We start from the raw sequence: 144,179 nt of genomic DNA on the forward strand, positions 1-144,179 counted from the left end.
CCCTTGCCAATTATTGCAATGCTGTCCAAATTCAAAGACAAAGGTAAAGTCCTGAAAATACTCACAAACTTTGTGGCACAGATATCAGTATCGGTGAAGATTTTTCAAAGAGAATTAGAAATGTACGTTCAAAACTAATCGCCTACCGCAAATCTCTAACAGACAGCAACGAATCTTGAAAACTTTCCTTCGCTACGATAGACTGATTTTTTATGAAAGTGGAAGAAGATCTGAACGAATCAACGGGCCAAGTGGTACAAGCTGATGATCAACAACTGTCTCCAAAGGGGTGTGGCCCTGAGCCTGAGGAAAAGAACTTTCATTGCTATTCTGGAACATTAGAGGCCTGATAGGCGAGCGGCAGGCTCACCTATTTTTCACACTTAATGTACCCACCTTACATACAGCCACATCATACATCATTTGAAAGCTTATTATCTCTACTTCAAGAAAATTTTGACGATGTGGAGCTGCCAAGTAGGGCCATAACCCCCTAATTTGCATAATTCACATGGGTACCCAATTTGCATAAATGTGATATAAAATTAGGAAATTCATTGTTAACTACTCTAAACATACTTTTAAACTATCGAGTGATATATCAAATGAAAGGTATTTGCATGTAGAATACAAAATTGATATCCAAAAAGATATTAAAATGGTTTTACTGAAATATTTTCATATTAATACTGAAAAAAATATTTTACCCTTTTGAATAACAATATTTAAAAATTTGAACACATACAGCCACATCATACAGCCACATTATACATCATTTGAAAGCCTACTGTCTCAACTTGAAGAAAATAGACAACATTTAGCTGTCAAGTTCGGCCGTAGCTCCTAATTTGCATAAGTCCCACGGGTACCAATTTGCATAAATGCGATTAATATTAGATATTTATTATTCACTACTCGAGACATACTTTTAAACTATCGAGTGATATATCAAATGAAAGGTATTTGCATGTAGAACACTGAAAAGATATCCCAAAAGATATTTAAATTCATTTTACTGAAATATTGTCATATTTATATTGAAAAAAATATTTTCCCCTTTTCAATAACAATATTTAAAAGAAATTAATACAAAAAGCCAAATCGTAAAGCATCATCATACGTTATTTGAAAGCTTACTATCTCTACTTTATGAAAATGGACAATGTGGAGCTGTCAAGTACGGACGTGGCCCTTAATTTGCATAATTTACATGGGTACCCTATTTGCATAAATGCGATATAAAATTAGAAATTTATTAACCTATAAACATACTTTAAACTATCGAGTGATATATCAAATGAAAGGTATTTGCATGGAGAATACAAAATGGATATCCAAAGAGATATTAAAATGATTTTACTAAATTTTTTTCGTACTAATGTAGAACAATATACTTTCCCCTTTTGAATAACGATATTTTAATAATTTTAACACATAGAACCGCATCACACAACCACATCAAACGTTATTTGAAAGCCTATTATCTCTGCCTCATGAAAAATGACGATATGCAGCTGACAAATAGGGCTGTAATGATTAAATTTGCATAATGCACACGGGTACCTAATTTGCATGAATACAATATAGAATTACAAAAATCCATTGTTAAGTACTCTAAACTTACTTTTCAACTATCAAGTGATATATCAAATGATAGGTATTTGCATGTAGAATAGAATCATGAACTCCAAACGTGTATTCAAAATATTCTTATTGAATATTTTCAATTAAATCGTAAACATCTTGACTAGTTTTTAATATTCAAAATATTGTGTACTTAATACGAATAATGCTAACGTTATGGGGATAAATATCTGAATTTGTTTTGCAATTGATTTTTTGTTTATTAAGGATACGCAAACTGGAACCTTTTCCTGTCTAATTCCCATATAGCTGAACAACAAGAATACATAAAACCAATTGGAACTAATTCGGGATAATTGGGTCTTCATATTTTGCAAATTTTCTAAAACGTGTTTTGTGCTCTATAGTTGAGTGTTGAAATATAATAAGTTACTCTTAAAAACAAGTAAAAAGAAAAGCAGATGAGCTTAAATTTGCAAATTAAACCGACATTACTTCACCGTCCAATTATCCCAAATTAGTTCCAATCTTGTTATAAATAGCTGTGTGTTGAATGACCCTTTTGTATTATTGAATTCATTTTTGTTTCAATTTCTCTAGAAATCTTGTTTTGATGGAGACATCATTGGTTACTACATCTGTGTTACATCTGTATTTTCAGTTCAGTTATTTGGAATATGTAGACGGAAGGCACCATATTTCATTTATCGTATTTATTGTTATATAATGAAGGAAAAGCAACTCAACACACCGTTCATATCTTCGTTGTTTGCATTTTGTGTATGATATTGTGTATATTGTCAGTGTATATTATGTTTGACTGTTTTATATAAAGTGTTATCCCTGAAATAATTAGCCATGGAGATTATTCCAGTTAACAGTAAAATACTAGCACCACTTACAAGTTGGTACCTCATGCTAAAAATACAATGAACAAAGTGACGCCCACGAGGAAAGTTCAATTATAAGTGGATGATGCAGTCCAACCTTTCACAGATCAAAATTCATTGAGTATTTTCTCAAATAAATCGTGAAGAAATAAACAACATACATCAAAGATACGACAGATTTTAGACGGGAAATTGAGACAAGAAAAAGTTCAGGCCAATGCGACATTGGTAACACTAGACATTGTTTCAATGTACACTAATACAACGCACAATGAAGCAATGGAATCAGTCGACAGAGCATTAAATCAGTAAAGATCATCAAATGATTGCATAATCAAACAACCAACAACAAAATTGATGGTAGCTATGCTGAAAATGATCTTGAAAAACAACACTTTCAAGTCAACAGTGAATTTTACCGTCATGTATTTGGGTGCGGTACGAGATCTCCAGTTTTACCAGAAATTCCCGACATTACATTTCACAAGACGAAATGAGAATAATTCAGCAACACACTGAACAAATATCGCTCTGACTGAGATTCAGAAACGATGTATGATTCTCATTGGAACTCAACACGAGCTTAATGAATTCATATCAAACATGAAACAATGCATCATACTTTCAAATTTTCGAAAGCTCTTCTCAAGAAATCATATCGTTAGACCTCTTATCTATAAAGGTCATCGGTGGAACAAAGAGAACATTCTCGACTGCAAAACACACAAAACCAACAGATACATTGCGGTTCATGAAACCAAACGGCAACATTCAAGGGCCTTGTTAAACGCGAAACATTACGATACATTAGAACAATCATGCAACAACAAGGCAATAGAGAATACAAGATATTTTTGAGATAAAAGTAATGAAATGCGACCAAACGATTCTAAATCTTGTTTAATTATTACTTACTTTGGACAATCGGATGACATTTAAATGTTATTAAATTTTCATTAAATTAATTTCAAAACCTTGGAATCGTAAAAAGTAAAAGGGAACCAAAACATTTTCAGGTTCCCTATATATGCAGATCAAAATTTCCAAGTACCCCTCTACAATCTCCCAAAATTTTCGAATCCAATTCCTCTGCCTCTCACCGTTATTTGTGAGCGTAGCCTAATCACATACATAAGAAACGGAAATATAAGCGTTACGATGATCTCCGATTCAAATGAGCGTACACAAATACAGCCTGAACGAACAGTAGACATTCTAGCTTCCGTACTTGAACAAACTAAACTTCAGTGGAACAACTCGATTGGTAACACCTACAATCATTCAATCAGTGCACATGTTTCACCAAAAGAAAATGAAGGACTGATGAAGACAACTCTATTCTCGAAAGGTAGCATCAAAGGATCGCAGTGTCACATTAGTCTTGCTACCCCATAGGGCAGGACACGTAGATTAGGGTTACGTCTCGCCATGGCAAATCAACACTATACATAAAACGGCCAAACATAACATAATATACACTTACAATATACACAATATCATACACAAAATTCAAACAACTAAGATATGAACGATTTGCGGAGCTGCTTTCTCTTATTATATGTCACCAATTGTGTCTGCTGTCGAATTAATCTTCCCTGCACAGACCTTTGTTCCTGCCAAGGCAGCGATAACTGTGGCAACCCTCTTACTCATGACAATGCTGGTGAAGAATGGGATGATGAATTCCTACAATTACTAGATTTACTGGAAATGACATGAATGATTTGGATCATGAATCATGCCATTACTTTGACTGCAGTGACACATTGTTTCAGCTACAGAGTACATTTCAACAACTACAATAGTGTCGTTCGTGTGGATCTTTTTGTTGCATTGACACTTTAGTTAATTTTTTTAAAATTCCATTATTCAAAGACGAAATATTTATTTCAACAGAAATATGAAAATATTTCCGTAAATTAATTTAAATATCACTTTTGATATCAATTTTGTGTTTTACATGCAAATACCATTACCACACACCATATATCACTCGATAGTGTAAAAGTGTGTTTAGAATAGTTAACAATGAATTTTCTAATTTCATATCTCATTTCTGCAAATTGCTTACCAGTGTAATTTATGGACATAAAGGGGTACGGCCTTCCTTGATAGCTCCACATTGTCAATTTTCTTCAAGTAGATATAATAAGCTTTCAAATGACGTATGATGTGGCTGTATGATAGGACTGTATGTGTTAAAATTTTTAAAATATTGTTATTCTAAAGGGGAAAATATTTTTTCCATATAAATATGAAAATATTTCAGTGAAATCAATTTCAATATCTCTTTGAATATTCATTTTGTATTCTACATGCAACTACCTTTCATTTGATATTTCACTCGATAGTTTAAACGTATGTTTAAAAAGATAACTATAAATTATAAATACTATATCGCATTTATGCAAATTGGGTATGCGTGTTTATTATGCAAATTAGAAGGTTATGGCCCGATTTGGTCGCTCCAAATTGTCATTTTTTTTTAGTATAGATAATAAGCTTTCAAATGATGTATGATGTGGCTGTGTGTTGTGGCTGAATGTGTTAAAATTTTTAAAATATTGTTATTCAAAAGGGGAAAATATTGTTTTCCATATAAACATGAAAATATTTCAGTATAATCAATTTCAATATCTCTTTGAATATCCATTTTGTATTCTACATGAAAAGACCTTTCATTTGATATATCACTCGATAGTTTAAACGTATCGTTAGAGAAGTTAACAATAAATTTCAAATATTATATCGCATTTATGCAAATTGGGTACCCTTGTTAATTATGCAAATTAGGAGGTATGGCCCTACTTGGCAGCTCCACATCGTCAATTTTCTTAAAGTAGAGATAATAAGCTTTCAAATGACGTATGGTGTGGCCGTATGTAAGGTGGGTACATTAAACTCCTAAAATAGGCCCTTTTTGTGGATTCGCCGCTCGCCTATAAAAGCTAAGAGAAATGACATATTATTTCTCTCTGTAAAAACTACTACATTATTGATTAGAGAGAAACTTTTTACACAGACTTATTTCTCTCTGTAAAAATTACGAGATTTTAGTTTGTTAGAAACTTTTTTGCCCAGAACATAACAATATTGTTTAGAAATTACAAAGAAATTTGTTACCATGCTTCCAGACAGGACGCCCAAGTGGTTGTGTTCTCTTTATATTAGTAATGACATTGTTACGAAGGTTAAGAAATTGCCTGGTAACCTTAAAATTGTATTTTTGTTCAACTTGACAAATCCCTTTTCAAACACATAGTGATGTGATCCTTGGATGCTGTTATTTCAGACCTGATGATTTGTTCACACTCAAGGAGAAAAAAACTGTTTTTCCCCTTGTCTGTGGTTTGTGGATAAATAACATGTATCAGAGTCGTTATTGATCAATTTTCGCAATTTGTATCATGAGTCACTATTCATATATGTTGAGTGGAAATTTTCATGCGGGTACAGAAACACAAGATAACTACATTGCTGATGATTCTACGTGCTATCTGCCCTTTGATAACTTGCAATACATTTCAGATGATTTTAAAATGGATAGGAATTCGAAAGATGATGTGGTCAATGCAGCAGGGAACGCTCTTTTACAGTTGTGTAATTGCTAATGGTAGACTGTTTGATGACAACAGCTGGTAACATTACATGTGTAGCTGCTAACGGTTGCAGTATAATTGATTACGTTATTTTGTTCATCTGAGTTATTCAAGCACATGACGTATTTCAATATCATTCCCAGAGCTGAATCGGACCACTTTCCACTCGCCTGCAAACTGGTTTCGCCTACTACAATTTGCATAAGAATCCAACTTCGCATACCGCTAAAACAGAAAGCTCTGCGCGTTTCCACTGAACAGAATTTTCTGTCAAGAGCTCCTCAGGAATTGATCTCTGAGGCAAAAGATCCTGCTGATGTGCAGCTGGCTCGGAAGGTTATGTCGGATTGGTCGATTGTCACTGTTCACAACAACTTAGGGAATCTATTGTGTATAATTCAGATAATTCGATGATAACGGTAAGATTCGGCCAACCAATTGGATAACAGCTTTTAAGATGCTGCACACTAGCCCAAAAGATGCAGTGCCAAATGTCAATCTTGCCATCTCCAAATTAAATGATGCATTGAAACTAGCGAGATCTGACGGCCAATGTAAAAACCAGAGATACAAATCAAAGAGGTAGCCAACCTCCATGGTATGGACAACGGTGCGTGGAGTTAAACGATGTATATGTGAGCATAGACCCTCGATGATGTAAGCTTATGTACGAGAAACTTAAATGTTTCAGAATTTTTGGTACAGATGTGGCGTTACAGGATATAAAAGGATCAAGAAAGAATTTAGAAAACAAGTACTTGTAATGAGGCTGTCATTGCCATGGAGAATGTGGGCGTGTACCAATTTTGTTACCATTCTACGTAGATGTATTTCGTACTTGCTCAAACTTGTAAAAATGCCACCTACAGACTACCTCGACAAGCCTACAATATGCTGTATAATTTAGACAACTTTGGTAGACACAATTGGGCAACATCTGTCAAAAACATTCTTCTGTCATACAGGTTCGGACATGCTTGGTTCTTTAAAGAAGTCGGCAATAAGGAAGGGTTTCTGTCAAATTTTACCTCTGGAGTAACAGATGTCTGCAACGTAATACTTAAAGCCAGAAAATACCTCCTTTTATTAAAGCTGCCAGTGTATATTTGCTAGACTTAGAATTTCATGTCATTCTTTAGCAGTTGAGGAAGGGCGACATCTGGGATTTGACCCCATTCATAGACTATGCAGTATTTGTAAAACACAAAATATCGAAGATGATGTGAATACGATTTTTACTATATGTCCTCTTTACACAAGTTTGAGAATGAATATTTACCATCTGAGAGTTTTGTTGTCCCGAATCTTCATAAATTCAAAATACCTGTGGATTCATCAGATACAGAAATTCTAACAAATCTGTGCAAATTTGTCCACAAAGCAATGCACTGAGATACACAACTCTTGCAAATATTGGCAAGGGAATTGTAATTGTTGTTTCTTATATTTTTGTAAGTATTTACGACTCAAATTTAAGAATGCTTTGTATGTATATGTTAGTGTGATTCTCCACTTGCACATGATATTATTATAATCACTACTATTCAGACACATTTCAATAACAATTTCCAGGCCTTGACCCGGCTGGTCAAGCATTTGAAGGTAATATCCGGCTGTCAGATTAGACCCAACTGATGCCAAATTTGTCGGCGTCCTCCATACTGACGGAAACTCCGCGTTTCTGGGTCTGGGAATGTGGCAAGAGGTATGGAAACATAGATCAATAACATACAATTATCCAAATTTGGAAGGTGTCGAATATATTATAGCAGCTGCTGTAGTAATCAGATTGACAATTTGATGTAACTATCAGTACTTTGGAAAACGATTCCGTGCAGCACTCGTGATCGGGGATGTATCGCGAGACTTTTCAATATTTTTCCATGGCTATTTCGTCACTATATTATGTGATATCAAGTCATAGAGAATGTAAAAACTGTTCCTTCAACTTCTGCACAAGTGAATTATAACGATGAACACACCACTGGAAGCACGAGGCCTGCTATCCTACCTGGAACTGTATATGCATGCTTACGTGGGGGGGGGGAGGGGGGGGGCAAATAAACTTTTTTATTGTTATCCATCTCTTTTTCAGTGTGGAGACGTTGATTTCTATCCAAACGGTGGAGAGGATCAGCCAGGCTGCTTTCACAGTAATATCTTCATACACGCATTTTATTTGGTGACGTTCATGATGTTATACTGTCATTCACATACTAGTACAGCAAAGTTATTTTCAAAATCGTTCAAGTCAGTGGAATGCCGTGTCAAATCAGAGCCTAAATTCAAGCATGTAACTATCTTTATGCTCTCTATTTCAGTCGATATTGTTTGCATTTGGCGCGGTGTAATTAAGTACTTGGTTTATCCGACAGATATGCAAATGGACGTAGTTTTCACCGTATCTGTACAACCAAACTCTGCAAAGCATGTCGACGTATGATATGAGGTCCTTTCTCTGACAAACTTGAAATAAACATCCCACACAAGGTCAGGCTGAAGCAACCCTGACTTTGTATGTTCGGCAAAACACACTTAGCTGAAATAAAGCCTCACGTTGTGTTGGCTTAGTGTATTTGTACACATTATTGACCCACTTTTAACGGGTGGTTGCCTAGATCAATGCGACCACGGAAAAGATGCCACGAGTTCTACAGCGAGTTCATCAACAGTACCTGTACCTATAGATCTTATCCTTGCACGCTCGGTAGGCTAACTGGGCCGGCTGCAACAGCTGCAATGCTGCCACCAACTCTAATTACATGGGATACCACGCCCGGTCAGACCGCCCTGGTACCTATCAGCTGAATACAAACAGCAATTCACCATACTGTCAAGTTTGAGGTGGAGCTGCATGTTGATAACACAATTTCTTCAAATCAAAGGATATTTCTCATCTAAGACGACAAGGAAAGTGGTTACAGCTGTATGAAGAATGTGACAAGTATAATCAAATCGCATAGAGGGGAATCACCGGAGACCAGCATAAAGATAACACTTTTCAAGACGCACTTCGCCAATCAAATGCAATCATTCTGTAACTAGAAATATGGGAACTGCACAAAGTTTATTTGGTCTCCCCCTCCCCCCCCCCCCATTTTTTGTGGACGCAGTCCTAATGCAATATTGGTTTCAGGAAGACTGTTCTGTTTATTGTGTATGGGAAATACCAGCCTGTCTTTCGCGCGGGTTGTGCAAAATCTACACATCAATATAGATAAACAAATTATGTTTACTCTTTTTCAACGGTCCAAGTAGTCTATATTTTTCTGTCACAGTTCAAAGACTTTTTGTTTTTGTTATTTATGTTGTCGTAATATGTGCCCCTTTTTTCTCAATGGACGCGGAGATAGTAGTGTGTCGGAGCCTTATATCGCATAGTTGAGTCAACACCTTAAAACTGCACACGAATACCGTATGTGTCACGAGTTCGCATTGTCTTTCTCTCTCTTTTGTTGAGTTTCTCTCTTTCGTTCTGCTTTCTTGTGTTGCACTTAAAAATCGTCTTTTTGTGGTTTCACTTCTGAATCCTTAATGAAATTTTGACACACGCGCAAAATGAATCGGGATCTGGCCCCAATCCCACCCCATCCGAAGGAATTTGGTTTTCAGTGCGACAGCTTCTATGATCGACGACCCCCCCCCCCCCAGTGAATGCGACGAAGTTGAATCAACACGACTCGTTCACTCTGCGCATGCTTCACTGAAGATTTACCCAGCACGCTCACATCACACAAGCGCACGTGTAGGGTCGTATTGCGGTCCTCTTTAAGTCAAAGTTTTTCACTTAAAAGTAACATTAATGTATTGTAACTTGCTGAAATAAGGTTATTTCAGGCAATCACACACTTAGAAAAAATGTAGAGTTGAGTATACTACTGTGTGTTGTATATGGCAATATCCTTGGTGTACAGTATATATATATTGCAAAATTCACAAAAGTAGTGAAAAAAAAGCAAACATTTTCTGCATTTATCGTCGAAATTCGCTCTCCTGCCAATAAAGAATTTATTACAATTTAAATAATAATAATAATAATAATAATAATAATAATAATAATAATAATAATAATAATAATAATAATAATAATAATAATAATAATAAATTATTAACACTAAATAAAACAATTAGCGGGGGGGGGGGCAAATGAGGATTTTCGGACTGGGGAGATACTCCCTTGGATTAGCTCGAGGTACTCGGGAACCTGAGTTGAAATTACTGGGGCACGTACTCATTCAGACAGCAAGATGTAAGGTTCAACAGGAAACTTTATTTAATTCTAAGAGTGAGACACCAAAATGATTCAACTAAAGAAAGTTACATTACATCTATTCTACACTATTGTTCAGGAACTCACGCCAACACGCCTTCCTAGGATGGATGGAAAAAAGAGTGGTTTTACAACATTTATTTAAAAGGGAAACGACACCTTGTATATAGCGTGTCTCCAAAAATTGGATGTTTGACTATCGATCCCCCCTTTAGAATGGGCTCCCCATGGACGACAGTTTAATGCAAATTAACATAAAAATATGCGGGCTCTTCACATGGTCATGCGGGACATGCCAAAGTTGCGTGGGAAATTTGAACGTGGCGTGAATACCAACAGGTATGACAACACGATCACGGAGACAATAGCTTCCATGGAGACTTGTGAAATTTCAACCACACATGTATCTAAAATCTAGCTATGGTCACCAGAAACTTTCTTTTAATGATTTTTTGTGCAAATCATAATGAAAAATAGATTTTCAATCATCTTTAATCATGCAGAGTGGAAGATCCATCAAGGCTACCCTTTCCGAGGCGAGGGTAACTGCTAACTGGTAGTTTCGGCCCAAGTCGTTTCGGCCTCTCAATTTCCGGCCCCAAGTCATTTCGGCACCGCAACCCAAGACGTTTCGGCATCCCTGTTTCGATTTTTTTTTTCAAACTATTTAGTAATTGACTGACCCGTCATATTCGTAAGCGTGACCTTTGCGTTCTGACCAGTACTTTTATGTGCATTTTGTGTGACTTTTGCCGTGCTGTTTCGGCACCGCTTTCAAACTTTTGCCATGTCGGCGGCTATTGCTATCGATAAACTTGTGTCACAGATTTGAAAATGATATGAAGCTTTTTCTTACGGTCTCTTACCATGTTCTCACAAAAATTAAAGTATGTAATTTTTAGTACTTTGATTTGTAAAATTACGCTCCAGGACTAGTTCCCACAGGTGTCCTTGAGCGGTGTCGAAACGTCTTGGGTCGCGGTGCAAAAATATCTTTGGGCCTGAAATTTACGAGGCCGAAACACAGTCACCTGTGGTCTATTCCTTTTTAGGGTCTATGGCCCCATAGACGTGTGTACATATGCCTGCTTAGGCATGTACACACGTCTATGGGGCCATAGACCCTGAAAACGGAATAGACTACAGGTAACTGTGGCCGAAACGTCTTGGGCCGAAGCTACTTGGTACCGAAACGTCCACACTAGTGGAAACCGCCCTCGCGACGGCTGGGATATTCCAGTCTGGTTACTGAGCTACTTTTGTAAAACGCACCCGTTTCCCCCATTCCGGTAATGGCGTAGTATTACATCTTGACCTTACCATTGAAGTCAGTTTTGAACTAAATATTTTATTTGTAATTTTGCCGGACCATAGCATACCCATTGCAGAAGCTGCTCAGTTTGCATGTAGGTTAGATTTGTGTTAAGCCACTGGCAGCTAACATATCAACTTTAAATGTTTCAACAATTAAATGCTTTGTTACATAAAATATTATAGAAAATCATTATTTGATATCATAATGACAATATTTTATATGCAGGCAGTTTAAATTTGAATTCCTGTGCCATCGCTAGTGTTTCGTGCGACTGCACCTTGCGACCACATGGATTGGGACCAGATTGCGACGGGGGTGCGCCCTCTGTCGGTATAAAACTGTGAGCCAATCAAGTGGTCATTGCGCAGTACAGGTGCGCAGACAACCACAACAATCTTGAAGAAATGCCGTAGCAGAGAAGAACCAAAACTATCAGATAGCTGGATTTTGGAGAAGTATTTTGACACTTTTGAAAGTATTCCGTCCTAAATATGCTTGTCAAGTGGATTCAAGTCTTCCCATGAATGTTATTACTCTGTGATTTGGACGTAACCAGGAGAAACAAGCTTGCAACCTAAAGTTAACAACGGAGTCGAGGTAGGCCGATTCTTATGACACCTGTCATGGGGTCGTTTTGTAATATTTATAATTAATTAACACCACCGAAACGCGGATGGCAGTTTTTAGTATCTTAACCGTCCTATTTTAAGTGAATCCCCACGGCCAGTTTTTACAGTGCCTTACAACTAATATGGGCGTATATGCCGTCTCACTGGCTATCTTACAAGTATTTCGCAAGGTCGCTCTCCGACAGCGACGACACCACGGGACCCTTCGTGACCGCTTAAACTTTGTGATCAAAGACTATTGTCCGTCGCACGTCCTTTGGCGAAATTTCAAAATATTCCGGTAGACTCAACGCCGGTCTCCCTGTAAATCCCATACCTTTGCCAAATAATTGATCCCATCTATTTATGTCGCTCTAAGACTTCGAGCTTACATGTTAAGATCAAACTTACCCGTATCCCATACCAACCACGTAAACTACTCACTTCGAAGTACAGTTTTAGTCATGGCCCTCCCCTTCCCTAATTTATTCACGAAAATACCTCGTCATTGAGAGCAATTTTAGAGTCAATCACCGTAATCATCGATTATTACAAATGCAACGATTGACATAGTGTGTCAGTATACGTGTACATCAGTCTGTGTATGGAGGGACTGTGGTCTAGGTGTTCATGGATTACATCCATGTGTAGGTGTTCGTGTACATGTGCAAATATTTCTCTGGCCCGTGTAGCAAAAGTCAGTGTAAGAATCCCTTAATAATTCAGAAACAAACTACATTCGCGATTTTCCTTCCCAAATGTCAGAAATGAACCCATGGTAACTTTCAGAAACTAGTCATCGTGGCACTTGAATATCCGATCTTCAGTGAACTCCAGTCTTTTTAAATACAAATGTCTCGGTTGTTAGAAAGTCATAGCTGAATATGAAAGGAGACCCTAATGCGAGGGTTTAGTGTCTTTTATTGAAATCTAACAATGGCCTGTGTGGCGGTATTTATTCAGAAATCCCCGACCAAAGCCTATTCAAAGTGTGTTTGTTTTACTTGTCACAGTCCTCGGTAGAACAGTGTCGGGTTAGGTGGGGTGACTTCCCTATGTGTGGCCTAGTGGTCTGTCCCCAGTGTTCTAACTGGATTGTACTCTTTTGTTATGCCCCTGAATCTGACCTTTCTTTGAAAAGACAGTGGGTAGTCTAAACTCTGTGGTCACCCCTATAGTATGTTCCAGTGTTTTTTAACTCCCTACGACCTGCTGTGTACAAAACAGAAACCTTGACAGCTTATAGGATACCTGCAGTGGTTGTTTGACATCTGTAACTATGACAACATCCCCTGTCAGTATCTATGTAAAAGCCTATATTTCCCAGGGTGATCACAGTGGTGTTACTTTGAAATGTACATGTATATGGTATGATGTCAGAAGTTGTGTTTTACTACTTCTTTACATACAGGTAAAGTTTTGACTGTTTCAGTCAAAAGGATACAATTCACCATTACAACATTTCAGCACAAAATATGGGACGATGTGTTTTGCTTCCACATTCGGTAGTCCAAGATGTCACTCACACTTTTGAATGTTTCAGTCAAAAGGTTAAAGATTCAAGACTCGAAGCAACTGCATTTTGTCCCAAACTTTTTTGTATTTGTAATTTTGTTTTTTGCAAGACCTAACAATTTCTATTGTCAATCTACAGTGTACACAGTCAATAATAAAATATGAAAGGACTTTTGCCTCTAAGGTAGAATGGGCCTTGGGGACAGATATTCAGATTCTCAAACTTTTAAAAATTCTTTTCTGATATACCACTTGTGGGGGCTCATTTTAAAGCTCTTGGTGTAAGAAAACTTTTTAAAGACTTAGTTTTTCTGAATTCGAAAATTGTATTTTTCTCCATAGAGTTAAGATAGGGATGGCGGCCATTTTGATAAATCTTTGGCTATTTGTTTCTCTAGTACAAAAATTTGCACTGTGACCCCAATTTTGATTCTTGATTTTAAAAGAGAATGGTTGAAAGATTCCTCAAGGAAAGTTTGAGCAAAAGTGTAAATCTCTCACTTTTGAGGTGCATACCACCTTAAATGAAAAGGAATAATTAAATGTATGAAGTAACAGTTAGCCCTACATCAACAGGTTGGATTAACATTATCTTCATAAAATTCAGCACATTTCTTTCTGCAGAATGGAACATATCATGTGGCTTTCACCAAAATCTAAAAAAAATGTTATCGATGACAATCTGCAAAGAACAGCGTACAATAAGCTTTGCACTTTTACATTGTACATATGAACACTGAGCATATACCGGTAGTTCTTCACATTACACATTCTCTGTAAGTGTACTTCTGTATATGTATACACTCCTTGTTGATCAATATTTTAAATTTTACATCACTCTAATACTGTATGAATTTAGTTAACACTGTGTTATATAAATATGATTATTGTGGTTATAGCAAACAATATGAAGTATCATCTGTAAGTTAAATGTACTACAGGAAGCCAAAGCAAACAGAGTGATTGTTAGACGTATTTGAACTGGGGTTGTTTTATTGTTCAGTGCTGTGCTGATGTGGAGGCAAACAGGTGTCGAAATGAGAATTTTACTGCTTTGTGTTTGAGAGTGGAGTAGAATTATATAGACCCAGGTCCATTGTGGTAGACTGACCAACATGTACATGCACCTCAATCAAAGCAAATGCCTTTATTCAATAAGCTGTAGGACTAGACTGTAAGTTTAAACTCACCAGATGAAGCTAGAGCTTTAACACTGCTACATTCAGGGTAAAACTTCTCATTTTGTAACTTGCAAGAGATGTACAAAAATATGTGTATTCTTATTCCAAAACAATATGTACTCGTAGTTGTCAGAATCTACTTTACTGATATGGCTTCATCTAGCTGACATTCTGAATTCAAGAAATACACGTACATGTACTGTACGTAGCAGCCAACATTGTATCTGAAGAAATATGTAACATTTGGCATAAATTATTCAGTTTGTTGATATTGGTGTTTAAAACGATATCATACTAGAGTGACATTATTTATATGAAGAAGTCATTTCAATGATATTATGAGAACATTTTCATGAAATGCAAATAATTTTTGTAGACTCTTCCATAAACACTTTAAGAGCTAGTAGCTGTAGTTTTTGATAATTTTGCCATTAATTTTTGTTTTTGTGTAAAGTTTCCTATATAGCTTGTCAACATGTGCACCTATACCTGTATAATGCACTGTTAATTTGTACATTGAATTCTATCTAGTCCAGACCAGAATCATTGGCAATGCAGTTAACCCTTTGAGCGCCAAAGTCGCTTTTATAAAATACATCCCAGTCAATTTTTTTCTGAGTTTTGCCAATATTTTGACAAAAAACTGTCGCCAATGAAATGTGATACCCATTTGGTCTAAAATGATCAAAAATGTACAAAAAAAAATTATAAAGACTAGTAAAATGTTGCACTAAAATTTTGGTTGGGAAAATTACGGCACTCAGAGGGTAAATAATATATGTATAACTGTACGGGCTGAGTTGACAGGCTGTATGTCTTGAGGAGTAGAACAAGGAATTGTAGTTGGCATACATGTACAAACCAAATTAGAGAAAATGTCATCAAAAGTTAAAATGAAACACTCAAACTTTTGCTCAGATTTTCCTCCAGCAAATTTTAACCTTTTTCTTTCAAAACCAAGAATAAAAATCAGGGGTCACCATTCAAATTTTGGTACTTGAGCATTGAATGAGGCAAAATTCACAAGTAATGATATGGTGGCCATCCCTGTGATATCTCTGTAGGGAAAAATAAAATTCCAGATTTTCACAAAACTACACCGGTGAAAACTTTACCTACTCCTAGCTTCAAACTAAGCCCCCACAAGTTGTGGACCAAAACAGGAATTGTAAATGTTTCTGAGTCTGAATATCTGTCCCTGAGGCACATTCTACCTTAAATCAAAACTACCACTGTGTGTACACCACATATGTAGACAGTTCAGAAAGGCAAGTGCATGTTAACAGACAGGTACAGTGTAGTTTTATTATCTTATGCATAGATGATAGAACCACTACATGTAGTTCTATCTAAAACCATACACATTCTCTCTCGTGCACTCTTGTAATCTTTAATTTTGGATGTTGTGCATTGATAGTGAAATCATCTTTGCAAAAGTTGATACTAATAGTTTTAGTCCAGTGTGAGGCTTTGATACACACAGAGCCAGTATTCCTTTTCTGTTCTATATTTGAATCTGGCCATGTAAACAGTCGTTTGTCGGCAGATGTATGTCTTCGCCCCAGGCGCTCAGTAAAACACTTCCATCAAATTAGAAGCTGCCGGGGCCCCCCTTCTCTCTTTGCCAAGTTTATTTTTAACCTCAATTTATCATCCAAATATTTGCCCCCCTCTGAGTGTAAGTAAATTGAATGGGTTTGATAACATCTCCTGGAGTATTTTCCTCACCACACACCATGCAATTTACCCAAATTGATTAGTCCTTGGGTAAGTCTGTGTCTATTACCGTAGACTAGGCAAAGATTGTACAAATTGTGAGAGTTGAATTGAGTGTTCTCAAGTTACCAGAAAGTTCACATTTGTCGCAAAAGTTTTTACTTATAATTTAATTTGGGAAATGTTTAATGGATTGCGAGAGAGTTCCGGTAAATACATTCTGCAATCGGAAGTTTCCAATTGTTTTCTTAATCATGTTATAACTCTGTAATTAAACATGAAAATGTGTCACAGCTTGTCTGTGGAGGGAAGTCTGTGAATTTAATCAAGTACACAATGTATGTGTTAGCCTGGACCCCAGTCTCCGCTTTTGGCCTTCATCCACACTCCTGAGGCACAGAGGCCTAAGAAATAGGGTCTAGGGTACTACGTGTATGTATGGGTGAAATCAGTACATGTTACATGTAGTGTGCACCTTGAAAGTGAAAGACTTACTTCTGCTCAAACTTTCCTCAAAGTTTTAGTCGTTCACTTTCCAAAATCAAGAATACAAAACAGGATAGGATAGCATAAGATATTTTTGTTCTACTGAATAAAATAAGCTTGATAAATATACTAATATTTAAAAATTTAAAATGACCTCTATCCCATTTTAATTCTGTGGAGAAAAATTTTCATGAAAACATGACTCGCTTGACATTGACACAATAACAGTAGAAACTTTACTTGCTCGAAGAGCTTTAAAATTAGTTCATACAAGGGGTATACAGTAAATATTAGAAAAGCATGTTGAAAAATTTTAGATTTCGTATATCTGTCCCCGAGGTGCATGTTACTGTACATATAATTTGATCTGTGTGTTTGTTTGTACAAATTATGATCCTTGCTGCCTTGTTATTGTGGTAGCAGTGATCCAACCAAAAGTGTTGTAGAAAAAGTTTGGTTATACATGTACATGTACGTTGCATTTAGAAAGTGTACAATCTTGGGTAATTTCTCTCAGCAACAATAACCCCATCTCTAGAATCCCTCCAAAATAAATCTATGTGGTATCAGTGTATGGTTGATGTCTTGGACCATACCACTTGCAATGGAGGGGAGGTAGTTGTATACATGGGGTCAATGACTGCTAGCTGGTTTATCAGGACAGCTCTAAGCAAACTTAGGTCTGCAGGTCTGGGAGTTTCAGTGCACTTGGTCAAAGTTCATCACTGTTGGAATTTTTCTGTGATTGCTGCGGCGGCTTTATTACACTTTGTGAATTGCCGCAATAACACCACTTACAGATGTTACTAAGGGTATATTCCTGGTCTTAAACTCTGAAAAGTGTGGATAATATGGTTGCGTGAGTTAATAACTGTTGAGCAGCAACAGGTTTGACAACACTGGTGTTCATGTGCTTGCCATACATGTAGCTGATACAAATAGTAATATTTGATCATAATTTCATGTCGGGAAGGTGTTGTCAAAATTATTTTTGCAATCCAAACTTCAAGATTACTGCACCAGTATATTTTGCTTGAATTGACACAGAGCTTGCTTGCCTTGAATCTGTCCCATGTTTCTCAGTTTTATATCAGTTTATATTTTTGACCATCTCTTCACAAGCCTGGTCCTTCATGTACATGTATGGTCCCTCATATACATGTACCAATAGTCTCTGTAAAGTTAGTCTAGAACCTCTTCTTGGTTATGGTTTAAGATTGCATTGTTGAATATCAGTACTGGCTTGTAGTGATTTCAATCTTTAACAGCCTGCAACACAACATACAATATAATAATAATAACTTTATTGACGTTATTCCCTCAAAGGTGAACATAGTCAAGAACTAATACTACAAAAATAAGAAAAGGATACTTATCAAAAAATAATAAATATATATATATATATATATATATATATATATATATATATATATATATATATATATATATATATATATAAGTATAAGATATAACTTTATGCAGAATATGAAATGTTGGGTAATCTAAAAAAATATCTGTTTCTTGGATAAATGTTTGTGAGGTATATCATGCTATCTGTATTACTCATTATGTAGCAAAATTTGGCTTGCAAATCCCAGTTGTTGAAGTTTTCATTGTTGACTGCTATCGAGTCTATAACAATTTTTGTCGTGATTGTGTATGACATGGACAACACATGATATAATGAAATTCGTCCTACAACATACAATATCAGAATTCACACTGATTAAGGTAGTATACGCCTCGAAAGTGAAAGGCTTAAACTTTTGCTCAAACTTTCCTCAATGAAACTTTCAACCATTTACTTGCAAAAGCAAAAATCAAGATCAGGGGTCACCGTGCAAAGTTTGGTACTAGCGAAACAAATTACCAAACATTCTGCAGTATTTTAAATTCAAAACGGCTGCCATCCCTGTGTTAATTCTATGGGGGGAAAATTTAATTTTGGATTTTCGAAAAACTAAGATGATGAGTTTTTCTTTCTTCAAGAGCTTTAACCCTTTCACCCCCAGTTCCCTGTATACAGGTCCAACTTTACCATAGAAAACAATGGATTTGGGACAAACCATGGTGGTGAAAGAGTTAAAATGAGCCCCAACAAGTGGTAGATCAGAAAAGAATTGTTGAAAATTTGAGAGTCCGAATATCTGTTCCAGAGGTTAGTTCTTCTTGGAGGCGACACACATGATAATTTGTTATTGCTCTCTTCATCGTCCTGTGCCACTTGGTACTTTAACCCTTTGAGTGCTGTAATCTTTCCAACCAAAATTTTAGTGCAACATTTTTACCAAATTTTATGAATTTTTCTGTAATTCTTTTGAAAATTTGGACCAAATGGATAGCATTTTACACAGACTTCAGCTTTGGGTCAAAATTTTGGGTTAAATCTGAAAAAATGTTTAGACCTGAAAAAATATTGTCTAGGTTATATTTTATAAAGGTGACAAAAATTGACTTTGGCACTCAAAGGGTTAATAGCAACTGATAGACAAAAATCTAACACCAAGATATTGTGACTGTCCTAATGCACAAGAAACCACTGTGTGTTTGCGGAAAATAGATATTCTACATGTATTTCAAGTAATTTAATCAAGAATCAACAATTGTTTATGTTAATGACATGTGGAGCAGTGTACATATGTCAGGCAGTGTTTTTAAGTTACTTTTCACAGTGAAGATGAATTTGTAAAGTTCATTTATTCAGGGAAGTACATGTAAGCAAGTAACACACACAAAAGATGATGACTTGTGTGCTTGAAGGGACACCATAACTTGTGTTTTCACAATTTTTGTTCTGTAAAACTAATCCATTTACCTACATGTGATGTACTGAAACGTTCTCTATAAGGGGTTTTGAAGGATGGGCCACTACTCTGTTTTTCTTGCAATCTATTCATTAACAACATAGCAACACATTTTCACGACAAAATAGTATGCAAATTATGTATTCTTATGTAAATTGTCACCTCTCTGTTTTTCCAAGCTGATGAGAAGACTGTGGAAGGACCATGTTCTCATGTTGAAATACAAACACTAGTATTGTGTACATACCATAATATAATATTGTTGTTGACAAATGAGTTAAAGTCCAAACTAAAATTCAGTTTCAAAATCTGACACATTGCACACACACATAAATACTTCCATGTTGTTGGTGAAAGGTCATATTAAGTACATACAGTAGCTGCACTGAAAATTCTATTTGATGCAATTGTTCTCCCATTTAAGAGACAACACAGGAACAAAAGACAGCTTATGTCGTCAGCTGTCATCCACTGACTGGAACACAGAGAGATCACTTCTTGCACAAAACATTTTAAAACTTCAGTTCTGTGGTGGTTGAGTGAGCACACGTTGATATACATGTTTCCAGGCCATAATGAATATTGTGTAAATGGATTGTAAAGTTTTGTTTTTAAAAGTTGGTAATGAACAAATTATTGTGGTCACAAATTCATTGTCGCTGATGACCTAACTTCAGTGAATCCAGAGATACATAGACAAACACAATGGGAGGTTATTTGAACTTCTTTTGTTTTTGTTAGACAATTATAGGTGCGAAATATTGTTTATGGGTGTGCTCAATCTGTGGGATTGAGAGTTTCCCCTTTAATGACTAAATGTGTAACTAGCTCTTTTGAGTGGTGTTTATCATAGACCATCTAGTTTCTTGAGGGTCTATGGTGTCAATCTGTGGGATTGAAAGTTTCCCTTTTAATGACTAAATGTGTAACTAGCTCTTTTGAGTGGTGTTTTATCATACACCATCTAGTTTTCTTTAGGGTCTATGGTTTACATACTTCAACCGAAGACAAAATTTAAAAAGCAGCAAAGAAACTCCGGACAAAGTGAGATGAGAATAGATTACTTGTATTCTGTTTGACAATTTCAGAAATTCAGAGGCTAACATTGATACATGTACACATTTCTGTAAATTTATTTATCAAGACACCCAAGTTATTGTCACTGTTATATCAGCATCAAGGTAGAAAGTGTCACAAGGACAGATATTCACTCCCTTAAACTTTTAAAATACATGTACTTTTTGGTCTACTTTATTGGGCTTATTTTGAGGCTCACAGACTAAATGAAGTTTTCACCAGCTTGCATTACATGTATTTCTGTGACGATCAGAAATTTATCTTTCCTGTAGAGTTAACAGAGCCATTTTGAATTTCAAGTGTTGGTAGATATTGTGTAATTTTGCATTTTGTAATTTTGCAAGGGGCCGCTAAATTTGTTCTTGATATTGTGAAAGGGATCGATATCCTTGAAGTTGCCTTTCAGCAAGTTTGAGCAAAAGTTTAACCCTTTCACCACCATGGTTTGAGCCGATAGCATTGTTTTCTGTGGTAAAGTTAGACCTCTAGACAGGGAAATGGGGGGTGGCTAAGGGTCTTTCAATTTTAAGGTGCATACTACACATACCTTACTGTTTGAAGGATAGTGGCTGTAAGTTTTGATAATTTTTGATAGTATTTTTTCCATTTAAATATTTTTTGTTTTATAAAGCAAAGACAACCTTGGTTTTCTTCCCTTGATGTGTCGAATTGCAAAATAATTAATGCCACAATGTCAACACCAGTGAAATTTGTGATGTCATGCCCCCACATTATTAGTCATATACTGTATGCCATTAGCCAGCATTATGGCCCCAGTCCATGTTTTCCACATCTACAGATTCCCCAGCATTGCCAAAACTATAAAATAATAGCAGTAAGTAATGTACCCCCTCCCATCCTATAATAGACTAATCACAAGCAAACTTTGCATGAATGTACATGTACTCTACTCCCGACTCTACTTCATCTCATACCGGTATACGTTGTATGATTATGTCGCCCGAACCCAAAGTTTGCTTTCGTCCATTATGGGCCATGAAGGGGTACATCATGGCTTTTAAAATATTGTTGATAAACAATGACATTTGAAATCGCATGCATATAATGGCTGTGCTGATAAGTTGATAACGCAACATCACCACATGGTTTTGGAGTAAATATTGAACAAAAACTACATTGTACTTGTACATATTACAGACAGAACAAGAATTCTGAAGTACATCAGTGATGGCTGAAAAAAGACATTATCAAGAAAACAAATCATTGATGAGAACAATTATGAACTTCAGTCGATGAAAAGAAATGGTTTTCTTCTGAGAAATTTGAGCATTGGCGTTCAATCTGAACAATTATGGTTTTCTTCTCACCATAGGTATGCAGACTCCTTTCTACCAGGCATTGTTTTGATTGAATGACTTTTTACATTCACAATGCATTTTAACCACTAGAGTCCCCAGTGTCAGGGGAGAAAGTTCTCATAAAAACACAGATTACATTCAAAATGTTGTTTGAATGAAAGGGTGATATCGACCCAATATCAAAGCCTGGCCAAAAAGGGCAAAAAAGTTGTTTCTTGTCCTGAGTACTTCCATACTTTTGGGCAGAAGATACTCAATTTACAGTGATAGACTGCACTTTTCATGTCTCGTATTAGACTTTCTATTTCAATACACTTATTTGTGTGGAAACTATGTGTGGCACAGTGTTCCATTGGACTTTTAGCCTGTCAGCACTGATGGTTTGACCCAATCCCATTGCTTGCAATTGGTAGAGTGGACTTAGGTATAGGCAAATTAGGTGAAAACTGAAACTGACAAATCTATGTACAATTCTCAACTCTATTGGGGAAACGTAAGAATTTCTTGAAATCTCTATTACTCATCCTTGTGCCAATACTGACCGAATCTAGAATGCACAGAATTTCTTGTAAATTTGCTGTAGATATGTGTCAGATTTAGGAATTGATGCAGAAATCTGCTGATCAGATCATTCTCCATTGATCTAAGTTTCATACAGTAAGCAAAAAAAAAAAAATTCAAATAGGTTGTCTTAAACTCAAGTGAAGGCTGACGAGAAACAACTTATTTTATTTGTATGGCCTTAACCAACTCGGTAACAGTGTTCATGACCAATTAAAGTTAAAAAGAAAAACATGGGACAGCTCATTGTCAGTCAAGGTGTTTTATGAAGGTGTACCGGTAATCCCTGTCAAAAGAAAGCTGTGATAAAATATTGTGAAAGATTCATCCTGTGTTCCCCTCTAGGGGAATCAAACCTCTATCTGCTACTTAGTGTTCTTATTTTACACTGAAATAAGATGATCTATACATCTACAAAGAGATGATTAACCCTCAATGGGATGTTCATGGTCATTGTGACAAATAACGGGAAACTTGAAATATGTGTGGATGAGTAAATTGTCGGATAATAGTCTCTTTTGACTGAGTGCTTAAGCGCTGAGAATACAGTACACACATGTAGTTGTGAGATAGGTGAACATCATTACATGTACAGTACCTGCCTATGCTTATGGTGACACTCAATATTGGCTGAGGATCGAAGGTTTGTTTGTAATATTTTCTATCTTTTGAAAGATCTTTCGAATGAAATTCTCATAAAATATACATTGCAAATTGTTACAGCACCCTAAATGGCTATAGCTAACATGTTTCTGGCATTTGTTCAGGCCAAGTACAGAAATAAGCCATATTTCAACACCCAAGCTGTACATGATGTACCGTATTTAACAAATCCATGATAGATATCTGAAGAGGTAGGGTATGGTTAATTCCTCCCAGATAGAATACATGTACTTTATACCAAAGAAAACTTTAGTCTGATGTAATTGTTTGTGGTCCGTCCATAAACACGAATGACAGTGTAAAACTGTACATTCAGTACAATTTTGGAGGGGGGGGGTAAATAATTCGCAAATCATATCCTAGCTGTGCCAAGGGAATTTGATCATCACAACACACACTGCATTGTGTGTAGAATTTTGACAGATATAAAATCCTATTGAAATTATCTACATGTAGATATAGCCTGCCTCTATATTTCTGCAACATTGTGTATTTGACATACATTTGTAGCCTGTGAATTGTGAATTTGATAATTGCTTGGGAAAATATGTCAAAAAATGTCTCCTAATAGGTGAGCACCTGATGGAAAACATTGATACATGAACGTGCATTACCAACATAAAAACTCCCAATCCAGCTGGTAAAAATCACTGTATGGTACCTACAATGCTATGTCAAAGACAATTTTGCTCGTCCATTGACTCAAAACAGTTACGTACATGTACAGTGTAGAACTGCCTTCAGGTGCTAAATCATAAACGTTAATGTGAACATTGTCAAGAATCGTGTACAAATGCAGATGTAGTAATCAGTACTTTCATTTTAGATGTACATGTACATGTGCCGGTATTGTACATGTATGCATTTACTTTGAAACCCTCAGGGCTTACAACCTGTAATGTAATTCAGTCAGTAATTTGAATGGTGTGGAGTTACGTGAACATCAATGCAATGTGGCATATACCTTTGATTCAAGTTTTATTTTGCCATAAATTACATCACAGACCTGAATGTTAGCTCCCTTTGCACTCATACACAGTTACACAGTATCCACATGATGTGTTTTGCTGGCAGTCCTGTCACAGTGGTAAATGACAAATACTTTACTGCATCTTCATCAGCCAAAAGTAAAAAAATTATCTTTTTCAATACATTCATAGGCACCAACAGACATTAATAATAGTATGGGTACATTGATTACAAAATACGTGTACTACGGTATGTGTACGTTGCTATATTTTTAAACAATAAATGTTGGCAACTTTAATTATACATACACTGGAACAACCCAGATTATTCAACGCTATGTAGGCCCTGTAGCAGGGATCAGATCATTCAATGCACCATATTTGTGTGAAATCCGTGTATAAATTTCAATTGTTTACCATTTGTCTGGATTTTTTCTCTTCGCCTTTCCACCAGACAGGGGAATGGCCTTCCTGTGTTTGCTAACTTGAAGCCAAAACGTGGTGTCCCAGGCAGAGAGGGAGAGGATCTTCTGTCTTTGAATGAAATGTTTTTGCTGGGCAAATTTGCTTTCTTCCCTTTTCAAGTAGGTGTGGCAAATGAAGGCTAGGTAATTGTTAAAAGGAGTGAAGTCGATACCTGTGATTACAACACAGGCTGTAGGGCTTGCTTTTAATGTACAATGTGTACCTGTAGGGGAATGATTCCAAAGAAAAATATTTCTCTTTCTGTTCTCTTCTAACGTGAATTTATAATACATGCTGTTACGGCCTGTTATTGGTAGAATTTGAAGACAAAGTGAACTCATTCTGTTATTCAACACCTGAGGAGGAATTGCTACTTACTATACACACTGGTATGTCTATCAAGATATGCCAATAACTTCAAGTGTAGACTGCAGAAGGTATTTTTTTACCAAATTCCTCGTGCTCATTGCTTATCCCCAAAACTGTACATAGTTCCTGTCATAATTTTATGTTAGGATGACCACAGCTATACATGTATACCTACATGTATTTTATTTGAAACAATCTGAATATACTGGTATCTACACATTTATATACATCTGTACATGATGTACAGTGGTTAGCAAGTCCAGTGGTCTGAGATCTGGGTTGATTAAGTTCACTACATACAAGTACATGTATCAGTGAACTTGCCGTCATACTGTATGAGTCAAATAGACGTTTAGACCAAAGAAGGCTGTGATTTGCTCAATCTCGTCTCTGACACTGACATTGTACTTTTAGTAGAAATACATGTAGTATCAGGCTTTGCTTTCTCTGCGTGGTCACTCACAACCTGTTCTGAGAGTACAATGATACAATTAAAATGTAGTGTACTGTGTTTCTTATAAATTGTAGATTGAATTGCACTGGTGTATGAGAACAAGCTAAGGCTGAATATTTTGTCATAACACAACAGTCAGTACTGAGAGACAGTACTGGTACATTACCTATGTTTAACCCTTTTCCTGCCAGTATTACTTCCCTAGATGTGTCTGCAAAGTCAGTAAAAAGCAGTATGGTGCCAAAACTATGCATTTTCACCCACCTGGCTGAGTCTCTTACAGCAGCTTTGTTTCCCCCCCCCCCCCCCCCAAAAAAGGGGGTATACTGGTACAGATCTGTGTTTTCAGGGGCCTTCAAATGTTCAATATTTTGTTAAAATGCAGCATATGGGACATGTTATGCTTCATTAGTTTCAATCAACTTGACCTGATGGTGAAATATGAACTTGGCAAGTAATTTCCCCCAGTCGTTGAAGCATAGTGGAAGAAGGACACTATCGTGATTCAATAATTGTGTTCAAAATGAGTGATGAATTCTCCATTTTTCCAGTAATCACAGTTTCCCAATGTTATCATGTACCTGGTGGATATGTCTAAGATTTGCAAAAAGATGTGTGATCGCCTTACACAGGTGTGTTTTGTAAAGTATGACATCAACAAATGAGATGGGATTTAAACATATTGTATGTGCACTCAAAGCTCTGACCCACTCTCTGCTTGTGTATTGTGCTGCAATGCAGCCAGCCAGTGTTAGATGTCACCAAGCCAGTCTAATCCTTTAGTCTGAGACCCCAGTCTTACAAATAGCCTTGTTTCAGAACGTTCCATGTAGCAACAACAAACGCTGCCTTTTCTGAGGCAATTATGTTGTGCCAACAATGGGATTAACTCTCCTACATTGCTCCTTTCGCAAGACCTTTTTGTTCAACGCCACTTTCTGTGTCGGTCGGCATGCCTCTGTTTTGAACACCAACAAGAGACTAAACCATCCCACCATCCAGCAGCCACATGTTGCATGTCTGAATCATGCTGTATGGTGGGTATTAATCTGAAACCTGGTTTCAAATGCTTTCTGTGCTGTGAAGTAGAGAGAATAAAAACTCAATGATTTTCTAGACGAGAACTGCTGAAATGATACCGACCGAGTTTTCTCATATCAAATCTGACAGAGCAGAATTTTAACCTGTTCACCCCTACTTTCCAGTAAATAGGACCTCAATCACAGTAGAAAACAACGGGTTTGGGCAAAACCATGGTGGTGAAAGGGTCAATTAGATATTCCCAATTATGGTTTCACAAAAGAAGGAAAGGAATATTCTCTAAGTTTTCCACAAGGGTAAAACAATCGTGTCTACTTGTAGATGTATTACCAGTACCATACCGGTAGACAGTAGAAGGGAGACTGTCTATGTCAGTACTTGTAAATGAAACGTGTACGTTGTATTTCTGTTTTTGACATGTTTTTATCCAAAACAAAAAGTTGGAAAGTTTTTAATTCATTGTTATGGAAAAGGCAGCCAACATTCAGATGTTCAGATATTCATCAGCATAAAGGCTGATTAAAATTCACAGACACGTTTCTGTTACCTATGCTACAGTACTACCGGTAATTACAGTACTGTCCCAGCATGCAACAGTGCTTCTCCTTTCATTGGCTGTTCTGGGTCTTTGTATTGGCAATGCCATACGTGTACATAGCACATAGTACATACTCCAGGGAAGTTAGTACATTGGTCTTGTTTTGTATGTGTATGCACGTTTTAAAATCGATGGGGGAAAAGCAACAGTGAAACTACATGTACCAATAGATGTATTTTAACCCTTTCACCCCCAGTTCCCTGTATACAGGTCCAACTTTACCATAGAAAACAATGGATTTGGGACAAACCATGGTGGTGAAAGGGTTAAACCTAGCCGGTGTAAGTGCTCTGTCTGTCAGATGGAAGGGTGATTTCAGCGTTATTATGATTTTCAAATCTTCAAGTTCTACATGTATCTATCTATCCATCTACCTAGCTATCAACCGGTACATGCAGCTACATAGGTCGCTAGCAAATTATAATGTCCAAAGCTAATGCCCATTGGAGTTTTGTCTAATGAGAAGGATGAAAATAGTGCCCTTTGAAAGGTGTAATCTTTTAAGTGTATTTTGAAAGTGTTGACATTGGGAGGGGTTTTAATGGTCAAGGGTAGAGAGTTTCAAAGGACAGGAACTGATGAGGAGAGTGAATAGCGTCTGTTGGAAGATAGATAATAGTATATTGGTGTGTGCAGAAGGCATTTATCTGATGAATGAAGTATGTGATGAAGAACACGGTGTTATTCAGTCTCTGAGATACAGGTATTGTGCAAAGAGTCCATTGAGAGTCTTGATGAGGAGAAGTTTTACCCTGACACAATGATGTACAGGAAGCTAGTGATAATACTTAAGGTCAGGTGTATGATATGGTCTGATTTCTTAGCTTGAGTGACAGATGGTGATTTCCAAGACAAATTTATTAATAAACACCCATTAAATAATGTACAATCAGAATTTTAGAGATACAATGGAAAGACAGTGATTGTAGTACGTAAACCAATAAACTAATAATTTTACCAAATATACAGATATACATTCATGTATGTACATGCTATCTTCTCAAAGAAATTCCAAAGATGTACAGTAATCCTGTGTCACCTTGGCTAGGATTACTTTTGAGTTGTAAGATGGTTGACATTAGTGGCGATTACTGAATGTTCACATTTAGTAACCAGATGGCCAAAACATGAACTAATTGAGTAACCTCAATGTGAATGGAGTACAACTCATGACCTATGACCTGCAACCAGTGGCAATGTCAGGTTCAGTGCCTTCCATGAAAAGACAGTAAGGTACAATATGTATGATGAAACGTAATTTCACTGTGATTTCTGAGCAGATGACAGTAAATGTATTTCTCAATGATAACAGCTTTGTGACATTTGCATTGTTCTTACTGTTTTCAGCATGGGTATTGTACATATACTTATAGTGTTCAATAATTATAAATACAGTTGTATGGGATGTCAGTGGACACATTTGTATGATCTTTTCAGTTTTAGCCATGCCTGTTGAAACTGTGTACGTCATGTCCTGTGTCAAGGACAAAACAGCAATATGCCTGAATGCACACACAAAGTAATCATACATGTATTTATAGCGTATGGTATTTAAGGTCGTGAAACTAGAGACATTCTAGAAAGTTATGTGGAGTCTTTTTATGTGCATGAAAATGGAAGGGACCCGTGTTTCACATGAATACCAGTGTTTGAACTCCAGTACAGAGTGTGTTCCTTGTGTAGGAACTCAGCTGTAGTGATTGCATGTGTACTCCATATCAGATGTTTTGTCAGTCTAGAATTGAATATCCATGTAAATAATTATTATAATCAAAATAACAAAGTCTGAGTCATTATTGGCAGAGATTATTGTGATTTTCAAATGTTATTTGTCATATCCTACAGGTAAGCCATTCACTGGCACATTTGACCTCTGGTATCGAGTGACCTCCAAAGATATTTGCATAACAATTGGTCATTTGAAATTCTATACAGAACATCGCGTAGTACACGGCCATCAATATATAGATTTTTCAGTCAGCAATGTTGAGATGCCAGTGTCGTTAGCTTTTTCAAGTTTCCTGCATTCAAATTCTCAATCCGGTCTGAAAGAACGTTTTTGCCATGGCTTCATGGATTTGAGAGACGATGGATTCCAGCGATGGGTGTTTGAATCAACAGGTGGGAAGATTGTTGTGGTGTTCTCTGTTTGTTGTGGCCCTGGGAGTCTTTTCATTTTTGCTGTGTGCTTAGAAACACAGTGTTATTACCTCATTAGGGAGTCGCAGCACAGTGCAAACATGTTCCATTATGAATGTGGGGACGGTTTTAATTATGTACACTCACGTATCAAGTTACTTGTCGTGTTTGTGTTGGGGTTTGAACGCCATTCCATTGCCATATTTACACAATGTACTGTACTGCATACATTCACTTCAGAGTGAACCTCCCAGCATTGGCATTACCATCAACTGCCTTCATCAATTTAAAAAAATGTTATCAAAAAGCTGTGTACACAATGAAAACAAAGATATCATAACCAGTACAGCTTTATTTGTAATTATAAACTTTTTGCAAACATGTAATATGCCTTGTGCATATATCATGTGTTATGCTGTGTTTGTTTTGAAAAACCTCCACTGTGCAAATACAGTGACCTGAATTTCAATTCCAATTTCATATTCCACTCAACAGGGTACATGTTTATGTTATATATATATATATGAATTTGCTGTTGTATTAATTTTGAACTACTTACAGCAATATGCAACATATTAAAAACAAGGTTTAATCAATTAATACTTGAAATGAAGCATAAAATACACTGTTAGAAAGTTAAATCCAACACAAAGGTTTGCATGAAATTTGGAACAGTATGGCAGATCAACAAAAAATAGTGTTCAGATTTTAGCCCTCTTTATTATTAAGTCTTACAGTTCACAATTTTACTGACATATAATATGTAGTTTCCAAAACTAGTAAAGTACAATATACCATGCTTGATGTACATGTATCTTCTACACAACAAATCCATGTACATGTACATTGTGTGTGTGTGTGTGTGTGCAGCTTTAGGGTTTCTATGTACACTGTCATTAACATCCACAAAAACCAGGATTTGTGTCACAGTGCATCATACAACGGCGATATTGTGACAATACCACAGCGTACAGTGTATGCGGACATATTATCCCCAGTATTTATGTGAATTATAAACGTTATTATACATCTTTCCGGTGGAATTTTACAAGGGAGGTCAAAAGTATAGAGTTTTTCAGAATGCCCTGTACAGTAGTGTCAATGTTATTGTACTCCACATCCTCTGATACCAAAATTTACTGCACAACGAATGAAACTCCATAGGTTACAGACATGTATGATAATACTATTCTTAACCCTAGGGGTATTTCTGCTGATGACTTTGATATCATGGTAAAAACTTCAGTTATCTCAACTTTGCAATCAAGGAACATGCTGTACTTTCCATATATAAAACAATGTTACATGATCAAAAACACTTTACAAAGAACTTACTGTCAAATCTTGGAATATTACTAGTGATGTGACCATGAATTTACATTGGTACTTGTCTATTACACATGTACATTGTACCTTTAGCTTGATTATATCAGTATATGTACACGTGTACGTAATAAGCAGCTCTTTAACTTTTTCAGTTTATTCAATTTATTCCTATTTTTACTGGGAATGGAATAAAAAAGTGAGGTTTTAATAGCTTGAACCATATGACAACAGACATGCAAATTTTTATCTAATTAAAGAAGTCTATTCTTCATTAAGCAGCAGATGTTGATGTGTATATCCAGTGTCTGTGAGTCATGGAATGTGAGGGTTCCATGGAATCATTCATTATAGGCGGAATAATTTGTTGATATGTTCACATGGATGCATGGGAAATATTCCGTGTAGTTGCACTTCCAAATGAAGATATGCGGAATGGACCAGATGTTGATAAAAATTCCAAACCTTTCCTCGTTTTAATAGCCATTATCAAAATCCTTCACAATACATTTAATTTTGAAGGCCTCAGATGGACTAGCAGCTCATGAATTTTTAATAGTTGAATTGCATGCAGCATCACCCTAACACAGGGAACAATCAACCTAATTGTGTGTAATGATTGAACGCATTTGACTTGTTAATCAAGTCTGGGATTTGTTAAAAAAAAGTCTGTTCTTTGATCAGCCCCTGTGATGAAAATTTGAAATGACAAATGGAATGTATAAACAAGTTACTGTATTAGTATGGATATAATGGAGGTCAGTGTCCTTCCTACAGTAAAGTTTTGCAATGTATTGTAACTTTAATCAAAATACCGGTAGTAGAGCCAGATGACTGTCAGTGAAAAAGTTTATACATTACATGACATTGTTTTGATAGTTTGTGAAACTTTAGACACAGAAGCAAAGTTCATTTGAAACAAAATTGATGGTAAACACTGTTTGCTTAAGGTGCAGTTCAGCTGTACATGGAAATAACAATTATAAATATATGAAATCAATGAGTGAAAGTGAATGTGTTATGGTTGTAATTATGGTATGATGCTATGTCATCGGCACAGTCAACAGTCAACATCTTTGAGAGCTGTGAAATTTACATGGATGGAATTATATAATTAAATATGAAAAACAGGAGTTACTAAGACCTCTGATAATGTTTCTAAATATGTAAATATTAATTTTGATACAATTACCATAGAAATGTAAAATAAGAAAAAATTACTAGAAAGTTCGTAGTAAATTCATAACCTATATTTTCAAAAAAGAGAATTTTACTGAAACTGTTCCGAATAGAATGTACAGACATTAGAAACTGTTCACACACTGGATATCATACATGTTAAAGCATTTATCAACAATTTCTTAAACTGTCTTGTATATGTTCATTACTTGTAAAAATCTCCATCATGCAATCGAACAAATTCACACGTTGGACTATAGCACATAGATATACAGAAATGAACCAATTACAGACAACCTTACATGGGAGCAACAGGGAGCTGAATTCTTTTGAAAACTTCATATTTTGATGCCGTCCCCCATGAAATATTGTATCAGCACAAACCATGCCCTGTATCAGCAAAGAACAGGCATCGCAAACAATTTTAAGGAACCTAGTAATTTTTCAATAAACGGTTAGGAATTCCCAGTATGTGAAAATTTCCATATAAATGATGCAACAAGTTGTGTGCTGTACCAAAGAACTTCAATAAATGATGCAACAAGTTGTGTGCTGTACCAAAGAACTTCAATAAATGATATCATCCTTGGACATAGAAACATCCTTGTAATTAGTTACACTGTAATAGGTCATGTCTTCATTTATTTATGAGTTGTCTTGCATAACGTAACCAGTCATTAGTCTCTACAGTAGGGAACTAGAATTGTCTCCTCTTTCTTGTATGTCAGCCAAAATATGAAATCAGCAATCAACAAAACAAGATACCTGGCAGGCTGTTGTAAATTCTAAGATGAAAGACGGTGGCTTGATTTGTCCATTGTTTTTAGGTGTTGATGAAGTAAAGCCTGGAGAGACGAATCATGCAGTAGTAGTTTGCCATCAATAATTTGAAACTTTGAACATGTCAGGACCTCCTGTCAGGCTGGTCCATAGTGTTCCGGCAGTTGAGGTCCATGGTATTGTTTCTGTGCACTCACATGGTGTAGTGGACTGGCTTACCTAACAGTGGTTCTCTCAAGTCTTCTAGTATAGTGTACAATACATGTATGTGAAATTAGAGCTAGCCTTCTTAGACGCAGCCATTTTGATGTCTCTGTAGTATGACATCTCTTTTCAAATCAATCAAGAACTCATGATATAAATACATGTGTCAAATAAAAAATATGACTGTACCGGTAGTACGTTTGCAAATTGTAAATAGTAGACTTGCAGTGTGTGTATGGCAAGATTGCAATTGGTGTATAGTAAGATTGCAATTGGTGTATAGTAAGATTGCAATTGGTGTACAGTAAGATTGCAATTGGTGTATAGTAAGATTGCAATTGGTGTATAGTAAGATTGCAATTGGTGTACAGTAAGATTGCAATTGGTGTATAGTAAGATTGCAATTGGTGTATAGTAAGATTGCAATTTGCAAACAGCAACTTTGCAATATCTGAGTAGTAAGATTGCAATTTGTGAATAGTAAGTTTGCAATTTTTGAAAGTTGCCTTTAGTTTATATCATCAAAGCATGTATTTCTGGTAGAATGCTTGATTCCCAGAGTCTCTATCCATTGCATGTACCTGAGACTGTAAAGCAGAGCCACATGTACATGTAGGCATGATTCTGCAAGTTTTCAAGGTTGCAATGAAAATAAGTGACTTTAGCATATAATACAAAACTAACATTTACTGTATGTTCCAAGACATTAATTTTGCCCCAAGGAGAGGTTCAATATACTTGTAAATTTTCAAGAGCCGTATGGAGTACCAAGTAATGAGTTTACAGACTTAATCATTTTCCTGTTTACAATATACAATGTACATCAGGTGATTACTCCCATTGTACAGTGCAGGTGTACAGATACTGTACATGTATATACAATCATTTAAACTTTTTACAGCAATGTATTTTGGACAGATTGGTGTATAAAAAGTGTGAGATAAACAAGGTAGTCTTTTGTTCACTGTGTCGCAGACAAACATTGGTAGCTGTAAATGCTGTTGATAAGATACATGTACAGTATCTAATCTTTTATGAAGAGAGAATGAGATTGTGCTCTCTAATCTCTGAAACTGAGAATATGTACAAGTTTCTTTTGTAAATAAGAAAATGTCATATAATACCGGTATATCTACATATACCTATATATATATATATATATATATATATATATATATATATATATATAGAAGAGAGAGAGAGAGAGAGAGAGAGAGAGAGAGAGAGAGAGAGACAGACAGACAGACAGACAGACAGACAGACACACACACACACAAACACATATATATACACACACCAGGGGTATATATTACAATTATACCGGGTTTAAATTGTACGTACACACACATGTACATGTACCATACACATGTATCTATGCTTGTGATATTTTGCTTTGAGTAGAACATGTCAAATGTATTTATTTTACATTCAAAGCAAAGCATTATATTTGAACAATGCTGCATTCCAGAACGTCATTGCACACACCTGCTATTTGATTCCATAACATTGCAAACCTTATCTTTATTGTTTGAATACAACGTGGACATCCATGTACCTGCCAGGCTAGACAGTAAAATCATTCATGGGTTCTGAGAAACTCCACGGAGTGAAGGTCACAAATTGATGTTTATCCCGTGTTTTGATTTTGTAGTGGTGCATTGTTGCTAAGTACTGGGGTGAACCTTGAACCTGCATACCATGAACTGCTTCAGGTGTGTTGTACTGTATATCATAGCTCATACTGTACCTCAATATCTATAGTATATTGTATATGTTCAAGGGCACTGTGACCTTGTATAGAAAATGGCATACTAGTCAGTTAACCTTCAGAATGTCTCAATATTTCTTGACATTAAGATGTATAGGTACAGTATATCCCAGTATCTATATATGTAGAAAATTTTCGCTGGTAATCAGTTGTTGTGAACAGTACTTTGAACTCCTGTACAAGTTACAGGCCTCGGCTTTTTCTACAGGTGCTCTTTCACAAACAATGATGTTTTCTGAATAGAAATTGCGCTTCCTTCATAAAAACATACATCCTGTGCTGTATTCACAACCTTTATTGTGAGTTGGTATACTGAGCTGGTACACCAAATGGTAATGTAAACACACCTGTGTCTTGCTGTCAGATATTACAAATTTATAAAGAAATTATTAGGAAATTTATCAGAAACTGTTCAAATTAGAAGCAGTGTTTTTTTTAAGGGTGTTTATCAGGTAAATGTTGAAGTGGTTCCCATTGATGTATCAGTTCAATCAGATTTGAGGACAGCAGGAATGTTACAGGAGTTCCAAAATCATTTACCGATGTTCCCAAAACCTTTGTAAAAATACAGTAGCAGTTTGTATGATTGAATTTGATTATACTTCGTGAACAACTCATGCTTTGAATCCCAGTGTAGCAAAATGTGTTGACTAACAGTAACACTAATGTAAAAGTAAATAATAAATAGATAAATAAATGAATAAATTAGTGTGCTCAACCACTTGGAAAAAAGAAAAGGATGGCCAATTTACATAAAAATAATAATTTGCATATTCTTTTATTATGAAAATGTATTCTATTGTGAGGTTATAAATATTTTGCTTTAACCCTTTGAGCGCCAAAGTCAATTTTTGTCAGCCTTATAAATTGTGCCTCAGTCAATTTTTGTCAGATTTTTGCCAAAATTTTGATAAAAAACTGAGACCAATGAAATGTTGTATTCAATTGGTCCAAAATTATCAGAAAAATTACAGAAAAGTTCATAAAAGTTGGTAAAATGTTGGACTAAAATTTGGTGGGAAAATATACAGCACTCAGAGGGTTAAAATGATCAGAGGGGTGCCCCCCCCCCCCCAATTCCCTTGTGGAGAACTATGAAACTTAAAATAAATTAAAATAAAGACAGGTCACTGCAGTTGAATTAGAGTAATGTTTTTACTTTGACAACATTACAATGCCATAGTGCATGTGTGGTTTTGTAACCTGGATCATCTTGTGACTTAACTTGCAAAATAGTTGTGTCTTTATGATACCAGCATTCCAGTATTAATGTAATGCGAATACAATGTCCTTTCACGTTCCTTTAACAACACGTTCCAAGGTTCAATTTTCAAATTGAATGTGTCTTTTGCATGTGTGGACACACTTTGCTAGGATGTATGCTAGCCTTTTAAGGCGTTGCTGCTTAGTGTTACCATGGAACCCAAATAATTCCGCTGTGATATCATTGTCTGCAAGACCCACCTGTGATTTGATCATACCCTATTATTCTCAGTTGAGTGGTTCAGTCCATTTGCTGAGATGCAGGGGTGTACTGGGTGTAAAGTGGATATGTACATACAGCAGTGATACATGTATAGAGATAGTAAACAGCGGTACAGACCCCCTCAACAAAGGTGACACACCAGAATTCAACAAAGTTATTTATGAATGAAGAAAATTTTACACACGGCATGTTTCAACATAGGGTTAATGTGCAGAAAGTTCCAGAAACTGTTATGATTTCAGTAATATCAGAAGTTAGGGAGCAAATTTGCATATTGCGAGCTCAAATATGATGGATGACAAAAGGAAATTTAGTATCGTTTTGAACCAAACATAGTGTATTCATTTATGGTAATTGATTCAGGATGTCTCGGCTAGATTAATATCAACACCTGGTGCAATGCTTTGCGTAGGACAAGAATGATGTTGCATTCATAAACAGGCTTACATGCACAGCAAACTTACTTCAAACAGACTGACATTGACAGGCCACTACCGGCAACAGATGTTACGTGGTCTACATGTTATTGACAAGGAAAGAAAGAAACATTATTTGAAAATGCAAGACATTAGAATTAGCGGAATTTTAATTTCAGAATTTAATTTTGACAGTGTATATGTCAATTTCTATAACTAATATAAATGGTTTTGTGTATTTACATGTCACCATATTTGATTTCCCTGAAGGCGCATTAGATACAATTGGCAGCTGGCTGACAGTTTGCATGTCACAGAAGGTTTTATCAGTTGTCAACCGATGTATTTTGACTTTCAAAACACCACAACAAATCGTCACTTTCAATTGCTGCAAATTTTTTAATGCACATGATGAAATAAACCAATAAAAACAGCGATTCAATTAGAGTTCATAGGTACCACTCTTGTAGCTCTGGCTGTGTATATATAATGATATGCCGGTAGCATACACCTAGCCCCTTGTAAGTGGATATTTGCCATGTCTAAGTATACCAGTAGTGCTTTGCCAAGTATGGGAAGTAATACACATAGAGATACAGTAACAAAGAAATGTCCACATATAATTCAGCTGTTCAAAATTTTTCTCAGTCCTTGGGTCTCACAAGTTACATGATGTACACTGAACATGCATCATTTAAAATATAGCACAGGTTAGTGCATGGTGCAATGCCAATATACCGGTAGATGCATTTGTATCAGAAGCCATGAAACATACACATCAGTTTATAATACTGATTAAGTGAAGCTTTCTGAAGAAGTCAGAACAGTTGACATCAAAATACATCCTGTAAAGGATAGACAATTAGACTCAGGTACTATGTAGGCTGATCAATTCAAAATATGGACATTGAACTTGTTCCCATTTGAAGATTTGACAGTTTTGAACTTGACAGAGCAAGCATACATCCCATTTCTGGTTGCACGTCTATCGTCAATGTTTTGGCAGTTTTTAGCAAATGTAGTAAAGCTAAAATATTACGCTGATTTTGGCCGTGTAGTTAGTTTTTATCCCGTATTTTGCCATCCTCTCCCAAGAGTGAGTGTTCAATCCCTCATGGCACACATCAGGAATCTTTGAAAGGTAACGCCATGCTTTTGTTGTGTTGATATTACATAATACCTATTGTCATACCATTGCATTAGAACTAGGACAGGTCATTGACGGTTTTGATGTTTCAATGAAAAATTAAAAAAGGAAACCAAACATGCCTTTCAAAGTTAATCCATGCGTACAGTTACACAGACATGTACATTATCTTGCTAGCAAATCTATCTTCCCTTCATTCTTGACTGGAATAACAAGAACTGAACAAAACTGTTGAAATTGTTGTGAAGATATCTTTTGTGCTGCAGGTTTGAATTTGTTTTCCTTTCCATGAGGAGCCAGAGTGTTTTATGTAATGCTACAAGTTTGTTTGAATCACGGTAGTGGCGATAATTACAACCCAACCACCTGTTAATTGCCTGCTGTTTCCCCGATGTAAAGCAGTTTGTTTGTGGGGGTGACACCAGACAAATTGATCAAATGATCGGCTCAGATCAAACATTTTCTCATCAATGTAAAGGGGATACATGTACAACCGACTGAAATTCTTTGCTACCTATCAATGACAACGCACCAACTATTTGAAAATGTTGAGACACTCAGATATTGGCACAAGACATGTTAAGTCAGTAAAAGCCACGAAACTGAAAATCTAAAACTTTTCTTGAATCTTGTCTCAATGAAACTTGACCATGCCTATCATAATCAGGAATAAATATTAAGGGTCACCTTGCAAATTGTGGTATTTGTTAGACAAAGCACCTCAAATTTATTGATATTTGAAATTCAAAATGACCATCATCAATGTGTTAACTCTATGCAAAAAATTAAGTGTTTGACTTTCACAGTGGTACAGTGATAACATTCTATGCTTCACATGATTCAAATGAATCCACACAATCAGTAGACTAGTCAAGTATTGAAAACAGTGGATGGTCTGAATATCTGGCACAGAGGTCAGTTATAAAGGGGCAGGTTCTCTATCAGCTTTATCTCTGAACAAATTAACTAACTGTGCACAACTTTCATAGGAGAACAAAGAAGTAAAATCACATAGACAGTCAACGTCAACAACCACTAATCCGCCGAACCAGGGATTTAGGACTGCCCCTTTAAATAATAGGAAAAAAGTACATATATCAAGAATTATGTGAAGACCTGGCAGCAACAGTGCATGTACATGCGGTTATAGGTATGGCACAAACTGTGTTCAACTAAACTAAGAGATATTTTAATGGCTCAGCATAAAGCTGTCACTAACTGATCATCAAATATTTAGAAAGGTTTTAACTGTTCACTGTTAAAAACACAGAAGAGAGAAACACCTTTGTTGTTTTAAGTCATTACTTTCAAGCTGTGGCAATGTCACAAGCTGTGGCAATGTCACCATGACTTTGTGTAAACTTGATAATCCATTAAATGGATTGACACAGGTACCTGGCTGTATTTATTGAGAACAGCGTACTGGTTTGTTGTTATTAAACTCTCAGCCAAGTAAGCTTGTCAATGCTTTAGAACCTATCATTTTTTGGATTCCAAGATTTATGCTGCATGTATGTATCTTGTTTTGTTTCTCTCATGACATTCTAACTCACAAGTGTATCTGTACATGTCTTGTAGAAACTTCCCATGGTATTTTGGACAGATGCATTGGTAGATGTTTTTATGTAGATTGTATCTCTATATTCAGCTACATGTAGAATAGATGATAGTGATCTTCTACAATGCGTTTACTCATTGCTTAGTTTCAGTTTAGTTTGAAATGGTGTAAAATCAACCAGAAATACAATCTGATTGCCAGTTTTGTATGTTTTCCAGCAAGATCTGACAATTCCATGCTCCTATAGTAATTCAAGGTTTGACCAAATCAAACACAGTGTGTAGTTCAGCTTTTTATTTGTGACATCTAGGATAACTTGAATCTTTGCAGTGACACCATTGGAGCCTCAGTGACAATATTCTGGATATACATGTACTATCAGTAATATTTACACTTCTTGGAGACAATATTAAGATTTTCTTACGTTGTGTAATTAATGATGATGTCTCTGCTATTACGGAGTATTCATGGTAAGAAAATTATGGGGAAAATATACCCGTTGTGAAAAAATGAAATTTTGCCAGCTTCATGATTTTTCTGCTGAAGAAAACCATATCAACAATATGTCCTTTCTATCTGGCATTGATACTGGTACTGTAGGTTACATGTATGGTGATGAGTGAAGGTAGCTAAACTGTTCAAATATACCGGTAAATGTGAACGTTGTCATGAATTGTTTGACAGTCTCTGGTTTTGCGGTTTATTCACTTGGAATGCATGTTCAACAAAGCATGATGTTCTAAAAGCCAAATTCTCCATTAGGCTAGCACTGTTTCCTGTAGGGATTAGAAACAGTTCTCTGAAAGCCAGTTTGTGTAATGGAGTTAAAAGTGTCCTACATGCTAAAAGTAATGCAATTTATAATGAAAACACAGAGTGGATAGAGTAAATACACCACTGTATAATGTATACATGTGCTAAATACCAGGTACACTGCCATAGACTGTAGAGTCAAACCTGTATTAGTGGTCACCCTAACAGAGTTTTCACCTCTTTACATTGGTCAACTTATGGCACACCTGTGATATTTTACATGTTAAAGGTCCTCTACAGAACAGCCACCTCTCTTATGTAGTCATTGGCTACGTGGAATTGTTCCAATTTGGTACAAAATCTGTGTGCAATAGTCAGACTACATTGTAAATGACCTCTATCAAAAATATTTTGACTGAAATCAAGAAATGACTATTTTGAACAATTTTAATTTCATCAATTTTTTTTTGTTCAGTGCATGTATCATGATTTTCAGTAGATTTACAAATGTATGATGTTGAATTTTATTGATACTGTTAGTTTTTCCGATATTAACCACTCAGCTCACCACATACGGTACACCAAAAGTTAATGCAACACCCACCTACAGAAAGGACACCTCCATATAGCAGTCACTTGTTCTTAGTCCCTCCCATATGTATCAGTCCATCATGCTAATCAAGAGTCTGTGCATCTATACATCGTCTACACTACACATACAATGTACATGTACAGTTTGGCTTTATACCGAGTTTTAATACGTGTATTCAGTTTATTTCCAAGTAACTTTTGTTACATGTATAGTGTTGTAAAAGTTCAACAAGCACAATGTACAGTAGGAGCAACTAGGTAAGGGTTGATACAGGAGAAAAATAATTACCTAATATTTTTCTGACACTGAAAGTAAAAGAGCTTAAGCTTCCATTCCTGTGTTACAAACTCTATCCGGGAAAAAATATCTATTTTCACAAAAATTAAGCTGATGAAAACTGAATGTACATGTACTCCATAAGCTTCATCAAGAGCCCAATGAAGTGTCTGGCTAAAACAGTATTGTAAAAATTAAGAGTCCAAATATCTCTCTGAGGGGCATTTTACCTTGATATGATAATTGTTTCTGATGAGTGAATGAATGTACAGTACATGTAGATGTCAGTAGCACTTGTATACAGTGTATATAAAGTAGCTTGTTTGTTGTTTGTTTTTTGGTGGAGTAAAAACTATGAAAAATGTCAATTTGAACTCTGTCAATATGGATAGCTAATGGTACCAGGTACTTTTTATACCGCACAAGTAGAAGTTCCAAACTGACAGATGACAGTATAACTGATGTTTTCAATCCTATTGAGTGACATAAAACAGGATTTCATTCTATCAATGGTACTTATCGTACGTCCACATCGTGATATTGAAGCGCTACCAGCTTGTACCAGTGTATGAAGACAGGATTTTAAGGGATCTACATGTAGGAAAGTGGCCATCCCCAAAGTGGGTTTTGTCTACGATTTAATCGGCTTAATGAAAGTGGATGAATTCAGGTACATTAAGTGTAGCCTACTTGTACTGCATTTTATCAGTGAACTGCTGTGCTCTTGTGTACAAATGCAGCAAAGCCAGTGGAAATTGAATTGAATTTCAGGGTGCTCAGAAGCTGGTATTCAGGGCCCATTACATTGCAAAGCAAATTACATGCAATATACTGTATCTAGCCAGCCAGGTCTGGTGGCACTCACTGTGTTTAGTTGGAGTTGTCATGCGGATGCCTCAGGTCGGAGCCCAAGTACTTGTACATAGTGTAAGTTCAACATTCTTGTGCAGTATAAATGTATGAGACATGCAGGGTATTGCCCAATCAGTGAAAATATATTTTCAGTGGCTCAATATGGCTTTTTGCTGACTTTGCAAGTAGGGGTGACAGGCCCAGCAGAACAAGGGATGTATATCGTGGGATCTATCTTGATATAATTTACTTACAATAATCAACCTTTATAATATACCTGTCTTGGTATATTTTGAAATATGCACTTGGTTCATTTATGCACTGTAATGTCTCACTATTCTTTTGAGTTCCCAAAATCAAGATCATATCCATCAGGACTTCCAAGTTCCATTTGAAAAACCACAAGCAATGATGTTATAGAATACAGAAATATTACAAGTGCGGCCTAACAAGAAAATGAACAGAACATGCTTATGAACCAGGTACATCTCTGTCATTTGAGCTGTTTCTTTGGGGCTTTCCAGGCAAATTCTTAATTCTTAGCCAATTGTATCTTCTTACCCAAGGTTAAATTTGTTGAGTACAGTGGAACGTTTTTGCCTGCTACATCTGTGAAATATTACAAATTGAGGGTCAAAACAGTAACCAATAGTAATTTTGTGCAATTTTGATATTTCAAAACTTGACATCCATACTGAATATGGGTGGGCACTCAGACTTTTTATAGTTATTTAATGAATGAATAAATGAATGGATGAATGAATGAATGAATGGATGAATTCTCAAACCAAATCAAACTAAGGAGATAGTTTAATCTATAAGGCCATCATGAATTTGGCATACCCTAAAGTCAATTTATATACATGTACCAATATGTAACATGGCAGTATTTGAGCTGTACAGTTTAGGCACATGTACATGTAAACCCTGCAGAGAAATAGATTTTGGCTGTTAGAGCTTTCTGAATACATTTCCATATACTGTACAATGATCCTGAAATGAGGCCTGCATTTTTAAAGTTCAAATGTAGACACTAGCCGAACACTGCTCTTGTTGTGTTTTCTATGTTATACAATTATGAATGGAATATAACGTACACAAATGAAAAAGCTATATGGTTGGACAGGGATCTGAAAAAGCAGTTTACACGAGACAGAATGTACTACACATACCGGCACATCGTATTCAATTGATTTCTAGATTGGCTTGCTTCAGTTGAATGAGCAAATATCTTCTTTGATTCTTCAAGGCGCTACCATCACAGACTTGTTTACCTGGTTTTTAATTAGTCCCCACGGACACCGTCCGGGGGGACTTATAGGTTTGGTCATGTCCGTGCGTGCGTCCGTGCGTGCGTGCGTGCGTCCGTGCGTCCGTCCGTCCGTTCACGCAGATATCTCAGAGATGCAGGGAGTGATTTCATTCAAACTTGGTACAAGGATTACTTCATATGTCATACAGATGCACGTCGATTTGTTTTGTGAGGCGATCCAATATGGCCGCCAGGCGGCCATTTATTACGATTTTTTCATGTACAGAGCCATAACTCAGACATGTTTCAACTGATTTTATTCAAAGTTGGTACAAGGACATTGACCAATGTCATAGATATGCATGTCGATTTGTTTTGTAATATGATCCAATATGGCCGCCAGGCGGCCATTTTATTACAATTTTTTCATGTACAGAGCCATAACTCAGACATGTTTCAACCGATTTTATTCAAAGTTGGTACAAGGACATTGACCAATGTCATAGATATGCATGTCAATTTGTTTTGTGATAGGATCCAATATGGCCGCCAGTCGGCCATTTTATTACAATTTTTTCATGTACAGAGCCATAACTCAGACATGTTTCAACCAATTTTATTCAAAGTTGGTACAAGGACATTGACCAATGTCATAGATATGCACGTCGATTGTTTTGTGATACGATCCAATATGGCTGCCAGGCGGCCATTTTATTACAATTTTTTCATGTACAGAGCCATAACTCAGACATGTTTCAACCGATTTTATTCAAAGTTGGTACAAGGACATTGACCAATGTCATAGATATGTATGTCAATTTGTTTTGTGATACGATCCAATATGGCTGCCAGGCAGCCATTTTATTACGATGCTTTCATGTACAGAGCCATAATACTCACACATGTATTAAGCTAATTTATTCAAAGTTGGTACAAGGAGATTGACTAATGTCATACATATGCATGTCAATTTGTTATGTGATACGATCCAATATGGCTGCCATTCGGCCATTTTGTTACGATTTTTTCATGTACAGAACCATTATACTCAGGCATATCTCAAATGATTTTATTCAAAGTTGGTACAAGGACATTAACCTATGTCATACATATGTAGGTCAATTTGTTTTATGATATGATCCAATATGGCTGCATGGCAGCCATTTCATTACAATTATTTCATGTCCTTAGCCAAAACTTGAGCACGTCTCAACTGATTTTATTCACCAATTTTATGCAAACTTTGTACAAGGACATTGACTTATGTCATGCATATGCACATTGATTTGTTTTGTGATACAATCCAATATGGCCGCCTTGTGGCCATTTTTTCCCGATTTTTCATGTCTGGAACCATAACTCAGACATGTATCAAGTGAATTTATTCAAAGTTGGTACAAGGACATTGATTTATTTATCTGTATGTATGTGGATTGGTTTCACGAGATGGTCCAATATGGCCACATGGTAGCAATTTTGTTATGGTTGTTTCATGTCGAGAGCCATAACTCTGGCAAGTCTCAACTGATCTTATCCAAAGTTGGTACATGAACATTGATATACTTGTTGATTTTTTAAACAGTAAGATCAAATATCGCTGCATGGTGGTGATTTTGTTACAGTTTTCTAATGTACAGAGCCGTAACTCAGACATATTTCCACCAGTATCATTCAAAGTTGGTACAAGGACATCGACCTATTTCATACATATGCTCGTCAATTTGTTTCACGTCATGTAGCAGTAACATGTCAATTATTGAAGTTTCGTAAGTAGGCTAATATGTCAAGAAATACTACATCAAATTCATGAAACTTTGTGCAGATGTTAAGCTCACATTGCTTTAACATTGAAAAAGACATTTATCAGTGTCATTTAATTAATTTGTAATTGCATAAGTAATGGACTTACCTAATTAGAGTGATATAGCCACAAATTAATACAACGTCAAATTTGATGAAACTTGATACAGATGTTGATCTCATAGTTTTGTAAATACTGCATCAAACTTTATGAAATATGGTACCAGTGATAATCTGTTAAGTGTTAGGATTGTATGCAAAAATGTTTTGCAACATCCTGTTGATTAATTCCTAGTTGACTCATTTTATGAACTTTAAGATGGTGCCTACATATTGGTTTTATGTTTTCATCACCATGGATCTCATTCTTGGCCATTGAGCGCCATCTCTATCAAAGTATTTTTATCACAAACCTAATTAATGAAGAGGACTCTATCCTCTCTGAGGACATGTAATCAATGTACCCATTAACAAGTGGGGACTGTGTCATCAACGATGACTTGTTACTTAAAAAAGGCTGTAACAATACCGTGTGTTGTTGGGGGCTACCAAATCTTTTATGTTCTTCTTAGGTGTGGGTGTTCCCAGGGTGTTTTCACTCAATTAGAAGAATCATGGTTAATTGCATACATTGTGCCTAGAAGCTCCAGTTCATGAGAAGATAGTTTCTGTTTGTTATGTTCCATTTGTAAATATAGGTTCTTGCTGTACTTTCCAACTCATTGACCATGCAGTGTTCATCTTGCCAATATTGGCTGCCTTTAGTGTGTGATGTTATATTATGAAAATATCAAAAAGTTACAGCTATTCGTTGTCTCTGTAATAAGATCATATGCAACGTTGGAGGTTTTACTTATCATAATGATAAAAACAAAGCCAGGAACAAATTTGCAAGATAGTGTGTTGGATTTCTAAGAAGATAGATGTACTGTATCAGTAGATGATTGAACCAGTATAAATGCATTAGAGCCAGTAGCTGAAACTTTTAATGATTTTTTCACAGTTTTTGCTAATGTGTGTCAATTGCAAGTTTTTGTTCTACTCTTTGGAGCATGTCGTAAAACTAACTATCCAGTATTTAGCTTGTCAACACAGCATCTTTATATATTGAATGTACTGTTATTGTTTACAATGTAGATTTCAATTCTAGTCCGGACCAGAATTCACTTGTCAACAATAACACTGTATTCAACACATGTACAGGCTGAGTTGTCAAGCTGAATACTGTATCTCAACATGCTCTGGGATTAGAATGTGAAACTATAGTAGACATACAAAACAAAATTAGTGAAAAAATATCATTAAACGTGACAGCTACTGACCCTCTTACAATATCTTACCCCTCTCACCCTCCCCTGAGTCTTTCTCTCTTTTCCCATTCCAATTTCTTCCTCTCCTGTCCGAAAAAAGTTTTCATGACAATCATGAGACAATGAACAGATCCTTTCAATGAGAAAATGTGGTTTGTTTGTTTGGTTGTTCAACACTGATCTGAGAGTGGCACCAACAAACCTCTTCTCCACATTCCTCTGTATTCAGAAAAGCTGTTGTCCTCCGGAGATGAAATTAAACCCATGGTGCAAATATTTTTCCCTTGACCAGTATTGCGTTTCTTGCCTTCGGCAAGTTCATACATGCACCTGTGTTTGTACCTGTTATTTTAAGCTCCAAGTCATTTGGCCAGTCTAAGTTTACCAACGAGTGGAGATTGACATGTGACAAAACACTGGCTTGCTGGATGTGACCGTGTACAGATAATAAGGGACTACTTTTCACGACCAACATTGTGTGTCTATGAAAACCATGAACTGAATCAGTTGTTGAGGCAAATTCTGTTTATGAACTTTTTTCTCTGTTTTAATGTACATGTAAATTTAAGACTTGTAATTTATGAATGACTTTCCTGCTTGGGCATAGTGTACATGTACATGTACTTTATTTACAGACAGGTGTATGATAGTTGCTTACTGACAATGTGTATGTGTACATGTACCATACATGTATGTGTACCGTACTCTGGTGAAAGATCTGTACATGTATTTCTGTTGTTATGGTGTACATTTCCAGTCATCATCTTTGTTTTTGCATTGCTGTTCATGGCACACACTACACCCTATGCTGATGGAGGTGCTGTAGATGTACAGGGTACATGTAGGTGAAAGCTGTGTGCTAAAAATCAATTGAATGTGTATTCTGTTGACTTCAGGCAGCCATTTATTTGTACATGTGTGAAAACATTTAGGACAGAGAAAAGGAAAAGAGAGTTGAATCACCGATTTGGAAAATATAGACTCTGAATTGACATGCATGTTATTTATTGAGAGAGTGTACTCTGTATTGAATACCATTGATTCACACAGCATTGCATCTGATAGTTATTGCTATTGTGTATAGAAAAGGTCAGTGGTTTGTGCACTTTGAAACTCAAAACACAGTACATTTTGCAATATACAGGTGTGTATACAGTAAGATTTGGTCATTTAGAAGGTGTGGTGCAGAGCTGAAGGGAAGTCATAATATTAGGAGAAACACTTGTGTTTATAGCTTGTTATCAACAGTGATGCATGGCTGAGTCAGATAATGATGTGTCATCGGAGTTGAAGGTGAACCGTCTAAGGGAATTTTTCTCTCCTAATAATTACAACATTGAATTTTATGTCTGTTCCTGATTGATGTCTCAGATAAGAAAAGGAAAGTGGTCTGTGAAAGGACACTGCCCTAGGCACACACTGCAACTTGTTCATAGTCTAGCATACATTGATAGTGTCAGCCAAATTGCAGACATTGCTGGAATATGTTTGTGTTGTCATAGCAACAGCTGGGCTATACAGGTACATGTAGATTGTTTCTCAGGGACAGAGTTCTGACTTTTGTGATTTGTCTTTTGTCTACAGCTGGTGTTCACTGAACTCATTTTGATACTTGTACAATTTGCTGTTTTCCTGTCATGAAAATAAAATCCTGATTCTATGGTTGCCATTTTGTATTTCTAACACCGGTAAATTTCAGGTATTTTGCTGCATGTCCAAAATGTGCAAGGGGGAGCTTTGATTCTTTACTTTCACTTAGGAAAACAAGTCATTTAAATTTTCATTGAATTTGTAGCTGATTCTCAGCAAATGCATAGTGGCTTGGTTAAACTCTAGCTTTTGAGATACATACTGTCTCAAAAGCCATCTACTCAAGTAGTAAGTATTAGAATTTAGGCTGACCCACTTCAGAAGTTCATTATCACATGTACTGCTGTAAGTACTGATAGCATATGTACTTTATTGTGTACAGACATATATATGTATGTAATGCAGTTCTGGTATTTCTGGATTTTCATGTTGTCTTTGATTATGACTAAAAGTCCTGTAGTAGGTACATGTACCACTGTAGCCATAATATTAAATTCAATACAAGGATTTTGGTGTCTGACATATTTGCACAGTGCGTAGAGAACCTGTGTATTTAAAGACCTGTACAAGTGGTTGCAGTTCTAATTTTGTCCACTGCAGTGTAACCTGATACTAATAATTGTGTACTGAAAGAGTTTGTTTACCTAAACTTGTCCTGACACATTCAGGGTCACAGTCACGCATGTCAGTCATGGTGACCCTTCAGAAGACAACCAGTTTAAAAATTAGTGCTGGCATTTGTTCAAGGAACATTGTAAGGTCTGTTCAAGACATGTATGACTACTTGTTGACATTCAAAAACCACCTAACCTCACTCATTGTGAATTATCAGTGATTGTAGATAAGTTGTTTGGAAATTTTATGGGACATTAATGACAAACTTGCTGTCATCATTTTCTACTAATGGCGCCGAGACTTTCTCCAGTACTTGTGGAAAATGACAGCATTGATAGACTGTTACGATGAGACAAGTGATGTCAGCAAAGGTGAGCTATCAACCAGAAAGCACCTTAGGTTGGCGTCCTGGCAGCCAAGTAAAGTGTCTTGGGGACAGATATTTGAATCTCAGAATTTGTACAATACTTTTGTGTTCTGCTATGCTACTCTTGTGAATTCATTGTGAAGCCTTTTGTGTGAATGAAGTTTCCACCATTTTTTAACCCTTTTCCTGCCAAGTCCATATTTCAGCATCAGGTCAAGATGGTTAAAATTAATGAAACACAACATATTCCATATGGTGTATTTTAACATAATATTGAACTTTTGAAGGCTGTTGAAAATATAAATTCTGTAAACTTGATTTTTATGGACTAAAGATGCTGTAACAGACCAAGCCAAGTGGGTGAAAATATTTCATGTTTTGGCTCAGTACTGCTTTTTGACTTGGCTGATGGGGAAATGATACTGTCTGGCAGGAAAAGGGTTAATGAAAATAAATTTTAATTATCCTCCACATAGTTAATACAAGGCATAATACAAGGCCATTTTGAATTGCAAATATATCAAATGTAAATGTTTATTGGTTTCTCAAATCCCAATCCTGCATAGTGACTAGTGATTTTACTCTTGATTTGAAAGGCAGTGGTTTCATCTTTCTGTGAAGAATGTTTGAACAAGAGTTTAAGACTTTCAGTTTCAGTGCGTATAATAATTCATACGTTTTCATGAAATTGCACAGCCAAAACAAATACTGACTTGTCTTATGAATTGTGTAAAGATACACTAAATGTAAGTGATAAAAACTTGACAATGACCATGCTTCCTTATCACTTTTGCAAAATACTGAAGTCTTGTTACCGTAGCAACTTCTAAATCTCGCACTACCTGCATGAAATAATCATTGTTTAAATCTTCATATCTAGGTCAGTAGAACAAGAATGTTAGATTTACAGTGTAAACACATACTTTCATGTCTCTTGTCTGTCTGTTGATATCAATGATGTTTTGAGTAGATATCAGATTTCTAAAACTCTACACTCTTGACGCCCTGCAATTCTATTTAGGATGCTGCCAACTTTCTGTCCTTGGAACTCAATACAACTCTCTATTTATATGTTGTACTGCTACATGAGATATTCTAATACCAATGTTTCCTTTTCCATACTTCAATAGCGTTCTCTACAAATGTACAAGGCACAGAGATTTGAGTAGGCTACACCCTGATTTTTTGGCAAATCTATGCCTACAGAAATGAATCATTTACATAACACAAAAATATACAAATTAGGTATTGTTATGTAAATTATCAGCCCATCTATCTTTCAAAGCTGTGGAGAACACTCACCAAAGCACATGATGACATGAAAATTACTTCAATGACATTGTGTGGAAAAATATCATGTCTACTTTGTGCTTTGGTACATACCGGTACTATTTCTCTCAAAGCAGTTTTACAAACATACTATCATACATGCATGTATACCGTATGTTTGGTGTAGTTATAATACATACCGGTACGCTGTGTGGATCGCTGATAGCTGTTTTTTTCATACCATGGCTATTTATTCTTCAAAGCATGTAAAATGTTATACGTGACCCAGATACTATTATGCCCTTTTTTGTCAATTCAAACATTTAGTTGTTGTGTACTGAATGCACACCTTTGAGACATATTCATTGAAGATTTCAAAGCTCAAACATGTTTGACAGATCTAGAATTCTCACAAGGGTTTTGATCCTGTCACCCCCCATTTCCCTATATATAGGTTCACCCATCAAATTTGAAACATGGGGATGTACCAAAGTTTGGTGGGGAAGGGGGCTTTAAATACATTCTGCAAACAACACAAGCATGTACTACATGTAATGTAATACAGAATGACCATGAAATTCATGTTTTTCTTGCTCACTGAGATATACACATGTGTGGATAAATCACACATGTATCAAAAAATAAACACAGCTCGGACAGAGATCACAAGTTTTGATTTGATTTGACTGTTATTTACATAACCTAGCATAATTATCATGTCTCTACATGCATGCAGACAGTGCGGCCAAGTCAACTTGCATGAGCTGCAGTTACACTATCTATGATGCTCAGTGGGAGAGTTTATACATGAAGATAAATTTGCCAAATGATTGCTACTTCAGTTCATATCAGTAAAGTACAATGTACTTCTGTTATCAGAATACATATTACATGTTACAGAGTTGTAGTCAATATCACTCATTTCTGAATCTAGGTCATTGATACAGATTATGGACAGTGAACCAGTGTAAAGGAAGAAATACAATCGAACAAGTCATATACATGTACTCTAATTTAGATATATCTGGAATCTTGGGCAGTTACAGCCTGTATAGATGCTAAACATCAGAATGAGGGATCCACATGCACATACATGCACACAGTACATTATTCAATTTATTGTACCCTGTTGTATGTGTGTGTGTGTGTGTGTTAGAGAGAGGGAGAGAGAGGGAGCAATGAGGAGGAAAGGAGCAAGCGAGTATGTGTGTGCATATACATGTACGGTATACATGTGTAGGTGCATGGTAAGGTGTCTCCAGTCAACTGGAGTTGCCCTTATTATTCAAATTTACCCTTTGAGTGTCAAAGTCAGTTTCTGTCGCCTTTATAAAATATTACGCAATCAGTTCTTTTTTTCTGATTTTTCAAAAAATTTTGCTAAAAGACTGTAGCAATTGAAAAATGATGTCCATTTGGTCCAAAATTATCAAAAACATTGCAGAAAAATTAATAAATTAATATGTAAAATGTTGCACCGACATTTCGATGGGAAAAATTACAGCACTCAAAGGGTTAAAGATATTGTAGCAGCATGCTCATGAATTTTCTGTGGGTCACTGACTGTAACTTGACCCTCATTTATAAATCAGAGTTGTGATTTCTGTTTATTATATACCTATAAAATATCAAAAACTGTGTGCTTTGCTGATAAGCTATCGAAAAGAAAAAGAATTGAAAAAGAATTTACTGTATTTACAGGGTTTTACTAAAACTGTAGGTGTAACTCATAGATACATGTAGACTCACATGTACATGTCAGTGCTGTACAGACTGAGATGATCTTTCCAAATTAGTACTTGATGTGAAGTATCCTAGAACTGATCCAGTGTTTTCCAAGTTTTAGGAAGGAGCTGCATCTGCTTACAACACAGGTCCAGTAGACATAATTTGTGATGATTTTTTCCTATTATTGACATAAAAATAATTATGAATATTAATAAATTATTAATATGAATGTTACAGAATATTAAAACTTTTTTACACACAATGTCGTCTACTTTGTGTAAATGCTGTCTGGAAACTCCATTGTTGTGATAATTATGATTATTAATAAATTATGATTATGATTAATAAAGTCATATTTTACACATTGTAATGTGCTTATGTGAACAACCCTCTGGAAACCCTTATATAGTTTCACAATCTATGCCAAAATATACAAGTGACACCATTGCCCAGGTTCAGTCTACGGCGAGAGTTACCATTGCCCAGGTTCAGTCTACGGCGAGAGTTACTACACAGTGTATATAATGAGAAGGTAGCCAGCTCCACTCGACAGTAAACTGACATACCCATGAATTACCTCCGTTTTCTTCACTTCTGCATGTTGATTCTCAAAATTTCTCCCGGTGTTGGCAAGTCCATAAATCAGCCATCAAATCTACCCAGTTTTGGCCACTTAGACGGAAAATTTGTGAAGTTTGAGGCTGCGAGAAGGTATAAATCGCCAATGAAATGATGCTGCCTTAGCGGAATCGACAGCATCCGGGGTCTTTTAGGACCGTTTGCGAAATTTGAATGTAGCCGCCAAGCGGGGCCGAGGGCGGAGCCATGATTTAACGTTCAGATATGCTGACATAATTGATCGTACGGCCAATGAACGCTCGTGACCTTTGATTAGACCTCTCATCAGTTGACCCGAATGGACATGTGTCTGATCATGGATGTAAAAAATAGATCCATGGTCTGATCAACATCAAAACGTGGAATGAGTTTCATTTCTCTAGTTGGACGATGTATTTTTCGAACTTTATAGTAGTTGTAAGGTTGCTCCAAAGCAGCTTACTGGGTATGTGATCAATGGAGGTGGTAGCTTCAGCGAAACGGGGACAGCATCAACTGAACAAACACCGCAGTAGGCAGCTCAATATAGATTGCTGCGATCGTGTTTGCCAGCATTATATACACCTTATCCATATTATTTGATGACACCGTCATCACATACGTCCATTACAAACGTCCAGATGAAATTCCGACGACAGTGAGCACACCGTCATCGACTGTGACCGACTCCTCTGCCCCTCCTCCGCCAAACACATCAGCGACTAATCCGTAGCAATTAAAATGTTTCCACCAGCTGTGATATTTGACCGTGGCGGTGACCTTTGATTTGAACGCGTTCGCCGCTGCGATATCACAGCTAGGTTTCCACGGTATCCACCTATTCCCGAAGAACCTCCGCCATGTGCACATCGTACCCACAAATACCTTGAATAGCAAGGAACACGACTAACACTTCCAGGCTTACAAACGTGCTGACATTTTCTTGCCCGTTCTCGTTTCAAAATTTTAGTGTTTTTTCCATAGACCCTGCTGCATCCGTGTGTAGCGTCAATTGTTTTTCCCGAAGACAGAAAGTCCTCGCTTCAGTTTCTGAGTGTGATAAAACTGCAGAGCTTCGGTTAGGATTTCCAAATCTGCGTAAGGCTGTTCGCAAATTGTTTTTCTATTTGCGTAAAATGTACCAAAAATGCGTACAACATGACTACATGTAAGTACCTATATATAACAGCTGTCTACGCGATATCGAAAACCGGTTCAAAAGTCAATGAATAAAGTGTTCAATAAACAACATCATTGACAATGTTTTTTCTTTGATATTAGTTTCACAATTTGTTCTGTTTCTATTTTCTGTCGACGATTTTCATTTCTTACTAATTATTTAGACTACAACTTCCCACTATTGCCTTCGCTGCTTGACCTGTCATCGCTACTCTGAAGTCAAATTCACTTAGTCTCGGGCCTTCCATGGTTATCACCATCAGATCATTTAGATCAGGCATAGTCACTTAGACAGCTACTTTTCGATTTTGTAATCCTGTTTTGGGTAGTGAACCAACGCGCTCACACGAGACAGATGAGACTGGAATCACGGCTGCCAATTATGGCCAATTTTGCAATATTCTGGAATAAGTTTGCGGACCGGCATAAAACTATTATTTTTAAGTCTGCGTAGCATTAACTTAAACTTGATATTCGACTAGGAGATCTTCAGGGTTTACAAGTATGCATTGGGCGCAGCGGAAAAAAAAACATGTTTTTTTTGCAATAACGACGAACTCTATTGAACTTGTTACATTTTTATTAGTACAGACTTGAAGGAAAACGTGATTGACAGGATGTAGGACAAAATATTGCTAAATTATGAACATTTTATCAGCAAACAATTTATTTTTAGTCCTGGATAAACTTCACATTGAAGGGAAACTACGTGTGCTCATGTCTTTGTTACAGAGACTGCGCTTTTTAATGCGTATCGGATTACGCAGACGTCATTTACTTTGCGTACTTCAAAGTAATAACATGCTGTAAATACGCAGGATTTTGCGTTAACGGAAGCTCTGTAATAAAACTAATGATAATATTATTAAATTTCATTTTTCTCAGTATTTTTTGCAAGACATGGATATATTTGTCTAACATATTCATAAAAAAGTAACAGGTCCTCGTAACGCCAGCACGCGCACGCCTTTTCAATAAAAATGATATCGATTTCAAGGTACATTGTCTGTGCTTTGTCTGTAAAACACGTCAGTGACTGCGTTTTTAATATTTTGTTGGGCAGCAAATAGACGACAGTCAACGCTGCCTGTATTTTCATTGTAAATCTCTGAAAATCACAAGTTCAATTGGAAGGTGACTGCGTGTTTGTACGTACGTACGCTGTTTTGAGGTCTCCTCGCCAAGTCGCTGAACTTGACATATTTTCACAATGTCAACCGGATATCTATCATAAACAAACGCATCTGCAACCCGTCATCCGTTTGTAATCACACATACATAGCTTGGACCGTTGACTTTAGGCACCTCCATCCTTGGATAGACCATGAAGTAATCGTACAGTGTAAGTGTAACTTTCATGTGTAAAAAAGGTCACGAGCGTTCATTGGCCGTACGATCAATTATGTCAGCATATCTAATAACGTTAAATCATGGCTCCGCCCCCGGCCCCGCTTGGCGGCTACATCTAAATTTCGCTAACGGCCCTAAAGACCCGGATGCTGTCGATTCCGCTAAGGCAGCATCATTTCATTGGCGATTTATACCTTCTCGCAGCCTCAAACTTCACAAATTTTCCGTCTAAGTGGCCAAAACTGGGTAGATTTGATGGCTGATTTATGGACTTGCCAACACCGGGAGAAATTTTGAGAATCAACATGCAGAAGTGAAGAAAACGGAGGTAATTCATGGGTATGTCAGTTTACTGTCGAGTGGAGCTGGCTACCTTCTCATTATATACACTGTGTAGTAACTCTCGCCGTAGACTGAACCTGGGCAATGGTAACTCTCGCCGTAGACTGAACCTGGGCAATGGTAACTCTCGCCGTAGACTGAACCTGGGCAATGGTGTCACTTGTATATTTTGGCATAGATTGTGAAACTGTATGAGGGTTTCCAGAGGGTTGTTCACATAAGCACATTACAATGTGTAAAATATGACTTTATTAATCATAATCATAATTTATTCATAATCATAATTATCAAAACAATGGAGTTTCCAGATGGCATTTACACAAAGTAGACGACATTGTGTGTAAAAAAGTTTTAATATTCTGTAACATTCATATTAATAATTTATTAATATTCATAATTATTTTTATGATAATTGTAGGAAAAAATCATCACAAATTATGCCTACTGGACCTGTGCTTACAAGGCGTAAATGTACAGATGTATATGTGGATATGTGCCATAATTTTTCGGCATTTTTGTCCTTTCCTAGTTGTGTTTACTATACTGCTCCAGTGGGCTTCAACCACAAGATGGAGGTCACCAACTTTGTTTTGGTAACTTGTTAGTTGAAACCTGAGACATAGTGGCCATCTTGAATTCCTATAGTAGCCAGAAACCTGTTGATCCGGCACTGCGTTGAGAACTAACCTAAACTCATCAATCCAAGTTCATAGTTGATGACAAGTCCCTGTTCAAGCCAACCATTAATCATAGTTCTTACTTTTCAAACGGTGATCCACACAATATATTGTACATGTAACTAGCTCTATGTATGTTTTTGAAGTACTTGTATAATCATACTGCTTGACATAGTAAATATGTATGCAGTTTATTTGTCACCAGAAACAAAATTCACATGAATAACATGTAGGTGGAAGATACAAATTTCTTGTAAGTGTGCCTACATAAGTAAGGTAAAGGATTTCAGGAATTTTGATATATCCAATTTGTGTAGTATGATGGTGCTTTTTTGCAAGCTACATGTATATATATTCTAATATTTCCTGGAACACGCATAGTTTAATATTTTCTGTTTGTGTTCTTCTCCCCTCCCCTCCCCTCACAGTTTCCCAATTATTATTGATCTGATCAAGCAATGGCAAACCTATTTATGTAAAAATTACTAAAAAACTCTTCCTCTTTAGGTTAAATAGTTCTGCAGGAAAGAGAAGCATGATTTTGAAAGGAATAAAACAAAACGGCACTCATTCAAAGAGTCTCACAGAGTTTATGAATGTATTTGGAAAATCGCAACATATTGTGTTGTTAATTAACCTATTTACACATCTGTGTGTTACTTTATTTATCAGGTCTGGTGAGACTGATGCACACTTCAGACGACCTCTGACCTGTAACCTTTGACACAATGGCGAGTAAGAACCGAACCGGCAGTGCCGAGAGGCAGATTCCGCACACTCGAATAGAGGATGAATCCACGATAGAAAAAACGTACAAATTTGGCGAATTGCTCGGGAAGGGGAGTTTTGGTAAAGTGTTAGAAGCTGTGAGAATTGACGATAATACAAGATGGGCTATAAAAATTGTCAACAAAGAAAAGGTACGTAGTTTGTTTGTTTTCACAATATAGTGATATTTACATTTCATTCAGGGAAAGTAAAAGGGCCAGAAGTTGTAACATTTGATGTTTTTTCACTATTTTTGATGTACATAGATAACAACTTCTTGTTCTACTCCCCTAAGCATGTTAAACAACTATTTAGCTTATCGATACAGTGTCTATTTGTGTAAATGCACTGATATTGTTTACATTTGAATTCTAGTCTGGACAAGAATTCAATCGTCAACAATTAACAAATGCAGTCTACACATGCACAGGCTGAGTTGACAAGCTGAACACTGTGTGTCTCATGCTCTGGGGAGAAGAACAAGAAACTGTAGTTGACATTAAAAACCAAAAACAAACACATCAAAAGTTAGAGCTACTGTACTGGCCTTTTACATGGACTGTCACTTCACTTGAATGACGAATGCTCTCAGTGGATATTTACTCATTGCAAGAGAAGAACACTAGTTCCAAAATGGCATCAGTGTCTCTGATAAATTTCATACACAAAAAAGGAAAACAAATTGATCTGATTTGAGTCAGAGCTGAGTTGTCTGTGTTTCCCACACTCTCTCAGGTGAAAATATCGAATGGATGATGTTGTACGTAACTTGATACACCTGTAAGTGTAATGAGTGTGTGGTGCAGTGAATAGATTGTAAACCTGTCATCAATAATTTGTCATTACATTCCATCATTATCAACACATGGCAAGCCATGCATTTCTGAATTTCAAGCCCCTTTGGGACTTGAACAAATTACAGGATAGTTGGTCACGTTGGAAACGAAAAAACCACCTGTCCAGAACAATATCATTTTGAAAGGAATGTTTTATTTCTGAATACAATGATAAATTTTCCATTTAGAATATGTACTTTGTGCAAATTGCATATACAGGCAAGTATGTAAATGCATACACACAGACAAATTAAACAATTCAAAACTAAGAATTAGTAAGATATAGTACTTACTAATTTTTATATGATTTAGAGCAAACTTAGATAAGACTACTCACAATCTTCATCATGAAAGCAATGAAGTGTTCTTAGGAGGCCTCCTAAACCTTCTTAAAGCAATTGGACCCCTAGGTTTAAGAATTCACTATCAAGTGAGCAACAACAACTAGTACATATGTACAGTGTGCATAGAGCTTTGAGAATATAACCACCTAAGTTTCTCAAAAATGGTGAAAAATCATCAAAATTAAAGTTACAGCTACTAGCCCTTAACCCTTTGAGTGCTGTAATTTTTCCCGCCAAAACTATAGTGACACATTTTCCCAATTTTTACAAATTTTTCTGTTATTCTTTTGAAAATTTTGGACAAGGTGGACAGTACTTATTATAAAATCCAGTTTTTGGTCAAAATTTTGAGAAAAATCAGAACAAAATGTTTGAACCTGAAAAAAATTGTTTGGAATATATTTTATAAAGGCAACAAAAATTGACTTTGGCGCTCAAAGGGTAAAATATAATATGTGAAGTAAGTACACTTTCATTTGTAGCATATATGTACATGTATGTCAGCAAAAACCAAACTGCATAGTAAGGAGGCAAGTTTTTTACCGTATGTGTGGAAACAAAAGATTACTGCTGTCTCCATGAATTAACTTTGATCAACTTGACTTTGACTTGTTTTCAGGCTGGAAGTTCTGCTGTGAAACTCTTAGAACGAGAAGTAGCCATCCTTAAAAGAGTAAATCATATACATATTATACATTTAGAAGAAATTTTTGAAACAGCAAAGGTAAGTTTTGGCTCAATCAGTTCTGCTTTTGGCAGTAATTTGTTCTCTTCACAAATGTGTGACATGTCCTTCTTCAATGAGATCCTGAGATACTGACAGAGACATCTTTATCGATTGTTGCATTCTACAGCATGATTGCTGATTACGATGTAACATCACACAAATAGTTAAGTAAACTCACTACATCTTTCTGCAGATTGTAGGTTTTCTTGTACGTGTACTTTGGTATAGAGATGTACTGAAAGCTGAAAGATTGTCAACTGGAGTTTGCTTCCAGGTTATAAAGCAATGATTGAAACAGCAAGAAAGTGGAGACTGTGTGTAATTAGACTATGTATGACCTTAATCTGCAAATGCCTTGAAAATCCATAATGTGCATAAATCAAATTTGCATTATTTATCGTGCTCCCCCTCAATCGGAACCAAATCCCCCATACCCTCCCCAAAATTTCAAGTAGAAGAGGACATTACCCCTTGTGAGAGAAACCAGGAGAAAGCAATGGTGGTAGGCATTATGTGTGTTCCGGTACCTGTATTGTAACATCATTGTGCTGACATTTTCCCCCATGTTGTATTTATTCAGCGAATGTACTTAGTGATGGAGATTTGTGATGCGGGAGAGCTGCAGTCATTATTTAAGAAAGGAACTTTTACTGAGGAGGAGACAAGGACACTCATAGAAAGACTTGCAAGTGCAATATCATATCTACATAAAAATGGTAAGTTTTGAATCTACTGATCAACTTTATGGTCATTTCAGACACTAGTGATAATTTGTTGATGCAAACATTTGATACAAAATAAAGGAGCCACATGTTTTTAATGTCAATGACAGTTTCATGTTGTACTCCCCAAAGCATGTTGATATACACAGTATTCAGCTTGTCAACTCAGCCTGTACATGTGCAGACTGCATTGTTATTATTGACGTTTGCTAATCCTGGTCCTGACTAGAATTCAAATGTACATGTAAACAAAGCGATTTGCCCATCTAGACGCTTTGTTGACAAACTAAAGAATGGGTGTTTCAACATGATAGAACAAGAAATTGTTTTTAATATAAAAAAAATAAAAGTAGTGAAAATAATTACAAGTTTCAGCTAGCACCCTTAAAATGGTTTTCCAGGGAGTCCTCCAGCTATGTACTCCATCCTTACACTAGTGACTCCCTAGGTTGCTGGTTGTTAATGCAGAATGCTACGTGTGTCTACTAATCTCCACTCCTGACTCATTTTATCATTATTTTGTAACTAACATCCTGTGCATGATGTTGACATCAATACACTTTCAGTGAATAGTCAATGGATAAAATCAAACGAAAAGGAATTTGTTGGAGGACGGTAAAATTACAGAAAATTGGAAATACCATACTTGAATCCAAATTCTATCTTGCGCAATTCTGAAGAGTAACCTCATGGGAGAAAGGGAATTTACAAATGAATTGTTCATCTGTACAGATGTATAACAAGCATGGTAGTTTGAAAGAGGAGCCAATACCTGTACAGAGTATTATCAGATGGGTTTTGAAATTTCAGATGTAGTCAATTTGTTAATTATCAAGGACATACCTGAAGGGCCAGAAACTGTAACTTTTGATAATTTTTTCACCATTTTAGTTTTGTATGTAACTGCAATTCTTTTTCTCCTCAAAGCAGAAAGTCTTACAATCATATACATTGTCTTATTCTCTTCACAGATATAGTACACCGTGATATTAAATTAGAGAATATTTTGCTGAGCACAGACCCCTGCAAGCCAGATGATAAACTAATAATAAAGGTGAGTGTTCTACATCCATTTTCCAAAGTTTGATAATTCACCAATGTATACATGGCTGCAATATGTCCTTAATGTCTCAAAATAATTACTACAGTACTGTAATTTTTTCCAACCACATCCATTGCTCTAAAATTCCTGATTAAATATAGGAGTTACTTTCGATATAAACATTACATTTTGTGCCGGTGCTACTCTCATTCATTTCATACAAATTTAGGATTGGTTTGTGGACAGCTAACTGTGGGCAGTGTTCTTTCAACCTGCGCACCCCAAATTCCTTGTAAACAGGTCCACTGTTACCATTGATACCAACAGATTTGGGCCAAACCATTTTGGTGCGGTGGTTAATAGAGTGTCTTAAGGTAGAACGCACCTCGGGGACAGACATTCGGACTCTCAAACTTTTACAGTTCTCTTCTGATATACCACTTGTGGGGGTTCATTTTAAAGCTCTTGGTGAAAGAAAACTTTTCACCGGCTTAGTTTTTTGAAATTCGAAAATTTTTATTTTTCGCCATAGAGTTAACACAGGGATGGCGGCCATTTTGAATTTCTAATATCGATAAATCTTGGGTTATTTGTTTCTCTAGTACCAAAATTTGCACGGTGACCCCCTATTTTTATTCTTGATTTAGAAAGAGAATGATTGAAAGATTCCTTGAGGAAAGTTAGAGCAAAAGTTTAAGTCTTTCACTTTCGAGGTGCATATTATCTTAAGGAGATCCCTGATAAGCATTTGACCTTGCAAGTTACCTCAAGGTCTCCATGCCCTAATTTAATGGTAGTGTTTTAATGCACCATATCTTCATTTGCCTCCAAGGTAATCTGATACTCCAATTATCTGGTGTTGTATTCTCACAGTCCATGCTCCATACATCAATCACATGCAATATTTGTGTTCAAACTCTGCTATAAAAGCCTCAAGCTGATCACTTAGTTTTCTTGCTGAAGGATTAGCAAATGAGTGATAGCCAGTGTAGCCCCATACTTTGGTACATCCCAGTGGTTTTCAAAAGGATGGGAGAATCCATATACAGGAACATGGGGATGCAAGGGTTGAATTGCAATGATTAGTGGTAAAAAAGTACACCCACAGGATGTGTATATCTAGTCAAATATTACAATTTTCATTGAACACAAATGTCCATAAAGCTGGCATTGTGGCAAAATCTGCCTTTGAAAGAGGAAAACCATTGGATACACCTACCTTCAAGACTCTTTTAGGCCTTGATAAACCTTGTTGGCAACAGAATAGATAGTATTTCAGTGTCATGACAAATGAAGTCGTGACTGTTTTCCTCTATGTAATGTTTTAACTTTTCTATCTGCTAGGATCTCTCGGCTCACAATTCAACATATAATCATTTTATATTTTACTTCTAAATGTTATAAAAATGCAAAATTTCAATCTTTAGTGATGTATACAAGAATCCTAGTACAAAGTATAGATCAATTTGAAAGGTATAAAACATCTACGTGTACAAGCATGTATCTGTATTTAATGCAATGAGTACACATGGATACAAATGAATTTTTAATGTACTATTTGACTTTTTGAAGACCAAATGCAATGCAAATATTTTATTCTGTGCACAGTAGCAGTGTAGAGAATTGCCTTTGTCTTTAAGGTGCACACAAACTTGTTGAAATCACAATTTTATTGGCACTTTTGCAAAAAATGTTACTTGGAGCTAATGAACACATATGCACCAAATCCCCAATGGTAATTAATGTCTTTCACTTGAAGTGGCTTGTCTTTGATTTTATCTGTCAACTGTTTCCAGTCTTACCCAGAGATAGATTGATCACACCACATTTTTGGAAATACATAGTTACAAAGTACATGTGTATATAGCTTTGTGGATGGCTTTGTTACCAGGGTAACATTCCTGCTTTCCCCCGACACTTGCTAAGGTATGCCAAGGTAAAAACCAAGCACCTCTGACCGACGATGTCCACAATAATACCACTGTGCAAGCACAGTGCTATTAAAGTCAGTGACAAGAATTCCTCTTTGGGTTGTGCACTTGCAAATTACAGGCCACTTTTTAGCCCCGCTTCTCATCTCCCCAGTGAATTCAAAAGAATTGAGCATCTTAAGTATCAATATATTTATTGCAGGATGTCCTGCACAGCACCAATGTTTCTGTCCCAATTTAAGTTCATCACAATATTACAGAGAAAGATACAAGCTTAGCATTGCATCTTTTCTGTCACAGAAAGTCTGTACATTCCTTATAATAGTGATGACTATTCTAAGGCGCAACTTTCCCCTTCCAATAAAATCTCCAAGGAGAAATGAAATTGATAATTTATCTTGAATAAACAACTAGCTAATAGGCATAAAGTTGCTGTACATATTTATAAGTGGTATTGTTTCTTTGAGATAACAGACACAGTGTTAGCAAATTATGTTTGTGAACCTGACCAGATATATGTGTTGTTATCTTTTCAGGTAACAGATTTTGGTTTATCAGTCGTCAAAGGAAATGTTAATAGTGCCTTACAGGATTTTTGTGGAACTCCAATGTATATGGGTAAGTCGTCATTTACAATTTTTTTTTTCAGTGACTTATAGGCAGACTTTCATTCCATGTGATACAGGTATATCCAGTCACTCGCAAGTGTGTGTCTGTGTTGTTGTAACATGCCTGTGAGGGCTCTGTGCTACACAAAAAATACTATAGAGTTCTCTCAATCCAAAGTGCTTGTCTGTGTTGTTGTGACTTGCCTGTGAGGGCGCTGTGCTACATTGCAAAGAACAAGACCGGAGTGTCCTGCCATCTTTTGGTTAATGAGATGATGTCAAGGTATCTCTTGAATAGGGAGTTACTACACAATGATAATAGCTCATAGTCTCAAATTATAAATCAATTTCTGCTTAATTAATGCTTGAGCGATTTTTTTTGATAATCAGTGAAAAACTATTATGCTATCTTGATGAATACTGCAAGAGGAAAAAAGGCTCCATTGAAAATAAATGTCAGTTCAGTAATACAACATTACAGTATACTAGTGGCTTCCATTTATTATTTTCATTTGTTTAAAAGTAATTTCAACATGTTCATTTCTTTTCTGTAGCCCCAGAAGTTGTGATTGGACGGTCCTACACTCAGCAATGTGATACATGGAGTATAGGTGTCATTGCATACACACTGTAAGTATTAGACTCAGCTCGTTGTTCTTACAAGAGCTTACCACTTTAAACCCTATGCAAACTCCACCGCACCCCCTTGCCCCGCCACTTTCCTTTACAGTTTTGCCAAGCTCTGCCTTTAAAAACAATGATAATGGACCAAATTTGTGACAACAATGATGAGGTTAGGTTATGGCAACTGGTGTATTTTGGAAAGACATACCCAGAAATACTCTGTCACAGCCATATTTCATCTTTCAAAGTATCCTGGCCCCATAGTCAGCCCATGATCAAGGCAAAGTTCTTGGGCAGGCAAGTGTCAGCTAGGTACCTGGTACAATTTAACTAAGAACAATTTCTCTGATATGCATCATGTAGTCGTGTCGTTTTATTTCTATGTATGACTCAAACTGCAGTTATAAATATTCATATCAACTTAGGCAGTACAGTTGCAAATGACTCGGCCATTTTTCTTTCCATTTCGATACTATCTTTTTTTGCTTCTAATTTACAGCATCCAAGGTAGTCCACCATTTGTTGGCAAGGATGAGGAGTCACTGTATGAAAATATTAAAAAAGGTGAATTGGATCTGTCAACGGGAGTTTGGACGGAAATCAGTGAAGCAGGTAAGTTCATAAAAAAATCCTTTCCCATGAGTGGATTTTTTTCCATTGGTTTTATTGTTTCCATGTTTGACCCTTGATTGCGGGTAGATATCCACACAGATAGCATGATATTTAAATTCAAGTATAGCATTGTACAGCCATACATAATAGGTTTTGTCATAACCCTCTGAGTGCCAAAGTCAATTTTTATCTCTTTATAAAATATATAACCCAGATAATGTTTATTCAGATCCAAACATATTTTTCAGATTTATCCAAATATTTTGATCATAAACTGTAGATTTTGATAAGGTATGTCCATTTGGTCCAAAACTGTTAAAAGGGCTACGAAAAATGCATAGAAAGTAGTAAAATAGCACTAAAATATTGACAGGGAAAATTACAGCAGTCAAAGGGTTAATTTGGCAAAGAAGCCATTTGTTGGTGTGTATAAAAGCCAGTTAGGGTTGAGTATGACCAGAAACTGACTGTACATTGTTAACATGCCCCTTTCATCTGTTGTGGATGCGCATGAATTTTCAGAGCAAAGTAATGAGAGAAAACGTGAAATTTAATTAACTTTTGAAAATATTGACCGCTATTAGCAGTTGTCCAACAAGTTATCTGTACTATGAATAATCTAACTTTGAGGTGTCACATAAATGAGATGTTATTTGTGATTTCCTATTTTCCAAATTTTTCGACTCCTCCTCAGCCAAAGATGCAATTCAAGGAATGTTGAAAGTTGATCCAGCTCACCGGCTGACGGCCAGCGAAGTTTTAGACCACCCCTGGATAACAGGCCAAGATTACACGGCAGGCGGCCCTAAGAATGTCATTGAGATGATGAAACACTGGAAAGCAGAGCTGAAACTGGAGGAAGAGGGTGCAATAAACGGGGAAAATAACAATGACCCTTCAAAAAGCTCAGACACAAGTACTCATGCTAAAGAATCAAACCCTGAAAAGGAACTACAGGTATGCCACTTGTACAAATGGTATTTATATTCTGAACATAGAGGGCGCTGTTCAATGATGACTCCCAAGTGAATGAATTTCAGTGTTGTCTCTGTACCAAACAGAAGATGATTTTCTCAAAATGAAAAGAAACATTGTATTTTTTCTATGGATACTTTTTGAGCCCCTACTTCCAGAAAGGGGTGTAACCATTTGTTTGTGAACTTATTCTGCTGACGGAGAGCTTTGTTCTTCATATCATCATTTATAGTTGATAAACTATTTTTTGTTCTATGTTTTAAAGAAAACACTGTTGAAAAAAGTATCGATTTTTTGCAAACATCGTTGCACTCAAAACAATGATAGGTGTAACTCATCAAAATCATGTAAGACTGCTCACGGTATATTATTAAATGATGGTCATCCATGCAAACTTGTGTTACAGTAGCAAATTCCCCGTTTTTTCTTCTTATAATTCTGATTTAGTGTCTTGTTAATTAGGCACATTCCATAACTCTTTCCCATCCCACAGTCAAAAACTTAAAAACTGATGAAAAATGTAAAGATTTTGATAAACATTGAAAGCAAAGGTGCAAAGTTCAGGTTTCTAATACACATTGAACCAACAATACCCTCTTTCATTTGGTCTTGATTCTCAAAAGTTGATTGAGATACATGTACATGTATGTATTGCATGGAAGAGATTATGGTTAAAGTGATACAGCATAAAGCATTGACTTATTTTTTCCTGGAAATATTTTAGAGCAAGTCATCTGGAAGCAAAAGTCCAGGAACCGTGGCAGGAATGAAACGAGGATCTATTGGAAAGAAAGGGTCGTCCATGGGCAAGACTGGACTTACGTCGTCCAAGACAGGGGTAAGTAAAGGGCCATTTGTGTGACCTTACATGATCTTATACCCAGATGTTTTCATTGGTACCAGTCTGATTGTTTGTTTCCATTTTGGTGTAGTATCCAAACTTATGTGTGAGGAAAATTTTTATCAAGAAATATTCAGCCAACATGGCGAATAGCCTGTCATTTTTATGCATTTTTAGCTGATAATGAATGCACTAACGTCTGCTGGTATACTTGCTATATGCCATGGAAAATAGTTAATCCTCATTAGGAATCTGTTGGAAAAGAAAAAAAAACTCTTTGTGCTTTGCCATTGACTAAGGTTTCTGATGGGGAAAGTGTCAGTGATGTATTCCATATTATGTATGAGGAAAATTTTATCAAGAAATATTAGTAAATAGCCTGTTGCATTTTTGTGTGTAATGATGAATGCGCTAACATTTAACATACTTGCTATATTCCATGAAAATAGTCAATCCAGATTGGGAATCCATGGGAAAAGAAAAAATACTTTGTGTGTTTTACCATTGACAAAGACTTTCTGATTTATCTTTGACAAGGCTGCAAATGGGCCTCACAAGGTAAGGTCGGCCTCAGCTGCAACAGGTTCAGTGACCAAGACAGGATCGACGCGACCCAAAGCAACCCCGACATCAGTTCGTCAAGGATCACCCATCAGCAAAACAGGCAGTAAAGGAGGTACAGGAAGCAAACCATCATCACCCAAGTCATCGTCAGTCACGTCAAAAGGGACTCCGGCAAAACGAAAAACATCCGGGCAGGCTCTAGGGAGCCATTGATGAAATGTGCTGCATGGTATCTTAGATTACAAATGGAGAAAATAGTAAATGCCTATTGTGAACTTCATTAACTACAGAACATCCTAAATAGCAAACTAACCTCCAAGGGTGGAATAGGAACCAATGTTATATCATGCTCAAAGCAAGAGTGGCAGAGTTTGTTCATTTACCTCAATACCCCTCCTATAAGTTGGTCTTACACCCGTTTGGAGTGTAACATGGTCTTGCCCTAACATTGTATAGTAACTTGGTGAAAACCACTACAAGAAAACAGGGGTGTAATGTGAAATGAAGGTCACAAGTTAATCATACGTACAGTATGGTTTTTGCACATACTCAGTGTCTGTGATTATAGTCCAGGGGGTCTGTAAAGATGTGTGTGTTCAACCAGTCATTGTAATTTTAGCTTTCTTGTTTTAAGTTTTAAGTTCCTTTCCATTTTTTTGTGTACAGAAAAAAGAAATTTTTAATTTGTCACTTACTGAGTTGTATTTTCGGATATCAAATGAAAGCTACCTACTTTGTGTCATGTATGTTTGTTGTAAACTGCCATTTGTGTAGCAGTCTTGATGGTTGCTTATTTTGATCCTTATATTTCGTTGCACGTTTTTATGCGGTATGTGTTCTCACGTCACAGCTCGTAAATTGTAAACATTGCTTTTTCTACTTTAGTAAGTTTTAAGCTTTCCATCCCCTAATCCATGTAAATGGATCAACCCATCACATTGAAAACTATGAGATCATACCAAAAGTATGATGGTTAAAGGGTCAATGCCTCAAAGATGATAAGTTTCTTTTAATGGTGGTGATTGATAAAACAAGTTTTTCAAGGTCTGTGTTGGTGATATCAAACTCTATTGGTTTCCTGTGAATTATGACAAAACACACATAAAATAAATAATGATTTTTGAAATGCAAAAACCTATAAAGGCCAGTTATGTAATAAATGTGTTATTTTGGTACTGTGAATCTACCTGTTTAAATCCGCTCATTACATTGTGGCTTTTGTTGTTTTTCAAACCAAATATCAGTCCTTGGGTGTTTTTTGTGAAATTGTTATTCAACAACAGGGTTGTCATGTATGACTGTTGCCAAGAATCTGATTGGAAAGTAGTTAGTAGGGTCAATGGTTATTTGACAAACAAGTAGATATTGGATGGTTATTTGACAAGTGATGACATATTTGTAAATTTGATATCTGTCCTGGACCAGAATTTTGGTTTGTTAACCAGGCTTTTAATTTGCAATCTAGGCTGCTTTTTTCAAGCTTGCTTTTGTCCACAATAAATTTTTAGTGATCACAGAAAAATAAATGAAAGTCTTGCCAAGGTAGACTAACAAAAGAACAAAAATGCCCGTGAACTTGATATACAACAAAAGCAAGGTGAAAGTTTTAGCTGGATACCATATCACTCTTTCTTTGAAAAAATTTACAAATATTTCTCAAGTAGGATGTTGCCAGTGTAGGATTTCAAATTCAGTTTCTTTGGTACCATCCAAACAATAAGGTAAAAGGTTTCTAAAAATTGTCCTGCAGTTTCAGTTAAAGTCATAACACAGCAGTGTCGGTAGAGTTTGGTATTGCCACAGATGAACAGTTTTTGCAATAATCTTCAAATATTTGTATGTGGGCTTCCTAACTGCATAAGCTGACCCTCAGTCTTTTAGATAGAAACGCAACATTTGCAAAACAATTCTTTTTTCAGCTATCACATTCTGCTTCACGTATTGTGCTGCACAAGATATCACCGTTTACTATACTCATGTTCAATTTACAAAATTGAGAGCTGTCTGTCCAACTGATATTACATTCCATTGAAAAAATAATAAATATTATGTACAATTCTGTAAAATTTTCAAGTTTTAATTACATTTCATGTGAAAGATACTTATTTAAATTATACAATATCATGCTTGGTTCATTGTATAAAATATATCACTCTGAATTGCTGAAGTACTTTACATACTTTTATCAAGTTTTAAAGAAGAAAATGATCAACACATCAGCTATTTTTTACTCTCACAGCTGTACTTTATCAAAATTATTAATATTTCCCTTTTTACTTTGTCAAGTTCACTGATATCAATCTGTAATTCTGTCATCCCCATTGTTGCCATTTGGTTTCAACCACATCATTGAGTATTGGGAAGGTTATACCAAAGTATGGCTTTAAAGGGAGGTAACAGTTCATGTTTGATGACAAGAGACATCAGTTTCCCCACATGCTTTTTCTGCTTTTGTCAGAGACAGGTATACAGAATAACTAAACAAACATGAACCGAGAAATTGAACATTGGTACCTGCAACATTTGATGTAGTTTTGGCAGACAACAAAGAGAGAATTTGGCAAAGTGAAGTTTTATGATCCAACAAGGTGTTGTAGTAATTCTTTCTCAGCATTTGCATGTGTTATTTCATTTTATTCAGTAGTAACCCGTCCATATTTTCAAACTGAATAGTTAATATTCCAGCAGCAATAATTCCACATAGCATTCTGACTCTTTGTCCGTCCAAATGACAGTTTCATTTCAATTCCGTCTCAGTGAGCACAGAAAAGGTCATGGAAATTTACCTTTTTTACCTTTGTGTAGGTTTTTCAGTTTTGCATGATTATTGTTAAGTTTCACATCTGTTAATGGAAAGTGACAGAAACAATTGTATAGAGGAATGTGAGTTGATTTTTTCCCATTCATTGCACTTAGTAGAATTGTCAGCTTTGTACAACTCATCAGAAAAAACAAGCTGAGCTTTAACTCCCTAAATACTGCATTGTCTTTTAACTCTTTGAACTCTGACCTCAATGTGACCTTTGACATGTCGGGGTTTACCGGGTTGACATTGATTACCACTGATGGGTAGTGCTAGTACAGTCCGTCCAATCACTGTAACCGTCCTTTGCTCAGATTTCTCACAAAGTTGATGCATTGAATGGATATTAACTTGCATGCCTCTGTCACTTTATCAATATAACTTAGTTCCTTATAGATTTATTGCTCCACTTTGTCACTTTGGTATATTGAATAAAAAATATTGTGGAGTAGTCACCTGTGCAGTAAGGTGTAACACCCAGTCAAGGAAGCATTTCGACGCATATTTATTTCTGCAAGAAATGCACATATTACAATCACAAAATACCAAATAATTAAGATATAAAGTTGACCTGCATGTCGAAGTTTCAGACATGAAACAATACCATACTGAAACACAATACTATGTCTGACAATTTAGGTTTTATTAATTCCATCACAAACTGGAAAAGCAGCATCTCAATCTGTCACAGCATTTCATTAGGAAACTTCAATAGTACTCAGTTAATTGTCTCAGTATTTATTTTTTCTAATTTATCACAAAAAGTCAACATTTCTTTCATTTGAGAGTGATTACTCTTAAGGTCCATTGAAGCTTTCAGTTTTTGTAGTATTACTGAGAGCAAAGCTAGTCTTATATGCAATTCTTTTACATAATCTCTGGGTTGCTTTCTTTTAACAGAGCTAACACTTTGTTATTAGTCTTCCAATTTCATACCTTTATTTTACTTTGATTACAGAGATAGTATGATAAAACAAGACGGAGGACTGATGCAGTAGGAAGTTATTCTTTATTGTTGTATGTGATCTTGTCAGCAAATCAAAGGGACAGCATCTGTATCATCTGATAACATTGTCATTGTTTCTTGTTGCATAAAACTTAAATTTCTAATTCTTTTGTAATGGATACAAAATACAAACGATGCTAATACAGTTTACTTTGTTCTATATACAAAACTGTCATTAGTATACAATGTCACTGTTGACAAAAAATTTCTATTCCTGACTAAAATTTAGCTCCAAAAAATAATACTAAATACTACTGACATACAGATATATAGACATGTTGAGCGCTATCAATTTCAACATAACTTTAGAAGAAGAACAAGAAAGTGAATTTGCAAATGGAACAAAAGTACTGGAAATTACTTCAAAAGATACAACTGCTGAAGCTTTTATTTATTCATGAACAATTTACTGAAGCTACTATTTGCCATTTCAAAGGGACAAATTTACCATGTTTGGATAATATTTGTGTGATTTAAGTACAACAGAAAAGTTGGTTAAGTTGATTTTATCCAAAGTATTCATACCAAGGAAACAGCTTTTCAGCAGCAAGGAACTTTGGAATATAGTAGAGTTACTTGCAAAAAGACAGTTTTCTATCTCATCCTGGCATGTATTGGTTAAAACTAACCATGTCAGCCTTTGTGTCTTCAGTAAAAAACAACCATTGAAAATGTTAGAAAGAGTTAACATCTGTGGACAGACATGTTTGCACTGTACAGTGCAAAGTGTCTTAAATGGACTGCTGTGAGTCAGATATGCGATTGCTTGCAGACACTCATGTTTTTGTTATGTTCATGTTGGTAGTTTAATCTTTTGAACTACAAATACGAAAGTAAAATTTTCAACCATGGGATCATCATTTTTGTGAGACCTAAGATTAGAAACAAATCTGTTGTCATTTTTGACCTTGATTATGTTTGACCTACATCATATAAAAACATGCAGGGTTGATTGAGCCCATTGTGGTGTTCAAATTATATTTTAGATTTTCTTGACACACAACAATCCAAATAGAGCACCTTTTGTCCCTTTGCGTATGGCAGTAACAGTTTCGTCAGTGTTGTGTCTGAATATAAACGGTATGTTCCATGTAAAGGAAAAAATTAAGAACTGTTGAATTACCATGGTTACAAACTTAATAATGATAAAAACTAAGTGCCAGGTAATCTGTTTGACAGGTATGACCATGTAATTATCTTTCTGTCAGTGGTCACGGTAGTGACAATAGACAATTCACCAGTATATTCCTACTGCATACTACAGCATCCATGTCCAAAAGTCATTACATTGTCATTTTAAAGTGTGTATTGCCACGTGAGATTAACGTTTGATATTTCACAGCATGCAAATTTAAGCTATCATTTGTTGAGAGTTTTAATCCATCCAAGAATATATTTTAAAATCTCTAGCAATAACAAAAAGTTTTCTTTTCTTATTTTTGTGCCGTTTTTGCCTTCATCGTCTTGGCTTGCTTGATTGTACAGTATGCGAATTTCTTCCTGTATTGGATCTGATTGTTCATTAAGATTTTAGTGGGACTAGCATGGCAAGTCTTGATGTTAAGAAATAGTTGACTTAAGAATCAAGCATGAGAACCTTGACAAAAAGATTGTTTTAAGATACCCCTTGATAAAAAGTAACTTGACCGGAGACACCTCTAGTGACTCTGACCGTGACACTCTATTGTAATTTTCACCCAGAGTCATATGAATGTGCAAACATATTTTTATTAAGAAATTTTATCTCGGCTACGATCTTTATTACACTGTGAGCACTTATTGTTCAGCAATCACAACTTTTAACTATGATGGAGATATATGACATTTATCAGCTCAAAAAAATAGATGTGGTTTTGGAGAAATATTCTGTATATATTTAATGAAAACTCAAAAGAAAGTGAACATCTTCCAATTCTTGTTCGATTGCTGTTTGTATTGGTATTTTTTCAGCATCATGCTTTGATGTGGGAATTCTAGGGGCACTCAGAGTTCTGTGGTGGTTTAGTGAACACATTCAAATGTATAGAAAATTTTCATTGGCTGAGTTTATTTACCGTCCACCAATAAGATGTCTGTATGCAAATGTTTTTCCTGCATATGGTAATTAAAGATAAGTACAAAAGTGAAAACAAATAACGTGTTAAAGTTTTATTTGTATGTTTGTCTTTTCACCATCACATTCATATGCAAAGTTGGAAGAAAACGAGTGATGCAGCTGGTATGTACTTGACTACATATCAAAATCCTGCATTGACCTGAACTTGCAACAAATAGTTTAGTTCTTTAACCAGTTACATGATGTGTTTCGCACCAGGGTGTACAATACACATCAAATCAGGTCCAATAATCATTATCATTCAAGGTAACAATGAAATTTACCAGGTCCAAGGAACATATCGAAACTGACAAAGGCAGTGGCGTCATCTTGAACCACGAAATAGTGCTAGTACCAGGTGGCCGGAATGGGTAAGCGTACCCTGCCAGCTAGCTGCACCCGTCAAGATTGACCCAAAGCGACAAATCCATTGTTATTTGGTGAATTCACCAAATTACTTTTGTGAGTCAAAATTTGGTATGCTGTCACTCATCATTCAAGAAACAGACAGGTCATATTTTGATACAACATCTCCGTATCTACCGTAGAACTTCTTAAATGATTTCACTAATCTACTTTCTGAGAATCCTTTCCTCACTAACTTTTTAGCTAATAGCCTTTGTCTAACTCGAAAGTCTTCATACGAATTGCATGCTCTACTGTATCTCAGGAGTTGTGAGATACACACACCATAAGCATACGTTACTCATAGAATTTTTAGCCCTAGGGTATACTCAGGGTATGTTACCTTGCCTGTAGAACACGATGGCAGGTTACTCCCTACCTATATTTTCTTTGCTGATGACTAAATACACGAGGTAATATTTTAGGCATTGCAGGTTTTTGTCATTCTTGAGTAACAAACCATTGTATGACATGAAATCAGTCTTTTTGTTGTTTTGCGTGTGTATATGATGTTTTGATGGAGCCACAGCGATGCATCGTGGGATTACTAGAAAAAGGTCCATTTTTACTCCTCAACTTTATGGGGCAAAGGTCAAAATTTCAAAAGCGTAATGGTAATTTATGAAAAGCCTTACCCTTATGATTTATAAGACGGCTATAATTGTTGCAACAGAGGGAATGGATTTTAGCAAGTTCTGTTTTCCCATCTCCTTAGATGCAACTTATTTCACTGACACATTTCAAATATTAGCAGACCTGTCAGACTTTAAGTACGTACATGGACAGGACTGTTACTGGCGAGAGTACACATCTGACAAGTACACTATATTCTAATTACTGAGTCAAGAGCCTTCTGCACTGAAAGGGTTAATTAGGAGCAAGCATGGGTCAAATTCTCACCAGACTATGCATAAACCTACCAAAGCCAGCAAGCATCTGCCTCTGCTTGGCCATTGGGAACATGTTGTTTGGAGAGCAGGCACTACTCTACTTGACAGGGCCATACATAACAAAAAAGTAAGGCCAGCATATATCTCCCAGTATCCTTGAGAGGCTTCAGAGGAACAGATATTTATCTACTTTACAAAGGGCTGTTCATAACCAAAGCAACACCAGATGGGTTCCACCTATGGCAGTAGGCAATTGAGCTTTACTGCTCACAGGCTTGTATGTAACAAATGCCACAGGCAATCTAAATCTGCCCTTGGAAGATTTTAGAGGAGCAGGCATTCTTCTACTTCACAGAGGGCTTAACCAATGCCAGAAGACACCTTATTCCATACTGTAAAGGGTTATGCGGAGCAAGCTTTGGTGCTTTACTACTCAGAGGGCCATGCATTACCCAACCAAGGCTTGCAGCATTCTCTATCTTGTTATGCAAGATTTTAAAATAGCAGACATTGGTCTACTGCTCACAGGGCTGTAAAAAATGTGCATCACTAGACCAATTCCAGATGAGATCTTCATATGTCCTTTAAAGGGTGGAGTAGGTGTTCATGCTTTACGACTCGATGCACTGCGCCAAATCCAACCAAGGCTAGCTGAAATCTCCATCTTGGATTCTTCCCTTCGAGGAGCAAGCATTGCTCTTCTTCTAACAAGGTTGTGCTAAGCTTCACCCAGCCATGGTGTGCTTCTCACTCTTTTCAGGTTTGGGGCACAGGTATTGATGTACAGGTCAGAGGACTGTGCATAACCTAACAAAGACCAGCAAATATTTCAATCTGTCATGAAAAAGTTGTCAGATACGGAAACTTCAAATGCCAGGCCTTGTGTGATTGTCTAAAAGGGCTTAAATGATGAAGGATAAGTCTGAGGTCCTCTTGCAAACCTTTACATAATTACTATCTGCATCGACCATGGCAAAACACAACTTAAAGTGATGGCTGTCAATACAAAACATACATGTTTTACTATTCATTGCCTTGATAAAATTTTGCGAGTGATGCATGATAGCAAGTATGTGTGAATGCAGGTTCTTCATGAACTCTACTGCGTGTGGAGTGGTTGCAGTCAGAAAATTGTAACAACTATAGCTCGGTTATTGAACCACTTGTTTTAAGGGTGGGGATTTGCCTAGCAGTTTGACTGTGTGATGTTTTCATGAGGTGACTTGCTGCCGTACATTGTGAATTCAAATCCCATTGAGAATTTATTAAACTATTACAAAGCTCCAACATAAGAAATTTATCAAAAAGCTATAAGCTGTGTTTTGAAAAAAAACTAAAAGGCTTATATGTCAATTGAGCTTTGACTGTGGAAGCCAGAGTTCCTGCTTTGTAGCTATTTCTTTCAAGGAAATATTAGGCATATGCCATGAATGCTAATGATGTTACTATGGAGTTAACATCAACACAGGTCCAAAAATCAGCAAGGTAAATAAATAATTTACCAGGTCCATGGAACAAATAAAAATGACAATAACAATGGGGTCATCTTATACCACCGCTTAGTTGCATTACCAGGCATCCAGAATGAATAATGGTACTCTGCTATTATGCTACGAAATCAGGATTCACTTATAGTGATAAATTTCGTGTAATCCGGTAAAGCCACTAAGTCACTGTTGTGGGTTAAAGAAAGGAATGTTGTTACTCCTCATGTGAGAAACAGCTGTGTCATATTTTTCAATAAAACATGCCATATCTACCATAGAATTTCTGAAATGATCTAAAAAATCTAATTTCTGAGAATCCTTATATGTCCTAATCCTTTTTGTTATACAGCTTGGTATGCAGTGTTAAATATATTTAATTTCATGAAAGACGTCTAGCCATGATGCTTGGTTCACTTTTCAGCTGTTTCTTGGATTTCAAAATCATCAGAAAGTGTTGCTTAAAATTTCATACCACTATCAGCGGCATTATGTTAAATATTCCTCCCATGAACCATGCAAAAGCTACACACATTTTTTATCATTTTACAGCTCATCTGTTCTCAGAAGGATGGAGCTGGTTCAGCTATTTGATTGCATACACAAACAGTTCTGAATAGATTCATTGCTTCCCGTACCTGTATCCGTAAATATTGTCGTTTTAGTGAGCATATTCTACCATTTATGCCAATAAATAATTGTAGCTCATCAACAGCGTCGGAGTTCAATTTAGTTACTTGCAGTTAAATACAAAACTAGCTTTTATTTTGCAAATTGTAAACTATTAAGTATCATGTGGGTTTATTACCAAATGCAAGCATAAAGTTAAAGTGCAAAAGTTCTGTCAGAAAATATATCACTGCTAAATTTGCAATTTGGTGCATGCCAATGATGAGTATAGGTAGGTCCGGTGAACAAAACTACTTGCAGGATTGTCTCTCTATAAGTCATGGTCGGATTTTTTATTGCCTTTCAATCAACCAACAACCGAGCAATGGCAAATCCTTCTGACCTTTCATATTTCCATAGAGTTCAAATTTATAGAACCCGAACCCTGGTAGGGTGATTCTGTAAGTGATAGATGTGTCATCTGTGCTTTCTTCTACGCATTTAGTCTCCTCTGTCTCTGACAACTGTTCATCGCCTTTGTACAAGGAGTACGTGGTTGAGATGGGTTTTTGGGCTAGTATATTGATATCGCACTTTCCATCGTTGACCATGATAAAGAAAGATTTGCCCCTTTCCATTGAAAGGCCAAGGTGATGAAAGTGATCACTTGGACCCCAATTATCTACAGGATAGAATGGTCCAGTCCATTTTGATCTGGATTCTATCACCCACTTCCCAGCTAAAGGAAAACTTCCATCTTTTCCATTCGTTTTAGCAAACAATTTGAAGACATGCAATCCTTCTTCTCTGAATCGCATGTGATAAGTGACAGATGTGCCATCTATTGCCACTTCTGAAAAAAGACTTGTATCCTGCTTCACGCCATTCCTCTCAAGGCTTTCTGTTACAACTGTCTTATCAGGCATACTGAAAGACAAACTGCACTGACCACTTTCAGCAATTACAAGTGAGGTATCTAGATTGAGAGCTTTCATACCGAGGTCAAAGAAAACGTCATTTGGGCCCCACAGGCCGCGATCACCAGGGTAGAGTTCTCCTGCCCTAGCAGATTTGCAGTCGATGAGCCACTGCCCTGCTTCAAGATATGGCCCAGTTTGATTCTTCTTTTTGGCGTAAAGAATGAAAGAGTAAAACCCTGCCTCAGGCAATCGCATTCTGAAGTTCACTTCTTCTCTGTTAACGTTGGCATCTGCAAATATGCAAGTCGGCATCTTTGAGCCATTCCTTTCGATATTACAGGTCAGGTCGATGTCAGACCCCTTCCTCACTGTGAGACAGTGATCACCATTCTCAACTGTTATCACAGCAAGGCTAGTAACATGAAGACCCAGTTTGAAGAAATGTTCATTGGGACCCCATAATTCACCGTAATCGGGAAACTTTTCGCTAAAAGCAAGCGGATGTGTATTGCAAATAAGGTAATTAGCTCCCTCCCAAAATGATTCACTATTCTTCTTAAGCCTTGCCATGATGGTGAACCTGTATTCTCCCTTGTAAGGCAACAAGAGAGTCAGTATCGCTTTTCTGCCCTTCTTCTCACCACAAAAGTGCCCCTGCAACTGTTCTGAGCCATTCTCAGTGTGGTGACGCAGTTTGCAAAGCAATGGTGTTATTTTCTCGGGAAGGCTGACTGTGATAGTAACCTTGCCTGCATTTGTTGTAATGATTGGTACTCTAAGACCATGTACTTGAAAACCTGCTAAGGTGAAATTTTTGGCTGCACCCCAGCACTTGTTGCCCATACCAGTCGGGAAACTGCAGTGTTGTTTTTTACCACTGCCTGAAATGGTATAGGTCAAAATAGAATTTCTCATTTCTCTAACTTCATCATCAGCGAAGCTGGGCTTCCCTGCGATGTCTACACAATACCTGCCCTTTTGAGGCAACCTGATATCGAAATGTAATATATCTCCTTCCCTGTATGACATGACGTGGTCTTCGAACTCTTGTCCCTTCCTTGGGGATTGTCCAATTCCATTCAGTGCGAAAAGATTTGCCCACATGTCAATGCTGTAAGGAGAACGAATGCGAATCGATGTTTGGTTAGAATCCGTTTCGATTACACCATAACTGTGGCTCAAAGTTTCTACTTCATATGCAAAGTATGCACAGTCTGTTGTAGCTACATCTGACCATTTGTTCAAGTCAAGAAATGGCTTCTTGAGAAGTTGGTCTGTGGCAGACACATTTCCATTTTCATCGATTGGGAAATGTTTGGAGGTAAACATTTCTGGGTCACTCAGGAAATAGTACTCATTCCAACATCTTGTATACTTGTTTTCAGCGCAGTCCTTATCAAATCCTATTTACAGCAAAAAATAATTGGGAAATTTTAATTGTACGTTATGTAGAATTATTTAAATTACATAGAGTGACAGTCACATCAGTTCAGGAATTTGCTCATTGTCTTAAGCAATATATCAAGTTAGAATTCCTGTGAGAACTGTACATACGTACCAACGGTGCCAGCTGCCCAGGTGCAATCACAAAGATACCATTCGCCATTGATTTTGATTTTATTCCAGGCGTGGTCAGTTTTCACCTTGCCATCAATAATGGGAAACTCATCTCCAGGTTTATAGTCCCCACCCTTCGACGCCCCTGACAGCTTCGCACATTCCAAACCGGCAAGCCTGTTCAAATAATAAGATATTAGAAGAATCGATGAGTGAATGGTTTGATTTCTAGCACTTCAACGCCGTGTATGGTAGTGATAACTTATTGAGCCGATTTTGATTGTATTTCATAAATACATCGTTCAACACACATACTCCAGGCTACCGTTTTTACTCAAATACTTCGTGATTTTGCATTAGAGCCGGTGCTTTTCAAACACGTATTTCAGATATCCCTAATTTGGAAAGTTCGTTAAAAATGCAAATTATCAATTAGCTGAAGTAAACATGCTAAATGACTTTAATAATGTTATATCCTTATGACATAAACTTGCCAATAATCATTTTCATTCAAGGTAATACGTAACAAGGTCCATGGGACGTTTGTTTCTTATCATAGTCTCTTCAATTTACATAGTTTCTTTTCAGATATATATCCCTAATTAGAAAAGTTCGTGAAATATGCAAATTAGTAATTAACTGATCTGGAAATGGTGAAGAGCTTTCATTATTGTTACATCATAGTATCTTCATTGTACATAGCAAGTTTCGTCAACTTTAATCAAGTTATATGATAAAAAAATTATCCTATTTAGAAAAGTTCGTTATATACACAAACTAGTAATTTGCTAATCTTAACATGCAGAACAACTTTCATAAATCTTATATCGTAGTATCATTAATGTGCATAACAAAGTTTCGCCAACTTTGATCATAATCAAGACATATCCCTAATTAGGAATATTTTTGATATGCACATTAGTAATTAGCCGAAGCAGAAATTCTTAATGCCTTTCATTGATGTTATGCAATAAACATAGCAAGTTTCGTCACCTTTGATAAAGTCAATTAGGAATTTGTCTACAATCATTGAATATGCAAATAAGCATAAGATATGCAAAAATCACCGTCCAAAAACAAATCAGTTCTTGCAATGTGCAAACTGAATGTATGTAACAGAATTGATTCTGATCCAATTAGCCTTTCTTGACATATTGTGCCAACAGACAGACAGACAGACAGACAGACATCCCTGCGACATTAGCTCACGTGTGTGAACACATGAGCCAAAACGAGCGGTGCTTTTTGTCAGAAAAAGAGGTCAAATTGCCCTTTTTCTTGCTTTTTCATGTTGATGTTACATAATGTATTTCCATCTAAAGATTGATTACGTTTCGTAGTTGTTGACGGGTTTGTTCAGATAATGATGCTTTTTGCATTTTAATGATATGCATATAATCCTGGAGAACAACAGCCTCATTTGGTAGTTTTTCTTTATCTTTATTTGTGAATTGAAAACCTTTAACTGTAAAATAAAGCAATAACAAATAAGGATGAAAAGCGCTAGGTTAAGCATAAACTATACTGAGACAATTGAAAGGTGCCAGCACACGTAATATTATAACGTGTATACGTAACACATATAAGAAACCTGCCAGGTTCAACATTTTGGGGCAAAGAAGAAATGCACCTAAGAAGGCAAGGGAGTTGATGACGTTGTTTGGTGGCTTCACAAACACTTTTACAACTAGAACTTCAAAATGGGTGCATTTACATACGCCTAGCACAAATGAATAAAAATATTACGAGAGAATGCTTACTCGCAAAGATATTTATATAAACCACCATATCCTTCACAAACAGCCTTTCCATTTTTCAGCACCCCCTCTGGAGAATTGTCTCCTTTATTTCCAGAGTCGAGCCCCTCGACGTCATAGTCGACATTCTGTGCTTCCCATCGGAATAGGAGTCGATAACGTTCCAGATCATTGTGAGCTGGTTTCAACAGGTATGAAATTAGGTCCTTCGGAGAGCTTTTCAGGCGCTCGGGTGCCTGTGTTGTCAACGAGAAAACACGAAATATAATTCAAGAAATGTTATGTTCATGAACAATAGCCAAGGCAAACTTTTTACCATTTGGAAGATGGTGAAGCAGGAAAGAGATAAACAAGGAACATATTGCAAATTAATATTTGGATTCATCTGCGACAAAAGATGACGAAAATCTGTAGACAGATTTGACATGGCTTTTAATTTATGGCTTTAAAATTATATCAGAGCAAAGCAAAGGTCTTCGATCTCTTATCGACATGAAAACCTCTTGTTTCAAAGGCTGCACCTATAGCAGGGTGTGTTGATGCAACAATTGACGATACTCAAGGGATTTAAGTTACCAATACGATTTTTAAAATGCACCATAGTAACTGTTGCTATAGAAACAACAAGTTGACAAAGTTGCTAGACCAAGATTCGCAATGACATTTTCCTAAGTTAAAGTAAAAAGCATTGCTTCTTATATAATAATAAGAGAAAGTTAATTGGAGAAATCGCGCCTTTGACAATTTACAGTCTTAATTTACACGTGTCAAAACGTTGGCTTGTACTTCGCTTTGTTCAGAGATCACAGTACATACAGCACTCAACAACAACAACATAGCGTTGCACTTTCCTGACGTTGTCAACATTACAAAGGTTAGCTAAAGATGGAAAATGTGTCATACTGTGAGAAGCTTGATTGAATCGGGCAGAGAATTTGCATTAAATGAGCGCACCCGATTCGATATTAAGCGATGATAATACTTTAAAGCATACTTTGGTGCAATATTTGACCTCAGGCTGTTGAACAATATTTAATATGAAAGTATCGAGAGATGTCGCAATGCGTGCTACATTATTTTTTACCTTCAATGCATGTTGATCCAACACCTTCATTCTGTCATAGTTTGGAATCAGTTTCCTCTTTTCCTTCCAGAAAGTATCTTCCATATTAAAGTACTTTTGACTCGGCTGTTTAACATCAGGGGTTGGACTCTCCACAATTGGTTTACTGTCAGAGCCGTCTCCAACAGAGTCGCCGATACTTTGCTCCGAGACATGTACAACTTCCTTTTCGTAAGACCCAGGTACATCTTCTGTCTTCCGTTCAGGCTGACTTTGAACTTGAGTAGACTTGGACGAACTGCAACCCATACTTTAGCCGATGAAATTGTGATTTTATCAGTAACTGTAATGAGAACAATAAATATTAAGAGCAGGATAGACAAAACAGATCTCCATTTCTCTAATAGACACACCATGTATTTCCAATGTTCGTTTAAAGGTGGCGAGACGAAAACTCGTTGATAATTGCTTAGAGGTAACTTGATATATGTTTCCACCAGCATTGCACCACCCGTGAAAATAGCGAAGTAAAGGCTGACCGTGTAACTCACCGCTCGATGTGGAATTTATTGCGAGAGTAGCAGGTGTGATAATACATATAATTTAATTATGGATTTGTATAAGCATAGGTGTCATAAACAGATATACAAACACTCCACTTTTGTTACCACGGATGCCATTTTTGAGTGTCCGGGCAACAAAGCTACCATTATCTGGTCATGCAAAGTTTGGTTCGTTGAACACGGTTGAGAGCTATTAAACCTTGTCAGTCAACTTATACACATGCAGCTTGTTACTTTGTCATCTTTTTGTCTGTCACTATGCACCTTTGTACACGGTTTATTTGCCTCACCATAGCAACGTCTGTGTTTTGCTTATCTTCATTGGCAATATGTGAGCTGCTACCACAAGATCTGGTCAGTTTTAAGCCCACAATAAGGGTATCAGCACTAGCGTAATCAATGTCCTTTCCTATTTTATATGTTGTTGATAGAACTTTGCTGCTGGTGGTCTATCAGCCTTACCCATCAGACTTTTTCTGCAGCACCTAAGCAGCATTGTTACCGTTAGATTTGTACTGGAATTCGCTACAGAAAACAAAGCTACCAAAGTCATTTTCAACCTTTAGGTGTTAAAATGAAATGCAAAGTACATCAGCATTGGTGTCACAGAGACAGAAACTAATAAGCCAAAGAAAAATATTCTTGTGTAATTCCTATTACCCAACAAACATTAATTTAAAAACCTGCTTCCTAAACATTCTCTTATTTTTTTAAATCAGGTATTATCGCGTCAGCCATTTCGTTCGTGATGGGCCGCCTCACATTAAAGAAGATCCTGTCTAATACCATGAACGCTAGTAAAACTACACTAGATGATGCTTGGCCCTAACAATCCATTGAAGTACTGGTGCAAGCGGTTACTTCAAAGTTTCCTTAGGCGAGCAAACGTCCATTCCGTCGAATTTGGAGGTGAGTACTACGTTAGAGTAATTTAATATAATTAACATTTTTAACTTCATGCAGTTGATACCTACAACTGTGGATGGTTTTTTAAAATCATAAGCATAAGACTTTGTGATCGAATCGGCTACCAAAAACACATGACCCAAGTAAATGGCAGTATGTTCACCTACACGATGGTACAAACCTACAGATGAACATCAAAGACGCTGTAGCTCGTCTGAGCTAAACGATCCTTACTGTTGACATAATCATGCTAATAGAAGGAAATTCAGCGACGACACGTAAAGTAAAACCAATACGCTTCCTCCTCGCTGGATACGCCTCTAGACATGAAGACGAAGTATCATGAACAGCACCCAGAATTGTGATCTAAATTAGCATATTACTTGGAAGGATACATACACGCATTGAACGAATGAAATACTCACCAATGATCACGGTTTTTTACGTTTGGTTGGCTCTGTGTGTACTACTGCGGCACTGAATGTGTTGCTAAGGTGAGGTAAATGTTATACCAGATACAGTGAACAATGCGCACTCATTTAGTCTTTATGCAAAATATCGCCCCTTACCCCTGGCCGATCCCACATTGTAAAAATGCGTAGAACTGCGAGCATGGAAGATAACAAGTATGCACAGCCGTTGATTGCTAAAATGGAAATTAAGATTAATTTTAATATAATGTTAGTAATGAAATCTTTTTTAAGGTAGCTAAATACCTTATAGAAACTTTCAGATTATTATTTTTGCTCAGTTATAGAAGTCCCTGAAAGCCCTGATATTGGGATATCCGACCGTGCACAGTACAGAGTCATTGTTTGCATAAAAGTCACATGACAAGCGTATTGCTGAATCTTCCAAAAATCGGATTATCCTTCCTTAGCGAACACGCTGCACGATTTCTGGTTGAAATTTGAGCATCGACAAGCCTTGTAATGCCTTCAAATCTGTATCTGGGATTTCCTGTATATGCCTTTGTTTTGTTTGTTGTTTTTTTTATGCACTTAGACTTAGTTCAAGTCGGCGATAAAAATAAAATCATTTATAAACCTTCTTTTGTGTCTTTCCTTTTTCTTACAACCTATTCGGACTTTGCTAGCCCAGGCCAGGTTATCCTAGCGATTGAATGCGTTACCTTTGAGTCTGCGCAGTATAGTGAGTTATAGTGAGTTTGTTTCTGCCGGATTCGGGCGAAACTCCCCTGTATAGCGTTCGCCCGACTCATCACGTCCACTTCACTCACGCGCGCGTTTCGCATGAAAGCAAATACAAATCATTGCGTTCACTCCACTCAAACATTCACAAATAACAAACTTGAACCAAGTCTATTATGCACTATTAAAGGTGTTAGACTAAGGTGCTTTTCAAGGAATGCTAATTGTCGCGCCATATAATTTGAATGGAGACTCGGAGAAAAAATTGCAGACAAAGTTTTGAAGGGTATTACTAAGGCTTGTCAATGCATAAATTGAAAGATGGCATTACGATGGGGACTTAGGGTACGTCTACCCGTTCCAGACACCTGGTGCGGCCACTCACTGTAAGTGGGGCAGGGTGGTCCAACCTATGCTGTAAATTACATTGTCTCACGGACGTGGTAATATTTTACTCAGAATGGATATGCTTTCATGGCTAGAGTTGATGTCAAATTTACAAATATATTGACTTATTATTTCCTGTAGGGTGACTGGGGGAACCCAGTCACGGTAACAAAATATTCATGTTCACAAACGTTATAGGAGTCTTAGACTAAATATTTTCACCTTTATTGCATTAAAACTGTTAGGTACTCCGATCACGCCAATATCTGGTATATACGTAGAAATTTAGGGATTTAAACAATATTGAATATTGTAAGATTCACTTGGAACCACATATACTAATATGACATTAAGTTTTCAGAACTCTGATAAGTGTGTATCTTTAACCCTTTCACCACCATGGTTTGTCCCAAATCCATTGTTTTCTATGGTAAAGTTGGACCTGTATACAGGAACTGGGGTGAAAGGGTTAAATCGTTGGTCTTCTGATTTTTGGTTAGTTCTAAGTGGGCCTAGATTGCTATTGAGTTATTTTTTTCTGGATCGGGCAAATGATAAGCAGATTTTTCAAATATCTTCGACCTCGTGAACTTTATAGCCTGGACCTTAAGAAACTTGGCCAGTGAAATTAGATAGTCGTAAAAATGCTATTTTCTGTTTAGGGAATATCAAGACGGTGTAGATTTTATTTCCAGTAAACAACCTTCAAAAAGCGCAACATGTGACATACCACGCCAGCTGAGTGTTAAATACATCAGTGGGTCCAAATTTAAGTCTTCTATTTCAAAAGTTAGTGTTGTTGCCGATTACCGGTTTTCATTGTATGATTCCAAATAGGCCTAATATTTGTTCGGACACACATTACACTGGCACCACCTCTATTTGTAGAGGAGTGAAGGCTGACCGTGTCACTCAATATGGAATTTATTGCAAGAGTAGCAGTGTGGTGAATACATTGACTTTAAGTGTTGATTTGTGTAAGTATTGGTGCTATAAAAAGATAATCAAAACACCCCACTTTTGTAACCATGGGTGCCATTTTTGAGTGTCCAGGAAACAATAATACCACTCGATGATCACGCAAAGTTCGGTTTGTTGAACACAGTTACAAGCTATTAAACTATGTCGTTCAACTATATACACACACCTTCTTAAATTTGTTATCATTACCTCTGTCACAATGTACCTTTGTAGACTGTTTATTTCCTCACCATAGCAACGTCTGTGTTTTAGTTTTCGTCCGACTTGCTCTATTGGCAATATGTAAATTGCTTACACGAGCCCTGCCTGATTCGTTTGAATTCAATGAGTAAGGTATCGACAATCGAGTGAGCAATATCCTATCATATCAATATGTTGTTAATTTGACTTCGCTGCTGGAGGTCGATGAGCACTTATTCCGCAGCCTGACCAATCAGTCTTTTCTTGCTCCTAAGCAGTGTAAGTACTCTTACATTTATACTTGAGGTCGCCTACATCTCAGAAAACAATAGTTAGGCCAAAGTAATTAAATTCTTTGTTTTGCGTCCCAATCCGCTTAGGTTTTAAAGGTTTTCATGAAAAACGCACACAGTGCATTTGAATAGGAAATTTTAGGACATAACCGCTTAGCTTTTCTGAACTAAAATTTTGTTACAAGTTTTTATTTGCTGCAATCGAATTACATTGTGTTAATTTTCTTGTGTGTGTTTTTCAGCCGCTTAGACGCGTACCTTTTCCCATTTAGAGTGGACGCAAAACAAAGAATTCAATTACTTTGGCCTTACCCACGTCGTTTTCGGTTCACTATACACAGCTTAAGATGTCAAAGGGGCAGAAACTAATTAGGCTAAAAAATTCAAATGTAATTCCCAGAATGCAACAAACGTTTAAGAGACAAATAGAATAGGAGACAAATAGTAGCACGGTCTTGTAACAAGAATTTTCCAGGCGGTGTGAAAAAAAGTCAAGAATAAGATACTTATCACATGCACAAGCCAAGAATTCATATTTTTCAAAAATAAATGTTTCCTTTAACGATTTCGTTTCAACTGCTTTTTAGAATAGTATCAATATAATATGGGCAACTTGTCAATAGTTTCGATTCATCGGTTGCATTAACGTGAGCGAAGAACATTATTTGAATGTGTGTAGGGCTAGGGGTTAAAATGAGAGACAATCGCTCGGGCTAAGCAATGTACCTCATCTGGTGCCACAGGTATGGGTTCCAGGATTTAAAGAATTACAGTCTGCAGGAACGCATCTCTTCAAATCCTAGGTCCAGATTGACCCGAGTACAACTGTATGGGCAAGGATGTGCCAATTGGCAATGGTTACACCCTAACGAATTCAGTGTAGAGTCATACTCTCTCCCTAACATTAGGATTTCTAAGTGGTAGTGTTTCACTCATTGATCGAAAAGGTATTAAATTTTGTAGTCATAATCTACTCTGAAAATGGACCGATATAAGATTCAAGTAGCGCTATATGTTAAATTATGTTAAATGTTTTTATGTTAAATGTAGTTCCCTTATAATGATTTTGCATACTTCTTATTGTGTCCTGAGTAGTATGTCAGGTGTCCATTTGAATCACTCCCCACCTACGGACGATCTAATGCTAACTTAGATTTCCAAAAGTATTTCGAGGACCAGCCACTTATTAAAAGTTGTCATAAGACAATAAACTAAAGTAAAGTACGACCACACATACACTGCAGTATTAACTATAGCCATTCAAATGCGTCTGTTCGACCGTGAACGGTGTCAAAAGAGCTTCTCTGGTCCACACAGATAGTTTGCGGTACACACGTGTATTATTTGCATGTATAGCTACGCTTATATATCGAATATTTCGAAGGAATAGCGTAATTATTATCACGATAGTCATTGTAGGAATGGTTAATTGAATAATTTCATCGTGTGATCGTAACAAACGAATGCATCATTAAGATCAATGTCTGTTCGTTGTATTTTTGTTACATTTTTGCTATCACAAAATGAACAATAGGTAATTACAACGGTTATTACACCAGAATATTTTAACATAAATACTACTTGATCAGCAGATTTTCTTAAATCAGTCAACTACATTTCTTAAAACCACCAAGCAAAGTTCATTTTCATACATTTATATAAAAGTACAGTGTGCTGTAATTTCTTTTTTATACAATACATACATTCGACCAACTGAGTATTAGACACTTTAAAGAGGCACTCCCACTTTGTAACATTTTTAAAACACATTTTTTTAATGCCAACGGTCGATATTTGACGTGGTGACTGTGCGCGGATCGCGAGATATCGATAAAAACATGTCATTTCCCGAGCGTATTTTTCACATCCCGACGTTTTACGATTGTTTCTGATTATGACCCGATATCCCCCGATGGTTTGTTGTTGTGCTGATTGACTATATTCTAGGGAGTCCATAATAAGGTCGAACGACGCAATTTTACCTCCCATGCACTGCAAGACTTTTTATACTATTATTATTATTATTATTAAAAATTCTTGAAAAACGCACTACACATACGTCACAGTGCGCTGTACAGAACACACAAAAGAATAAGCGATTTTACAAAATACAAGTGTCAGGGATAAAACGCACCACACGAGCAGTCCTGCGGTGAAGAAAATGTACCGCAAAGCATAAACAAATCACTGATAATACAGATTAAAAAGATAGGTTTTCAAACCGCGTTTAAAAGACTCAACATTTCTTGCAGTACGAATCCTACAGGCAACATATTCCACAACGATGGCGCACACACTGAAAAGGCTCTCTGGCCGTATGCTTTACTGAATTTTCCGCGAGGTGGAATCAGACGTAACTTGTCTGCAGAACGGAGATCTCTGGAAGGAACATATTGCTCTATCAGCTCTGTCAAATACAAGGTGCAAAGCCTCTGATCATTTAAAAGTAATTAACATAATCTTGAACTTAATACGTGCTTCAACAGGCAACCAATGTAAATCAACTAGTACAGGTGTAATATGATCAAATTTGCGGGAACGGCTGACTAAACGTGCTGCGGCATTTTGAAGAGATTGCAAACGGTGGAGCTGATCTTTGTTAATTCCATACAAGAGACTATTACAATAATCTAACTGAGATGTTACAAATGCGTGGATCAATGTCTCGGTAGTGTCCTGATCGAGAAGGTTACGGATCTTGCCAATTCTATATAATGAGTAGTAGCCATTTCTACAAACGTGGTTTATATGATCAGACATAGCACCATTCCTGTTTAGAATCGTGCCAAGATTACGTACAGAGTTTGAAGGGATGACATCAGTGTCGCCGATCCTTAGGCTAGATATTCCCGTCGCATCAGATTTCAAGCGTGACGAGAAATGGACCACTTCAGTTTTGTCATCGTTCAGAATGAGTAAATTTGACTTCATCCAGCTACGTACATCGTCGATACATTCTGAAGAGAGGCGAGTACGTCATCCGGTTGCCTACAAATAACATAGACTTGGGTGTCGTCTGCGTACATCATACAATCCAGACCATGGCCTTCGATGATATCCTCTAAAGGTGATGTATATAGTGTGAAAAGGATTGGCCCGAGTACCGATCCCTGTGGCACACCATACTTCATTGTCGAACTGGACGATGTTACATTGCCGACTTTGACACACTGATTGCGATCTGACAGATATGATCGGAACCAGGACAGCACGGTGCCAGTTATGCCAAATCTTGATTGCAGTCTGTGTAATAGAATATCATGATCGATCGTATCGAACGCAGCCGACAAATCCAACATGATGAGAATGACGTCCATTTTATCGTTTAGGGCGCGCATGATGTCATTATGGACCCGCAATAGAGCTGTTTCGGTGCTGTGGTTAGGACGGTATGCACTTTGGCGCTTTGAGAGCAGATTAAACCTGGTAAGATGGCTATGTAGTTGCTGTACAACAATTCTTTCAAGAACTTTTGAAAGAAATGTAAGATTAGACACCGGTCTATAGCTCTTCAGCATGTTTTTGTCCAGGTCCGGTTTTTTCAGGAGTGGCCGAATAATGGCGGATTTGAAGTGAGTTGGACAGTGCCTGTCTGAAGCGAGCCTTTAAAAAAAATCAAACAAGAAAGGTGTGAGGGTGTTGACAGATTTCTTGATAATGTCCGATGGTAAGACATCAAGGTCGCAAGACTTCGTGGAGGATCGTTTTATGACTGTCTGTACCTGATCGGCTGTAACCGGATGGAAGTCAGTGAATACATGGGGTGGTAGGATATCATGGGAGTCGACCTGTTGAACTAAAAGTCCGTTTCGGAGCTTCGCTACCTTGGATTCGAAGTAGGTGAGAAATTCGGATGGCAAGTCCGTGAGAGGTATGTTGTTTGGCAATGCATTAGTGTTACTTGCATTCGCGTTTGAAAGTTCGCCAACTATTCTAAATAGTTTCCTAGAGTCCGCCTCTTGGATACGACGTCGATGGTACCTGGATTTCACGTCATCACAGCGACGAAAGTATTCAGATCGCACGGAGATGAAAATTTGTCGATCTATCTCAAGCTGTGTATTTCGCCATTTCATTTCTAGACGCCGTAGATTTTTCCTGTGTAGTAGGAGTTCCTCGGTGTACCAAGGTGCACGGACTTTATTGATTATAACTTTGGTAGTAACAGGAACAACATCATCTAACACGTCCGTAGCAGTCGCGTGGAAAAAATTTGATAATATTTCAGGATTGGAGTCGAACGGGTAATCAGAGAATTTGGCTGCCAGCTTGACTTGAAAATCATTGATATCCATCTTCCGATAGTTCCGGCGAGAAGTAGTGACTTTGGAGTTCGGTGGACGCTGTACTTTCATGCTGAAATGGACAAGGCTGTGATCGGAGATGAGAGAATTGTCGATTCTGATAGAATGTAAAAACTGGTCAGCTGATCTTGTGATAAGTAAGTCGAGAGTGTGTCCTTTGATGTGTGTTGAACCATATACACAGCATTATGCCTTCACTTCAGGTAAGTTTTTTTTAAACTTCTCCTTAGTTTTTGTCGTTTTCATTATTCTCAGTCAGTTCTATTATATTTTTAACCAATACCACATAGATATCAGTTTTTACGTGTAAAATATTAGCCGCCTCCGATGACTACATTTTGTCGTCTGCCACACAGTTACGCGTGGTTCGATGCATAGCGGCCGCCGCGCGTGGTATGCTTGCATACAACGCGGCGGCCGCTATGTATCAACCGCACGTATCTGTGCTAGTCACCTATGCGAATTCTGGTGGAATCAGCAGACTTTCTTTTCCGCTTTTTTCTCCGAGTCAGTAAGACTCAGCTTTCCCCCACGGGGCATGACCGATCACCGACGCGAGTGGTACTGTGGCGTACAGCAGGGTTAGCGTAGACTCGTACTCCATAGCTTAGTTTACAATGACCCCAGTGCCAACGTTCGATCTTTGGAAGCTGAATTTAGGTGGGCCACCGGAATTCAAACTTTTACTTTTTTGAGGACATGTTTTTATCGATATCTTGCGATCCGCGCGCAGTCGCCACGTCAATATCGACCGTTGGCCTTAAAAAAATGTGTTTTAAAATATTACCAAGTGGGAGTGCCACTTTAAGTAAGCTTAGAACACATCGACTCGATATTCAGATCAATTTCGCTCCATGTACGCGGTGCCGTAGAAAACATTCATGAGGGTTGCTAGCAAATAACAATGAAAGAATAAAGGCCAGCGCGCTGACTGACCCCTTTATTCCTGTTGTGAGACTAACAAGCGAATTTTACGAATTGTTTTTTCAGGTATATATGTCATTTCACGGTATGGCCCCTTTGTTCAATTTTTCCGTGACAAAATGGCGTTTTCTGCATTGCACAGGTAATCGCCGGTTCAAATGTTTCAGATTTCGGATGACGACGGAAAGGCAAAGTGATCTGCTGTTTAAGGCATTTGAATTTCTTTCTGATTTTTTCCGTATTGTCATTTTGTTTACTTCCGACCCCTTAACTATACTACATCCCTCCAAAATTATATGGGCATTGCTCATAAAATCATCATGTATATGGTTTGATAGCAATTATTTTGTTATGCTCTGTATATTTAAAGACAGTACTTTCCGACAGAAAAAGGAGTATTGTAGAGTCGACGCATTGAGTAGGTTTTAACTTAAATGACTCAGTCACCATACCTGGTGGAACTTGGTATCTGATAATTTAAATATTCCAAGTTGTCACTTCCTTCGTATATTGGACAAAGCAAGTTGTGGAGTGGTCACCCATATAGGTAGACATCACACACAGTCCAGAAAACATTCCAACGGATCTTTAATTTTTGCGAGAAAATGAATCACCTGTTTAATTCGCTTACAAAATATCTCAACACATTTAAGATTTGAAGTCAAACATCTATTTCTGGTTTCATACACAAACGATATTATACTGAAAAGAATACAATGTCATAATTAAGATTTTATTAATTCCGTCACAAACTGGAATAACTGCATTTCAATCTGCCACTTCAATAGTTGTGAGATAGTTGTCCTAGTACATGTATTTATTGTTTTAATTTATCACAGAATGTAAAAATTTATTTCTTTTGAGATTGATAACACCACGTCAAATTAAGCTTTCAGTTTTTGTAGTATCACTTAAAGCGAAGCTCGTCTTACATGCACAATTATTTTACATAATCTCATGGTAGCTTTCTTTTTAGAGAGCTAACACTGTTATTAATCTTCCAATATCATACTTTTATTTCACTTGTAAAACAGATATAGTATGTCAAAAAGACAGAGGACTGGTGTAGTAGGAAGTTATTCGTTATTAGGAAGTTGTTCTGTGTGATCTTGTATGCAAATCAAAAGGACAACATCCGTAGCGTCTGAACATTTCCATTATTTTTTGTTGCATGAAACTGGATGAAATTATAAGTTCTACCTCTTCTTCTGTAATTGATACAAAAACGATGCTATTACACTATACTTTGTTCAGGGTTACAAAACCGTCTGTAGTATACAGTGTCACTGTTGACAAAGAAATTCTATTCCTGACTATAATTCAGCTCAAAACAATAATATCAAATACCACAGACACACAGATACATTGACATGTTGATTACTAACAATCTAAACACAACTTAAGAAGAAAACAAGAAACCAAAGTTACAGTTGGAACAAAAATACTAGAAATCTAAATCAAAGACACAACTGCTGAAGCTTTTTATTCTAGAACAATTTACTGTAGTTTCTATGTGCCATTTCAAAGGGACAAAGTTACCATATTTGGACAAGTTTGTGAGATTCAAGTACAACGGGAAAGTTGATTAAATTAATTTTATCCAAGGTATTCAATATCAAGGAACCAGCTTTGATCAGCAACTAGGACTCAGACACGCCAGTGCTTACAAACATTCATGTTTTTTTTTAAATTCATGTTAGTACATGTAGTTAATATTTTGGGCTACAAACGCGAAAGTAAACTTTAAACAAAGGGATGCATTATTTTGTGAGACCGAAACTCAGTACAAACTATCGTCATTTTAGACCTTGATTATGTTTGACCTACATCATATTAAATATATAGTGTTCACTGAGTCTATTACAATGTTCAAGATTACATGTCAACTTTTCTTGACAGCAACATTTGTGCCTTTTGCGTTGGCAGAAACAGCTTAGTCCAGTATTGTGTTTGGATACAAGAGTAAGTGACATGGTCTATGCAAATGAAAATGTTCAGACTTGTTAAAATACCACGGTTACAAAGTTAATCTTAGAAACATAAGGCTAGGAAATTTGTTTAACAGGTATGACCATGCAATGTATGTTTCTGCTGCTGGTCAAAGGTACTGACAAAGTAGTGAAAAAAGACAATTCACCGGTATATTACCACTGCCACACTACAGCATCCGTTCCTACAAGTCATTAGGTTGTCATTTTAAAGAGTGCATTGCCATGTCCAATTGGTGTTTGATATTTCACAGCTTGCAAATTTAGGATATCATTTCTTGAGTTTAAATCGATCCAAGAATATATTATAAAAGATTTAGCAATAAGCAAAAGCTTTCTTATTTTCTTTACTTTTGAAAAAATGATCTAAATAAATCTACTTTCTGAGATTCCCTGCCTCATCAGTCTTTGTGCTAATGGGCTATCCTCACTGAAAAGCCTTCATTTGAGTTTCAAGCTGATACCTATATGCGTACTTAACTTCAACGATACCGTCAGAGTTCAGTGAAATATCTTGCAGATAGCCATAAAAAACTATCTGATATTTTGCAAATTGTTAATTATTGAGTGTCATGTTACAAAATGCAGGCATAATGTTGAAGTTCATACGCTTTGTCAGAAAATATCAATAGGGTGCTGCTAATGATGATGGTCTTTCTGTATGTCATAGTTATGTTTTTTATTGCCAATCAATCAACCAACGACTGAGAAATGGCAAATTCTTCTGACATTTGACATTTCCAAAAAGTTCAAATTTGTAGAACCCGAGCCCTGGTAGGGTGATTCTGAAAGTGATAGATATGTCATCTGTGTTTAGTTCAATGCATTCCGTCTTTTCTGTCTCTGACAGACGTTCATCGCCTTTGTACAAGAAGTATTTGGTTGACATGGGTTTGGGGACAAGTATAGTGACATCACATTTGCCATCATTTACTGTGATAAAGGAGGATTTACCCGTTTCCATTGAAAGACCCAGGCGATGAAAGTCGTCACCAGGACCCCAATGATCTACAGGATAGAGCTGCCCATTCCATTTGGACTTGGAATCTATCAGCCAATTCCCAGCTAAAGGAAACTTCCTTCTTTTCGCCTCTTTTTAGCAAACAATGTGAAGACATGCAATCCTTCTTCTCTGAATCGCATGTGATAAGTGACAGATGTGCCATCTATTGCCACTTCTGGGAGAAGACTTGTATCCTGATTCACGCCATTCCTCTCAAGTCTTCCTGTGACAACTATCTTATCAGGCACACTGAAAGACAAACTGCACTGACCATCTTCAGTGATAACCAAAGAGGTTGATAGATTAGCAGCTTTCATACCGAGGTCAAAGAAAATGTCACTTGGGCCCCATAACCCTCTATCATCAGGGTACAGCTCGCCTGCCCAAGCGGATTTGCAGTCAATGAGCCACTGCCCAGCTCCAGGATATGATCCAGCCTGATTCTTTTTCTTTGCGTAGAGAGTGAACTTATAGAACCCTGCCTCAGGCAATCGCATTCTGAAGTTCACTTCTTCTCCGTTGAAGTGGGAATCTGCAAATATGCAAGACGGCATCTTTGTGCCATTCCTTTCGATATTACAGGTCAGGTCTATGTCAGACCCCTTCCTCACTGTGAGACAGTGATCACCATTCTCAACTGTTACCACAGCAAGGCCTGCAACATGAAGACCCATCTTGAAGAAATGTTCATTTGGACCCCATAAATGATCACAGTCAGGGAACGTTTCCTCCACTGTAAGCGGATGTGTATTGCAAATAAGGTAATTAGCTCCCTCCCAAAATGATTCACTATTCTTCTTAAGCCTTGCCATGATGGTGAACCTGTATTCTCCCTCGTAAGGCAACAAGAGAGTCAGTCTTGCTTTTCTGCCCTTCTTCTCACCACAAAAGTGCCCCTGCAACTGTTCCGAACCACTCTCAGTATGGTGACGGAGTTTGCAAAGCAATGGTGTCCTTCTCCCAGGAAGACTAACTGTGATGGAAACCTTGCCTGCATTAGATCTGATGATTGGTACTCTAAGACCGTGTACTCGAAAACCTGCTGAGGTGAAATCTGTGTCTGCACCCCAGCACCTATTGCCCATACCAGACGGAAAACCAATGTCTTGCTTTTCACCACTGCCTGAAATGGTGTAGGTCAAAATAGAATTTCTCATTTCTATAACCTCATCATCAGCGAAGTTGGGCTTGCCGCCAATGTCTACACAATACCTGCCCTTTCGTGGTAACCTGATGTCGAAATGTAATATGTCGCCTTCCCTGTATGACATGACGTGGTCTTCGAAGTCTTGTCCCTTCCTTGGGGATTGTCCAATTCCATTCAGTGCGGAAAGATTTGCCCATATGTCAATGCTGTAAGGAGAACGAATGCGAATCGATGTTTGGTTAGAATCCGTTTCGATTACACCATCACTGTGGCTCAAAGTTTCTACTTCGTATGCATAGTATGCACAGTCTGTTGTGGCTACATCAGACCATTTGTTCAAGTCAAGAAATGGCTTCTTGAGAAGTTGGTCGATGGCAGATACATTTCCATTTTCGTCGATTGGAAAATGTTTGGAGGTAAACATTTCTGGGTCACTCAGGAAATAGTACTCATTCCAACATCTTGTATACTTGTTTTCACCGCAGTCCTTATCAAATCCTATTGTAAACAAGAAAATAAAATGATGGGTATATTCAAATAGATGATTAAGAAAATAATTATATGTCATTAACAGTCACATGCAGCTATAGTAATCTGATGAGTGTAGGAATCTGTTGAGTACGATATGAATGATTCTAAAACTTCCAGTGAGAACTGTACATACGTACCAACGGCGCCAGCTGCCCAGGTGCAATCACAAAGATACCACTCGCCATCGATTTTGATTTTATTCCAGGCATGGTCAGTTTTCACCTTACCATCAATGATTGGAAACACGTCACCGGGTTTGTAGTCTCCACCTTTCGACGCCCCTGACAACTTCACGCATTCCAACCCGGCAAGTCTGTTTAAAAGAATATGTGGGAAATCAATGTACAGATAATTCCATTTTCCAGGGCTTCGACAATGCCGACTGTGTCCATTCCCTTTCATGTAAGTGTTATTTTAATTGATCATGAGCTATTACAAAATGTTTCAAAGGATATTGGTAACTGTAAATTTTTCGCAGTAATTAGCCATGATTTCTTGATTGAGTGGAAATATTGACAAACATCAATCTCGCCTTCAATAATATCAAGATTACAATAGCAACAAATGCTTTCGATATCTTCTCACTAGTATGAATACATCTGTCAATCGCAATGCCTAAAGAATGGGTTTAGATTTTATATCGAAACAATGCATTATGGCATTTGTGTACATCAATAACATGCAAATATGGCTAAGTAGATTAAAGTTAGTTATATATAGAACAGCTTATTTGATATGTTACTTCTGTACCGAATTCGTTGCGTTTTCCCACAACGTGGATGCATAGGTAAAATACCTTCAGTTTTGGGCTGATACGATGAGTATTTCAGTAGTAGAGATGGTAGCAGATGTCCAACAGACAGACACTTTAACAGTTGACACTTTTAACCAGCCATTTTACAATAATTCTGTCTACCATAAATGACTGAACAAAAATTTAACGAAACAACGCTTACTCGCAAAGATATTTGTATAAACCACCATATCCTTCACAGACAGACTTTCCATTTTTCAGTACTCCCTCCGGAGAGTTGTCTCCGTAATTTCCAGAATAGTATCCTTCCACGTCGTAGTCGACATTCTGCGCTTCCCATCGGAACAGGAGACGATAACGTTCAAGGTCGTTTTTGGCTGGTTTGAGCAAGTATGAGACGAGATCCTTTGGGGAGTTCTTGAGTCGCTTTGGCGCCTGCGTTGCCAAACGACAAAAACATGAGGCATAAGTAATTATGTAAATACGTTCATGAAAAGTAGAAAAACGCAAAAGTTTGACAAATAGGGACAAAGCTCAAGTGAGGCACAAAAACTAAGCAATGCCCGGATCATATTCAGAGTGTTTACTACTACAAAGCCAGTGACTGATGGTTCCAGTGTATGCAGTAGATAAACTACATATGTATACCATAGTATACGCCTTGAAAGTGAGAGACTTAACTTTTGCTTAAAGTTCCCTCAGGAAATCTTTAAATAATTGTCTTTCAAAATCAAAAATAAAAATCGCGAGGTCATCGTGCAAATCTTGGTACTGGAGAGTCAAATAATCCAACATTTACCGATATTTGAAATTCAAAATGACCGCTATCCCCGTGCTAACTCCATGAAGAAAATGTTTTTTTTTTCGATTTTTGAAATCTACGAGGGTTAAAAATTTTCTTACACCAAGAGCTTTCAAATGAGCCCCCACAAGTGCTCGATCAGAAAAGAACTATCAAAGTTTTAGCGTCAAAATATCTGTCCCCGGGCCGCATTCTATCTTAAATTATTATTTTAGGCAAAACTCTCGGGAATGAATTTCTGATCGACTTTAAAACATTACGTTTCAAAGTTTAATTTGCTAAACTAGGGAGTGTTGATGCACTCCATGGGATACAATTTACCACAACGAGTTCCACTTGCACCATAGCAACTGTTACCACAAAACAGGTATTTGATCACAATATATGAAGCCAAAACAGGCAACGTCCTATTTTGTAAAGTTGCTGTTAATAGTATTGTTTCTCAGTAATGTACAAAAAGTCGAGGAATAAAACTATCAATAAACATACAGAAGAAAATTGTAGAAGGTAAAATAAGATCGCACAAAGTTAAACTAGACGTCCAAAACGCGTCTCTAACCATAAAACGGATTGTTGCCGTCTTTTTTGTCTAATTTAAGTTGTCTGAGAACAATATTTTACTAAGCTTTGTTTTGAGATCATGGTACACGCCACCCTGACAACCTAATAGTTGTAAATTCGTAATCAAAACAATGAGCTAACGGTAGAAATTTGTATGCTACGAGATAAAACGGGCATAGATGGGACAAAGTCGCTCCTTTTTAGTTTTTTTCATGGATTTTATAAACGAAAAACTAGTTCGTGTTGTTTAACTTCTCAAATGTGCACAATCTCAACTCTGCTAGCAGCCACACAAGATTTCAATGAAACCGTTCATGGTCTGTACCAAATATTCAAATCAAGCAATAAATTATATTTTACCTTCAATGCATGTTGATCCAACACCCTCATTCTGTCATAGTTCGGAATCAGTTTCCTCTTTTCCTTACAGAAAGTGTCTTCGATATGAAAGTACTTTTGACTCGGCTGTTTAACACCAAGGGTTGGAATCCCTCGATGGGTTCGCTGTCAGCCTTGTTGCCAACAGTTTCATCAATAATTTGCTCAGAATTATGTGCAACTTCGTTGTCGAAACACTTTTTACCATTTTGACTAGGCTGTGTAACATCAGGGGTTAGGCCATCCGCTAAGGATTCGCTGTCAGCCTTGTCGCCAACAGTTTCGTCAATACCAATATTTTGCTCAGAATTATGTGCAACTTCGTTGTCGAAACACTTTTCTACATTTTGATTCGGCTGCGTAACACAAGGGATTAGACTCTCAGCGGTAGATTTGCTGTCAGACTTGTCGCTAACAGTGTCGTCGATACTTTGCTCAGAATCATGTCCACTCTCCGTGGTAGATTTGCTGTCAGACTTGTCGCTAACAGTGTCGTCAATACTTTGCTTAGGATTATGTACAATTTCGTTGTCGCAAAACATTTCTTCATTTTGATTCGGCTGTGTAACATCAGGGGTTGGATTCTCCGCGATGGATTTGCTGTCAGAATTATGTGCAACTTCGTTGCCGAAAGACTTTTCTACGTTTTGATTCGTCTGTGTAACATCAGGGGTTCGACTCTCCGCGAAGGGTTCGCTGTCAGCCTTGTCGCCAACAGTGTCGTAAGCTTCTATTGTCGAAACACTTTTCCCATTTTGACTCGGCTGTGTAACATCAGGGGCTAGACTCTCCGCGAAGGGTTCGCTGTCAGCCTTGTCGCCCAACAGTATCGTAAGCTTCATTGTCGAAAGAATTTTCTACCATTTTGATTATGCTGCTGAACACTCAGGGGCTAGACTCTCCGCTGATAGGTTCGCTGTCAGCCTTGTCGCCAACACTGTCGTCACTACTTTGCTCAGATCCGTGTACAACTTTATTTTCGTAAGATTTTCTACATATCCTGCTTTCGTTTCAGTCTGATTATGAACTTGTGTAGATTTTGACGAACCGCAACCCATACTTGAGCTTCTGAAGTAGTTATTTTTCGGTAACTGTAATTAGATATTAAGAGAAAGACAGACAAAACATACCTACAGTTCAATAATAAACACACAAAGTATTTGCAATGCTTGTTTTGAAGGCAAAGAGATGAACAAACAATTGTTACACGTAGTTGGGCTTTCGTATGCCCCCCGAAACTGGAAAATTTAAATTGCTCGTGAAAAATCCATCTTGGTAATTATAAACCATATAGGCGTTCGAAATAAGCTGTCATTATTTACCACCTTTGGGTTTGAAGGAATCGGGGGTCGCTCAAAAATGAAAGCTAAAAGGGGGTTCCTCAAACCGTGGAGAGAAAGAGGAGGTACTCAATTTTTTGGTGCAAATAAAAAGTAAACAAAAAGAAATTAATTGATTGCATCTTGCACAAATCAATCTTTTCTAAACTTTCCACGCAAGAGAGGTGACACCCCCTCTGGCAATTTACCCCTCAGCTTCTCGCGTACCCCTGCCCTGTACTTTCAAATTCTGCCCTGTCATATATCCAAGTGAAAACCTGTCATAATACCCATCCAAACTGAATATAACCATATGATTTGATACTGGTCATAGCATGAGCTTTCGTATGTACATGTTGTTGTGACTATGAATTTCATTCTATTTGTGTTACGTTTTAAACCGTTATGAGATAACCCATGATAATATAGCAGGGTACACCAAGATTTGAAAAGCCTTTGCTATTGCTGTTTTCTGTAAATTTTACAATTATATGTATTGATATTAAGTTTTCTAAGCGAGGGGTCAGTCAAATTTCTGTTTGCAAGAGGGGGGTTTACTCAAATTCATCATGGTTGGCCTGGGGGTTACTATACTCAAAATTTCCTCCGACCACCAGGTCTTAAATAATGACAGCTCTTTAAGCCAACAATGCAAAAGAATATGTTGCCACCGTGTAAATTTAGGTAATAGATTAACTTGCCTAAACTTTACCTAGATTTCAACTGTAAAATTGCAGTTATGCCTTTGTTATCTCTGTTTTCGAACAAAACGATAAAACTAAACGGGGTAAACTTAATTTATAGTAAAGAAACTTCAAAACGTGTCCACATTAGTGAGTGGAAATATATGTACCCTACCTAAAAAGTAATGATGTTACGATTTGTAATATTTTCCATCGTACGAGTACAAATGGGCCTTATGGCAGTTTGATATTTGTTGGCACAAACATAAACACACCTCTGTAAACAGCGGAGTAACGGCTGACCGTGGAACTTATTGCAAGAGAAGCAGGAGTGGTAAAACATTTACTTTAATTATGGATAAGTATAGGCATTGATGTAATAATCAGAGAGACAAACACTCCAATTTTGTTACCACGGATGCCATTTTTGAGTGACCAGGCAAAAATGCTACCTACAGCTACCTACCTACAGCTTCTTACTTTGATACCATGTTGTTTGTCACAATGCACCGTTTTAAGCCTTTCACCACCATGGTTTGTCCTAAATCCATTGTTTTCTATGGTAAAATTGGACCAGTATACAGGGAAATGGAGGTGAAAGGGTTAAAATGTTTATTTGCCTCGCCATAGTAACGTCAATGTTTTGCTTATCGTCTGAATTGCTCCATTGGAAATATGTAAGCTGCTAAAGTAGGATCTATTTAGTTTTTATTCCACGATAAAGGTATCGACACATGAGGGTCAATGTTGTTTCATATTAATAATTTGTTAATATAACTTTGCTGCTGATGATCCGCAGACTTGTCCATTGCAGTCTTTTGCTGTTCCCAAGCAGTGTAGTAGTTTTTAGAATTGTACTTTAGGTCGCCTACATCACAGAAAACAAAAGTTAGCCAATAGAGCTAGAGGTCTGGATTTTTGCATATAGGGATTAATTAGCAATACAATTTTTTTTCGAAAGTCACATGACCTTGATGACCTTTGACCTTGATTATACTTATATATGCATAACTCAGTAACCACAAGTTCTTTATGCTTCAATTTTGATAGGATAATAGACCTTAAGATGTCACATCTTGTACCTCATTTATTATGCGCATATGTATTTCTTGGCTGGCCAATACAGCTGGAGGTCTGATCTTTTTCCTGATTTAGAACCAAAACTTAGACATGCCTCTTGTTTCAAATTGGGAACAATGATATAGACCTATGTGTCCATAGATCTGAACGCCACACTCCAGTGATGTTTCAAATTGGGAACAATGATATAGACCTATGTGTTCATAGATCTGAACGCCACACTCCAGTGCTAGTGATACTTCTATGACACATTTCCCTGCCCCCTCAAGACTAATACTCCTATTACAAGTGGGGACTATGTCATTGTCAATGACTTGTTTATTTATTTATTTATTGATTGATTGATTTATTTATTTATTTCACATTAAAGGATTACTATTCACAGCTTTTAGTTGTTAAAGTGAAACGGAAAGTTTATCAGCTTTGGTGTTACAGAGACAGAAACAAATAAGGCTAAAGGAAAAAATATTCTTAGGTAATTCCGATAACCCAATAAACATTCAATTAAAAACCTGCTACCCTAAACAGTTTTATATTTTTAAATAATCAATAAATATTGTAAAGGACATTGCGTTCTCGCGTCACGGTAAAGAAGTTGACGACAGGCCTGTTCTACATCATGTAGGTGGACATCTTAATGAAACAACATCTGTGGCCCTAACAATCCATTGAAGTACTGGTGCAAGCGGTTACTTCAAAGTTTCCTTAGGCTAGCAAACGTCCATCCGTCGAATTGGAGTTGAGTACGATGTCAGAGTAATTTAATATAATTTACATTTTTAAATACATGCAGTTGATACCTAAAACTGATAATAATAATCGCGCCAGCGGCTTACTGACTACGCAAGCGCATATTCATAATATACTATGCGAGTAACCGGAAGTGTACCCTACTTTCTCGGGCGCCGCCGTGTTTTTTGAGCGCTCGTAAATACACAAATACGAAACGTGCAAATTATTATTTTATAACATGCATATCTTTTATTAGCCAGTTAGTGTTATTATCTACCTCGTCGCTGATACAAAATATAAAATAATATCACGCATTAAAATAGAAAATGAGAGAAATCTGTCGTGCATTTGAACGGAGGCATACGCAAAGAATGCTGGGATTTAATCTTAGAAAAGCACCCCCTGTGTCAATAACTAGATAAAAAATCGCCTGTTTCTTAGACGGAATGGTTCAGTTTTTATCTTGCAAGTGGAAGGTGGGCAGTGCGGTTACCATTGCAATGGTAATGATGACATAAATACGTCTAACAGTATGGCCCAATAGGCTGTTATCATGGTAAAAATTACCAATTATTGTCCCACATTTTTACACATTACAGAAAATTTATACCTGCACTGCTGTAGGATTTGACGTCGTGTACGTACGTGAACTGCTTTCATCGGAGGGAAATTGGGCATAGTTGTCACACAATTGTATATGAAGTAACAATTAATTATATTTTATCATGAATCAATACAAATAACATTGCCAATATTAATCCATGGCGTGACACCAAGGGCTTAGCCCTATATAATATTACTTTTGTAAATTGATCTGCAAGAGTATATAAGATGCTTTATTAGCAAGATAAAATTGTTAAAAAGAAATGTGCAACATCTATCCATTTTTATTACAAAATGGTGCTTTTAATTTTGAATTTTAAAGCAAACCAATAAGCTTATTTTCGTCACATTTGAGAATGTAGACATCGATGGCAGGAATTATCGTCTGCAAAAGGCACAATAATTACCCAATCGGTACTTCTTTGCAAATCATCAATTTGTGTATTCAAGAAACATGACAAGTAGTTTTGAGACGCAAAGTGTGCGCAAGGGAATTATTGTACTACTTATTTTGCTTTTCTCCAAAACACTTTGTATAAGGTGCATTCTTTAGAATTCAAGAACATAGATAGCCTTCTTAGAAAAGAAAAAAACAAAAGGGAAGGGAAGGGAGAAGGGAACCCGCATTATTGTAGCAATACATCTCAAAGCGAACGGAAGAAAATAAATTCCTTATCCCAGTGATTTGCAGTGTCCAAAGTGCCGTTAGAGATGTTAACATATTTCAACATGGGGCCACGGGGCACCGACGTACTTTGTGACTCCTTAATGTTTATTAATTGCCATAAATGTGAAGTTTGTCAAAAAGTAAAATTGTTTGGACATAAATGAAAGTTATTTGACCTGGCTGGTTACTGCTCCAGCATGAGTTCAAGTGTGGAATCTAAGTATCAACAGCCTTGATATGTGCGAATTAAGAATAACAGATGGGACTCAATAGGATCAACAATATCTAAAACAGGAAACAGTGAACTTATATAACGCAGAAGGGGAGAAAATTTAGCCACAAACTATTGTAATATAATGGACAATAGCTAATCTAAACCAAATCACATAAACTGGACTGTTAATTGGCATTGATTACACATGTATCTATTGTCCATCAAATAGAAAATAAATTTGGGCCATTGACTAAAAAACATTTGCTTGTTACACTCACCACTTGTACTTAGTATTTGGAGTGTACACCTATCTACAATACATGTTCAATGAAAAAAGTTTGGACACTGTAGGTCAACAGCGCATCTGAATCTATGTGCCTAAATAACCTAGCCCCTCAAGTATGTATGAGGCAAAAATAATATTTAATTTTAAATTTCTCAGTGAAGAAAAGGACATACAATATGGTGAAAAGCATACTAAATATAAAAACTGAATATGCAATGATATGGAAATGTTGTCTCACAGTTATACCTATCAGGTGTGTGCCAAGAGACAAATATTAAAATTGGACAGCATCATCATGACCACAGTTTCTCTGACTGGTTTGTTCCCTTCTGATTTTCTGACACAGTTATAGGTACAAAATATTATATTATGCTGCTATTCCCGATAGTTATACAGCATAGCTTGCACTTTGTTCACAGTAGAACTGAGTTTTACATGCAAGATAACTTTTCGTACACTGTAAATTCTGGCCTCGGGCAGCTCAATCGTTAACGTCGCAATATTACATTTTTCTGATATGATACGGAGTGACTTGCAGTTGCACACATGTGCAATGACAGTCGTGTAATTCATAGTATGAGTCTACTACATTCAAGCATAGTGATGTTGACAATTACATGCATGCCAGTGCACGATTTCAAGTAGCCAAGAGGAAATTCTGATGGTCTTTTAGTTGAAATATATGTAACAATAGTGAAACAAACAACATTAATTATTGTGACCTTGCTAAAGTGCAATCTCGGATCATGTATGATCTGATGATCATGCCAAATTGCCATGTCGGATTTTGCCGTGATTCTGAAGTGCGCGTACTTCCTAAGTATATCGGTCAACATATAAGCACACGCTGTCTTTAGCTAATGAAGTCAACAATGATGTCAAAATCAACGCAAAACTGACGAAATTACCCAATTTCAAAGAAGAAACAAAAAACTAAAAGTTATCGCTGTGTGGAAAAGACAGAAAACGACGCTAACTAGTTATGTGCGCAAGCGCATACTGAGCGTGTCCTTGCTCTCGCCCTGCTCATTAGCAATTCTGTATTACGGGTCTCTGATGGGATTGCCTCGGTAGAACTTGACACGTTTGTCGAACTTCATATTCACAAGACATCATCAAATACACGCTAAAAACTGTAAAACGTCAAAATTCGCAAAGTCTGAGAAACAAGATGGCATTGGTTTGATTTTTCAAAGTCCTTTGAAAACAACGCTAAACTTGTAATTTTTCTAACATATTATATTGAGAGAATAATATAGTGGTTTTAAAACTAGTTTATTGACTCCTATCTTGTGTTTTAAATTTTCACAAATTACAAAAGTAAAATAGTCCCGTTTAGATATTGCCATTGAGATATTGCAACAGAAATCCTGAAATATAATTTCTTGGGTCAGAAAAGGGAAGGAAAACATTGAGTGCACTGAGGTGTAAAGTAGTGCATGCTTATATCATGAGCGCTGGAAAAAATAATTACTTGTGGTAAAAACATTTGCGCCGCCTATTGTGGCACACCAGCAAAGAATACATGAGAATGAAGTTTCCAAAATTTTGCTCATTTCAGGAGCATTTTGACATTTTTTTACCTCGGTCTGCTATGAGAATTTTTTCAAGCTATTTACAGGCTTAATTTTTTACTTCTATTTCACCTGGCGACAATTTGTTTCTTCAAAATCCTCCATACCCCCCCCTAGAAATCAAACGGTGTGGCCCTGACCTATATACGGGCCAGTGGATTGCTTCCTCAGTAGCCGGTACTGGTGATTATCGCCTACGAAGGCCATCATTCTTCAGTCGATCGAAGGCGCCTTTCGTACCAAAAAATACACGACAGCGGCAAAAGTAACATCACTGTCAACTTCATAACTACGAAACATATTCAAATACATACTAAACGTTTATAACGTAAAAAATGTAACCCGACCGAGAAACACGATGGCTTCCGTTTCGATTCTTCAGCTCTGATTTTGACCTACAGTTGTGCGCATGCGTAGACGGTAGTTTTACCAAAGTGAATAAAAATCAAGTAAATATAAAGTAAAAATAGATAAAATATTATTTAAAAATAATACAAGGCATGTATCACCAAACTTTGAACATTTCTGACGGCATTTTAACTGTACGAACACCCATGCCAAACATCAAAATGATCAAATCGGCAGTTTTGAAAAAAAATTGAAAATACTGGTTTTCACAAAAAAAGCTTCAAAAGCGACTTTGAAATGATTCAATCAAAAAAGAAATTACACCGTTTGAGATACATGCCCAAGTGACTATCAGACCAAAGTTCAGAAAAAGTTACTGAAGCGTTTCTGAGATGCCTGCGTCCACGGCATACGGCCCACTATGTTTTTTTACATAATCTCTTGTTTGCTTTCTTCTTACAGAGGTAACACCTTAATATTCGTCCCCTTTTTCATAACTTTATTTCATTTTGATTATAAACATAGTGCGACCAAACAAGACAGAGGACCGATGCAGTAGGAAGTAGTGATTCTCTTTTGTTCTATGTGATCTTGTCAGCCAATCAAAGGGACAACATCTTAGTTTCTAATAATATTTTTAACCCTTTTTGTTGCATGAAACTCTGAAATTTCTAGCTCTTCTCCTTGTAATGAATTTACATACAAAATTCAGGATCTACTTTTCAGTTCTGTTTACAAAACTGTCTACAGTATAGAGTGTCACTGTTGCCAAAAAAATCTATTCCATACTAAAATTCAGCGTCAAAACTAATCTTAAAAACTACTGACATGTCCAACGCTAACAATTTCAAAATAAATTAAGAAGAAGAACTAGATACTGTATTCGCATATGCAACAAAAATACTGGAAATCACTTCAAAAGATACAGTAAATATATTTGTTTTTGAAAAATTTACTAAAACTATTATTTGTCATTTCAAAGGGACAAACGTGAACATCTTTGGACAATATTTGTGTAATTAAAATATCACTGGAAAGGCTTGTTGATTGGTTTTACCCGAAATATTCAATTCCAAGAAAACGTACGTCTCAGCAATAGGGAACTTTGGAAGATAGTACAGTTACTTCCAAAATCATATAGTTTTATATCTCATCCTCGCGTGCACTGATAAAATGAACCGCGTCAGCATTTCTTTCTTCAACAAAATAACAACGGACTGACATGTTTGAACTGTACGGTTGCGAATCGTGCTGAAACGGACTGCATGAGTCAGAAATGCCACTGCCTGCAGACATTCGTGTTTTTTTCATTTTCATTCTAGTAGTTAAATGTTCTTAGCTACGAATGCGAAAGTAAAATATTAAACTTTGAGTCATGGAATTAATTTTGTGGGACCTAAGATCAGAAACAAGTCTGTCGTCATGTTGGACTAATGAATATGTTTGACCTACTTCATATTAAAATGCACGGTTGATTGAGCCCACTGTGGTGTTCAAAATTATATTTTAGACTTCCTTGACACATAACAAACTAAATACACCAATAAAGCAACTTCTGTCCCTTTTGCGTATGGCAGTAACAGCTTAGTCCAGTATATGTCTGAATAAAAAAACAGTTAGTGGTATGTCCCATGCAAAAGAGAAAAGTTAAGAACTGTTGAATTACCATCGTTACAAACTTAATAATATAACTTAGGGACAGATAATGTTTGACAGGTATGACCATGTAATGTATCTTTCTTTTAGTGGTCACGGTAGTGACAAAAGAAAAATCGCCAGTATATTTCTACTGCATACTACAGCATCCACGTCCAAAATTCATTACATTGTCATGCATTGCCACGTGAAATTAATGTTTGATATTTCACAACATGCAAATTTAAGCTATCATTTGTTGAGAGTTTCAATCCATCCAAGAATATATTTTAAAACCTCAAGCAATAATAAAAAGCTTACTTTTCTTATTTTTGTGTCATTTTTGCTTTCATCATCTTGGCTTAAATCGTGCTTGATTGTACAGTATGCCAATTTCTTCCTTTATTGGATCTGATTGTAAATTAAGATTTTAGTGGGAATAGTGTGGCAAGTCTTAATGTTAAGAAATAGTTGACTTAACCTGTTCACCCCAATTCCCTGTAAACAGGTCCAGAATCACCATTGATTACAATGGGTTTGGGCCAAACCATGGTGGTGAAAGGTTAAGAATCAAGCATGAGAACCTTGACAAAATGATTGTTTTAATATACCCCTTGATAAAATGTAACTTGACCGGAGACACCTCTTGTGACTCTGACAGTCACACTCTATGGTAATTTTCACCCGAATGTGCAAACATATTTTGTCATACGAATGTGCAAACGTATTTTTATTAAGAAATTTTATCTCGGCTACGATCTTTATTAAGCTTACACTGTGAGCTTATTGTTCAGCAATCACAAATTTACAGGAAATATATGACACAGGAAACATATGACATTTATCAGCTCAAAAAAATAGATGTGGTTTTGGAGAAATATTCTGTATGAAAACTCAAAGGAAAGTGAACATCTCCCAATTCTTGTTCGATTGCTGTTTGTATTGGTATTTTTCAGCATCATGCTTTGATGTGGGAGTTCTAGGTGCACTCAGTGTTCTGTGGTGGTTTAGTGAAGACATTCAAATGGGTAGAAAATCTTCATTGGCTGAGTGTATTTACCGTCCACCAATAAGATGTCTGTATGCAAATTTGGAAATTTGGAAATTTGGAAAACGACTGCTCGCTCAGATCGTAGTTGCGCACTGTCGCCACGCCTTTAACATCGGCTTTTATTTCTTAATTCTGGTGAAATCCTGTGTATAGTAAGTGCGTGCATTTTCAGTATAAATTACCAGAAACTGACATCACGCTTTTGTTCTCCTTACACCTCGTTTTCAGCCTTGATCTCTGTTGGTCACGTCATAGTACGCATATTGCTTTACACGTTCTAGAATTCTGCCGGTAAACAAATGACGTCATTATGTATGTCAATCCGCGACGGGAAGCGGCCAGCGTATTGATGAAAAACTGACACAAATGGCGATGAATTTTTGATATCGCACGCATTTTTATCTCCTCAACAATGTTGAATATTATGTACACTACTTATTTATCATTCCATAAGGTATATGAAAAAACCTTTATGGCCCTGATAAGCTTTTGCGGCCCTTGGTCGTACGGCGTACGGGCTCTCGCACGCTCGGGCCCTTCCGCCGCAGGACCTCGGGCTGCAAAAGCCGTATCAGGGCCGTTAAGATTATTAAACTATGTCAGTCAACTGATATACATAAATATTGTTACTTATCATTTCGTCTGTCACTATGCACCTTTGTACACGTTTAATTGTCTTAAAATAGCAACGCCTGTGTATTGCTTATTGTCTGAGTTGTTTCATTGACAATATGTAAGCTGCTACCACAAGATCAGGTTCGTTCGCCCAGTTAAAGTGATGAATTCGTTTCTTCGCCTCGATAAAGTTTGTATGTGCGATGTGTGATAGTGAGCATGCGTGCGTGAGTGCTTCACAAACTCTACAACGTGTGGAGCGGTCTCAGTCAGAAAAATGTAACAACTTAGCCGGCTATTGAACCACTCATTTTTGGGAGTGGAGATTTAGCCGAGCGGTTCTCTCTGTGGCCTCTCCGCTAGGCGACTGATGCCGTATGTTGTGGGTTCGAACCCGATTGAAAACTAGCCGTATTTTCTATCCTTGGTTGGTAACTCTGCTGGTGGACAGAATTGTCCCCGAGGTTATCGTTCGCCCAGTTAAAGCGATGAAATTCGTTTCTTCGCCTCGATAAAGTTTGTATGTGCGATGTGTGATTGTGAGCATGCGTGCGTGAGTGCTTCACGAACTCTACAACATGTGGAGCGGTCTCAGTCAGAAAAATGTAACAACTTAGCCGGCTATTGAACCACTCTTTTTTGGGAGTGGAGATTTAGCCAAGCGGTTCTCTCTGTGGCCTCTCTGCTAGGCGACTGATGCCGTATGTTGTGGGTTCGAACCCGATTGAAAACTAGCCGTACATTCGTTATAATTCCACAATAAAGGTATCGATACAAGAGTAATCAATGTCGTTTCATATTTAATATGTTTTTAATAAAACTTTGCTGCTGATGGTTGATAGTTCGCAGCTGTACCCATCAATATTTTGCTGCAGCATCTAAGCAGCATCAGTACCGTTAGATTTATTAAGGAGGTCGCTACAAAAAAAAACAAACAAAAGCTACAAAAGTCATTTTCAGCCTTAAGGTGTTAAAATGAAATGCAAGGTACATCATTATTGGTGTCACAAACACAGAAACTAATAAGCCGAGGAAAAATATTCTTGTGCAATTCCTATAACCCAACGAACATTAATTTAAACCCTGATACCTATACATTCTCTTATTGTTTGATAATGAGGCACTATTGTGTCGGCCATTTCGTTCTTGGTGGGCCACGTGACATAAAAGAAGCTCCTGTCTAATTGCAATTCATGTTTGTGAAACTGCACTGATGATGCGTGGCCTTAACAATCATATCATGAACGGCACTTTAAAATGTGATCTAAAATAACATGTTACTTTTCAGGATGCACATAAGAACGAATGAAATACTCACCCATGATCACTGTCTTATACGCTTAGTTGACACTGTGTGCACCACAGCAGCCCGGAATGTGTTACAAAGGTGAGCTAAATGTTATACCAGCTATAGCGACCAATGCGCACTCATCTTAGACTAGTCTGTATGAATAATAACGCCCGTCACCCCTGGCCGAACCCACATTGCTACAAAATGCGTAGAACTGCGAACGTGGAAGATACAAGTATGTACAGTCGTTGAATGCTAGAGTAGGAATTAAGATAAAATACAATGTAAATAATGGAATCCTCTATGTTTAAATTAACACAAACAGATTAAGCTCCATATTTACAGTGCCACGTAGAAAACGATCATGAGGGTTGCTAGCAAACAGCGATGAAAGAATAACCCAGCGCGCTGACTGACCCCTGTATTTTTGTTGTGAGACTAACAAGCGAATTGTATGGACGGTTTTTCAGGTGCATATGTCATTTGATAGTAGGGCAAATTTGTTCATTTTCCTTGACAAAATGGCGTTTTCTAAATTTCACACGTAATTGCCAGTTCAAATGTTTCAGACTTCAACAGTCTTACGACGACTGAAAGGCAAAGTGATATGTTGTTTAAAACATGTGAATCTCTTTCTGTTTTTTTTCTTGTTGGCATTTAGTATATTTCTGAACCCCTGATTACATTACACCCCTCAACCTGATGGCCAGATGACGGCCACATGTATTCAGAGCCAAGTCCTTTTTTGAATTGATTGGCAAATGGCTCATAAATTGTAAAGGTCAACACTTGTAACCTAACTGCCGTTTATGCCAATGTTGGGTAAATATGAACGATGGACTTTGTGTTAAATTGGACAGTATCAGAGAACAGAGACAACTGGGTGCAGGTTCTCAATCATAGCCACCGTTGACACACCCCACGAGCGGTAAAATGCGCAAAAATGTCCAGAAAACGGCAAAACAGGTAGATCCCAGCATTACACTGACTACAAATTTACCAATCCGTTGAATAGGAGGGTGTTCTATCAAGTATATATTCTGTTCTCACCATAGATACAAGTCTACACCACACGACCTGACATAAATAGTCATAAATCAACCTGTGCTCTGCTCTGACATATCTGACGGAAGAATTTTTATCGTGGGATTCAATATCTAAAGCAATGCTTTATCGCTAGACAAACAATTGTGGCAGTTCGGCTCGGGTAAGATTCCAAAATTGTCCAAGACTTTTTTGTTTTATACAATAATGCCACACACATTCTCTGCAAAGAAAGCTAATTCGTTTCAGGCTAGTAGCAGCTAGTCAACAAGAGGTCAATTGCTTTAACGTCATGAAAAAGGAACGACACCCAGCAAAATATGCAATGTTCACACAGACAGATTAAGGTAAAGGGCGACGAATTCGGATGCGCACGGGCTTTAGAACGTTTCTGCGCAGATTTAACTCCAGCCTGCCGCAAATGGGTTATTTTGTAGCTCATGTATTTAACATCACCTGTTATTGTTGAAATAGCGCTTTTATCTAATTTTTGACCTAGTCTCTTAGAAATACATGTGACCTATAACCTTGTCATATTTTGACCTCCTAGGAAGCTGGTTTTTATTCAATATTAGCGAAAAATTAACATTTCTCTCCCATTTACATGGCGCATATTATCCATTCACCTGGATATATTGTAAAAAGTAGCCAAGGTGACACCCTTTTATTAAAAGTGTAAACTAAATGGTAATATATCAGGATTTATTCGCCAAGTTTGGTCAAAATGATACCATTAAAAGAAAGAAAATTCGAAAATTATGTAGTGATATAATTTCGATATTGTCACTTTGTAATCGATACTTATGTTAAAATTTCTTTACAAACATCATGAAAACTATACATTCGATAGATATGGATCTTAAGTCTTGGTATTTATTAAAATTAACTCATTTGCTAAGCGTTTTATAATTGCTTTCTTTAGTTTAAGTGAATTATATCATTTTTATTTATTTCTAACGACGCCATTTTAACGTCCGTTTCCATGGAAACGAGCGTGGTGACCCACATTTTTTATTTCATTTTAAGGTTCCAAGACAAGAAATCGACCTTTCGAAGCTAAAGATTCTCTATCGGTTTATAAGCTCAGAACCCCGTAAATTTTATACTTTCCGAAAGCCTAGATATAGGGAAACACTTTTGTTACCAAAGTGTCACCATTGTTTACATGACTATCATGTGATAGGTAATTTGCATGACCTTTCAAAAATCGGGTTTCCCCATGTTTTGTTTCAATGCTTTGATATATATGGCTGAAATTTGTGTGAGTGCAAGCTGTCCCAGGGATCTTTAAAAGTGTGTCTCAGATTTTTTAAACCTTTTAAACAATTCTTATGCCAGAAAAACTTCCAGAGCAGCGAATTTAACCCTAATTAAGGTGGTTGGAAAGGCTATTTTGCACAATTCTTTTCTCAGAGTTAATGTCAAGTTTCAAGTGTTAGAATCAAGATATTTAGTTCAAATTTTCAGGATAACTCCCTTAGTTAATATTTTCTCCAAAAATATAAAAATTGTATATTTGCAGCCATGATTTTAAAATATGACACCAGTAAATATTAAAATTTAATTTTTCATATTGTTTTACATATTTGAATTCAATAATAATTGGACAGTATTAATATTACCAAATTAGTTATAAATATGTTGACACTATTTATTGTAAGATTTGTACGGCAGGATTTGTAAATTAAATTTGTTTTTATGATTTTACATGGGTTTATATATCAAAAAATTATTAAAAATTCTTTCAAATTTCAAAATGTGATTTTTCAAAAAGTACTTCAAATACAGGAAAATTGTGCCATACAAATCTTATCTCTAACCTTGTTAATAGGCTGTAAAAATTCCATGTCCATATCTCATTTCAAAGTTGGATTAAATTGGTATACAATTATGTAGGAAAACTGTTATTCTGTCAAAAATGTTGAAAACAAGCCATATTTGCACCCCTCTTTTGAAGTCATAAAGCAGTTTTTTGGTTAATCTCACTTTTGACACATCTTTGACACTCAAAGAATCTAAAAATGCATTTACAATAGCAGTCACTCACTCTGAATGCCAGCACCGCCTTGTCAAACTTTCCTGAAAAACAGCAAATAATGACTTTCCCTTTTCAAACATTCTATTAAAAGCTAGGGGACCTCTACCATAGTTAATACACTAAGGACTCCCCAACTTCTCCTATTTGGTCAGTTTTTCAGAAGTTTCAACAGGCTATAACTCTGCAATACCTTAGTGCCCAAATGTCTAGTTTTTTTATTCCACAGAGAATGTTGACAATTTTTATATTTTAATAGCCTTTCCAACCACCTTAATTCTTTAACATTGTGCTAAAATAAAAACTAAGCAAGATATAAAAATCTGAGACACATTTTAGAAGAGAGTTGTGACAGCTTGTATTCAAGCAAGTTTGAGTCAGAAATTTGTGAAGTATTGAGACAAAACATAGGGAAAAGAGATTTTTGAAAGATTATGCAAATTATCTGTCATGTGATAGTAATGTAAACAATGGTGACACTTTGATTACCATATTGTTCCCTTATATCTAGGCTTTTAGAAAATGTAAAATTTAGTGGGATTCTCAGCTTATGAACACCTGAGAATTGTTAGATTAAAAAGGTCATTTCTTGTCTTGGAACCTTAAAGCACAAGGAACCTGGTTTTAGGAATGCGGCTGTACGTTATTGTATACAAAAGGATGGACTGACGGGAGAGAGTTAAGCTTATGTACTTGAATATACTTATCACACAAACACTATAATCTTAAAACTTATTTTTGTATGAAATGTACAGGGCATGCTGTCGCTAATAACATCAATGAATCATCGATATATTGTCATATCAACTACAATCCATCATATTCAGCTTTTTGATAAATTCTTAGTTTGAAAAGGAGAATAAGCATTGTCGCGCCCATAGCAACAACATATTAAAGGCATGTGTTTCTAGCAAAAGTTATAATGCTAATATTTTATTTAGTCGGGGTACATTTTGATGTAATACATATTTCCCACCACAATTCGGAATATTCATATCACTTGGGACTGTGCAAAAACATGTTCTCGATTATTTTTGTCAATACAACTTGTTCTTATGAGTTCGATACTAACACGTGGCGTTAAACCTGGTGTTGCCAAGTAAAACAAGTTTGCAGATCGTGTATTACCTGTAGATTGTATCAGCAAGCACTGCCCGTTTTGTTTGTTAAGTGTATCGGCCATTTCGTTCTTGATGGGCCGCGTCGCATTAAAGAAGCTCCTGTCTAAATACAATGCATGTTTGTGAAACTGCACTGATGATGCATGGCCTTAACAATCATATCATGAACGGCACTTTAAAATGTGATCTAAAATAGCATGTTACTTTGCAGGATGCACATAAGAACGAATGAAATACTCACCCATGATCACTGTCTATACGTTTAGTTGGCTCTGTGTGAACTACAGCAGCACTGAATGTGTTACAAAGGTGAGCTAAATGTTATACCAGCTATAGTGACCAATGCGCACTCATCTTAGACTAGTCTGTATGCATAATAACGCCCTTGCCCCTGACCGAACCCACATTGCTACAGAATGCGTAGAACTGCGAACGTGGAAGATAACAAGTGTGTACAGTCGTTGAATGTTAGAGTAGGATTAAGATAGAATACAATTATGTAAATAATGGAATCCTCTATGTTTAAACTCAAATTAATTCAGCCTACGAGCCTAATGAGTATAAATTTATGTCTTCTATTTCAAAAGCAGTGTTGTTGCGATTTATAATATTACTGGTATTCATCGTATGATTCCAAAAAGGCCTAGTCACGAATTCGAGTTGGATATTTGTGGGGACAAACATTACACTGACACCACCTCTATTAGTAGAGGAGTAAAGGCTGACCGTGTCACTCAGTGTGGAAATTATTGCCAGTGTATCAGTGTGGTTATACATTGACTCTAAAATGTTTATTTGCGTAAGTATTGGTGCTATAAATAGGTAGACAAAGACAAACATCATGCACTTTTGTAATCACGAGTGCCATTTTAGAGTGCTCTGTCCAGTCCATAAAGGTGCGGGATCGCTGGATTGCCAAAATAGCTTAATTTGAGCTAGATAATTTATAGCTGTAGCACGCGATATTTAGAAGCTATAAATATATATACAGCTATGTATAGCTATAATACTTTTTAGCCATTGTATTTCTTTCATATCTTTTCATCGGAAGTTCAACTCTATTGTTTACCGTTTAGAGCCAATTTCTATTTACGAGAAAAAAATTCTCCAAATGACTATTGCTATTTCACAGTTTTCAAGCTCCACAGATTGATATTATATTCCAGGTTCTACCAAATTTCGGATACATTATTTATATTCAAAACTACCATTTATTAACTTTTACGATTTCAACATCACATTATTAAATACAAAAAAGTTGAAAATAATTACTTGCGCTCAGGTCAGTTACTCATTTTCATTTCATTCCACCACGAAACCCGATAGTAATTTCTAGGTTCTACAAAGGTCATCCACTGGTTAGCTGAGTAGCGAGTCTTGAATGAACCGGGCCGTGGGAAATGTCGTCACACCTTCGAAATATAAACTATGTTATCGTCTGTTGACAAATAAACGACACACATCATGACAATTTTCAATTTGTTGTTCTCACACAGTTAATCGTTTCGTTGTACGCTTCAGAGATTGTCTTGTATGATTGTCATAAAAATCCAATTCTATATGATGTGTACAAATCTTTTGGACGCTAGACTTGCAGTTTTATGAAGAACAGTGACAGCTGTTGTATTTCTTACAATATCTTTCCATTGGAAGTTCAACTCGCATTTTTACCAATCCTGTTTACAGCCAATTTCTATATATTACAAAAAATATCCAAATGACTATTGCTATTTCACATTTTTCGAGGTCACATATTATTTTCTAGGTAGAAAGGACCTCCATGGTTCTACAAAGTTTCGGATACATTCTTTATATTTAAAACAATCATGAACGATTGAAATAAAGCATGACTAAATACAAAAATAGTTGAAAATAATTATTTGGGCTCGGATCGGTTACTCATTCTACTTTTATTACAACGACAAAACTTTATATACTTTCTGGGTTCTACACAGGTCATCCACTGGTTAGCTGGTAGTTAGCTAATAGCTAGCTAAGAACGGCTATTAGCGGCTAAAAACGGATAATAGCTTGAATAGCTGAATAGCTGGGCCTTCCAGGGACTCCTCACTGGTTAGCTGGTAGCTAGCTAATAGCTAGCTAAGAACGGCTATTAGCGGCTAAAAACGGATAATAGCTTGAATAGCTGAATAGCTGGGCCTTCCAGGGACTCCTCACTGGTTAGCTTGTAGCTAGGTAATAGCTAGCTAAGAACGGCTATTAGCGGCTAAAAACGGATAATTGCTTGAATAGCTGAATAGCTGGGCCTTCCAGGGACTCCTCACTGGTTAGCTGGTAGCTAGGTAATAGCTAGCTAAGAACGGCTATTAGCGGCTAAAAACGGATAATTGCTTGAATAGCTGAATAGCTGGGCCTTCAAGGGACTCCTCACTGGTTAGCTGGTAGCTAGCTATGAGCGGCTATTAGCGGCTAAAAACACTGCGTGGAAATTCTGAATAACCTTAATAGCCAAATTCAGCTACTGACAAGCTATTCATATGGCTAATGTGCTAATAGCTATCTAGCTATTTAGGGGGATATTCAGCAATCCAGTAATCCCGCACCGTTCTCCTGTCCAGGCAGCAACAATACACCACTATCTGATCACGCAAAGTTCGGTTTGTTGAATACAGTTGCAAGCTAAAACGTATATACACACACCTTCTTAAATTGTTATCATTACTGCTGTCACAATGTACCCTTGAACACTGTTTAGATGTGTGATCATAACAGGCGAATGCATCATTAAGATCAATGTCTGTTCGTTGTATTGTTTGTTACATTTTTGCTATCACAAAGCCAACAATTGGTAGTTCCAACGGTTATTACACCAGAATATTTTAACATAAATACTACCTGATCAGCAGACTTTCTAAAATCTGCAAACCAAATTTATTAAAACCACCAAGCAAAGTTCATTTTCATACATTTATATAAAATTACAGTGTGCTGTAATTACTATCTTATATAATGCATACATTCGAACTTACGTAAGCTTAGAACACATCGACTCGATATTCAGATTAATTTCGCTCCATATTTACGGTGGCGTAGAAAACGATCATGAGGGTTGCTAGCAAACAGCGATGAAAGAATAGTATAAAGGCCAGCGCGCTGACTGACCCCTGTATTCTTGTTGTGAGACTAACAAGCGAATTGTACGAACGGTTTTTCAGGTGCATATGTCATTTCATGGTATGGCAAATTTGTTCAATATTCATCGACAAAATAGCGTTTTCTATATTGCACACGTAATTTCCAATTCAAATGTTTCAGATTTCAACAGTCTTATGACGACGGAAAGGCAAAGTGATATGTTGTTTAAAACATGTGACTCTCTTTCTGATTTTTCCGTATTTTAAAAGGTCTGGTGAAATGCCCATGTTGCAAAATCACAGAAATACAGTTGATGGTCTATAAAACAGTTACATTCATTTCTTTTTTCGTTTAGAGCGCGTGATTATGAAAATGGCAAAAGAAAAATGCAACGTGGGCGTGTCCCCAGAGCCTCTCCAGTCGACTTTTTCGGCTTTCCGAAGTTTGCCCGACGCTGTATCTCATAACGGGAAGTAAAGTATTTCGCACCTGCGTAAGCTCCCCCACGGGGGGTAACTTCTAGGTTTCCGCTTACGTGATCAGGACAGTGTCCTCCTTCACTATGGGAAGACGTTGTTCTATTGGTGGTTGTGACAGCGGCAAGAACGTAAACGGCTCAACTGTAAACTTTTTCAAGTTCCCGTCAAGTGTTGAGTGTTTGAATCATAATCATATGTGCTTGTCTCTTCTGGTTCGTACGATCGGCAACGGTCCCTCGGCTAAGCCTGCCTCGCTACACGCTACACAGAAGTTGTGACCGCGATGCAAATCAACTGCATGAACACCAACACTGAAGGACTGCCATTAAAACGAACAACAACATGGAACGTAGAGATCGCGATACAAATCCCCGGTAAAAATCATGGAGCACAGTCCCTCTGGACTGTGCATGGAGGTACTAAGAGTCCTCCATGATCCAAATCGACAGCAACACGGAACGCGTCGTTGGGACGGCCATTAAAATGAAGAACAATAGGGAATACCGGACCACGAGGACCGCGATGCAAATCGACCGCAACATTTAATGTGTATAACTTAAGACCCTGATTGAAATGCACAACACGAAACATCTAAACCGCAATGCAAATCAACTGCAACACCGAACCTTGTGGCCTCGATTAAAATTCGTATTTCTGCTATGAATAGCAAAAGTTTCAATTATCGCGCACGGGCGTTCCTGTGCCTGCGCTGTACAGTAGACAAAATGACGTCAAGTTTGTTGCGAGGGCTCAATTGCGTGCGTCTAAGTTTCAATTTTCGCGAGAGCCATTTATATATGCTGTGGACTAGACTAAATAACGTCAAATCTCTCGCGAGACTTGGCTCGTTTGCAAATACGTACGACGGAAAGAACGCAATAATATGGAAGTAGATACAGTTTTAGCGAATCGCTGAGAGAGAAGCGCAGATCAACAAAAGACTAAAAACAACCACGTTTTTTCTGTATTTTGCCATATTTTTTGAACAAAAATCAGTTTCGCCACTGTGGCGAATTGAGTTCAGATTTCCGTTCGCATTGACCAATGTGGCGAATGGGCAGCGTGAACACAGGTGTTTTGTTAGTGGATACTGGGCAGAGATAAGGTGGCGTGGGACCGCTATTCAATGTTAATGAACAGTTCGTGACGTCACAGATGGCCAACCATGATCCCCGCTGTGGGCGTGACCTGAGTGTTGCAAAATGACCCGATGAAAGCCACGCATAGAAATGTCAAAAGAATTAACACTTGCACGTACTTTTAGGTTGCAATTCTGTTGCGAGTGTAATAGTATTGTCCCCTGGAAGATATTCAGTCTCTAGAACGGGACCATTTCACCAGACCTTTAAGTGTACTCCTGACCCCCTGATTACATTACACCCCTCAACGTGATGGCCAGATGACGGCCACATGTATTCAGAGCAAGGCCCTTTTTTGAATTGATTGGCAAATGGCTCATAAATTGTAAAGGTCAACACTTGTAATATAACTGCCGTTTATGTCTACGTTCGGTAAATATGAACGATGGAATTTGTGTTAAATTGGACAATCATCAGAGAACAGAGACAACTGGGTTCAGGTTCTCAATCATAACCCCGTTGACACACCCCAAGAGCGGTAAATAGCGCCAAAATGTCCAGAAAACGGCCAAACAGGTAGATCCCAGCATTACACTGCCTACAAATTTACCAATCCGTTCAATGGGAGGTGTTCTATCAAGTATATATCCTGTTCTCACCATAGATACAAGTCTACACCACACGACCTGACATAAATAGTCATAAATCAACCTGTGCTCTGCTCTGACATATCTGACGGAAGAATTTTTACCGTGGGATTCAATATCTTAAGCAATGCTTTGTTGCTGGACAAACAATTGTGGCAGTTCGGCTTGGGTAAGATTCCAAAACTGTCCAAGACTTTTTTCTTTTCATACAATAATGCCACACACATTCTCTGCAAAGAAAGCTAATTCGTTTCAGGCTCGTAGCAGCTAGTCAACAAGAGGTCATGACTTAAAGCCCCACTCAATTATCAGATTTATCTCATATGAATATTATTTCCTTGATAAATATTCAATGGAAAGCAAAAGAATGACAAACTGTTAATGGCCTGTTGACACGTTTGCTAATGCGAGAACCAGGGATTGAGAAGGGCGCCTTTAACTTCATGAAAAAGGAACGACACCCAGCAAATATGCAATGTTCACACAAACAGATTAAGGTTCCAAGACAAGAAATCGACCTTTCGAAGCTAAAGATTCTCTATCGGTTAATAAGCTCAGAACCCCGTAAATTTTATACTTTCCGAAAGCCTAGATATAGGGAACATTTTGTTACCAAAGTGTTACCATTGTTTACATGACTATCACGTGATAGGTAATTTGCATAACCTTTCAAAAAATCGAATTTCCCTATGTTTTGTTTCAATGCTTTGATATATATGGCTGAAATTTGTGTGAGTGCAAGCTGTCCCAAGGATCTTTAAAAGTATGTCCCAGATTTTTTTAAACCTTTTTAAACAATTCTTATGCCAGAAAAACTTCCAGAGCAGCGAATTTAACCCTAATTAATTTCTTAACATTTTGCTAAAATGAAAACTAAGCAAGATATAAAAATCTGAGACACATTTTAGAAGAGAGTTGTGACAGCTTGTATTCAAGCAAGTTTGAGTCAGAAATTTTGAAGTATTGAGACAAAACATATGGAAAAGAGATTTTTGAAAGGTTATGCAAATTACCTGTCATTTGATAGTTATGTAAACAATGGTGACACTTTGATTACCATATTGTTCCCCTATATGTAGGCTTTTAGAAAATGTAAAATTTAGTGGGATTCTCAGCTTATGAACCACCTGAGAATTGTTAGATTAAAAAGGTCAATTTCTTGTCTTGGAACCTTAAAGCACAAGGAACCTGGGTTTTAGGAATGCGGCTGTACGTTATTGTATACAAAAGGATGGACTGACGGGAGAGAGTTAAGCTTATGTACTTGAATATACTTATCACACAAACACTATAATCGTGAAACTTATTTTTGTATGAAATGTACAGGGCATGCTGTCGCTAATATCATCAATGAATCATCGATATATTGTCATATCAACTACAATCCATCATATTCACTTTTTGATGAATTCTCAATTTGAAAAGGAAAATAAGCATTGCCACGCCCATAGCAACAATCTGTTAAACGCATGTGTTTCTGGCGAAGGTTATAATGATAATATTTTATTTAGTCAGGGTACATTTTAATGTAATACACATTTCCCACCACAATTACGAATATTCATATCACCTGGGACGGTGCAAACACATGTTGTCGATTATTTTTTGTCAATGCAGCTTGTCCTTATGAGTTCGATACTAACACTTGACGTTAAACCTGGTGTTGCCAAGTAAAACAAGTTTGTAGATCATGTATTACCTGTAGAGTGCATCAGCGAGCAGTGTCCATTGTGTTTGCCAAGTGACACTGGAATGTTTCTTTTTCTATTCATTAATCATTATTTATTTTGGCGTCTAACTTTCAGAATTACCGGTAGTCTGACATTACTAGGGCGAGGGGTGCCTGTATCAAAATGCTAAAATTTGGGGCATTGGACCTGTCGACGGGGGTTTTGACGGACGTAAGTGAAGCAGAGTGACAAAGTAGCAAAATACATTTCTAAAATGCTTGATGCTATTAGCAGTTGTAAAGCAAGGGTTTTTATTGAAAACAAAATGCAGAATGATTTTCCTGAAACCCTGAATCAAAGATAATTGTTGTAAGTGTGACAAGTATGTATATAAAGATGGTATCCAAGGAATGCTTAAGGTGGACTCGTTCGTCGGTTTATGAAGAGTGACGTTTTGGACTACTCATAGACTGCGAGCCAAGATTACACGGCATACGGCTAAAAGAATGTCATTGAGATGATGAAACACTGGAAAGCTGAGCTGAACACTGACGAAAAGGTTGCAAAAAACGTGGAATAGCAACGACCCTTCAAAAAGCTCAAACACGAGTACTGATGATAAAGAACCAAATGATGAGACGGAACAAAATGTATGCCACTTGCACAGGAAGTATTCATATTCTGAACGTAGAGGGTGTTGTTTATTGTAACATGCATGTGAATGAATTTCAGTATTGTTTCTGTACAAAACTGAAACGCATCTTCTCAACAGGAAAACAAATATTGTATTGCTGCTATGAAAACTTTGTTGCTCTTCTAGAAAGGTGATACTAATAGATAACATTCTGCAAAATATAGAGACTTTGTTTATAATATCACAATTTATGGTTGATAGCAATTATTTTGTTATGTTCAGCCTTATTTAAGACGGTACTTTTCAGCAGAAATAGGAGTATTGCGTCGTTGTGTTAAAGTCATGTAGAGTTGATGCATTAGGTAGGTTTTAACTTGCATGCCTCAGCCACCAATATCACGTGAACTTGGTACCTGATAATTTAAATCTTCCACTTTGTCACTCTTTGGTATATTGGAAAAAAGTAGTTACCCCTATAGGTAAGAGTCACACATAGTCCAGAAAACATTTTAATCGATCTTTTATTTTTGCGAGAAGAACAATCACCTGTTTAATTCGTTCACGAAGTACATCAACATGTTTAAGATGTGAAATCAACATCTAATTTTAAATTTTATACACAAACGATACTACACTGAAACAGAATACCATGTTTGATAATTAAGGTTTTATTAATTCAATCACAAACTGGAAAACCTTGATTTCAATCTGTCACTCCATTTCTTGATGAAATTTCAATGGTTCTCAGTTAATTGTACTAGTATTTATTTGTTCTAAGTATGTAAACATTTATTTCCTTTTGAGAGTGATAACTCTTCACGTCCACTGAAGCTTTCAGTTTTGTAGTATTTGAACACTTAAAACAAAGCTAGTCTTACATGCAATTCTTTCACATAATCTCTAAGTTGCTTTCTTCTTACAGAGCTAACACTTTAATATTCGTCCCCATTTTCAAAACTTTATTTCACTTTGATTATAAACATAGAACGACAAAACGAGAGAGAGGACCGATGCAGTAGGAAGTAGTAATTCTTTTTTTCTCTGTGATCTTGTCTGCCAATAAAAGGGACAACATCCGTAGCTTCTGATAATACTTTTAACCTTTGTTGCATGAAACTCTGAAAGTTCTAACTCTTCTCCTTGTAAAGAATGTACAAAGAAAATTCAAGCTTTACTTTTTTGTTCTATTTACAAAACTGTCTATAGTACACAGTGTCACTGTTGACAAAGAAATTATATTTCAGGCTAAAATTCAGCTCCAAATAATAATATTAAATAGATACATTGACATGTTGAATGCTAACATTTCAACACAACTTTAGAAGAAGAACAAGAAACTGAATTCGCAAATGGAACAAAAATACTGGAAATCACTTTAAACGATACAACCGATGAGGCTTTAGGTATAGTTATTTGTGAAGCTGCTATTTGCCATTTCAACGGGACAAACGTTAAACCATATTTTGGAAATATTTGTGTTGTTAAAATACAACCGGAAAGGTTGGTTATATGGTTTTACTCGAAGTATTCAATACCAAGAAAATGTACAGCTGTTTCAGCAACAGAGAACTTTTCAATACAGTACAGTTACTTGCAAAAACACATAGTTTTATATCTCATCCTTTCGTGCGTTGATGAAATCAACCGTGTTAGCATTTCTGTCATCAATAAAAATAACTACGGACTGACGCGTTTGAACTGCACGGTTCCGAATCGTGCTGAAACGGACTGCATGAGTCAGAAATGCCACTGCTTGCAGATAATAGAGTATTGTTATTTTCATTTTAGTTATTTAATGTTCTGAGCTACAAATGCGAAAGTAAATATTAAACGTTGGGTCATTGCATTATTTTTGTGAGACCTAAGATCAGAAACAAGTCTGTCGTCATTTTAGACCATTGATTATGTTTGACCTACTTCATATTTAACATACAGGGTTGATGAGTCCATCGTTGTGCTCAAGATTATATTTTAGATTTTCTTGACACATAACAATCCAAATAGAGCAACTTCTGTCCCTTTTGCGTACGGCAGTAACAGCTAAGTCCAGTACATGTGTCTGAATAAAAAAACAGTCAGTGGTATGTTCCATGCAAAAGGAAAAAGTTGAGAGCTGTTGAATTACCATGGCTACAAACTTAATGATAAAAACTAAGGTCCTGATAATCTGTTTGACAGGTATGACCACGTTATGTATCTTTCTGTTAGTGGTCAAGGTACTGACAAAAGACGATTCACCAGTATATTCCTACTGCATACTATATCACCCATGTTCAAAATCATTACAATGTAATTTTGAAGAGTGAATTGCCTTGTCAAATTAATGTTTGATACTTCACAGCATGCACATATAAGCTATCATTTGTTGAGAGTTTTATCCATCCAAGAATATATTGTAAAAGCTTTAGCAATAACAAAAGACTTTCTTTTCTTATTTGCTTTCATCATCTGGGCTTAAATTATTCCTGATTGTACAGTATGTGAATTTGTTCTTCTGATATTGGATCTTATTTTTAATTAAGATTTTAGCGGTAATAGCATGGCAAGTCTTGATGTTCAGAAATAGTTGACTTGAGAATCAAGCATGGGTACAAGCCTTTGATAACAAGGTTGTTTTAAGATATCTCTTAGTAAAAAGAGCTACCAGAGATACCTCTTGTGACTCTTACCGTGACACCTATTGTCATATCCACCCAGAGTCATACGAATGTGCAAACATGTTTTATTAAGAAATATTATCTCGGCTACGATCCGTATTACATTTATTGTTCAGCGATCACAAATTTAAAATGTGAAGCAGACATAAAACTATTATCAGCTCAATAAAATAGAAGTGACTTTGGAGAAATATTCTGTAATAATGAAACTCAAAAGAAAGTGACTATCTTCCAATGGTTGTTCGGTTGCTGTTTGTATTGGTATTTGTTTCAGCATCGTGCTTTGATGTGGGAATTCTAGGGGCACTCAGAGTTCTATGGTGGTTAAGCAACACATTCAAATGTACGGACAATTTCATCGGCTGAGTTTATTTACCGTCCACCAATAAGATGTCTGTATGCAAATGTTGTTCCTGCATATGGTAATTTAAAATAAGTACAACAGTGAAAACGAATAACATGTGACTAGGTTTTTGTATTGTTTGTTTTTCTGTCACATTTATATGCAAAGTTGAAAAAATGACTACAGATGCAGATGGTATATAATCGATTACTCATCAAAATCCTGCATTGACCTGAACTTGCAACACACTGATATTATTACTCATGTATGTGGGGAAAAGTTCAAATTTTGAGAGATGTAATGGTAATTTAAAGAAGGCATTTCCCTTAAAAAGCAGACACAACAGCAGTAGTTGCAATTATCAGGGAATAGATTTTAGCAGATTCTTTTCTGCCATCCCTCCATAGATGCAAGTCATTTCACCGACAGGTCGCAAATATTAGCAGACGTCACTTGAAGTATGTGCATTGACATAACTGTTATTGGGTACACATCTAACAAAGATACCACTAGTATATTGTAATTCTCAGAGTTACGAGCCCTCAACACTGAAAGGGCTAGCTGGGAGCAAGCATTGCTCAAATTCCCACTGGACTAGGCATAACCTAACCAAAGCCAGCAGGCATCTTCCCCTGCTTGGGAACATGATGTTTTGAGAGCAGGCATTATATACTTGACAGGCCGGTGAATAAGCAACGTAAGGCCAGTAGATATCTCCCTGTGTCCTTGAAAGGCTTCAGAGGAGCACGCATTTCTCTACTTTACAAAGGGTTGTGCATAACCAAAGCAAAGAGGGCAATGCATTTCCCAACCAAGGTTTGCAGAATTCTTTGTCTTGTAATGAAAGGTTTTAAAAGAGCAGGCATTGTCTACTGCTCACAGGGCCTTGAAAACAGTGTGCATAAGTAGACCAATTCCAGGTGAGATCTTCCTATGTCAGGAAAAGAGTTGAGGGGAGAAGGTATTGAAGCTTTACTAATCAGTGCGCTGCGCCTTATCCAACCAAGGCCAGCAGAAATCTCCGTCTGCCACTGACGGGCTTTCGAGGAGTAGGCATTGCTCTTCTTCTGACAAGGCTGTGCTAAACTTAACCCAATCAATGTGTGCCCTTACCTTTTTGGGTAAGGGCACAACAATTACGTTCCAGTTCAGAGGGCTAACGAACATCAGCAAATATTTCAATCTCCCATAAAAAACGTTGTTCAGGAGCTTGCACTGCTCTACTAATCATAGGGGTCTCTGAACAACCAAACAAGGCCAGCAGATATCTTCTTCTACATTTGACTCTCATCTGACATTTCTACTCTATGTAGGTGTATAATAGTGACACAACCTGGGCAAACTATTTGAAGAAATCATAGAGAACAAAATTTGTTCTTTGAGTCATCAGATATGGAAAACCCACATGCCAGGCCTTGTGTGATTCTTTAAAAAGGTTTAATTAATGATGAAGGAAAAGTCTGAGGACCTCTCGTCAAACTTTACAATATTACTATCTTCATTGACCCTGGCTAAACATCACTTACTGTGATGGCCGTCAATACATACGTATATATCGTCGTATTAGTGAGCATATCTTACTGTTTACGCCAATTGTACTTCATCAATACCATTAGAGTTCAATTGTTATATCTTACAGATAGTCATGAGTTAACACTAACTATCTTTTATTTTGCAAATTGAAACTGTTTAGTATCACGTTGCTTTATTGCCAAATGCAAGCATAAAGTGAAATTGCAAAAATCTTGTCAGAAAACATAACACAACTGAATTGCGTGTATGTCGATGATGAGTATATACATAACTCCGGTGAACTAAACTACTTGTAAAATTTTCTTTCTACATGTCATGGTTTTCATTTATTATTGTCTATCAATTAACCAACGACCTAGGAATGGCAAATTCATCTGACTTTTCACATTTCCAAAAAGTTCAAATTTGTAGAACCCAAATCCTGGTAAAGTGAGTCTGTAAGTGATAGATGTGTCATCTGTGTTTACTTCTATACATTCAGTCTTTTCTGTCTCTGACAAACGTTCATCACCTTTGTACAAGTAGTATGTAGTTGAGATGGGTTTTGGGGCCATTATAGTGACATCACATTTGCCATCACTGACAATGATAAAGGAGGATTTGTCCCTTTCCATTGAAAGGCCCAGGCGATGAAAGTCATCACTTGGACCCCAATCACCTACAGGATAGAGTTGCCCATTCCATTTGGACTTGGATTCTATCAGCCACTTCCCAGCAAAAGGAAAAGTTCCTCCTTTCCCCCTCTTTTTAGCAAACAACGTGAAGACATAGAATCCTTCATCTCTCAATCTCATGTGATAAGTGACAGATGTGCGATCAATTGCCACTTCTGAGAGAAGACTTGTATCCTGCTTCACGCCATTCCTCTCAAGGCTTTCTGTTACAGCTGTCTTATCGGGCATACTGAAAGAAAAACTGCACTGACCACCTTCAGCGGTTACTAGTGAGGTAGACAGATTGGCTGCTTTCATACCGAGGTCAAAGAAGATGTCACTTGGGCCCCATAACCCTCTATCATCAGGGTACAGCTCACCTGCCCAAGCGGATTTGCAGTCAATGAGCCACTGCCCTGCTACAGGATATGATCCAGCCTGATTCTTTTTCTTTGCGTAGAGAGTGAACGTATAGAACCCTACCTCAGGCAATCGCATTCTGAAGTTCACTTCTTCTCCATTGAAGCTGGAATCTGCAAATATGCAAGACGGCATCTTTGTGCCATTCCTTTCGATATTACAGGTCAGGTCTATGTCAGACCCCTTCCTCACTGTGAGACAGTGATCACCATTCTCAACTGTTACCACAGCAAGGCCTGCCAACTGAAGACCCATCTTGAAGAAATGTTCATTGGGACCCCATAAACCATCGTAATCAGGGAATTTTTCTTCCACAGTAAGCGGATGTGTATTGCAAATAAGGTAATTAGCTCCCTCCCAAAATGATTCACTATTCTTCTTAAGCCTTGCCATGATGGTGAATCTGTATTCTCCCTCGTAAGGCAACAAGAGAGTCAGTCTTGCTTTTCTGCCCTTCTTCTCACCACAAAACTGCCCCTGCAACTGTTCCGAACCACTCTCAGAATGATGATGCAGTTTGCAAAGCAATGGTGTTATTTTCGTGGGAAGGCTGACTGTGATAGTAACCTTGCCTGCATTAGATCTGATGATTGGTACCCTAAGACCGTGTACTCGAAAACCTGCTGAGGTGAAATCTGTGTCTGCACCCCAGGACCTATTGCGCATACCAGACGGAAAACCAATGTCTTGCTGTTCACCACTGCCTGAAATGGTGTAGGTCAAAATAGAATTTCTCATTTCTTTTACCTCGTCAGCAGCGAAGCTGGGCTTCCCTGCAATGTCTACACAATACCTGCCCTTTCGTGGTAACCTGATGTCAAAATGTAATATATCTCCTTCCCTGTATGACATGACGTGGTCTTCGAACTCTTGTCCCTTCCTTGGGGATTGTCCAATTCCATTCAGTGCGAAAAGATTTGCCCTCATGTCAATGCTGTAAGGAGAACGAATGCGAATCGATGTTTGGTTAGAATCCGTTTCAATTACACCATCACTGTGGCTCAAAGTTTCCACTTCGTATGCATAGTATGCACAGTCTGTTGTGGCTACATCTGACCATTTGTTCAAGTCAAGGAATGGCTTCTTGAGAAGTTGGTCTGTGGCAGACACATTTCCATTTTCATCGATTGGGAAATGTTTGGAGGTAAACATTTCTGGGTCACTCAGAAAATAGTACTCATTCCAACATCTTGTATACTTGTTCTCACCACACTCCTTATCAAATCCTATTATACAAGCAAAAAATAATGGGGTAAATTTAACTGTACGTTGTCGAGCATTATTTAAATTACAGTGACAGTCACATCAGTTGCAGGAATTTGCTCATTGTCTTAAGCAGTATATCAAGCTAAAATTTCCTGTTAGAACTGTACATACGTACCAACGGTGCCAGCTGCCCAGGTGCAATCACAAAGATACCATTCGCCATTGATTTTGATTTTATTCCAGGCATGGTCAGTTTTCACCTTGCCATCAATAATGGGGAACTCATCTCCAGGTTTGTAGTCCCCACCCTTCGACGCCCCTGACAGCTTCGCACATTCCAAACCGGCAAGCCTGTTCATATAATAAGATATTAGGAGAATCGATGAGTGAATGATTTGTATTCTAGCATTTAAATGCCGTGCATGGAAGTGATAGCTTATGCAGCCGATTTTGACTGTATTTCTTATATACATTTTTCAATTCACATACGCAAGGCTACTGTTTTACTCAAATACTTCGTGACGTTGCATTAAATGCTTTGTGGAGGGCCGGTGGTTTTCAAAAACTTATTTCAGATATTCCTAATTAGGGAAGTTCGTTAAATATGTAAATTGTCAATCAGCTGAAGTAAACATGCTAAATGACTTTAATAATGCCATATCGTTATGTCATTAAACTGGTCCCATATAATCATTTTAATTCAAGGTAATACATAACCAGATCGATAGGACGTTTGTTTCTTATCACAGAGTCTTCGATTACATCGTTTCTTTTCAGATATATATCCCTAATTAGAAAAGTTCGTAAAATATGCAAATTAGAAATTAACTGATCTCCAAATGCTGAACAGCTTTCATTATTGTTACATCATAGTATAGTCATTGTACATAGCAAGTTTCGTCAACTTTAATCTTGTATCGTAGTATCTTTAATGTACGTAACAAAGTTTCGCCAACTTTGTTCGTCAATCCAGATATATATCCTTTACTAGGAATTGATTACGTTTCGTAGTTGTTGACGACTTTGTTTGGATAATGACCCTTTTTGCATTTTAATGATATGCATAGAATCCTGAGAACAATAAACTCATCTGGTAGTTTTCCTTTATCTGTGTTTTTAAATTCGACACACTTGGCCTAAATGTAAAATAAAGCAATAACAAATAAGGATGAAAAGGGCCATGTTAAGCATACACTATAAAGAGACGAATGAATTCGAAAGGTGCCAGCAAACGTGTATACGTAATAGATGTAAGAGACCTTTCGGGGTCAACATTTTTGGGGCAAAGAAGAAACGCACCTGAGAAGGCAAGGAAGTTGATAACGTTGCTCGGTGTCTACACAACACTTTTACAACTAGAATTTCAAACGGGTGCATTTACATACGTCTAGCACAAATGAATAAAAATACTACGAGAGAATGCTTACTCGCAAAGATATTTATATAAACCACCATATCCTTCACAAACAGCCTTTCCATTTTTCAGCACCCCCTCTGGAGAATTGTCTCCCTCATTTCCAGAGTAGAGCCCCTCGACGTCATAGTCAACATTCTGTGCTTCCCATCGGAATAAGAGTCGATAACGTTCCAGATCATTGTGAGCTGGTTTCAACAGGTATGAAATTAGGTCCTTCGGAGAGCTTTTCAGGCCCTCGGGTGCCTGTGTTGTCAACGAGAAACACGAAATATAGTTCAACAAATGTTATGTTCATGGATAATAGCCAAGGCAAACTTTTTACCATTTGGAAGATGGTGAAGCAGGAAAGAGATAAACAAGGAACATATTGCAAATTAATATTTGGATTCATCTGCGACAAAAGATGACGAAAATCTGTAGACAGATTTGACATGGCTTTTAATTTATGGCTTTAAAATTATATCAGAGCAAAGCAAAGGTCTTCGATCTCTTATCGACATGAAAACCTCTTGTTTCAAAGGCTGCACCTATAGCAGGGTGTGTTGATGCAACAATTGACGATACTCAAGGGATTTAAGTTACCAATACGATTTTTAAAATGCACCATAGTAACTGTTGCTATAGAAACAACAAGTTGACAAAGTTGCTAGACCAAGATTCGCAATGACATTTTCCTAAGTTAAAGTAAAAAGCATTGCTTCTTATATAAAAATAAGAGAAAGTTAATCAGAGAAATCGCGCCTTTGACAATTTACAGTCTTAATTTACACGTGTCAAAACGTTGGCTTGTACTTCTCTCTGTTCAGAGATCATAGTACACACAACCCTCAACAACAACATACTGTGGCTCTTTCCTGACGTTGTCAACATTACAAAGGTTAGCTAAAGATGGAAAATGTGTCATACTGTGAGAAGCTTGATTGAATCGGGCAGAGAATTTGCATTATATGAGCGCACCCGATTCGATATTAAGCGATGATAATACTTTAAAGCATACTTTGGTGCAATATTTGACCTCAGGCTGTTGAACAATATTTAATATGAAAGTATCGAGAGATGTCGCAATGCGTGCTACATTATTTTTTACCTTCAATGCATGTTGATCCAACACCTTCATTCTGTCATAGTTTGGAATCAGTTTCCTCTTTTCCTTCCAGAAAGTATCTTCCATATTAAAGTACTTTTGACTCGGCTGTTTAACATCAGGGGTTGGACTCTCCACAATTGGCTTACCGTCAGACCCGTCTCCAACAGAGTCGCCGATACTTTGCTCCGAGACATGTACAACTTCCTTTTCGTAAGACCTAGCTATAGGTACATCTTCTGTCTTCCGTTCAGGCTGACTTTGAACTTGAGTAGACTTGGACGAACTGCAACCCATACTTTAGCCGATGAAATTGTGATTTTATCAGTAACTGTAATGAGAACAATAAATATTAAGAGCAGGATAGACAAAACAGACCTTCATTTCTATAATGAGCACACCATGTATTTGCAATTTTCGTTTAAATGTGACGAGACGAAAACTCATTGGTAATTGCTTAGAAGTAACTTGATATGTTTCCACCAGCATTACACCATCTGTGAAAATAGCGAAGTAAAGGCTCACCGTGTAACTCACCGCTCAATGTGGAAATTATTGCAGGAGTAGCAGGTGTGGTAATACATATACTTTAATTATGGATTTGTATAAGTATAGGTGTCATAAACAGATATACAAACACTCCACTTTTGTTACCACGGATGCCATTTTTGAGTGTCCGGGCAACAAAGCTACCATTATCTGGTCATGCAAAGTTTGGTTCGTTGAACACGGTTGAGAGCTATTAAACCTTGTCAGTCAACTTATACACATACAGCTTGTTACTTTGTCATCATTGTGTCTGTCACTATGCACTCTGTACACGGTTTATTTGCCTCACCATAGCAACGTCTGTGATTTGCTTATCGTCTAAGTTGCTTCATTGGCAATATGTGAGCTGCTACCACAAGATCTGGTCAGTTTTAAGTCTACAATAAAGGTATCAACACTAGCGTAATCAATGTCCTTTCATATTTTATATGTTGTTAATAGAACTTTGCTGCTGGTGGTCTATCAGCCTTACCCATCAGTCTTTTGCTGCAGCACCTAAGCAGCATTGTTATCGTTAGATTTGTACTGGAGTTCGTTACAGAAACCAAAAGCTACCAAAGTCATTTTCAGCCTTTAGGTGTTAAAATGAAATGCAAAGTACATCAGCATTGTCACAGAGACAGAAACTAATAAGCCAAAGAAAAATATTCTTGTGTAATTCCTATTACCCAACAAACATTAATTTAAAACCATGCTGCCTAAACATTCTCTTATTTTTTTAAATCAGGCATTATCGTGTCGGCCATTTCGTTCTTAATGGGCCGCCTCACATTAAAGAAGATCCTGTCTAATACCATGCACGCTAGTAAAACTACACTGATGATGCTTGGCCTTAACAATCCATTGAATTACTTATGAAAAACGATTACTTCAATATTTCCTTTTGCTACCAAAAGCCCATTGCGTCATTAATTTGGAGGTGATTACTATTTCAGAGTAAGTTAATATAATTTACGTTTTTTAACTTCATGCAGTTGATACCTACAGCTGTGGATGATATTTTTTAAAATCATAAGTAGCAGACTTTGTGATCGAATCGGCTACCAAAGACACATGACCAAGTAAATGGCAGTATGTTCACCTATACGCTGGTACAAACCTATAGATGAACATCAGAGAGGCTGTAGCTCGTCCGAGCTAAACGATCCTTACTGTTGACATAATCATGCTAATAGAAGGAAATTCAGCGACGACACGTAAAGTAAAACCAAGAAATGTATGAAACATGAGTTTGATCTTCAAAAAATAAAGTCAAAATCGCCATCAAAAAAACAAAAGTTTAATGGACAAGGCCATGACACGTCACTTGCCCTCGTGTATATACGGTGCTCTTTCTCTGGATGGTCATGTTCGGCTACTGAACATTACGTTTTGCTGAAAACCCCTGTCCAAGCATACGATCATGTGAGCGACATACGCTTCCTCCGCGCTGGATATGCCTCTAAAAATTGAAGACGAAATATCATGAAGAGCACCAGGAATTGTGATCTAAATTAGGATATTACTAGGAAGGATATGCATACACGCATTGAACGAATGAAATACTCACCAATGATCACGGTCTTTTACGTTTAGTTGGCTCTGTGTGCACTACTGCAGCAATGAATGTGTTAATAAGGTGGGCTAAATGTTATATCAGATATAGTGAACAATGCGCACTTATTTAGTCTTTATGCAAAATAACGCCCCTCGCCCCTGGCCGAGCCCACATTGTTAAAAATGCGTAGAACTGCGAGTATGGCAGATAACAAGTTTGCACAGCCGTTGATTGCTAAAATGGATTGAGATTGATTTTTATATATTGTTAGTAATTAAATCTATTCTTAAGGTAGGTAGATACCTTGTAGAAACTTTCAGATTATTATTTTTTCTCAGTTATAGAAGTCCCTGAAAGCCCTGATATAGGGATATCAGACCATGCACAGTACACAGTCATTGTTTGCATAATAGTCACATGACAAGCGTTTTGCTGAACCTTCCAAAAATCGGATTTTCCTTCCTTAGCGAACACGCTGCACGATTTCTGGTTGAAATTTGAGCATTGACAAGCCTTGGTAATGCCCATCAAATCTGTATCTGGGATTTCCTTTATATGACTTTGTTTTGTTTGTTGTTTTTTTTATGCACTTAGACTTAGTTCAAGTCGGCGATAAAAATAAAATCATTTATAAAACCTTCTTTTGTGTCTTTCCTTTTTCTTACAAACCTATTCGGACTTTGCTAGCCCAGGCCAGGTTATCCTAGCGATTGAATGCGTTATCTTTGAGTCTGCGCAGTATAGTGAGTTATAGTGAGTTTGTTTCTGCCGGATTCCGGGCGAAACTCCCCTGTATAGCGTTCGCCCGACTCATCACGTCCACTTCACTCACGCGCGCGTTTCGCATGAAAGCAAAATACAAATCATTGCGTTCACTCCACTAAAACATTCACCAATCACAGACTTGAATCAAGTCTATTATGCACTATTAAAGGTGTTAGACTAAGGTGCTTTTCAAGGAATTGTAATTGTCGCGCCATATAATTTGAATGGAGACTCGGAGAAAAAGTCGCAGACAAAGATTTGAAGGGTATTACTAAGGCTTGTCAATGCATAAATTGAAAGATGGCATTACGATGGGGACTTAGGGTACGTCTACCCGTTCCAGACACCTGGTGCTGCCACTCACTGTAAGTGGGGCAGGGTGGTCCAACCTATGCTGTAAATTACATTGTCTCACGGACGTGGTAATATTTTACTCAGAATGGATATGCTTTCATGGCTAGAGTTGATGTCAAATTTACAAATATATTGACTTATTATTTCCTGTAGGGTGACTGGGGGAACCCAGTCACGGTAACAAAATATTCATGTTCACAAACGTTATAGGAGTCTTAGACTAAATATTTTCACCTTTATTGCATTAAAACTGTTAGGTACTCCGATCACGCCAATATCTGGTATATACGTAGAAATTTAGGGATTTAAACAATATTGAATATTGTAAGATTCACTCGGAACCACATCTGCTAATATGACATTAAGTTTTTCAGAACTCTGATAAGTTTGTATCTTTAATCGTTGGTCTTCTGATTTTTGTTAGTTCTAAGTGGGCCTAGATTTCTATTGAGTTATTTTTTCTGGTTCGGGCATATGATAAGGTATACGTAGTTTTTCAAATATCTTCGACCTCGTGAACTTTATAACCTGGACCTTAAGAAGCTTGGCCAGTGAAATTAGATAGTCGTAAAAATGCTATTTTCTGTTTAGGGAATATCAAGACGGTGTAGATTTTATTTCCAGTAAACAACCTTCAAAAAGCGCCACATGTGGCATACCACGCCAGCCCAGTATTAAATACACCAGTGAGTCCAGATTTATGTCTTCTATTTCAAAAGTTAGTGTTTTTGCGATTTATAGTATTACCGGTTTTCATTGTATGATTCCAAATAGGCATAATATTTGTTGGGACACACATTACACTGGCACCACCTCTATTTGTAGAGGAGTAAAGGCTGACCGTGTCAATCAATGTGGAATTTATTACAATAGTAGCAGGTGTGGTAATACATTGACTTTAAGTGTTGATTTGTGTAAGTATTGGTGCTATAAAAAGATAATCAAAACACCCCACTTTTGTAACCATGGGTGCCATTTTTGAGTGTCCAGGAAACAATAATACCACTCGATGATCACGCAAAGTTCGGTTTGTTGAACACAGTTACAAGCTATTAAGCCGTGTCATTCAACTTATACACACACACCTTCTTAAATTTGTTATTATTACCACTGTCACAATCTACCTTTGTAGACTGTTTATTTGCCTCACCATAGCAACGTCAGTGTTTTAGTTATCGTGCGAGTTGCTTCATTGGCAATATGTGAATTGCTTACACGAGCCCTGATTCGTTTGAATTCAATGAGTAAGGTATCGACACTCGAGTGAGCAATATCTTATCATATCAATATGTTGTTAATTTGACTTCGCTACCGGAGGTCGATGAGCACTCAGTCTGTAGCCTAACCAATCAGTCTTTTCCTGCTCCTAGGCAGTGTAAGTATTCTTACATTTGTACTTGACGTCGCCTACATCTCAGAAAACAAAAGTTATACCCACGCCGTTTTCGCTTCACTATACACAGCTTTAAGATGTCACAGAGGCAGAAACTAATTAGGCTAAAAAACTCAAATGTAATTCCCAGAATGCATCAAACGTTTAATGTAAAACACAACTACCTTTAACAATTTCATATTTTTTTTAAAAATTAGGCATTATCGTGTCGGTCATTTCGTTCTTGATTGGTCACATCACATCAAAGAAGTTGACGACAGACCTCTCCCATATCGTACAGGGGGGCATCTTAATGAAACAACATCTGTGGCCTTAACAGTCTGATGAAGTAATGGTGAAAAGCAATTTCTTCAAAGTTTCTTTAGGCTACCAAACGACCATTCCGTCGAATTTTGAGGTGAGTACTATGTCAAAATGATTTATTAAGTAACTGCTTATGTGACTAGAGTTGAAGTCAAATTTACGAATATATCGGCTTATTATTTCCTGTAGGTTACTAGGGAAACCCAACAATTCTTAGCACGTAATAAAACGAATCACGAATAAGAGACAAATAGTAGCACGGTCTTGTAACAAGAATTTTCCAGTCGGTGTGAAAAAATGTCAGGAATAAGATACTTATCACATGCACAAGCCAAGAATTCATATTTTTCAAAAATAAATGTTTCCTTTAACGATTTCGTTTCAACTGCTTTTTAGAATAGTATCAATATAATATGGGCAACTTGTCAATCATTTCGATTCATCGGTCGCGTAAACGTGAGCGAAGAACATTATTTGAGTAGGGCCAGGGGTTAAAATGTCAGACAATCGCTCGGGCTACGCAATGTACCTCATCCGGTGCCCCAGGTATAGGCTCAAGGATTTAAAAGATTACAGTCTGCACGAACCACACCTCTTCAAATCTTAGGTCAAGATTGACCCTAGTACAATCGTTATTACCTGCCTTTATAGCCAATTGGTAATGGTTACACCCTAACGAATTCAGTTTAAATTTAAACTCTCTTAGGATTCCAACGTGGTTGTGTTTCACTCATTGATCGACATGGTATTGAATTTTGTAGTCAATCTTCTCTGAAAATAGACCGATATACCGATTTAAGTAGCGCTATATGTTAAATTATGTTAAATGTATTTATGTTAAATGTAGTTCCCGTATAATGATTTTGCATACTTCTTATTGTGTCCCGAGTAGCATGTCAGGTGTCCATTTGAATCACTCCCCAGCTACGTACGATCTTATGGTCACTTAGATTTCGAAAGTATTTCAATGACCAGGCTTATATTATATTATAGAGGTGTCATAAGACAATAAACTAAAGTACGATCACAGATACACTGCAGTATTAACTATAGCCAGTCCAATAGGGCTGTACAACCATGAACAGCGTCAGAAGAGCTTTTCTAATCTACACAGATAGTTTGCGGTACGCATGTGTAGCATTTCCATGTGTAGCTACACGTGTACATCGAATATTTCGACGGAACGGTGTAATTATTACCACGATAGTCATTGTAGGAATGGTTTATTGAATAATTTCATCGTGTGATATCATAACAGGCGAATGCATCATTAAGATCAATGTCTGTTCGTTGTTGTTACTTTTTTGCTATCACAAAGTGAACAATAGGTAATTCCAACGATTATTATACCAGGATATTTTAACAGACCAGCAGACTTTCTAAAATCAGCAAACTAAATTTTTTAAAACCACAAAGCAAAGTTCATTTTCATACATATATATTAAAGTACTGTGTGCTGTAACTTCTTTCTTATATAATACATACTTTCGAACAACTGAGTATCTTGGAACTTATCGAGTCGCTATTCAGATCAATTTAGCTCCATATAAGCGGTGCCGTAGAAGACGTTAATGAGTGTTGCTAGCAAATAGCAAAGAAAGAATAAAGGTTAGCGCGCTGACTGACCCCGTATTCCCGTTGTGAGACTAACAAGTGAATTGTACGAACGGTTTTTCAGGTGTATATGTCATTTCACGGTATGGCCACTTTGTTCAATTTTCCGCGACAAATTTTCTGTATTGCACATATAATCACCGGTTCAAATGTTTCAGATTTCAACAGTCTTATGACGGTGGAAAGGCAAAGTGATCTGTTGTTTAAAACTTTGAATTTCTGACTTTTTCTGTATTGGCATTTAGTGTACTTCTAACCCCGTAGCTATACTACACCCCTCAACGTAATGGTCAGATGACGGCCTTAATGTATTCAGAGCAGGGCCTTTTTTTTAAATTCATTGTCAAAAGGTTCATAAATTGTAAAGGTCAACACTTGTAATCTAACTGCCGCTTATGTCAATGTTCGGTAAATATGAACGATGGAAATTGTGATAAATTGGACAACTATCAGAGAACAGTGACAACTGGGTGCAGGTTCTCAATCATAACCACCGTCGTCACGCCCCAAGAGCGGTAAAATGCGACAAAATGTTGAGAAAACGTGTTAAATACCTTTCTGTTTTATTGCAGTAATATTATTACTGCCAAATAGTTGGATCCCAGTATTACATTGACTACAAGTTTACAAATCTGTCGAATGGGATGTGCTGTATCAGGTGTATAACCTGTTCATGCCCTAGATACAAGTCTACTATACGACCAGATATAATAATCATAAATCAACGGATGCCCTGCCCTAACACCTCTGTTAGAAGACCCGCGACTTATCACCATAGGATTCAATATCTTAATCAATGTTTTGTTGCCGGACAAATAATTGTGGTGGTTTGATTTGGGTAAGATTCCAAAAATGTCCAAGACCTTTTTGTACTCAAACAGCAATGCCACACACATTCATGGAAAGGAAGCTAATTCGTTTCATGCTGTTAGCAGCTAGGCAACCAGAGGTCATGACGTTAACGTCACTAAAAAGGAACAACATTCTGCAAATAGGCAATATCAACACGATCAGATGACGAACAAGGAACTTTGCTTTGAGGAGTGTGGCTGTAACTTATTATATACAAAGGGATAGGCTGACGGGAGAGTTACCTGGTTGAATATACTTGAATATCGATAAAATGATAAAGAAAATGTCAATTTTCGAATGAAACCATAGGCGTTCTTTGGCAGTTAACTGATCAATGTCACTTGTGAATTTGCAGATAATTTAGACAGTGATGATCTATACAAAACATTAATCGGTACAGCGTGTTAATGACATTCAAGATGAGACACGCTCACGGTTCACAAAGTTTCCACGTGAATTCGAGTAGCACAAAGAATATTCCAACTCGACGTCGATAAACAACCGTATGTTAGCATTGGATTATCACACAAACACTATCGTAAAACCTATTTTTGTATGAAAATGTACAAGGCATGCTGTCGCTAACAACGCCATGAAGCATCGATATATTGTCGTATCTGCTACAATCTATCATGTTAAATTAGCTATTTGATAACTTCTTAATTTGAACAGGAGAATAACCACACCCATAGCAACAACCTATTAAATGCATGTGTTTATTGCAAAAGTTATAATGCTAATATTTGATTTAGTCGGGGTATATTTTCATTTTTAATTTTTATTTTTTAATTTTTATCTTATTAATAATGACTTCACAGCCGAGGCCATTTATGGAAGACTGTTAGTAAAAATACAGATACAGAGTTAAAACATGAAGACAAGACGAACAAACTTTAACAAATACTGAGAAAACGATGTTTTAAAACATTTTTAAAACCATTTAAATTTACAGAAAAAGGATCAATGTCATTGTATTCGTTTAAAAGCAAATTAAATTGTCTCTGAATTCTACTAAAAAGAGAGTCACGAACACAATTAACTCTACCAAATGGCACATGAAACAAAGTAGAACGCCGATTTGAAAACCTTGGTACATGAAGACTAAAAAATGAAGCTAAAGCATTAACATTTAACTTTGCATTTATGCATTTGTATAAAAATATATGATCAAAAATAGTCCTCCTTGATTTTAATGACTGTAAATTGTAAGTATTGCACAAGGAGTCAATGCCATCACTGTAAAAACCAGTAATTCTTTTATGAAGAAATGTTAAAAATTTACTCTGTTGTACTCTTTCAATTCTATCAGACTGGTGTTTACTTATACTGTTCCAAATAACAGAAGCATATTCAAGCTTAGACCTTACCAAGGTAAAGTACAATAATTTTGATGTAATACATAGTTCTCACCACAATTACGAATATTCATATCACATGAGACGGTGTAGACCCATGCTGTAGATTATTTTTGTCAATGCAGCTTGTTCTAATGTTGAGGTCTACACTAGCACTTGGCGTTAAACCTACCTGTGAAGTGTATCAGCAAGCAGTGTCCATTTTGTTTGCCAAGTGACACAGTAATGTTTTCTGTCTTTATATAATTGTTCATTTTTGCGTCTGACTTTCAGAATCACCGGTAGTCTGACATTACTAGGCGAGGGTGAGGGGTGCGTGTATGATAATGTTAAAATGGGGGAATTGGATCTGTCGACAGGAGTTTTGACGGAAGTAAGTGAAGCAGGAGAGTTAGTACAGAAATTCTTCAACTTCTCTTCAAAGTTGATGTATGTCATATCTGATGTATGAATCTCAATTACTCACATATAACCATACTTAGTCTAGCGACATTATCTTTCCAAGTTCAGGCAAAGTCATGTTCATATACATGTTTGGTTTTGTGATAATTTGTTTATTTTACCTTGAAGGCATTAGGTAACCTGTGATTAGAAAAGCCAGCCAACGAATTTCAGTGAGAGTGACAAAGTAGCAAAATAAATTTACAGAATACTTATGCTACTATCAGTTGTAAAGCAACGTTTTCTTTTGTTGAAAACAAATGCAAAATGATTTTCCTGAAATCCTAAATCAAAGATCATTTTTGTAAGTGTGACAAGTATATAAAGATGGTATTCAAGGAATGCTTAAAGGCCAGGGACTTGATCCCTGGGATCAAGTTTATTCTAGTCTGTAAGAGGATTATGAAGTGTCATATCCTTCTATTTTGCATGGGAAATTGTAATCTAGTGAGCAGATTTCCTTGCAATCTGACGCCAACACAGACCTTTAAGGTGGATAAGTTTGTCAGTTTATGGCGAGTGACGTTTTGGACTACTCACAGACTACGAGCCAAGATTACACGGCATACGGCTCCAAAAATGTCATTGGGTGATGAAACACGGGAAAGCTGCGGTGAAGATGGAGGAAGAGGGTGCAGGAAATTGAGAAAATAACACAGACCCTTCAGAAAGCTCAGACATGAGTACCGAAGATAAAGAACCAAATCCTGATAAGGAACAAAATGTATGCCATTTGCACGGATAGTATTCATATTCAGAACGTAGAGGGTGCTGTTCATAATAACATGCATGTAAATGAATTTCACTTCAGTATTGTTTCTGTACAAAACTGAAGAGCATTTTCTCAAAAGGAATACAAATATTGTATTGCTCCTATGAAAACTTTGTTGATCTTTTAGAAGTGTGACAATAAGAGATAGAGTGCAAACGTTCTGCAAATATGTATAGACTTTGTTCATAAAATCATTCGTATGTTTTATAGCAATTATTTTGTTTTGTTCACTTTTTTAAGACGGCACCTTTCGACAGTAAAACAAGTATTGCTGCCATGTAAAGTCGATGCATTAAGTAGGTTTTAACTTGCACGCCTCAGTCACCCATATCACGTAGAACTTGAAACCTGATAATTTAAATATTCCACTATGTCACTTCCTTGGTATATATTGGATAGGCATCACACACAGTCCAGAATACATTTCAATCGATCTTTTCTTTTTGCGAGAAAAGCAACTGCAGTCATGTGATTAGTTTGTTCACGAAATATATCAACATGTTTAAGATGTGAAGTCAACATCTAATTCTAAGTTCCATACACACTACTACATTATACTGAAACAGAATACCGTGTTTGATAATTAAGGTTTTATTAATTCTATCACAAACTGGAAAAGCTGCATTTCAATCTGTCACTCCATTTCTTGATGAAATTTCAATAGTTCTCAGTTAATTGTCCCGGTACTTATTTGTTCTAATTTATCGCATGATGTAAACATTTTTTTCATTTGAGAGTGATAACTGTTCACGTCCACTGAAGCTTTCAGATTTTGTAGTATTTAAACACAGCTATAATACGAAATCTTTCACATATTCTCTAGGTTGTTTTCTTCTTCTAGAGAGCTAACACTTTTATATTCGTCCCCATTTTCATAAGTTCATTTCACTTTGATTATAGGCATGGTATGACAAAACAAGACAGAGGACCGATGCAGTAGGAAGAAATTCTTTTTTGATCTATGTGATATGGTCAGCAAAACAAAGGGACAACATCCGAAGCTTCTGATAATACTTTCAACCTTTTTTGTTGCATGAAACTCTGAAATTTCTAACTCTTCTCCTTGTAATGAATTTACATACAAAATTCAAGCTTTACTTTTTAGTTCTGTTTACAAAGTGTCTATAGTACACAGTGTCACTGCTGACAAAGAAATTCTATTCCAGACAAAAAATTCAGCTCCAAAAATAATATTAAATACTACTGATATACAGATAAATAGACATGTTGAACGCTAAAAACTTCAACATAACTTTAGAAGAAGAACAAGAGACTGAAATCGCAAATTGAACAAAAATACTGGAAATCACTTCACGATACAACTGATGAAGCTTTAAGTATATTCATTTTTGAAAAATTTACGGAAGCTGCTATTTGCCATTTCAAATGTTCAAAAGTTACCATATTTAGACGATACTTGTGTTTTTTAAGTACAACTGGAAAGGTTGGTCAATTGGTTTTACTCGAAGTATTCAATACCAAGAAAATGTACAGCTGTTTCAGCAACAGAGAACTTTTCAATACAGTACAGTTACTTGCAAAAACACATAGTTTTATATCTCATCCTTGCGTGCATTGATAAGATTAACCAACTTCTGTCCTCATAAATAACTACGGACTGACGTGTTTGAACTGTACGGTTCAAACTGTCTTAAACGGACTGCATGAGTCAGACGTGCCACTGCTTGCAGACATTCATGTTTTTGTTATTTTCATTTTAATGTTCTGAGCTACAAATACGAGAGTAAAATATTAAACGTTGGGTCATTGCATTATTTTTGTGAGACCTAAGATTAGAAACAAGTCTGTCGTCATTTTAAACTATTGATTATGTTTGATCTACATTATATTAAACATGCAGAGTTGATGAGTCCATAGTAGTGTCCAAGATTAGATTTTCTTGACACATAATAATCGAAATGCAGCAACTTTTGTCCCTTTGCGTATGGTAGTAACAGCTTAGTCCAGTACTTGTGTCTACATACAAACAGTTAGTAGTATGCAAAGGAAAAAAGTTAAGAACTGTTGAATTACCATGGTTACAAACTTAATAATGATAAAAACTAAGGGCCAGATAATCTGTTTGACAGGTAAGACGATAAAAAGTACCTTGACCGCAAACACCTCTTGTGACTCTGACAGTGACACTCTATAGTAAATTTCATCCAGAGTCATACGAATGTGCAAACATATTTTTATTAAAAAAAATTGTCTCGGCTACGATCTTTACTACACTGTGAGCACTTATTGTTCAGCAATCAAAAATTAAAACTTTGAAGGAAGTTAATGAGATTTGTCAGCTTAAAAAATAGATGTGATTTTTGGAGAAATATTCTATATATATTTAATGAAAACTCAAAAGAAAGTGAACATCTTCCAATTCTTGTTCGATTGCTGTTTGTATTGGTATTTTTCAGCATCATGTTTTGATGTGGGAATTCTAGGGGCACTCAGAGTTCTGTGGTGGTTTAGTGAACACATTCAAATGTATAGAAACTTTTCATTGGCTGAGTTTATTTACCATCAACCAATAAGATGTCTGTATGCAAATGTTTTTCCTGTATTTGGTAATTAAAGACAAGTACAAAAGTGAAAACAAATAACATATGATCAGGTTTTTATATCTTTGTTTTGCTGTCACATTTATATCAAAGTTGGAAAATAAATAGTGATGCAGATGGTATGTAATCGACAACTCATTAAAATTCTGCATGGACCTGAACTTGCAACACACTGGTATTATTACTCATCCATCTTTGCGGGGAAAATGTTCAAATTTTGAAAGTTGTAATAGTAATTTAAAGAAGGCATTAAGCTTAAAAAGCTGACACAACTGTAATTATTGCAATAAACAGGGAATAGATTTTAGCAGATTATTTTCTGCCATCCCTCCATAGATGCAAATCATTTCATCGACAAATCGCAAATATTAGCAGACGTCACTTGAAGTATGTACATCG

The 144,179-nt window shown here is 36.9% G+C and overlaps 2 protein-coding genes across 3 annotated transcripts; one reads left to right on the plus strand and one right to left on the minus strand.

Moving 5' to 3' along the window:
- The first annotated feature begins 12,041 nt into the window (after window positions 1-12,041).
- LOC139152084 (serine/threonine-protein kinase 33-like) lies at window positions 12,042-72,571 on the plus strand. 2 transcript variants are annotated; one of them, XM_070725180.1, is made up of 11 exons: window positions 12,042-12,255; window positions 56,705-56,952; window positions 58,600-58,704; window positions 59,288-59,423; window positions 60,401-60,483; window positions 62,939-63,020; window positions 63,565-63,640; window positions 64,134-64,246; window positions 64,941-65,203; window positions 65,946-66,059; window positions 66,600-72,571. In XM_070725180.1, exons 2-11 carry the CDS (start codon window positions 56,761-56,763, stop codon window positions 66,837-66,839), a joined length of 1,404 nt encoding a protein of 467 aa, XP_070581281.1. In that variant the 5' UTR covers window positions 12,042-12,255; window positions 56,705-56,760; the 3' UTR covers window positions 66,840-72,571. The 2 variants fall into 2 exon arrangements, with proteins under 2 accessions (XP_070581281.1, XP_070581290.1); XM_070725189.1 differs by lacking the exon at window positions 12,042-12,255 and adding an exon at window positions 29,415-29,604.
- Window positions 72,572-93,957: 21,386 nt separating this feature from the next.
- LOC139124005 (kyphoscoliosis peptidase-like) lies at window positions 93,958-98,910 on the minus strand. Its single transcript, XM_070690140.1, has 5 exons — window positions 98,485-98,910; window positions 98,051-98,194; window positions 96,530-96,762; window positions 95,711-95,886; window positions 93,958-95,540 (listed from the first exon to the last, which is right to left on the minus strand). The coding sequence occupies exons 1-5, from the start codon at window positions 98,908-98,910 to the stop codon at window positions 93,958-93,960; spliced, it is 2,562 nt and encodes an 853-aa protein (XP_070546241.1).
- Between the last annotated feature and the right edge of the window lie 45,269 nt (window positions 98,911-144,179).

Source organism: Ptychodera flava, chromosome 2 (assembly GCF_041260155.1).
Source record: "Ptychodera flava strain L36383 chromosome 2, AS_Pfla_20210202, whole genome shotgun sequence".
Classification (NCBI taxonomy): domain Eukaryota; kingdom Metazoa; phylum Hemichordata; class Enteropneusta; family Ptychoderidae; genus Ptychodera; species Ptychodera flava.

Bases quoted from the DNA above. Each gene is read 5' to 3' on its own strand.
- LOC139124005 (XM_070690140.1), bottom strand. From the start codon at position 98,910: ATGAAGCTTACGATACTGTTGGGCGACAAGGCTGACAGCGAACCCTTC. The intron at 96,763-98,050 runs GTAAAATATAAT...TTGGCAACGCAG, and splicing joins TGGATCAACATGCATTGAAG to GCGCCAAAGCGACTCAAGAA. The intron at 95,541-95,710 runs GTACGTATGTAC...TGTTTACAATAG, and splicing joins CTGGGCAGCTGGCGCCGTTG to GATTTGATAAGGACTGCGGT.
- LOC139152084 (XM_070725180.1), top strand. From the start codon at position 56,761: ATGGCGAGTAAGAACCGAACCGGCAGTGCCGAGAGGCAGATTCCGCAC. The intron at 63,021-63,564 runs GTAAGTCGTCAT...TCTTTTCTGTAG, and splicing joins TGGAACTCCAATGTATATGG to CCCCAGAAGTTGTGATTGGA. The intron at 63,641-64,133 runs GTAAGTATTAGA...TCTAATTTACAG, and splicing joins GGTGTCATTGCATACACACT to CATCCAAGGTAGTCCACCAT.